The sequence below is a fragment of the Taudactylus pleione genome, unplaced genomic scaffold (genome assembly GCF_031769625.1).
Source record: "Taudactylus pleione unplaced genomic scaffold, aTauple2 ptg000842l, whole genome shotgun sequence".
Taxonomy (NCBI): domain Eukaryota; kingdom Metazoa; phylum Chordata; class Amphibia; order Anura; family Myobatrachidae; genus Taudactylus; species Taudactylus pleione.
The window spans coordinates 38,080-178,716 of record NW_028285244.1 but is presented as its reverse complement, the minus strand read 5'-3'; the positions used below and the strand labels follow the sequence as shown (position 1 = coordinate 178,716).

General features: G+C 43.5%; 1 protein-coding gene across 4 annotated transcripts; it reads right to left on the bottom strand.

Annotated features, from left to right (window-relative positions):
* Nucleotides 1-49,998: 49,998 nt before the first annotated feature.
* SPATA13 (spermatogenesis associated 13) lies at nucleotides 49,999-120,048 on the bottom strand. Of its 4 annotated transcripts, none has more exons than XM_088458601.1 (13): nucleotides 119,797-120,048; nucleotides 115,763-117,534; nucleotides 94,954-95,316; nucleotides 93,426-93,570; nucleotides 79,284-79,420; nucleotides 77,619-77,798; nucleotides 77,293-77,478; nucleotides 74,344-74,523; nucleotides 72,733-72,965; nucleotides 65,278-65,407; nucleotides 63,663-64,035; nucleotides 55,024-55,098; nucleotides 49,999-51,702 (listed from the first exon to the last, which is right to left on the bottom strand). In XM_088458601.1, exons 2-13 carry the CDS (start codon nucleotides 117,377-117,379, stop codon nucleotides 51,521-51,523), a joined length of 3,801 nt encoding a protein of 1,266 aa, XP_088314727.1. In that variant the 5' UTR covers nucleotides 117,380-117,534; nucleotides 119,797-120,048; the 3' UTR covers nucleotides 49,999-51,520. The 4 variants fall into 4 exon arrangements, with proteins under 4 accessions (XP_088314727.1, XP_088314728.1, XP_088314729.1 ...); XM_088458602.1 differs by lacking the exon at nucleotides 119,797-120,048 and adding an exon at nucleotides 119,517-119,603; XM_088458603.1 differs by lacking the exon at nucleotides 119,797-120,048 and adding an exon at nucleotides 119,180-119,255.
* Nucleotides 120,049-140,637: the final 20,589 nt, after the last annotated feature.

Here is a 140,637-nt window from a genome sequence, read left to right as displayed (position 1 = left end):
TCCATCCTGTGACTGACAGCCAGTGACTGTCCAGTGTCCACACAAAAAGCGCACACCGCTCCCTGCCGCCTGACCAACAGCACAGCAGCAGCTCCTCAGTGTACTGTGGGAGCCTTGAGCGGGGAGACGTCTCTCCCGTCCCAATTGGTTGCAGGGACTCGAGAGGCGGACTCAAACTGAGTCAAGCTGCGTCGTCTCACACAGAGGTGAGAGGCTGCTGCGCTGTCTAAACAGCTCCTTTCTAAACAGCGGGCCGCCGGGTGCCACGCCCGCGCTGCAGGGAACGCCCAATGCCGCCAGCAGATAGAATGAGGTGGGCGGCCAGTGTTCCGCTATGTGCGGTGGCGACGACCGCACCACCCTAGCTATGGCCCTGTGATTAATGAAACATTGTGTGATACCCAAGGTATCGTAGAAGAAAACTGGATAAACTCTTCTAGAGAGGATTCTTGAAGATCACCTGGGTAGTAATTTTGCAGTTTATTGGCTAAACTCATTCAGGGTTATTGCTGCTGATGCTTTAAGGATTGCAAACTGCCTATAACCAATTTTGTAGGACTTATTTCCTCTTTTGAGCTCCACAAGAAGACGATCATATTTATCTCTATCTTTTGAACATATTCTACTAATGAACTGTAAAGAGTCACTACTTCATCAATACAAATGTTTATTTTCTGTAAACTCTTACTTGTTGCATTAAGCCTCTCAAGTATGTTTCCCCATACCAGACCCGGCGGCAGAGGGGAGAAGGGGTAGAGCTGTACTGGGCCCCAAGGTTCCAGGGGGCCCCACAGATTAACTAGATCTAACTGATACCTTACCTGCGCTCCTGCAGTGATCAGTAGGATCAGGGAATGGGATTTGTCTGTGTAGCTGCTTTACTGCACCGTTTACTGCAAAGTTTTGCATGTGGTGCAGCAAACATGACGTCAAGACGTCACACTGCACCGTTCCGTTGAAACAGAGCAGAGGAGTCATGGCGACAAACCAGAGGAAGGTAAGTGCGTGAGCTTGAGGGCCACTGTGGGGGCTGAAGATAGACTGTGGGGGCTGGAGGGGCACCTTGGGGGCTGGAGAGTCCCTGTGGGGGCTGAAGGGACACTGCTACTGTATATGACAATGACATTGGTCATATTCCTACACCAACAGGCATCCTCTGGCCCATGTCATTGCTAATGTGAATACTGACTGAAGTCCCCATCTGCCCAGGGAGGAACAATTCCTTCAGACGTTCCCCATTGCAGAGAAACAACATACAGGTAAGGAAGACTCTCAAATGACTGTCCTGTACCTGCCAGGGATCCAAGGATGGGAGGCCCCTAAAAATGGGTGTACTGGGCCCCCGGATGTCTGTTGCCAGTTCTGCCCCATACAACAAGTAGAAGAGCAGTTTCAAATGTATTGAGTTGGTCTTCCACTGCTCTAGCTTTACCTCGTACAACGGCCTGTTGCAGAGTTCTTCAACTCTTTAAGTGCTTCACTAACATTTTTTTATAACCTCTTCTTAATGCTCTCACAGAATTAGCACAAGCAGACCATTTTGTATTAGACATTCATTTTAGGGAAAGCCATCCAGAAGCTCCACTAAGGTGTCTTGTAAGAATCTCCCATCGATGAGTAGATGATGACAAAAATGTATGAAAGCACTCTAGAAAGTTAATAATAGACACAGCTCTTGTATATGAATCTGTAGCACAGTCTCCCTCTAGATTGAGCGAATGAGCGGAACAAAGTACATATTCTGCCAACGGATTCTGCCAAGAGTTTTGTCTACCCGGCATTGATGTTTTGCTCTTTGTGTAAGTTTAATTGCACAGCTCCGATGATCACCTGAGATCTCATGCTCCTTGAATTGTAATTCAGCGTTCTTCCAATCATTAAATCCCGAAGTTCCAAGGGCATGGGATAAACTGCTGTAAAGTTTACAAGATACACAGAAATCAGTGCCTTTTGACGAGGAGTAAATAAGTCAATCGCGGTGAACAGTTTCACCATTCTTTTGTTTCCTCCAAAGTAGATCTGTAGTTATTAATCTTGTACCACCAGAATATATTCTTTTTGATGCCATAAAGTCTGATGTTGCAATTTTTTAATGGATTACGAGATAAATATTCTTGTATGGATTCTGTAATGTTACCCAGTCCCCAGTCAGTAGGGTCATGAGAATAACTTAGAATTATATCATCACCCATAAATTTTCTTGAGGTATCTAATTACTTTTAGCAGGTAAAAGAGGCCTCCTGAGTCCTCTCAGTCTCAATGTGTTTTATTTCTTTACAGAAAACAGGAGAAGGCTTTTGTTGCATGTATGCTACTTCTGTGCCTGCAATGCCGAGAGGTGTTCTCCAGTGACCCCTCCAAGCAGGATTTGGGTTTCGCTGCTCCCGACAAGCAGGTCGCGGCCCTTTGATCAGGTATCTGATACAAGTGGAAACTGGAGAAAAGTATACCACAATGGCACCGTGAGGTACTTAATGAAGTACAGTTTCTAAACCAATCAGTATAGTGATGGCACACAGGAGAGAGTTTCCAGAGGAATTACTAGAGTCCACAGAGAAGGAAGGAACTTCACTGACACTGGAAGTGGATGGTGATTGCACCAGGGGATGGTGTGGTGATTGTACACAGAGTTGTGTACAATTTACACAATGTTTGACTCCTGACGCACCGCTGCACAGGGAGGTGAGTTTGTATTAGCACACAGGCAAGAAGTTAGATGCTCTCTTGCACAAGGAGATGGTATTAGTAATCGCTGGAAGGAAAATCAACAAGGGAACCTGGAACGAAGTGACAACAAGCATACACTGGAAGTACAACATTGTTCAGGCAACTTCCTGGTGTCCTGGAGCTGGTTAAATACCCGGAGGTAGCAGTTGATAGGAGGACAGTGTCAGCTGACCAAGACCATGCTACTATTGGTTGGAGATACTGGCACATGAGAATGACTGTCATGGCGGCGCCCATGACAGAAACCACAATATAGAAGACACAGGGCCGCTCACGGAAGTCCATATGCACCTAAGGCAGAATCTTCAGCGTGTCACCCACCGCCGCACCTGACGTCTGACTGCATGAGCAGTCAGGGGAAGCTGGCACAGAGGTGAGCAACGGCCGATCCTAGGCTGAACCCTGACAGTACCCCCTCTTTTCAGGGTGGACTCGGAACACCCACAAGGCTTATCAGGAAACTTCCTTTGAAAAGCCCAAACAAGCTGAGGAGCATGAACATCAGAAGCTTTGATCCACGTTCATTCTTCCGGTCCATACCCCTTCCAGTCAATAAGGTACTGAAGGCAATTGAATTGATGTTGAGAGTCGAGGATTTTTTCAACCTCAAACTCGATGCCCTTTTGAGTCTGTACTTAAGGCGTTGTAGGAGAGGAACGTTGAAATCAATTAAGGATTAAAGGACGTAAGAGAGAAATATGAAAAGCATTTGAGATCTTCAGTTGAGGAGGAAGTTCCAGTCTATATACCACAGGATTAATTACCTTGAGAATGTGGTATGGCCCTATAAAACATGGAGCGAATTTCATGCTGGGTACTTTTAGGCGAATGTTCTTGGATGATAACCATACCCTATCTCCCACCCTCAGAAGAGGAACAGCAAGACGTCTTTTATCCGCAAATGTTATAGCTACTGTGAGGAAATGAGATGGGTGTTAAAAATGTATTTGCAGCATCTCATTCCCTGCAGTGATTAGTTAACTTTTTAGCCCTTTCGTTCCCTTATCCGTCTTCTAGTATATGTGTGTTAATTCATAGAACTTATACTTTTACATTAGCAGGTATATTATATACTGTAATAATGTGAGGAAATGTAATGGTTAATACTGTTTAGCCCTTGATGTTTACCCTTGTCCATATGTCTGTTTTATTCATAACCAGTAGAGCAATGTAACACCTCACAGAACAAAAGACCTTGTGGGTTAATTTCCACCTCCGCAGGGGACACTCAGGACGTACACCTCCTTCCATTTGTCTGCCTTTGTCCCTCACTGGAGGTTGGAAGACCGCACAGAGCCAACCCAACGGGTGTTCATAAGGGAAGTACTATCTGGGGGAGGTAGGAAAAAGTTACAGGATAAGGGACTCGCACCAATCAAGAAATGGTACAACTCCCCTGGGTGGTCGCAAGGACCATGGGAATTTGAACTTTTCAAAAGAGGTCACCAAAGGCAGCTCCGGGTGTTAGTCACTGACCTTGGCTAAGAGTTAACACTTCCAAGGTGCTTAGTGGAACGCAAGACCAGTCCTGTGTGGACGAATAGGCTATCACTGCTGTGTGAACTGTGGTAGTTTCGACTGTGTGGTATCCCAGAAACGCTTGGGTGGACGTATACATCTGGAAACTCCTGTGGGGAGATCTTTGTTCTCCGGTGTGGACTTGAACTCTATCACTACTGTGTGATCAGTGATAGTTTCGACTGTGTGGTATCCCGACAATGCTTGGGTGGATTTATACATCTGGAAACTCCTGTGGGGAGATCTTCGTTCTCCAGTGTGGACTTGAACTCTATCACTGCTGTGTGAACTGTGGTAGGTTCGACTGTGTGGTATCCTAGAGATTCTTGGGTGGACCTATACATCTGGAAACTCCTGTGGGGAGATCTTCGTTCTCTGGTGTGGACTTGAACTCTATCACTGTGTGCTGTGTGATCGGTGATAGTTTTGACTGTGTGGTATCCCGGAAACATCTGGGTGGACTAATCCACTATTATCTTTGTGTAGATTTGGTAATAGTTTCTCCTGTGGGGACTGGGTGTCGTTAGTTATTTTGTGGACTTGTCCTGGAACTTTATACTCTATGGGGACTGCCTCAATTCGGACTGCTACCTGCATATTGCCTGCTCACTGTGTTTACCTCTTGCCATTGCATATTACCTATTTCTGTGTGCCGTGAAAAATAAACCATCGAAGACGAGATAGAACCTACCGTACATGACACCGATGTGATTGTAAATCTTCAGAAAAATCAAAATGTTGTCTAGGTAAACCACGACAAACTTATTAAGAACATCTCTAAAAATGTAATTTACATATCCCTGAAAAACTGCAGGAGCTACATAATCCAAAGGGCATCACCACATATTCATAGTGGCCATCTCGGGTATTAAACGCGGTTTTTCACTTATCCCCTGCCCTTATACGAATCAGGTTGTAAGCTCCACAGAGATCTACTTTGGTGAAGACACGAGCCCCACGAACCTTGTCAAATAGTTCTGAGATCAGAGGCAGAGGGTACCGGTTTTTGACTGTGATTTCATTAAGGCCACAATAATCTATGAACGGCCTGAGGCCTCCATCTTTTTTTTCTACGAAGAAAAATCCAGCCCCGGCAGATGAAGAGGAAGGTCTGATAAATCCTTTAGCTAGGTTTTCTTTAATATATTCAGACATCGCTGTATTTTCAGGAATGGAAAGAGGGTAAACTTGGCCACGAGGTGGCATCTTCCCAGGGATAAGGTCTATGCTGAGGTCCCCAGACCGATGAGGTGGTAACTTGTCTGCAGCCTGTTCACAGAAAACATCAGCAAAGTCCTGGTAAGGTTCGGGCAGGCAGGAAGCAGGAGAACCTTTCGATTGATATGGAACAGGAGTTTTAGAAGAAATTTGATGAGTATGCACAGGAAGTACACGAGACAAACATCGGTGAAGGCGCTTTGTGGACATGTTCAAAGTTACAGAGGAAGGAAGGAAAGGTTTTACAGCAGCAAAGGCATCAGGTGGCATAGGGGAAGAAGCCTATAGATGCTATAATAATTGGCTAAATGGTATGCTGGTATTTGGGGCATGCTATGCGGAATCTAGGCATACAGAGTATTTGAACGTTTTAAAGTACACACATTTGATACATGGTATGTACGTTAAATCAAGGGGCAATATATGGTACTCTTACGATGAAGAGTTTCATAAGAAGCAGGACGGGCATACCATTATGTCTTTGGGATTTAAAGATGTAGAGGTATGGTTGGAAGTGACTCAGCAGAGGAAAGTAGGATCAAAGACAGTTGTTAGTAAAAAACAAGTTGGGGCAGCTACAGCGCAGCAAAACACTTTTCAAAAAGGGAAATGTTTTGCATTCAATGGGACCAATGCAATCGGGAGGCGAGCTGCCGTTTTCGACACCTTTGTGGCAATTGTGGAGGGGGACATTCTGCCAAGGAATGTGAGAGAGGAGCGGCAGCGGCAACTCCCTCCTTGGCAGAGCCCCGCAAATGAGTTAAGTAGAGCTCCAACCCCAGTGCAGTTATCGCATTTGGAGAAATGGTTGGGGTGGTACACAAATAAGCTACAGGTAGATGCCAAATTCCTCAAGGGGGGTTTTACTGTGGGTTTTAGAAGTCTTGTTTGCAGACCTGTGGTTGCCATTGCTTTGTGCAACCTTCGTTCCGACAGGCTAAGGGCCTGATTCAGACCCACTCGCGAGCGGCTGTCTGCTCGCAAGTGGGTCGATGTTCTGCACTGAGCATGCGCACGACGGAGGGAGCTCCGTCGTGCGCATGCGCCAGACGCGACGGGCGAAGGACTTTTATTCGCTCGTTGTGTCTGATCAAAGGGGGCGTGCTGTCGATGTTGATTGACAGCACGCCCCCTTTGGTGGGCGTGCCGGGGGCGTGCCTCCCTGACGGGGGCATTCCTAAGGGAACGCCTACCATCAGAAGCCGGCCCACTGACATCACTAGTGATGTCAGTGGGAGTGATTTTGGCTCTGATAGAGCCAAAATCACTCCGGGCCTTGCGGTTGAAAACCTCAACCGCAGGCTCCGGCTCGCAGTTTCGATGGTCGCGATGGTCAAGACCATCGCGGCCATCAAACTGCACGCTCGTATAGGCTGTGGGTGGTGACCCACAGCTATATGAGCGTACGGGAGGACGCTCCATAGTTATGGAGGACGGCCCTCATTCAGAGCGTGCGCTCTGCTCAGAGCGTACGGCTCTGAATGAGGGCCTAAGTTAGATGTTGAGCTTAAATTAGGTAGGATGGTGGGGCCATTTAACAGTTTAACAATCTTGTGTGAGATTGTGGCAAACTCACTGTGAAATAGAAGTTTTAAACACTCACCTCCTGAGCTGCGAGTTTGGGTGAAAACATACACAAATCATTTTTTTTTTAACTTGTTTAAGTAGGGTTAATTATTAAAAAAAAATTATGTGAGGTCCCCCCCCAAAAGACTAACCAGCCCCGGACTTGCCAGCCTGTCCTGGTACCTAAAATTACAGGGAACAAAATGAGTAAATTAGGTACCAGCACCAGGCTGCAGGGCCAGTCCTGGTTTTAATTTTAGGGGTAAAATATTTGGCATAGGGATACCCCTAAAATTAAAACCAGCACTGGACCCTTTCTAGCGGGGGGCTGATGCCACAGCTAGGGGTGCCCTTTCACCGGGCCCCCCAGCCGCAGCATCAGCCCTAACCGCTAGTCAGCCCAGGCCAGGGATCCCTGGGGAGTTGGGGACCTCTCCAATAAAGGGGACCCCCTCTCCAGGGTACCCCTGGCCTAGGCTGATAGCCCGGGGCTATCCCCGCCACTCCTGGGCGGTGGGTGGCGGGTTGATAGTGTAGGTGTAGTGTTAAAAATTGAATTAACAACATTGTCTTTACAGTAGAACTGCAGGTCCCAGCAAGCCTCCCCTGCATGCTGGTACTTGGAGAACCACAAGTGCCAGCATGCGGGGCATTAAGGGGCCACTGGTACCTGTAGTTCACCTGTAAAGAAATGTTTACCCGTTTTGGTGAAGCAAAGCGAGTTTAAAAACTAACAAACTCGACCAAACTCACTTCTTAATAAATGTACCCCCCAGGTTAAGTTTAGTTTAATTCAACATCTATCTTACCCAGCAGGTACTTCGGTAAATGATGCCATAGAGCCTTGATTTGGTCGGGCCACAGACAGCCCCTGTTTGCAACTGTTTAAAGATGCTTCAGGTTCGGTGGGTTTCAGCGCATACCTAGAAGTTTGGCACTCTGCCGATTTAATCGCAAACCTATTGCTATTGGAGCTTTTTCCAATAGTAGTCGCGGTTGAACTATGGGCGCAGCAGCTTCGCAATCGGAACATTGTGTTCTGGTGCAATAACTTAGGAGTGGTGCAAGCTATCAATAATCAGAGAGCTCTATAACCTTTGGCGTAGCGTCTTTTGCGACATCTAGTGCTTAAGTGTTTGGAGGCAAAAACCTAAGGCCCTTCTGAGCAAAATTCATAGGTCAAAAACAGACCAGTTAGGTAAGGGGAAATGGGTGACGGTTCCAGCTCAAGTTTTAATAGATGTGTGCCCAGTAGCCCTAGGGGAAAATTATTCAAGATAACATCCCAGAGATAGCAGGCATTGGTTGCCGCATGCAGATAGCTTACCGCTTACAAGATTTCAGTTTTCTGCAGTGTTTAAGCGATGCTTAGTATTCTTAGGGCTGGATGTGGCAGCCTATGGCACACATTCATTCCGTATAGGGGCGGCCACTTTCACAGCGGAAGCTGGTTGTTCTGAAACAGCCATCAAGGAGCTTGGTCGGTTGAAGTCAGCAGCATACAAGAAATACATACACAGTAAAGCGCAGCTTTAAGCAATAATGCGCTCCATGCGGGGTAAACCCAGGCTTAGTAATTTAACTCAGCACTATTGTGGGGGTATGAAAGGATTTGCTCTAAAAAATTTTCCCTTTTAACTAAGGTTTTTTTTGCCAAACAGGTTTTACCTTCATCTGGGTTGCCCGTCCTTTTGCACTGTCCCCTGTCCCTGTCCCCTGTCCCCGGGCCCCCCCCCCCCCCCCTGCTTGTGTGAGCCTGGTGATGATTTGGTTGGATTAGTTAATAATTATAAGTCAGATTATATCTGTTACAGATGTTCTCCGGACCTCTTCAGAAGTTTGGTTCGTGGGTCACTCGTTCATTTATTGGGCGGCCCACTCGCCATCGGCCATGGAGGCTACTACATTGTTCAGTGCTCGGCGGGTTAGGTGGATTAGGAATCAGAGGTCTAAAGTGGGAGGGTATGGGTCATCTAGTCGAAGAATCCATAGGAAAATGGGGACCCCCAGGGTGCCTAGTGATACATGGCGGGGGCAATGACTTAGGTAATTGGACAGGTATAAAACTGATCATTAGTATCAAGGCAGATGTGTATATATGGCATTCAATTTATAGTTCAATGCGGATTGTTGGTCAGATATAGTACAGCGTCAGGTCTGGAGGTGCCCTCACAAGGGACCGGCAATTGACTGCATACGACAGAAAGTTAATGCTTCTGTCGGAAAACACATTATTAGCTTAGGGGGTCTTGTGGCAAGGCATCCAGGTATCCATTATGATGATCCCTTAGCCTTTCATGGAGATGTGGTCATCTTAGTGAAGTTGGCATGAGAGTGTTCCTTCATGATATTTTTTCGGTCTTGCAGGTGGAGTTGTAGGGTCACTTGGTGGCAGGCTGCGATCTTTGATCGCTGCTTTGGCGGGAAAGCATTGCTTCTCAGCGGCCAATAGTGGACGCAAGTGGTAGCTGTGGGGACACCTTCCCTTTCGCAGGGCGAGCTGTCTCTGCCCAATGGGGGTACCTGGGCTTCTCCATTAAGGTTGGGCCCCAGCAGTACTAAGCTAATAGAGGGGGGAGATTAGGCCTCCACGGCTCAGATTGCATTGGGGGACGTACAGCCGCTCCCCATTTGATAGTGAGGAAAGTTTGGGCTAGAGCTGAGATTAGCAATGCTTTCTTTTGCCACTTTCTTTTTCTAATTAAAATTGATTAAATTAAATTAATAAAAGTTGTGACCTTATTTAAATAGCAATTTCTGTGTCTGGTCTCATTATTTTTAGTTAGTATAAGTATTAGTGAAACAGGTTAAAATTATATAGAGGTTATCAGGCTATAGACAACTTAATTCCAAAATCAACAATTTGGAAACTGTCATCTAAATTGTTTTTGCCTTAGAACAAACATAGTGGTAAATATTTAATTAACCAGAACTGTTCATCCAAAGTGCAGGTCACCTTAAAAATATTTAATAGAAGTTTACGGAGAATGAGCATGAACACAATAAATCATAGGAAAAGCAGAGTTAAATATTTGGATTTCTTATATTATAGGTCATTTTCAGTTTAGTAACACCTTAAGCCACACTTATAGTATACAGTCATTTAATATCTGACAAATGAGCGAAGTCTTCTTGTTGTTCAGTTAACCAATTAACTGGCTAATATTTGTTCCAAAAATGTCCCTAAAATTGTTGATTTTTAAAAAATAATATTAAATTATGTATATAATAGCTATTTAAACCCTATTCAATATTAAATTTTTAATAAGTATCCAGATTTTGTAAGAAAAATATACTGAATCCAAGTTATATTGCTATTACATAATTGATAATAATTAAAAAAATATATTGGGGACATATGTGGAATAAAAATGTTTTAAACAGTTGAAAAAACTTTACTGTAATATATTGTATAATCTATTTAATAATTACAGAAGGTCTGTCCTGCCTCCAAAGTGCATGCGCAGTGGAATCATGGGCGTGCACCCCAACGGCACCAACAATATTGCGGTCCCCTCTTATATACCGCTGAGACTTTAACATCTGAAACTCACTGATGATATCCATCTGAAAGAGATATACCTGAGTCAGGGCCCACATCATTAGGTGCTTGTTCCCTCTGTATGTGTGTTTGGCCACTTATTTCCGGTGTAAACTACTTTTAGAATTGTGGTATCTATTTGGAGTAGTGTTACTGCCCTATACAATTTACACACACACACATTAATGAAAAGGTAGCAAATAATAAGTAGCACTAAGGGCTTCTATAATTATTTGTTTAAATATTGCACACACAGTATATCATAGATAGAATTGCATTTATATTAAATAAACTATAAACATGAAGCACTATTATGTGTATGTATATATATATATATATATATATATACACACATATATATATATATATATATATATATATATTAAAATGTTATAATATTATAAAACATGTACACACAACATTTCAGTATCTTAAATAATATAAATTTAATAAAATACACAAGTAATAATAATAATAGTACAGATAGTTTCATAACAATATCTCCCATTAAGGTATAAATAAGTCCGCAATGCAGAGAGTTACAATCAAGAGGTTGAATGCACAACAATTTGAGAGTCATTTTAAAGCTGAATTCCAAGGGGCATTCAATAAAAGCAGGACTTCACATACATGTGTAAAATAAGTCGTTCAGTCGTCACTAAACTGCACAGTGGGCCTGATTCTGAATCAGGGCGGTTTTTTTTTGGTTCGTCCTCCTGGACGCTCGCATAGCTGTGGGTTACCACCCACAGCTTATGCGAGCGTCCGTGATGATGGTCACGATGGTCAAGACCATCGCCACCATCGGGCTTGCGACGAGACCCTGCTGTAGGGTCTCGGTGACCGCAAGTCCTGGAGTGATTTTGGCTCTATCAGAGCCAAAATCACTCCCACTGACATCACTAGTGATGTCAGTGGGGCCGGACCCAGACGGTAGGCGTTCCCATGGGAACGCCTCCGTCTGGGCAGCCACGCCCCGGCACGCCCACCAAAGGGGGCGTGCTGTCACTCACCATCGGCAGCACGCCCCCTTTAGTGCGAGACCCCGAGCCGGGTCTCGCGCATGCGCACGACAGAGATGCCTCCGTCGTGCGCATGCACATTTGGGTACCATCGACACGCTTGCGAGCGTCCAGCTGGTCTGAATGAGACCCAGTGCTCACACTGAACGATATATCGTTCAGTCCAGGCACCCTCCCCCATCCCCGAACATGGTCAACTTGACGATATCATCAGATTGACCAGCATGTTCGGGCGAGGAGCGATGCCGGCAACGACCAGTGTGAAGGCACATCACTGGTCGTTGCTGAAATTTTAGTGCCCGATCAGTGCACGATTAATGGACGACTGCATTATAACGATATCATTATCGTTCAGTCATCCATTAATATCGCATAGTGGATGCGCACCATTAGAAAGAGGATTGACAGGGCTGGCTCGAGGCATGTTTGACCAGTGCGGTCGAGCAAGGGTGCCACCCCATAGAGGGCGCAACCCTCTCTCCATCCCGATTTTCAGCAGGACATTCCCATTTTTTACGCACTGCCCCGCTGTTCCACCTGTGGGCCGACGTTTCCCGCCGGTGGTCGGTAGGTTCGACACCCTCACCACTGTAGCTGTGCGACAGTGCTGGCCCCAGAGAAGAGGAATTGATGCCGTGCCCATGCAGGGAGAGGGCTGGGGGCAGCCCAGCTACTGAAGGAGTGCTGGGCTTGCCCCCAGCCTGTCATTAAATGGGAGGCATGCCATGCAGGCACACCTCCAATTAGCGTCACTTAGGGGGCCTGGCATATGGTAATTAGACCATGCCTCTTTTTGGTTGCTCACAACTTTGCCGCGCGCAGGGTGGGGGGGGCGCCAGAGTCCCTCTCCGCACAGGGCGTGGCAACACCTGCAGCCGGCCCTGAGGACTAATCTCACCCATGTCTGGGCAGTGTCAGATCCAATTGTCTATCCTGACAGTGTCAGTGAACAGCAATTCCTTAGTACAGTTTAAAGGCTTTTATGTGTTTAGGTATAAACTTGTTTGCCATCGGTTATTGAGCTGAACCCCTGGATCTTGTGGGGCCGCTTAGTAGGCCTAGAATCCTGGCTCCTATTTCTGGAGCATGACAGCTGTCGCTGTATGACCGGCACTCATAGGGTAAATCCCTATATAAGCCCAGGTGTCCTCCACACTACAAAATAGTCAAAATATAGAAGTGTGATAGGAAATGTACATGCTTCTAAAAGTGTTCTGCCTATGTTAGCACACTGGGGTCAATCTCCCACCACCCAGGGCCGGTTCTCCCGTTACGCATGGTACGCAGCTGCGTAAAGGCGTCACATAGTGAAGGGCGCCTCAGCTGCGTACCATGCGGGCCATGGGCAGACTGTGTCTCTGTGACACAGCTGCACCGCGTGTGTAGCGCTGACCGTACGGAGTTCGGTCAGTGCTACACAGCACAAACACACAGCCGCCGGCTCTGGCAGCTGTGTGTTTGCTTTAGCAGCTGATGAGAGTCAGACAGACTCTCATCGGCTGCTGCTCCCACTGCCAGAGCCGGACATCTTCTGGCTCCTGCAGTGGAAAGCAGCGGACGGAGGAGTTGATATCGGCGACGGGACCAGGAGCAGGAGCGGGTTTCAGGTAAGTGGGTTTTTTTTTTTTTATTACGTCTACTGGGGGGGAGGTGGATTACTACTGGGGGCACCACAAGGGGGAGGACTACTACTGGGGGCACCACAAGGGCGGCTACTACAGGGAGCACTACAGGGGGGGCTACTACTGGGGGAACCACAAGGGGGGGGACTACTACTGGGGACACTACAAGGGGGGCTACTACAGGGAGCACTACAGGGGGGGCTACTACTGGGGGAACCACAAGGGGGGGAATACTACTGGGGGCACTACAAGGGGGGCTACTATAGGAAGCACTACAAGGGGGGCTACTACTGGGAGCACTACAGGGGGGCTACTACTGGGGGCACTACAAGGGGGGGCTACTACTGTGGGCACTACAAGGGGGGATTACTACTGTGGGCACTACAAGGGGATGCTACTACTGGGAGCACTACAGGGGGGCTACTACTGGGGGCACTACAAGGGGGGGCTACTACAGGGAGCACTACAGGTTTTTTTTTTTTTATTACGTCTACTGGGGGGGAGGTGGATTACTACTGGGGGCACCACAAGGGGGAGGACTACTACTGGGGGCACCACAAGGGCGGCTACTACAGGGAGCACTACAGGGGGGGCTACTACTGGGGGAACCACAAGGGGGGGGACTACTACTGGGGGCACCACAAGGGGGGGGACTACTACTGGGGGCACTACAAGGGGGGCTACTACTGGGAGCACTACAGGGGGGCTACTACTGGGGACACTACAAGGGGGGGGCTACTACTGTGGGCACTACAAGGGGGGATTACTACTGTGGGCACTACAAGGGGATGCTACTACTGGGAGCACTACAGGGGGGCTACTACTGGGGGCACTACAAGGGGGGGCTACTACAGGTAGCACTACAGGGGGGCTACTATTTGGGGGCACCACAAGGGGGGGACTACTACTGGGGGCACTACAAGGGGGGCTACTACAGGGGGGGCTACTACTGGGGCACCACAAGGGGGGGCTACTACTGGGGGCACTACAAGGGGGGGCTACTACAGGGGGGCTACTATTGGGGCACCACAAGGGGGGGACTACTACTGGGGGCACTACAAGGGGGGCTACTACTGGGAGCACTACAGGGGGGCTACTACTGGGGGCACTACAAGGGGGGGGCTACTACTGTGGGCACTACAAGGGGGGATTACTACTGTGGGCACTACAAGGGGATGCTACTACTGGGAGCACTACAGGGGGGCTACTACTGGGGGCACTACAAGGGGGGGCTACTACAGGGAGCACTACAGGTTTTTTTTTTTTTATTACGTCTACTGGGGGGGAGGTGGATTACTACTGGGGGCACCACAAGGGGGAGGACTACTACTGGGGGCACCACAAGGGCGGCTACTACAGGGAGCACTACAGGGGGGGCTACTACTGGGGGAACCACAAGGGGGGGACTACTACTGGGGGCACCACAAGGGGGGGACTACTACTGGGGGCACTACAAGGGGGGCTACTACTGGGAGCACTACAGGGGGGCTACTACTGGGGGCACTACAAGGGGGGGGCTACTACTGTGGGCACTACAAGGGGGGATTACTACTGTGGGCACTACAAGGGGATGCTACTACTGGGAGCACTACAGGGGGGCTACTACTGGGGGCACTACAAGGGGGGGCTACTACAGGGAGCACTACAGGGGGGCTACTATTTGGGGGCACCACAAGGGGGGGACTACTACTGGGGGCACTACAAGGGGGGCTACTACAGGGAGCACTACAGGGGGGGCTACTACTGGGGCACCACAAGGGGGGGCTACTACTGGGGGCACTACAAGGGGGGGCTACTACAGGGGGGCTACTATTGGGGCACCACAAGGGGGGGACTACTACTGGGGGCACTACAAGGGGGGCTACTACTGGGAGCACTACAGGGGGGCTACTACTGGGGGCACTACAAGGGGGGGGCTACTACTGTGGGCACTACAAGGGGGGATTACTACTGTGGGCACTACAAGGGGATGCTACTACAGGGAGCACTACAGGGGGGCTACTACTGGGGGCACCACAAAGGGGGGACTACTACTGGGGGCACTACAAGGGGGGGCTACTACAGGGAGCCCTACAGGGGGGGCTACTACTGGGGGCACCACAAGGGGGGGACTACTACTGGGGGCACTACAAGGAAGGCTACTACTGGGAGCACTTCAGGGGGGCTACTACTGGGGGCACTACAAGGGGGGGCTACTACAGGGAGCACTACAGGGGGGCTACTATTTGGGGGCACCACAAGGGGGGGACTACTACTGGGGGCACTACAAGGGGGGCTACTACTGGGAGCACTACAGGGGGGCTACTACTGGGGCACCACAAGGGGGGACTACTACTGGGGGCACTACAAGGGGGGCTACTACTGGGGGCACTACAAGGGGGGCTACTACTGTAGGCACTACAAGGGGGGATTACTACTGTAGGCACCACAAGGGGGGGACTACTACTGGGGGCACTACAAGGGGGGCTACTACTGTAGGCACTACAAGGGGGGATTACTACTGTAGGCACCACAAGGGGGGGACTACTACTGGGGGCACTACAAGGGGGGCTACTACTGGGAGCACTATAGGGGGGCTACTACTGGGGCATCACAAGGGGGGGAAAACTACTGGGGGCACTACAAAGGGGGGCTACTACTGGGGGCACTACAAGGGGGGCTACTACTGGGGGCACTACAAGGGGGATTACTACTGTGGGCACTACAAGGGGGGGCTACTACAGGGAGCACTACAGGGGGGCTACTACTGGGGGCACCACAAGGGGGGGGACTACTACAGGGAGCCCTACAGGGGGGGCTACTACTGGGGGCACCACAAGGGGAGGACTACTACTGGGGGCACTACAAGGGGGGCTACTACTGGGAGCACTTCAGGGGGGCTACTACTGGGGGCACTACAAGGGAGAGATTACTACTGGGGGCACTACAAGGGGGGACTACTACTGGGGGCACTGCAAGGGGGGCTACTACTGGGAGCACTATAGGGGGGCTACTACTGGGGCATCACAAGGGGGGATTACTACTGTGGGAACCACAAGGGGGGATTACTACTGAGGACACTGCAAGGGGGGCTACTACTGGGGGCATTACAAGAGGGGGGACTACTACTAGAGGCACTACAAGGGGGGGACCACTACTGGGAGCACAATATAAAGGGCACTGCATAGGGGATACCACTACTGGGGGCACTGCATAGGGTGGGGAGTACTACTGGGGGCACTATATAAGGGGCTTACTACTGGGGGCACAAGGGGCACTGCACAGGGGGGACCACTACCGGGGGCACTGTAAAAGGGGCACTGCATAGGGTGACTACTACTGGGGGCACTATATAAGGGGAATATTACTGGGGGCACTGCACAGGGGGGACCACTACAGGTGGCACTGTAAAAGGGGCACTGGATAGGGGGGTGCCAAAAAATATACTCGCTTACCAAAAAATTTGGGCTAGGGCCGGCCCTGCCACCACCCATAAAGTATGCCAAAGGTAACAGTGAGTGGTGTTATCAAATGGCGCTCCCTAATAGGTCCAAAATGTTGTATCTGATATATTGTGATAACAAGTAGAGATAACACGTTATGCAATATGCAGCAACACAGTAAATGAATTATAAAAATCATACATCCCTTATAGGGGTATTGGATTTTTTCTCCACTTGGGTGTCTTTTTCATCATGATTTTTCCAGCGGTTTCCAATAATTTGGAAACCGTCATCTAAATTGTTTTAGCCTTAGAACAGACATAGTGGTAAATAGTTAATGACCCAGAACTGTTCATCCAAAGTGCAGGTCACCTTACAAATATTTAATAGATGTTTACAGAAAATGAGCATGAACGCAATAAATCATAGGAAAAGCAGAGTTAAATATTTGGATTTCTTATATTACAGGTCATTTAAAAAAAAAAAGAAAATTTCAGTTTAGTAACACCTTAAGCCGCACTTATAGTATACAGTCATTTAATATCTGACAAATGAGAGAAGTCTTCTTGTTGTTAATGGAAGCATCAACCTTAACTGACTAATATTTGTTCCAAAAATGTCCCTAAAATTGATGATTTTTAAAAATAATATTAAATTAATTATATAATAGCTATTTAAATCCTACTCAATGTTCAATTTTTAATAAGTATTCAGATTTTGTAATAAAAGTATACTGAATCCAAGTTATATTTCTATTACATAATTGATAATTAAAAAAAATATTGGTGACATATGTAAAATAAAAATGTTTTAAACAGTTGAAAAAAACTTTAATGTAACATATAATCTATTTAATAATTACAGAAGGTCTGTCCTGTCTCCTCAGTGTATGCGCAGTGGAAGCATGGGCGTGCATCCCAATGGCACCAACAATATTGCACTATTGTGGTCCCCTCTTATATACCGCTGAGACTTTAACATCTGAAAAGGTAGCAAATAATAAGTAGCACTAAGGGTTTCTATAATTATTTGCTTAAATATTTCACACACAGTATATCATAGATGGAATTGCAGATTATATCATATAAACTATAAATATGAAACAGTACTATGTGTGTGTGTGTATATACTGTATATATATATATATATATATATATATATATATGTATGTATGTATCCTGATGATAGTGTCGAGTACACTGAAACGTTGAAGTTTCTACCGTGTGTTTGTTCATTTGTTTGGAGTCGAGTGCTACACCTAATGTCTACTATCATTATTGATTTGTGAGGGCACTGACCAGGGCTGCACCAGTTTCATTGTGGGAGTGCCGGACCTTTGGATTGAATATATATATATTTATATATTTATTTATTAAAATGTTATAATATTCTAAAACACAACATTTCAGTATCTTAAATAATATAAATTTAATAAAATACACAAATAATAATAATAATAATAATAATAATAATAGTACAGATAGTTTCATAACAATATCTCCCATTAAGGTATAAATAAGTCCGCAATGCAGAGAGTTACAATGTAGAGGTTGAATGCTATCAAATGGCGCTCCCTAATAGGTCCAAAATGTGGTGGCTGATATATTGTTGATAACAAATAGAGATAACACGTTATGCAACATGCAAAAACACAGTAAATGAATTATAAGAAAGAATCATACATCCCTTATAGGGGTATTGGATTTTTTCGCCATTTGGGTGTCTTTTTTTCAGTGTACCAGTCAATGGCATATCTATAATGGGTGCAGGGTGTATGGTGCACATGGGCCCCTTAGTCCAGGGGGGCCCACACCGTACACCCTTCACCAGGGCCACCGACAGCCGCGCAGGAACCAGGTGACAGGGGCGTGGTCTAATTGTGGGAAGCGTGACCACGCCCCCTTAAAAAAGAAAAATAATAATTTTTGCAGCGTTGGTGTGCGCTCGGGAGGGGGGAGCTATGTGCCCCTCAGCCTGGCGCACAGCCAATGGGGGGGCGATCAGCGTGATCGCTCCCCCATAGGTATAGGAGACTGCTCTGGCATTTGCTTTAGCTCCCAGTGCAGCCCAGCACATGGCAGCGTGTGCTGGGCTGCTGTGATGTAAGAGGGAGGGGCAGACCCGGGCCCCAGCAGACCCCTCAAGCAAGCCCAGGCCAGGGTAATTTGTACCCGCCCCCCCTCCACCTGAGCTTCATTTTCCTCCATGGATGCAGACCAGTGGTTGTATGTATAAAATTAGTAATTTATTTTTATCAACAAACACAGTGTAAAAGGTACAATACCATGACTGGGTGCTACAAATAACCAAATACAGGCAGTGTCGCCATCCGCTAGACAAAATTCTCAATCCGGATAAGAAGAATGAATAACGAGCTGGTGGAACGTACCTTTCTTCTGTGCAAATATGAATGGTAGGGGATGGAGGAATACTGCTTAAGCCAATATCCCTCGACACTCCTGTCTCTTTTTCAGGCCATGCCTATTCATTCTTCTTATCCGGATTGGGAATCAGATGTGACCATGTCAGGGTCAGCATAACCTTATGGTGAGTCAAGAGTTCACATTTTACAAATATACACATTTCGGTGCACATTACAGGCCATTACAGAGCAGGAAACACCTGCCAGGGCTGTAACTAGGGTAGTGCGACCAGTGCCATGGCACAGGGCACCGCAGGGCAGGGGGCGCTGTTTGGGCCTGTCATGTTTCCTGTTTATTATCATTCTCACTTGTAGCTTCCTCTCCTTTTATCCCCAGCATCTCCTGGCCTCCCCTATCTCTTCCCTGGCCCTTCCCCATGAGGCCATGGCCCTTTTTCAGGTGCACTATCTTATGTCCCTATTTAAAAAAATGTGACTGTGACACAGACTGCACCGCGTGTGTAGCGCTGACCGGATGGAGTTCGGTCAGCGCTACACAAGTGACAAACACACAGCCGCCGGCTCCGGCAGCTGTGTGTTTGTTTTGATCAGCAGCCAATGAGAGTCTGTCAGACTCTCATTAGCTGCTGCTGCGCCACTGCAGGAGCCGCTCCATCTTCCGGCTCCCGCAGTGGGCAATGGGAGAGGCGTCATGACGTCTCTCCCATAATGCAGAGCAGCCCAGCCCGGGAAGGACAGACGGAGGAGCGGATGGCGACGGCGGGAGCGGGGATTGAGGTAAGTGTTTTTTGTTTTTTTTAAATTATGTGTGTCTACTGGGGGGAAGGGGGGCTACTAATACTGGGGGCACTACAAGGGGGGGACTACTGCTACTGGGGGCAATACAAGTGGGGGACTACTACTACTGGGGGCAATACAAGGGGAGGACTACTACTGCTGGGGGCACTACAAGGGGGGGGACTACAATGGGGGACCACTACTGGGGGCACTGTAAGGTGGAGACCACTACTGGGGATTGTTACTGGGGGCACTTCAAGGGGGGGACTACAAGTGGGGGAACTACTACTGGGGGCACTACAAGGGGGGGGACTACTACTACAAGGGGGGGACTACTACTAGGGGCACTACAAGGGAGGACTACTACTACTAGGGGCACTACAAGGGGAGGGGACAACTACTAGGGGCACTGCAAGGGGGGAGGGGACTACTACTAGGGGCACTACATAGGGGGGAGGGGACTACTACTAGGGGCACTACATAGGGGGGAGGGGACTACCACTGGGGGCACTGCATCGAGGGACCACTGCTGGGGGCTCTATTAAAAGGGCAATTCTGGGGGTACTGCATAGGGGGAGACTACAACTGGTGCCACTATTTAATCAATATCAATGGGCATGTCCAAAGCCAATGAAATTGGTCCTGCTCCAGTGGCGTATCTATAATGGGTACAGTGTGTGCGGGGCACACGGACCCCCGAGTCCAGGGAGGCCATGCACCGCACACCCTGCACCCATATTAGTTTAAACTACCTGTCCATGGTCCCGCGTCAGCTGTCAACACTGCTCAGAACACCGGAAAATGTCCGCCAATTTTCCGGTGTTCTGCGCATGCGCAGTAGACTCCGGGCACACTCTAGTGCCTGGAGTCTACTAGTGCTCCAGTGGCTGGCCAGCCGCGTCAGTTGGCAGCCGGCCACCGGGAAGAAAGGAGGGGCCCCCACACGGGGAGTGCACACGGGCTCCCTCCTCTCTTAAGACGCTCCTGGTCCACTCTCAAAGACCCACATCTGGGACAGGAGCGATCCTTTGCCAGTCCTATCGGGTACCTACGGTGAGGGGAAAGATATGTCCTGTGGAATATGTTGAGGAAGAGTTCGACATATGACGCTGCAGGAATCATTTTACTTCAATTACTTCATGTTCGTAGCAAAGTGTGTGTGGTTAGGGATGGGAAATCATGTCATATTGTGGGGTATGCAAGAAAGAGTAATTAATAGATATGGCTTTATGAGAAGGGGTCTTTTAGAGCAGTAATCTGTCCAGAGCATTATCCCAGTCATCCGGTGACAATACTCTAGAAAGAGTCGCAACATGATGTTGAGCTTGGAGATAAGCTAGGGGTACAGGTCTAAGAAATGGGTATTTCATAGCAGCTTGCAAAAACAGCAGCAGTTTCCTAAGCCGAGAGATCGGTAAGTTGTCAAACACACAGGGAAGGCCTGTTTTAGCATTGTACTTAATATTAGATTATACGTTTACAAGTAAAAAAAATAGAGATTAAATAATAAAGTTTTGTTCAATTTGGTCACTATTGCTTCATATCAACATGCAAATTGATTGTATAGTCTGGTAATGCACTGGTCACTGGTGCAATAAAGCTACATCGGTTCCCAGGACGGACCCCAAACCCCTGTCTGCTGCTACAGTGATCAGCAGGGTTAGGCATGCATTTTACTCTTTAGATGCTAAAATGAGAGACTGAGGGCTCTATTTATTAACATTATTTTTACTAAAATAAAGTGAAAAAGGGTGTTTTCACACCCTTTTCACATTATTTTAGTTTCACCTGTAGTTATTACAGGGCAATTGGAGTAGAATTAGTAAAATTCTACTCCAACCCCCAGTATCACTTATTTTTAGTAAAGCAGATCGCATTTCCCATAATTGTAATGGGAAATATGATCCGACCACAGTTACTAAAAATAAATTGTAAAAAAATACCGGGGGAAGCCCTGTGATAATAACGCCACCTGGAGGTGGCGTTATCCAGGGTCTCCCCTGGTTACCGGGCTCCCACTCTGCTCTAACGGGGAGAGCAGAGGCGGGAGCCGGTACCTGTAATCAGCTATGTGGTCTAAGCAGACCGCAAGCTGATAACTGTAAAAAAAAGAAAAAAAAAATGAAACATTTTTTTTTTTTACTTACCTGACTCCAGGGACCGGTGATCGGGCCTCCGGTGATGGCTCCACTCCGGTCAGCTGGTCTCCCACAGTGCACTGGGGCCCGGTCATCAGGTGATCGGGCCCCAGTGCAGTATGGGAGATCACCTGATCGGGAAGCCCGGAGAAGATCACCGGAGGCAGGAGGATGCAGGTAAGTGTAATGAAGGGAGGGGGGGTCGTGGGGGGAGGGGGGGTCGCGGGGGTCCGCGATCGCGGGGGGCGGGGCTTAGCGTCGGTGGGGGGGTAGTAGCGGTGGTCGGTCGGCGCATGCGCGGGCTCTTAGTCGCGGTATTTTTTCTGAAAATACCGCGACTAGAGTGCAGATGGGATCCGCAGGGACAGAGCTTTATCGCAAGCTCTGTCCCTGCAAGGGATTTATAGTAAATCCCTGTGATATTGCCTGAATTCGCAATGCGAATTCACTCGGTAATATCACACTACAATCCGCATTCAATATGCGGATTGTAGTAAATAGAGCCCATAAACTGATGAATATATGAAGAGAACAGTGATTATGGGCACTATTTATTAACAATATTTTTACTAAAATAAAGTGAAAAAGGGTGTTTTCACACCCTTTTCACATTATTTTAGTTTCACCTGTAGTTATTACAGGGCAATTGGAGTAGAATTAGTAAAATTCTACTCCAACCCCTAGTATCACTTATTTTTAGTAAAGCAGATCACATTTCCCATAACTGTAATGGGAAATGTGATCCGACCAGAGTTACTAAAAATAAATTGTAAAAAAATACCGGGGGAAGCCCTGTGATAATAACGCCACCTGGAGGTGGCGTTATCCAGGGTCTCCCCCAGTTACCGGGCTCCCACTCTGCTCTAACGGGGAGAGCAGAGGCGGGAGCCGGTACCAGTAATCAGCTATGTGGTCTAAACAGACCGCAAGCTGATTGCTGTAAAAAATAGAAAAAAAAAATTGAAACATTTTTTTTTTACTTACCTGAATCCAGGGACCAGTGATCAGGCCTCCGGTGATGGCTCCTCTCCGGTCAGCTGGTCTCCCATAGTGCACTGCGGCCCGGTCATCAGGTGATCGGGTCCCAGTGCAGTATGGGAGATCACCTGATCGGGAAGCCCTGAAGAAGATCACCGGAGGCTAGGAGGATGCAGGTAAGTGTAATGAAGGGAGGGGGGGGTCGCGGGGGTGGAGGGGGGGTGGTCGGGGTCCGCGATTGCAGGGGGCGGGGCTTAGCATTGGTGGGGGGTAGCAGCGACGGTGGGTCGGCGCATGCGCGGACTCTTAGTCGCGGTATTTTTTCCGAAAATACCGCGACTAGAGTGCGGATGGGATTCGCAGGGACAGAGCTTTATCGCAAGCTCTGTCCCTGCAAGGGATTTATAGTAAATCCCTGTGATATTGCCTGAATTCGCAATGCGAATTCACTCGGTAATATCACACTACAATCCGCATTCAATATGAGGATTGTAGTAAATAGAGCCCCATACCATGCAATAATATCATGCCTGATGAAGAGAATTGTAATTCTGAATTTGAAATACATTATGTACAGGAATGCATTGCGTCCACTAGAGGGGGCTGTTCACTAAAATATAGAATACCTATGTAGATGGCATATTTGCTATGTAGTGAAGTGTATGTAAATGGCAAACTACAGTATATATATATATATATATATATATATATATATATATATATATATATGTATAGATATATTGGCAGAACCAATGTTGATAGGTGTCAGCGGTGTGTGATGGAGGTCAGTCCACACGATGAATAGCTTAACCAGGGATTGGTTTATTAACCAGGTAGAACAGCAAGATGTGAGACAACAAAGTATTAATGCAGCACAATGCAGAAACATGCAATGGGAGACAGATCCAGCCAGGAGCAGGTTAATGCAGGGGGCGTGCAGTGTTTGAAGTACACATCCGCAGGTACATGCAGTGGTGGTAGTGGCACTGGTATGACTGGGGCACAGTGTGACCAGATGACCTTGCAGCAGACAGGGGTTTGGGGATTCCCTCTTACCATCAGTAACTGCCTGTTACTGACTCCGCCCACTGCGCAGTCGACATGTAACTTGCTGCAACCACCAAGCTCTTACTCCCGGCACTTGAAAGTACTTACTTCCACCCAGATTCCTACACTGGCATCTGGAACCACTTCTCCCAGGCTCCTTTGTCGGCACCTGGGACCGCTTACTTCTGGGTATGCGTGGGCACGCTGCTACAAAACCTCCTAGATAGTGTCGGCTAACTCCCACTGGTCCCTGACCATGGACCAGTCTCTGCAGGGTAGCTGGCAGAGGGCTCAAGCTTGGAGACACTGGGCTCAATCCAGGACAGCCGGAGAATGGAACAGCATCTTATGCTCTTCTGTTGGTCACAGGATACAAGTAGATGCGTCATCTTAAAGGCAAGATGTTTATTGCTCAGAAGTCTCAAAAGGGCCTGATTCAGCATGGATCGCAACTGCAGATCCAGTGCCAGATTAAGGTCCACATGGGCCTGGAGCCGACCTTCTGATGGGCCTATTTGTGCTGCCGCAAAAGGTGTGACCAGCACAGTGGGGGTGTGACTACTGATGTGGGCAGCGGGGGTAACCAGTGCTATGAGGGCGTGATCTACACAGGGGGTGTGGCTAGCACATGGAACACATAGCTACTGCCTACTGTCAACCACAGTCCAAGGGTCCCATGATGTATAAAATTTGAGGTCCTACCTCACGATTACAGAGTCCCATCATAATGTAAAACATTTGAGAAAAATAACAAAACAATAGTGTAAGAAACGTTCCTGCAGAGCACAGTGCAGAGGCTTCATTTAATCAGTGCACAACATTTTATACAAACATTCCAGAGCTGTTACCCTAAAGATATTTGCAGTGTAGTTTAGGACTCAATAGGAGCAGTAAATCATACACACACACTGCATGCATCACAGTTGCAGGGCAGAGGTCAGTTAGGGGGGAAGAATGGATGGCCCTGGATGGGAGGTTTAATTTCTATTTATATCAGGCAAAACAGAAGCACCAAATCTGTGCACATACAGCCGTCCTGGCACCACCAAATCTCAATTTTCCCCTTTTAACTCATAACACACTGAAGACGCTAAAACGATCATCAACTGTTTTAGTAGTGACCCCAATGAATACAGTATTATGCCACATTGCAGTGCCCCCTGATACACATTATGTCAAATAGTAGTACCCCAGTACACATTCTGGACCTGACATAGAACCATGCGCAATGCAGATGATGCTCCAAAATTTCTAAACACCCCTACGGAGAATCCGGTACGCACGGAAAAGGTGCTTTTGTGATCAAGACTCACAGTATCGGAAATGGTGTGGAAAAGTGATGAGTGATCCTGTGTGGTGACTGGGAGGCAGGATAGAAATGCACACAATATGGTTTGTGTAATGGGTGTGTTATGGGAGTTTCATGGGAGTGTCAGTGTACGCAGACGCACAGCCGCAGGCATAGGAGAACCAGCACCTGCCATAGGATTGGTGCGCCTGATGGTGGTGTAAAAGGATGTACCACTCTGTATTACAGCGTGCAATGGGCGCTTGAAAGTGCATTCGGCAGCATGGATGTATAGACGGGAAACAGTTTGTAGGAAAGGGAAACAGTTAAGCTGCTGCAGACCTCTGCAGCAGCTGAAATGTGTAATTTCCCCATGGTGTACTAGTAAACTGGACCAGCAATATGCTAAAGCTTGCACAAAGGACCTAATCTACACTGAATTGGAAGCCCTTCATTATTTTCTGAGACTTTTACTTTGCATATGAATCTGTTGTAATCTTATTGGCTAAGGCCTGTATAAAGGATCTATTCTCCATTGATCTGTGAGGCATTTTTACAAGATCCAGTGTGACCACATATGAAGTGATTGTGATCCTATTTGATTACCCCTGATGAACTCCCAAAGGGTGACGAAACGCGTAGGGTTTTATTCCGAAGCTACATTTTAAAAAGTGTCCAGTCCAAAGAATCACAAATGTCAATAATCTACAAAGTGACATTAAGCTTGTCCTCATTTTATGTAAGAACAATTATTGTTATATTAAAAATATTTTACACAGAGTTTTATTTGCGTTTATTAATATTTGGCCATTTGGCCTCATTTTCTGGGTGAATTAGTTTTGGTGAGTGGGTATAATTACAGATGCCTGTGAAGTAATCAAGCTCATCCTTCTGGAGTTGATTGATGGTATCAAGAGAATTAAGCTACCCACACTGTGAAGTTATGGACTAAACATTGTGTACAAACAAAAATATAATATCTTCAATACTGATATAGCGCCATCTGAGATTATTGGTTGTACATTGTTTTGTGGGGTTCGGCTAACAGAGGATCCTCTTAGAGGTGTAGCATATATATATGTGTGTATACAGTATATATGCATATCTGGTGGTTATGTATCTCTACCTGAGGAAGGTCTCCTGTAAACCGAAACATCATACTATTTTGCCATGAAGTTCATGTAAATATTGAATAAATTGTTACCTGTTTTATCTACTAGAATCTGGTGAGTGCACTCGTTTTTTATATTTTATATTAATGCGTGGAGCCCTTGGTGGGTGAACACTGAGAAGCACCCCAGTGGTTGGATTACAATTTTAGTGTATGAGTACAGATCTTACTTCTGCCTCTCTCTCTCTGACTCTCTCTCTATATATATATATAAAATATAACGTGTATGTAAGTTTCATATATAGTATATTAGATATATAGACAGATATTTTTGCCCATATAGTGTATATATGTTATATATATATATATATATATATATATTATACATTTTGCCATAGTGCAGCGACGCTCCCACCATGCTGTAGCCACACACCCTCTGGGTAGGGGAGGGGGAGGCACCCGTGTAGTTGCTGTACCGGGGCCCAAGATTTCTCTTGGCAGCCATGCATACAGTATAACATGATAGTACTAAAAAGGTGCTCATATATGGATATGACAGCTGCCCCATACTGGTAATGGTAGTATATGCCATGCTGCTTTTAAACTATTGTGCAAACACTGCAGCAGCTATGGGAGACGGAACTGTCAGCGCACGGGTGGCAGTTGGAAGTGGCAGTTGGAAGCTGCATGAGCTGGGACCCTGAGCGTCTTTTACCAGAGGTTACCTGCAGGAGAGGCTGTGTCTGGCGTGTCGCTCCTGTGAAGCCCTGATCCAATGGAGGTGTGAGAGCAGGAGGTGAGGTGGAGCCAGTGAAAGTCACAGATTTTGGACAGAGATATCTGGCTGGGGTGATCCAACTGAGGAGGCGGTGCTGGGAGCTACACTGGGCCCTATCAACGCTGATGAGCAGGAGAGAAGGGGACGGCCTCCGGCTCTGAGACGCAGCTCAGGTACAGTGCCCAGACTCAGTAACTTTTACATTACATTGTAACTTCTCCCCCAGTTATAACCCATTAGCAAATGCCTAACATTACACTGATGTGCAATAGCAGTTTCTTCTAACACAGAGGTTCTCAAACTCTGTCCTCAGGACCCCACACAGTTCATGTTTTGCAGGTCACCTAGCTGGGGCACAGGTGTAGTCATTACACACTGACACATTTTAAGAGATACACAGGTGGAGCTAATATCTCACTTGTGATTCTGTGAGGAGACCTTGAAAACATGCACTGTTTGGGGTCCTGAGGACCGAGTTGGAGAACCTGTGTTCTAACATAATTCACGCTTACACTGGCTATATTTACAGTCATCAGTCAAAAATTATCCTGTGATCATCCTGTGTATATTACTAGAGAAAGCAAATAAATACTGTATACCACCGCGCTCATTATCTAGGTCAAACGTAAAGACATTCTGTTTAAACCAAGATTATTTATGTTGCAGTATAATATTACTTTAATGGTAAAGGTAAATTGGATCGTGCAAGTTATGTATTGTAATGTGTTGTGAAGAGAACGGTCAATTTAGCACTAAAGGTGTTTTGTAACCTAAGAGTAATTTGTTGACATTGAATTGTATAATTGTATTGATATGTACGTTGTACTACAGGTTGAGTCTCCCATATCCAAAATGTTTGGGACCAGGGGTATTAAGGATATCAGATTTTTCCTTATTTTGTAATATTTGCATATCATAATGAGATATCTTGGGAATGGGACATAAATCTAAACACAGAATACATTTATGTTTCATATACACCTTATACACACACACAGCCTGAAGGTAATTTTATACAATATATTTAATAATTTTGTGCCTTAAACAAAGTTTGTGTACAGTGACCCAATCAGAAAGCAAAGGTTTCATTATCTCACTCATGGTAAAAAATTTGGAATATTCTGTATTTCGGAATATTTAGATATGGGGAACTCAACCTGTATATGAACTAATCATTTACTTTCCCGAAAAATAAACCTAAGTAGAGGAACTTGCGTCTCTGAAAGGCTGGAGTAATTCAGGAAGGGGTACCACATATATGTGATAAATATTTTTGATACATATATGTTATATATATGTGTTCAGGATTGGTGCTAGGTTGTTCTCTGCACTTCCCCTCTCCCCCCCCCCAATGGCTCTCACTGCTGCGATGGAGAGGGGGCAGACCAGCGCCAGCAGAGGTACATACTGTAGTACAGGGGAACATGACTGGAGCTGCGGGATGGCTAAAGTGACACAGCATATGCAGGAGACATACTACTGTAATATATGAGGGAAGTGGAAGGACATGAGTAACATGAAATAATGTATGGGGAGAAGGAAATGTAAAATTGTGGAAGTAGATGGAACAATATAAAGGAAATAGAATATTTAAGGTAGAATGTATTTAAGGAAATTTTGATGATATGGGGGAGAGAGAATGATTTGAGATAGATTTATATAATAATGATATTAAAAGGACATGGAATGATAATAGGAAGACTATATAATGTCACTTATACTGTGTTTTAATGCTCTACCCATTCTAACCTAGGTAGTGTTCCCTAGATGGCTGCCTTGTAAGGTACTTTCATGGTTAGAATCTGGGGCACTGAGAGGTGTAGAAGCAGGTACTAATTACCCGGGCCCTGGCTTGATGGAGCGGCCCAGCAGGGACCTGTGCTCTGTGTGACTGCACCACTTACACACCCCTAGTTACAGGCCGGGGGAAGGGCACTGTGCTCTGCAACAAGGCTGCAGAAAAACATAACTGCAAGGAGGGTGAGTAGCCCCATGTCTGTACAGAGAACCTTTGCACCAATAGTACCCTTGCAGAGGAGAAGAGGTGAAGCACGGCTTACCATAGTAAAGATGTCAGTGTCAGGCCATGGGGTCCTAATTAGAGGTCAAGAGGAGAAGTTGCCAACAGCAACTAGTCAGCTGCAGCTATTGTTTATCAAGTACCTTCTATAATATGATAGCTGGAAGCTGTGGGCAACTTCTTCATCTGTCCTCTTTAGAAGGTTTGGTACATCTCCCCTGTATTATCTTTATCTCCGTCCACTTTCTCTCTCTGCATTGTATTATTTTCAGTTGATAAGAGTGATATGTGATTACCTGATAATATTTTTTGTTGGCTGTTTGAGAATATTTTGTTTGTCCCCATAGCAACTTACTGTTCATATAAAATATCTGCAATATTCATCTTATTAGGGACAAACTACTGTATCTACTTTTATTGGACCCCTTCCAGATTATATATCATCAAGGGATTATCACAAACTGGCTGGCCTGGTTACCACAGGAGACAATATGATGCTTATGATCTGTATCCATATGTTATTCCGATTATTTGATGGTGACCCGTGTGGTTTTGCTATAATGATATAACACACAGCTGCATCACATGAAGTAATGACCTATTATTGAAAAACTACTTTTGTGACAAATATATAATTTCACCTACTTCTCGTATAGAACTTCATGCTCTAAGATCGCAGTTTATTTGTATAACTGTGTCAGGTCAGCATACTATAACTGACTCTGTGTATAATATGAAGCTGTTTGGTCAGATTTTGACTCTGCATAATTGTGACTTTAATACTGTAATTTACAAGAAGTGTGTGCATCAGTGTTATATTAATATTCACAGATGCTCGCAAGGCATGTTTACCTGGATTTCGGAATTATACAAATTTTGTACATGTGTTATGCTACTTTCAACTTCTTGAATTGCTAAGAACACCTAACTGCAGTAATGTACAGGTTGCAGTATCCACAGAATAAATGCAGCTATGATGAAGAGCTGAGAACACCTAAAAGCAGCAATGAATGGTAGTCATGTCTACCTAATAAATGCTGCAATGGTGTAGTACTTAGAACACCCTAAAACACAGGTTCTCAAACTTGGTGCTCGGGACCCGAAAGGGTACATGTTTTGCAGGCTTCCTGACAGACTCACAAGTGAAATTAGCTCCACCTGTGGATCTTTTAAAATGTGTCAGTGAGTACTGAACACACCTGTGCACCTGCTGGGTGACCTGGAAAACATGACCTGTGTGGGGTCCTGAGGACCGAGTTTGAGAACCACTGCCCTAAAGTATTAAAATACAGGTATTAATGTCCATAAAACAATTGCAGCTATGGTGAAGTGTTGAGAACATCTAAAAGCAGTAATGAATAATAGTATTCTCTACTTAATGAATACAGCTATGGTGAAGTGCTCAGAATACCTAATTACATTAGTGTATTGCTTGTAATGTCTACAGAATAAATGTAGCTACGGTGAATTGCTGAGAACATCTAAAAGCAGCAATTAATCGTAGTAATGTCTACTTAATAAACGCAGCAATAGTGTAGTGCTAAGAACACCTGGTAGTAGTAAAATACAGGTAGTAATGTCCGTAGACAAATGCAGCTTTGGTGAAGTGCTGAGAACACCTAAATGCAACAATGAATGGTAGTAATGTAAACATAATAAATACAGCTATGGTGAAGTGCTAAAAATACCTAATTGCAGAAATGTACAGATTGTAATGTCCATAGAATAAATGCAGCTATAGTGAAGTCCTGAGAACATCAAAAAGCAGCCATGAAGAATGGTAGTAATGTCTACTTAATAAAAGCTGCAATGGTAAAGTGTTGAAAACACCTAATTGCAGAAATGTACAGGTTGCAATGTCCATAGAATAAATGCAGCTATGGTGATGTGCTAAGAACATCTAAAAGCAGCAATTAATGGTAGTAATGTCTACTTAATAAATGCTGCAATAGTGAAGTGCTGAGAACTTCTGGTGGTAGAAGTAAACTACAGGTAGTAATGTCCATAGAAAAAATGCAGTTATGGTGAAGTGCTGAAAACACCTAAATACAACCATGAATTGTAGCAAAGTCTACTTAATAAATACAGCTATGGTGAAGTGCTGAAAACACCTAACTGCAGTAATGTACAGTTTGCAATGCCCACAGAATAAATGCAGCTTTGGTGAAGTAAGACCCATTCTGTCCTGGTTCTGCCCGTCAACTCCAGGGCTGCCAAGAGAAATTCTGGGCCCAGATACAGCAACATCCTGTGGGACCACAGCATGTTGTGCATGGCTGCTTCCGTTTGTGGGTTGGTCTAGCATGTGAGATGCACCCACTCACAGGAGCATGGCATAGCACCCAGCAGCTGGGACTAAAGTATTCACTATTGTATTAGGATGGCAGGATCTGCATTTTAGAAGGATGTATTTAGATGCTAAAATGCAACACACAAAAATTAAAGTGCTACAGATTTATTTTGTACATCTCTCAAGTAAATAACACATAAACAAAATCTATTTTTTGTCATAGAGATAGATGAATGAAGGACTTAATTTTTACATAACATCAGGTCATCTTAAACACACATTCCGCAGCACATATCCTAACCCACTGCTCCATGCTCCTTCCTCACACTCTACCCCATCTGTTTCGCCCCTGTCTGTCTGCCCTTCCCCTTTAGAATGTAAGCTCTCACGAGCAGGGACCTCGTCTCTCACGTGCTTCTCCTATCCCTACTTATAGTATCATTTACTCCTAACTTCCCAATTGGCATGGTTGCTGAGGCCCTGCTGCTTGTGTTATGCAGCTAAGCTATATTTATAAACCTTTTCCTTGTCCTGCATTGTTTTTGTATTACTATTAACTGTTTTTCTTGTGTGCTCATTTATGTACTGTGTAAGGCGCTGCAGAACCTTTGTGGCGCCATATAAAGGATAATAATAATAATAAAGTGCTGAGAACACCTAAAAGCAGCAATGATTGGTAGTCATGTCTACATAATAAATACAGCTATGGTGTAGTGCTGAGAACACTCTGAAGTATTAAAATACAGGTATTAATGTGCATAAAACAATTGCAGCTAAGGTGAAGTGCTGAGAATATCTAAAAGCAGTAATGAATAATAGTATTTTCTACTTAATAAATACAGCTAAGGTGAAGTGCTCAGAACACCTAATTACATTAATGTTCTGGATGTAATGTCTACAGAATAAATGCAGCTATGGTGAAGTGCTGAGAACACCTAAAAGCAGCAATGAATGGTTGGTAGTATTGTCCACTTATTAAATGCTGCAATAGTGAAGTGCTGAAAACACCTGGTAGTAGTAAAATACAGGTAGTAATGTCCATAGACAAATGCAGCTTTGGTGAAGTGCTGAAAACACCTAAATGCAACAATGAGTGGTAGTAATGCAAACTTAATAAATACAGCTATGTTGAACTGCTGAAAACATCTAATTGCAGAAATGTACAGATTGTAATGTCCATAGAATAAATGCAGCTATAGTGAAGTGCTGGGAACTTCTAAAAGCATCAATGAAGAATGGTAGTAATGTCTACTTAATAAAAGCTGCAATGGTGAAATGCTGAGAACATCTAAACTGCAGGTAGTAATGTCTTTAGAACAACTGCAGCTACAGTGAAGTGCTCAGAGTACCTGAAAGCAGCAATGAATGGTAGTAATGTCTACTTAATATATACAGCCATGGTGAAGTGCTGAGAACATCTAACTGAAGTAATGAACAAGTTGTAATGTCCATAGAATAAATGCAGCTATGGTGAAGGGCTGAGAACACGTAATTGAATTAATGTACAGGTTGTAATGTCCACAGAATAAATGCAGCTACGGTGAAGGGCTGAGAACACGTAATTGAATTAATGTACAGGTTGTAATGTCCACAGAATAAATGCAGCTACGGTGAAGTGCTCAGATCACATAAAAGCAACAATGAATAGTAGTAATGTCTACCTAATAAATGCTGCAATGGTGAAGTGCTGAGAACACCTGGTAGTAGTAAAATACAAGTATTAATGTCCATAGAACAAATGCAGTTATGGTGAAATGCTGAGAACACCTAAAAGCAGCAATGAATGGTAGCATTGGCTACTTAATAAATACAACTAAAGTAAAATGCTTAGAAGACCTAGTTACATTGATGTACAGTTTGTAATGTTCACAGAAAAAATGCAGCTTTGACTACTGGCAGGAAAAAAATGTAATTTGGAGGCCTTTGCACAAACCGGCTTTGCTTTACTTAAGCTGCCCACACTCCAGTATGTATTCAGAAAGAGTTTTCAGCACAGCAGGGAACCTTGTCAGCGATTGGTGTAGGTGGCTACTGCCTCAAAATGTAGAAAAGATGATGGTCATCAAAATGAACATAAATTCCATGCGGAAGACCTCGTGGAATTACATCAAAGCCCAGAGACACCTGTAATGGTGAATTTCCAGCGGGGATGAATTAATATTTCGTGAAGATGATGTACTAAAAATCACATAATTTGGGACTGTTTTCATTCACCTTAATGACATTTATTTCCAGTCATTTTGCAGTCAATTTTGACCACCTCACATCTAACAATATTGTTTTCATACAGTTTAGGCCAAAAGGTTGCACCGAGCTAGCTGGCTGACTAAGCTAAGCAACTGCAGTGGGTGGCACAAACATGTGGCAGTTCAACTTCCAACATGGCACATCTAGGAAACAGAGTGGCACTGCAGTGGCAGACAGGATGGCAGTTTAATAAACTATTCAACCCCATATAACTAAAGAAGCCTCTGATCACTTCAGAGGCCAGCATTCCCATTAACACAGTGCGTGAGTGCGTGGGTGACCTCATGACGTCACTCGTGATGAGAGGAGCCTGCGCCTGCTGCATCTAGTTAGATCCAGTCAGCAGCAGCGTCTACGCGGGAGCGCTGATGGCGTGGACTGGAGTGGTGCCCAGCGGCCAGCGTGAAGAGAAGTACTGCACAGGGGAGTGGGGCCTGTTCTATACTGGGAGGGGGCACAGCATAAGGGGCACTGCTAGGGGCATTACTGGGGAAACAATATAAGGCGCACTACTAGGGGCATTACTGGGGGCACTGCATAATGGACACTATTGGGGGCACTACTAGGGGCTCTGCATAATGGGCACTACTAGGGGCACTGCATTAGAGGCACTACTGGGGCACTGCATAAGGGGCACTACTAGCGGCATTACTGGGGCACTGCATAAGGGGCTCTTCTAGGGGCATTACTGGGGGCACTGCATAAGAGGCACTGCATAAGGAGCTCTAACACAGGGGACATTGCATAGTGGGCTCTAATACAGGGGGGAATTGCATAAGGGGCAATGCATTGTTTTTTATTAATAATAAACCTTTCAAAATTGCATATAAGACTTTTTCTTGCGGCCCACACACTCTTAGACCTTGAATGTTCGGCCCGGTTGGCATTTTGAGTTTGACATGCCTGCACTACATAGTAGTGTCCCTTATACACAGTAGTTAATGCCCCTTACACATTATGCGCACACAGTAGTAATTAACCTTTCACATTATGACCACAGTAGTAATACTCCATACACATTATGCCACACAGTAGTAATACTCCATAGACATTATGCCACACAGTAGTAATACTCCATAGACATTATGCCACACAGTAGTAATACTCCATACACATTATGCCACACAGTAGTAATACTCCATACACATTATGCCACACAGTAGTAATACTCCATGCACATTAGGGCACACAGAAGAAATCCCCCCTTCCTTACACATTAGGGCACACAGTAGTAATACTCCATACACGTTATGGCACACAGTAGTAATACTCCATACACGTTATGGCACACAGTAGTAATACTCCATACACATTATGCCACACTGTAGTAATACTCCATAGACATTATGCCACACAGTAGTAATACTCCATATACGCAGGGCCGAATTAAGGCCCACATGGGCCTGGACCTGAAAATGTTCAAGGGCCTATACTGAGAAGGGGAAGAGCTGTGAACGGTGCTTTGTGGCTGTGGTCAGAGTCACCTTGGTGAATACACCCCCTAAACTATGACCACAATGTCTGCCTAACTACATAGAAATAGAAAAATTGCATAATTTAGTGTTTTTGGGGGGGACGGGGGACTAGAAAAACTATTTAAAATTTATGGCCAGTTTATGGCCAGTTAGGCAACTGGTAATCATTCTGTCATGTTGATGGGCCTATTTTTATTTGGAGGCCTGGAGCTGTAGCTCCATCCGCCCCATTGTTAATCTGGCCCTGCATATACGTTATGGCACACAGTAGTAATACTCCATAGACATTATGCCACACAGTAGTAATACACCATACACATTATGGCACACAGTAGTAATACTCCATGCACATTATGGCACACAGTAGTAATACTCCATACACATTAGGGCACACAGTAGTAATACTCCATACACATTATGCCACACAGTAGTACTACTCCATGCACATTATGCCACACAGTAGTACTACTCCATGCACATTATGCCACACAGTAGTAATACACCATACACATTATGCCACACAGTAGTAATACTCCATGCACATTAGAGCACACAGTAGAAATCCCCCCTTCCTTACACATTAGGGCACACAGTAGTAATACACCATACACGTTATGGCACACAGTAGTAATACTCCATACACGTTATGGCACACAGTAGTAATACACCATACACGTTATGGCACACAGTAGTAATACACCATACACGTTATGGCACACAGTAGTAATACTCCATGCACATTAGGGCACACAGTAGAAATCCCCCCTTCCTTACACATTATGGCACACAGTAGTAATACTCCATACACGTTATGGCACACAGTAGTAATACTCTATACACATTATGCTACACAGTAGTAATACACCATACACATTATGCCACACAGTAGTAATACTCCATAGACATTATGCCGCACAGTAGTAATACTCCATGCACATTATTGCACACAGTAGTAATACTCCATGCACATTATGCCACACAGTAGTAATACTCCATAGACGTTATGCCACACAGTAGTAATACTCCATACACGTTATGGCACACAGTAGTAATACTCCATACACGTTATGGCACATAGTAGTAATACTCCATACACGTTATGGCAGACAGTAGTAATACTCCATAAACGTTATGGCACACAGTAGTAGTACTCCATACACATTATGGCACACAGTAGTAATACTCCATGCACATTAGGGCACACAGTAGAAATCCCCCCTTCCTTACACATTAGGGCACACAGTAGTAATACTCCATACACATTATGGCACACAGTAGTAATACTCCATACACGTTATGGCACACAGTAGTAATACTCCATACACGTTATGGCACACAGTAGTAATACTCCATACACGTTATGGCACACAGTAGTAATACTCCATACACATTATGGCACACAGTAGTAATACTCCATACACATTATGCCACACAGTAGTAATTCTCCATACACATTATGCCACACAGTAGTAATACTCCATACACGTTATGGCACACAGTAGTAATACTCCATACACGTTATGGCACACAGTAGTAATACTCCATACACGTTATGCCACACAGTAGAAATCCCCCCCCCCTGGGTCTCTCTCCTAAACGTAACACTTACCCATATAACAGCTTCTCAGTGTGACACTGTGGGAGCCAGGGAAAGCCACAGTCTGTCTCCACCAGTGCCATCTCTTTTGCAACCCAAAGCAGATAGAAAGGCCCCTTGGCGCAGGGCACTGTGGAACTGGACTGGTAGAGACATCATGACATCTCTCGCAGTCCCTGAAGATACTTCAGGAGACATTACAGGGAGCAGAGCACATGGGGAAGGCAGCTGCAGCTTTGCCCCGCTGTAATGTGTATTAGTAGCGGGGCACCCGGCAGAGAAAGAGCCGAGGACACTGCTACTATTATACATTGCAGTGGGCGGTAGAAGACAGCTAGTGGTGGCGGCACATACTTGATCGGTGATGGTGGGTGGAGGCGGCCAGTTCCGCCCACAGGGCATGTGTGCACTGTGCGGGTGCACCACCCTAGTTACAGCCCTGCCTTTGGCAGCCATACCAGTTTTCCCTCCAGAGATACTGAAAAGTATGAGGGCTGATTGAAAGTTAAACTTGACAACGCTATGCTGGTGTCTGAACCTGCGGTTGGACTGCTGTAGTCTTCTTTGTTTGGTCATAGCGAGTGGAAGATCTTCATACGTTTCGTCATGGTGGATGAGGAAGACGTGTCTGTGAGATTATGTCAGAGATGTGAGATTGAATTTTGTGTTAAACTTGAAAATACGGAAATGAAACTCATGAAATGTTACGTCAAGCATACGGTGCAGAAACAATTAGCCGTGCTGCAGTAATTTCGGCTTCACTTGGCATCTCAGTTGAACGGGTTCAACATATTGTGACAAAGGAACTGAAAATGCATTGCGTGTGTGCCAGGTGGGTATCCAGAAATCTCACAGAATAGCAGATGCAACGACGAGTTAAATAGTGCAAGAACACAGTTCGAATGTCGTAGAGGATACCTGATTCCTTTGATTGTGACGTGTGACGAATCTTGGATTCGTCATTATGATTCGGAGTCCAAACAACAGTCCATTGTATGGAAACACGCAAATTCGCCTCTGCCCAAAAAATTCTGTGTGATTCCTTTGGCGTGTAAAGTCATGCTTCTACTGTTCTTTGATGTGCACGGTATAATCCGACAGCACTGGGTTCCCCGTGGACAGACAATTAATGGTGACTACTATGCAAGAGTCCTGAAACCCCATTTGCGTGAAGCCATGAGGAAGAAGAGACCACATTTGCTGAAAAAACAGTTATCTTTGGGCCTGATTCAGACCCGGTCGCTATGAGTGTACGCTCGCACGATGCGTATGCAAATATTTGAAAGTGACGCCTTAGGTTTAGGCACTAATGGGGGGAGGTTAGGGTTAGGCACTAGGGGGGAGGTTAGGGATAGGCACCCCTGAGGGAGGGTTAGGGGGGGAAAGGGTTAGGGATAGTAGACTTACCTGCGCTGTTGGGATTTTCATCCAGCGGGCTGCTGGCATCGAGATTTGAACCGCCGGGTTGACGTCTGGCGGTTATTCGTGCTGAAGGCCTGATTCAGACCTGGTCGCTATCTTCGTACGCTCGCTAGATGCAGATGCAAATTTTTCAAAGTGACGCCACGGGAAGTGATCGCTCGCCAAGGCATAAGCAAGCCCACCATGTCTTAGCGTGCGGCCACTTTGTGTATGCGTATGCCCAATCGCACAGGCAGAGTCGCCCACCAGCACCACATCATCTCCAGGAAGTGTATTAAAACATTGGTACATCGAGCACCATCGTATCCTAACGCAGTGCTTGAAGTAGCTTTACCCTACAACAAGCATTGTGAGGAAATCAGTGTAAAAAAAAGGCAAGTGACGTGCTATGACGCTGCCTGTTAATTATGCACGCCTCTAAAACAGCGTTGAAACACCCAGGCACGCCTGCGTTCGCATCTCCAACCCCCCGGTATTAGTGTCCTGCCCCTGTTACCACCCACAAACGGCCTCTCCTGTCACTCATTACCCTGGACTGCCTTTGCTGGGCTAGCGAGCGGTATGCGATCGCAGTGAGTAGTTTGCACACGCAGAACATCGGGCCGCTCGCGAGTGCACGCATATAGCGAACGGGTCTGAATCAGGCCCTGATTCCCAATGACTATCAGGTGTAAGCTTAAAAGGTGATTATATTATATATTTTTTAAAGAGAAAATCCCCAAGTAGGATTGCTGCATTAACAACTGTTAAATACGTGTTTTACATGTTTAAAAATTAAGTAGTGAGTGCTTTATTAAATTATTGTAAATTATTGTTCTACTCCCAATAAAATTCAGTCAATGTTCTCCTATGTCTGTATTTCCCTTCATGGCTCACAAAGCATTTTGCCATGACTGTAATGATTATTAAGACCTGTGTTGCAGAAAGCTCTTAAAATAAAACCTAACTCAAGAAATAAATCACAATCTCAATCAAACCAACATACACTGAACTGTAATAAACCACTTTAAAGTACCACTAAATCCTAAAATTGTTAAAATACATGGTTAAGCATTAAGCATACTTTAAACTGTAGCTCTGTTGTTAACAAGTATAAACACTTAGCACATGATGTAGAAAACAAACAATTCTTACTTAACTAAAATAAAGACACATACAATTATATGCTGTTCAAAAAATAATGGTCAGCTTTATTTAGGCAAAAGATGTAAAAAATCACTAGGGCCAACTATTCCAATTCAAGGGTAAAGCCGTGTATCCACTTGCCGATTAAACAGAGCGATTGCACGATTACGACATCGTAATCGTTCAATCGCTCATTAATTGTGCTTAAAGCAGGCAGTGTAATGTCGGAAACGACCAGCGATGCGCGCTCCCTCTGGTAGTTTCCGACATCAATCATCGCCTGAACATGACGGTCAGTCTGCCGATAACGACAGATTGGCCATGTTCAGGGTTAAGAGAGGGTGCCTGCACTGGACGACATATCGTTCAGTGTGGGTGCCTACAGCATGAGGAACGATTGAACGATTACGATGTCGTATTCGTTCAAACGGTCCTCAGTCGGCAAGTGGATACGCGGCTTAAGAGTGATATAAATACTTGCAAGATCCAACTCTCCCTTTCAAGCAAGTGAGGCGGTATCCGACCCCCATGCCAATGCACTATTTGGGCCCACTCCGTTGAGGGGTGCCGCTGACCCTAGTAGGGTGAAATCAGCCTAACCAGTGCACAGCTCATACTGCAGCAAGATGGATGCTTTATAGACTGCCGTTCTTTCCCTGCTCTGAAATAAAGCAGACAAAAAAAGGATAATAGAGGAGGGAGGGTGGGAGAACAGATTCAAAGAGGCAGTAAAACAATACAGCCCTACCCACACTCCTACTAACACCTCCCCTAACAAAAAACACTCACCAATCCCTGTCACTATACTTCTGCCCATCACTTAACTAACACTCCCCCAATTTTATTGACTCCATCCATCCCTGTCCAGGGGTTTATGTGCCCTCTGATCTATCCGAACCTTAGTTATCTAAGTGTGTGCTCCCTACTCCTCATCACACAGGTGACGCTCCTCACAGTGTCCTGGTGGGACCCTATACACATTATATGCCTGAGCGTGCAATCAATTAAGATAATGTGACTTCCCTGCCTTGTGCATGAATCCACCAATCCAGTGGTTCAGGGGTTCACAAACTCTGTCCTCAAGGCACCCTAGCAGTCCAGGTTTTAACACTATCCATGCTTGAGTCAAGATGGTTAAATCAAATTGACTGAGGTACTGATCAAGTCACCTGTGCTCAAGCATGGATATCTATAAAACATGGACTGTTAGGGTACCTTGAGACCTAATTTGGGAACCTCTGCTATACCTATTCTCCTGGGGCTTACAGATACCACTTCAAAAACTCTACGGCAGAGGTTCCCAAACACGATCCTCAGAGCACCCCAAGTTACTGTTTTAGAGATGTTCATGGTTGAGCACAGGTGGTAAAATTAAATTGACTGACAATCCACGTTTTAAGGCTATCCATGCTTTACCACAGGCGACTTTACCACAGGTTATCCATGCTTTACCACAGGCGACTTAATGAGTACCTCCATCAATTTGATTTAACCACCTGTGCTCAACCATGGATATCCTCAAAACCTGGACTGTTAGGATAGCTTGAGAACAGAGTTTGGGAACCTCTGCTCTACGGCAAAAGTTCCAACTTCAAATGTCTATGGAGGACAGCTGCATTGCTCAAACTGACCTCTGAAATTCACCCTCACTAATGTACTAAATTGTAATAAGACAAGAAGATTGTGTAAATCCCTCAGGAAAAAGGGTGTTATTTGTTCCAGAAATATTGTCCAGTTCAGAGGTTCCCAAACTCAGTCCTCAAGGCTCCCCAACAGTTCAGGTTTTAGAGATATCCATGGTTGAGCACAGGTAGTTAAATCAAATTGTCGGAGGTACTCATTAAGTCGCCTGTGGTACAGCATGGATAGCCTTAAAACCTGGATTGAAGATCGAGTTTGGGAACCTCTGGTCTAGTTAATTGAATTAAATTATTTTCCACTTTGTTACAGGACTAGTATGCAAATAAGTGGGAGAAGATTCAGATGGAAATTCAGTGGCTACTATAGTCCTAGGATATTGATGACTCAGGAGGAAGATCATTAAAACTTTGGAAATCCTTTCTGTATTTAAACACTGTTATCTAGACATTTGCCCACTCGTTTATATACTGCAGTGTGGTTTAAGTGGACTGGGTTGCTTTAAATGGAGTCCAACTATATACATATTATAGAATAATATAGTAACATCTAACAAAGGTAGTATCACATGAGGAAATGAATAGGAGGGAAACATTTAGGGAATTTGCATTCAAATTCATTATTTCTTAGATCTTTCTACACATGGAAGTATTTAATAAAATGTACTATTTTATACAGGTTCAGAGACTAGCATGCTTGATGACAGATAAGCGTGTCACTGTAATAGGGTGAGGGTTATTAAAAGTACGATTCAGCAGTGGGATTAAACATGACAATTGCTAAAAGGCCAAGGAGTCTAATTATTATTCGGGAATTAGTCCCAATAATTTCTTATTGCTGTGATAAGAAATTTTTAATTAAGTATCATGGGACTATACCAGTAATCACATGCGGGACAGGGTCTCCAACAGGAACCAGTCATTGCATGTGTAAAAAGGTGTCAAAGACTAATTTACATAATTCCATATTTACATATGCTTTATGCTGTATAATGAAGCAGTTCATGAGATTCAATAGGGCATTTGCACGTCCATTTTGTTTCTCTGTCCAAACTCACATTTAAATGGAAATTAGTTTGTGTCTTTAAGGCCGCTCCCAAGGAAAACTGTTTATCTAACAGAGTGTACAAGAGCTTGTCCATTTATGTATAATTGTGTTGAAGAAAATACTCGGACCAAATATAGAGATACTCCAAGCAATGAGTATCTCTTAAAAGAATGTACTTTCTATTCTGATTGCCAAGGAGGAGATAGCAAGATCAAGCTTTGTCTATCTGATAATGCCAGTGGGTGTACAGGGGAGGGGTATTACCTGAATATTGTAATGGGGTATAAATACTGTGGGACAATGTCCATGGGTGTTGATTGCTGCATTAACCCTGGGGAATACATTATTTCTCCCAGTTAAGGGCTTGATCTATTTATTTAATTAATAAAATAACAAAATGTTTAAGTATACTGGATTGGAGTCTATATTACTTATTATGGAACAACACCTGGTAAGAGGTAATTTAAACAAAGGGGATCGGTATGAGATTCCAACAGTCAGGATCCTGGGGGGGTCAGAATCCCGACAGGGTTAACATACCGACACTTGTTGGACAGCATGCTAACCCTCACCCTCTCCATACCCTAACCCTCCCTTATTAGTGCCTGAACCTAACTTCCACCCCCCCACACCCTAAACCTATCCCTCCCCCCAACCCTGCTATTTACCTTCGGCATCCTGATGGTCAGCATCCCCTAAAAAGTTCATTATTGCTAATTTGATTACTTTACTTCCAGGTTTACACCGGAAAAGGTCCACACTACTGCCCACAGCCTTACTGTGGAGGAATCCTTCAGATTATTCTCCCGAAAAACATTTGCAGCTAAAGATGGTGTTATCTATTGTGGCCAAACTCTGGAAACCTATTCTCATACTCGCCAACTCTCCCTAATTGTCAGGGAGACTCCCTGAAATAGTAGAAATCTCCCTGACTCCCTGAAGAGTCTAGCAATCTCCCTGATTGCATCTTACCATCATTATGAAGCAATTATTGTATGTATGTATATATATATATATATATATATATATATGCACACATACACATATATTCAAATGGGAACATTAGTATAATTTCCGTGCACTGGTTATAAGGTACAATGATCCCTATGGCTACATGCATTTTGTGAAGCGTATCGGTGTGTTTTCATAAGCAAATAGCTCTTACTAACTGCTCTGGGACTTGTTTACATTAGGATGTAAGTCAGTATTAGGACACGCCTCTCAGATGTACCAGTACAGTCCACTTTACTGCCGTGCTTATAGGTGCTGCTTTCACAATCTCCCTGAAGTGCTTTTTCAAAATTAGGCAAGTATGTACTATTCTTGGTATATTCCACAATAAAGCAGTCCCCATAGAAACCTATGAAGGCTACAGTTGCAACTGAAACTGGAGGGGACTGCAGAAGATATCACCTATAATATCTGTTGCACAACCCCTTTCAAAAACCTTGGGGATACTTCTCTTCTGCAGGTATTTCCGGAAAACATTCTGTTTTTGGGAGATTTCACAAATTATTATTTTGAGAAATAGTCCCCAGAACTCACTTGGTTATGTCTTTTATATTATTGCTGAAAAAAAATCACCACCCTTATGAACTTGCACGCTGTTACATTGCACCAAAAGACCTAATTACTTCCCATATAAGCCAATTGGAAAAATTGTCAATATTATTGATTTAGGCTATAAAATAACAGGTGTGCTTTGTATCACATTGCTCCTTATAACACATGGGCCCTGCACGACCCATATTAATATTATGTAGTTATGCATCACACATACTTAAATCATGTTGTGTAATGTGGAGACGAGAGCACCAACGTGCCTGGAGCGTGTTGTGTAATGTAGAGGTGAATTTAGTGTGAGTGCTAAGTAACAGCTCTCACATATTTATATGGAGAAACTCCTGAACTATGCAAGAGATAAGGTTACGAGTCTCCCACTTACACCTGCCTGCACCATTTAACTCTTGTATAGGGTCTTATAGTGGCCTGAGGGGAAGTTGCATACAGTTCCGTTTGTCAAACTTAGGGTAGGACCCTAGTTTGTTCTGTTACCAGTTTGGATGCCATTATAAAGTACATATTGTGCCAGCACTTTGAGTCAGAGCTGTGAGACTGCAGCAGTTAAGAAGCCCATTAGTGAATAAATTAAAGGACAACTAAACTAGGTTGCATTAAAGCATATGATCACGAATAAACATACTTTTCAATGCTTATGCTCTTAAATATAGGATAGTGTCCTGTAATCAAATGTCACAAAAATACAAAAGGTCAGTTCAATTTTTACTAACTTTTTTGTTAGAAATACCACATGATGTGCCCACATAGCGACGAAAAAACATGGTCAGGGTTAGGTGTTAGGCACTAGGGTGGAGGAAGGGAGGGGAGGTTAGGTTTATGGTGCGGGGAGGCAGGGGTAGGTTACTTACCGTCAGGTGTTGGTACCGTACCCTGTCGGGGTGCCCGGGTCAGGATCCTGACCGCCCAGGATTCGAGTGCCGGCATCCCATGCCCAGCTCCAGGAAATCTATTGGGAGGAGTGCACAGAATGTGGAGCTAATGCAGAGTCGTATTGAAGTCAGTTTTGCTGCCACATATTGCCGTTGTTAGCACTGCGGATGCTATATTGCCAACTGTAAAAGCATTTGCAGGCAAAATAGAATCTTACTAAAGTCAGTCACATCTGCACTTGCGGGTGAGGGGCATTACTGGTGGCAACAGGAAGTCTACACTTGCTAATTTGAGTGAGGGCGTGCTATGGGCATGTAGTAGGAATTGTGGCCTATGCAGAGAGATGTCTAATTAAATTTCAGACACCAAGGGGTAAATTTACTACAGTGAGTTTTTAGAAGTGAGTTTTAGAAGAGATGTTGCCCATAGCAACCAATCAGATTCTAGCTAGTATCTTCTAGAAGGTGCTAGTTAAATGTTAAGTAGAATCTGATTGGTTGCTATGGGCAACATCTCTTCTATAACTCACATCTAAAAACTCTCACTTTAGTAAATTTACCCCCAAGTTTTGTGCAAGTGGACAAAGTTGATAACGACAACTACTGACACAAACGGATAGGTAGGGGTGGGGCGAGGCGGTTGCATAGGTGCATGTAACTGGCTATACGTGATCCGCACTTAGGACTCGATTCAGACCCGCTCGCTAGATGCGTACGCTCGTTCTCAGAGTATGCAAATTTGGCAAAGTGACAGCAAGGCAGGCGATCGCACGGCAAGGCATAAGCACGGCCACTATCAGGGGTATTCAATATGGGTGCGATAACATTGTTTTTGCGTTAATATCGCAATTATGACATCATTATCGCAGGTTTTACTTTTACACCGTATTCAATTCCAAAGACTTATCGCAGTTTTGACAAGTCTTTGATAAAAAACGGTGATAACTTTCACCATTGAATAAGTGTCGAAAAAAAGTGCAGAATTGGGGTTTAGGGGTGCAGGCTTAAAAAAAATAGCCTGCACCCCTGGGAATGACATTTAAAAAAGAACTGTGTCAAAAAAAGTAAAAAAAAAAAAAATATAGGGACACCCCAAAAATTTGTAAAAATTGGGGTGCAAAAAAAAAAAATGGGAAAAAATTGTTAAACAATAGGGAAATAGGTTCAGGGCTATTCTGCAAGTATGCGGCAGGTGTTTTCTAGAATTATAGCGGCAGGTGCACAAATGCAGAATTTTTACAAAATTACTTTAGGGACACCAAAATATGCTAGTACCCATTTTCATGTACCCCAAATTTGATGGGACCACTTAAAAAAACGAAAAAAATAACCTAAGTGCTCTTCTGCATCACTTCTTCAATGTCGGGAAAAAAACACCTGCTGCGACTATTTAAATCCCCGACTTTCAATTAAAGGCTAAAACGGGGGTACCCATAGTGTTCCCCCATGTTTTTACAACTTTAAGGGGGTCTTACAATTATTTTAAGGAAAAATTCGTAACTTTACGCAAATCCAACTTCAGAGTTTCCCGTTTTCGTTAATTTTATATTGAATACGGGGATAAGCGGGAGCGCGCACCAGACTTTAACACAGGAAAAAACTCAGATATGAAACGTTAACTTCGACAGTGAAGTTAACGTTTCATATTGAATACCCCTCTATGTCTTGGCATGCGATCGTTTTGAGTATGCAGCCGCCCACCAGCCTGTCTATAAAGACGCCCACTTGCGCATGTCATCTCCAGGAAGTGTATGTAACCATCGGTACATCGTGTACCATCGGGAGCAGTCGCAGCGCTTGAGGTTGACTATACCCTACCGCAAGCATTTCAGTGTAAAAATCAGCCATGTGACATGTACTATGACGCTGCCTGTTAATTATGCACGCCTCCAAAACGGCGTTGAGACGCTCAGACATGCCTGCGTTCACACCTCCACTCTCCGGTTTCTAGTGGCCTGCCCCTGTTACCACCCACAAACGGCTTCTCTTGTCACTCACTCTGCTAGGTGGTCTATGCTCGGTGAGCAAAAGCTTCCCAATCTTTTGCAGTGGTTCGCGCACTGCATACACACAATGCAAACCATTGGCAGCTACGAGCGAACGCTTCTTAGTGTCCGGGTCTGAATCGGCTCCTTAGCTCCAGAGATGCTGTGTGAGTATAATTGCGGCCAAGTTGTGTGTAACTCTGCATTAGCCCCTATGTCTCTACAAGAGCACTGCACATCAGTCAGGCTTTAACATGCCATGCTGAGTGCTGTACACAAGGTTCTAAAAACGGAATGGAAAGGGTAATATTACACAGAAGGTGCTGCCAACTAAGTTTTATATTTAATATTTAGAGCTTAGATTTGAACGATTTTTACTCCTAGATAGTGTACTATATCACACAGGGGCTTATGATGGAAGAGCAAATGGGGGTGTCGGGGTATATATATATATATTATGGCTGCCAGGAAAGCAAAGTCCCAACTTTGCTTACATAGGAGATGGTTTTTCCAAAAACGACTGCATGCAGAATCCTTTTTAAATATGCAGCGGCTCCTATATTTGTACCGTACATAATATAAAATGTGCTTAACAATAAGTAGATTTATTAAACTCACTACTGTAGGGTCATTTGGATCAGTTAACCTGATCTTTGAACGAAATTTTCTTCCAGGAAGGACTTGTATTTGTTTGTTCACAATTGTTCCATAGACACAGATGCAAACATATTTGTTGTATCCAGTGTTAACAAATTAAAATCTGCCACAAGATAAACGCGACAACAATGAGTGTTCCTTTTTGATCACTTCAATATAATATTGGAAATTGTTTTTGTTCTCCCAAACGGATAGAGAGATTCAATAGTTACATGCAACTGTAACCTCTGAGGGGTCTATGTACTAAGGGGTTTATATACCAAGCAGTAAAAAGCATGGCGGAGTGGACCAGTGGAGAATATGCCCATAGCAACCAATTAGATTTGAAGCAGGTAGTAGCTGATTGGTTGCTATGGGCAACTTCTCCACTGTTCCACTCCTCCATGCTTTTCACTGCTTTATACATAAACCCCATAAGTCTTGGGGGGATAAAATCTCTTTGCTTCCTCTGCACAGGACGGGACCCTGGAGACCTGGTGACTCCAATCTCTGCTTTACTGCCTACACTGCCGAGGGGGTGACTTAACAATCACCCTCCCAAGCAGGGTCTGTTATTAGTAACAATCGTGGTAGCCAGGCAAAGCAGGAGCCGCTTTTACACCGCACTAAAGTGCCCCTTAGTACATAGACCCCAGAGTTTGAAAAATGACAGTTAGGAGCAGATTGGTTGGTACTTTATCTCTCCGTCCACTTTCTCTCTCTCCAAGGCTTAGTACATAGACCTTTGAGCCTTTAAATCAGGGGTGGGGAACCTTTTTTCTACCAAGGGCCATTTTGATATATACAACGTTGAAGGCCACACCCTCTCCGTGTGATGTCACACTGGGACGGGCCACAATCGCCAGTGATTACAGCAATGCCTGGAGCATCCTGAGGATGCTCCGGGGAGCTGTAAGGGCAGCGGTATGACCGTCTCAAGTGTCCTAAGGATGCTCCAGGTGGCACTGCTGCATAGATTCTGGCCGCAGGGTGCCATTATAGGCACCCTGCTATCCAGATGAGGCCATCAGAAAAAAGCTCTGAGGGCCAGACCCAAAGATTCCGGGGGCCTGAGGTTCCCCATACCCTCTTTAAAATTCTGTTCTATGGAGATTTACAACCGGCTCAAAAATTCACCCAGCCTCCATCTGCATAATCAATAGCTGACCCGAAGGTCACTCGGAAACATACACACACATATAACAGGGCCATGCAAAACGATTGCTGAAATAAACAAGCAGAGTTTTGTTTTTTAAAGTTTTTAAGAAATATTTCAACCAGAACCTCACCATAAGCCCAGTGAAACGTAACAGTAACACGAATTCCATCATGACAGTCACAGAACTACAGTTCATTACAAACTAGTTTAAAATCACGGTTCATGGTTTCATATTAACACTGAACTGAAAAATACATTCCAGCGTTAACACACGTGAGAGCGATTAAATCAACTGAAATCAGAAAGACGTTGGCAAATCATTCAAAACTCCATATGTTATTTGAAACGGGAAATATATCTTTTTCATTATGAAAAATAGACATAACAGGACATTAAAGAGCATGGTTAGATATACAAAATAAATAACAGTCTAGTTACAGGTGATACACTTGTTTTCAATGGAATATTTTGGATATATACTGATAACAAAGGCAGCCATTTAAAAAAAAAAAAAATATATATATATATATATATATATATATATAGTTTGTAAAGCAAGTGTGCACACTCCTATTATCCAAGAAATGGGTGCACGGTTCAGTCACTATAGAAAAATTTCCCTGTAGCCACAGAAAAAAACCAGCACTCCATGAATATGCATATTTATGGAGTGCTGGTTTTTTTCTGTGGCTACAGGGAAATTTTTCTATATATATTTTTCTATATATATTTTTCTATATATATATATATATATATATATATATATTGAAAAAAAAAAATCGAGGATCATTTGTTAATGTATTTGGCAATTCATATAAAAGGCCTGATCTTTCTTATACATGTCAATAGATGTCAAGGTGACAGCAGAGGGGGCTGGTGTTGACTTTTGCAATATACCGGTAGTAAGTAAAGAACAGTGTAATGCTGATAACGGAGTTAACGCCTTATTTATCAAGGAGTTTTATCATTCACAACGATAAAGTGATAAAACTCGTTGTGTATTATGGTGCTCTAGCCAATCAGCTCCCAACTGTCATTTGTTTGAAATATGACAGTTGGGAGCTGATTGGCAGGAGCACCATTATCATACACAACTAGTTTTATCACTTTATTGTAGTGAATGATAAAACTCCTTGATAAATAAGGCCCATAAACTGATGGCACCCATTTTAGTTATATTCCGTTACATACAACACTCAAAAGCTTGCTACACACTATATGATCCATTGTACGATATATCATTCTGACGCAGATCGTAACTACATATCGTAACTACATATCGTACAGTGTATACATTCGATTTGCACGGCAGATGGGATGAGGCAATAAATGACATGGTGCTGTTACATGCAGCATGTAACGACACATCGCACCGACGTACATCGGATTGTGCAGTGTGTATGGCGCGACCGATGTATCATTACATTGCACCGTAGCTGGATCGCACCATCGTAAGGTGAGTTTCCAGCTTGAGGAGTCGATGTATCAAACCTTTTTGACTCGTGTAGTTATGTACAGATTTCCTAACATTCAATGAGAACTGGTGAGAGAATTATCCCTTTTGAACCAAATGGTGAGATGTATCAAACATTTTAAAAAGGACAGATCGAGAGGTTACCCAGCAACCAATCAGCTTCTAGCTGTAATTTTATAGACTGTACTAGATAAATGATAGTTAGAAGCCGATTGGTTGGTTGCTGTGGGCAACCTCTCCGCCTGTCCTCTTTAGAAGGTTCGAAACATCTCCCTTTTAGTTCAATAGGATAATTCTCTCACCAGTTCTCATTGAATGTTAGGATATCTTTACATGAACACAGATGAGTTGAGTAAAATCGATTGATCCCATCCTGGGGCAGCGTTACTCGTACACAGATATCCGAGGCTGTCAGCGTTAGGCAGAAGATTCAAAATACTGCCAATGTACATCCCCATTGTAGTTACTTCAATGGGTATGATGGCTGTAGCCAAACAGCGCTATAAGCTTCTCTACTCTCCTCTCAATCAAACATGGGAGGTACTCTCGCTTTACTCAGAGAATTATGCAAAATCTATTGGTTGCATAAACTGGCGCATTAACTGTGCAAAAAAGGCTCTGTAACAGATAGTAACCAAAAGCTACAATTATCTTTTTTATACAACATTAACGAGAATAAAATTGATCAGACTGGTTGCTAGGGTTCAATCAACTCTTTTTGCACAGTTAACTGCATAATTGGCCCTACTGTACAGGTCATGCCCCAAGTTGCACTAAGCCATAGCCACTAATCAGACATCAGCTTTCATGGAGTAATGCTGCATTATCGCAGCTGATATTGGCCACTTGGCCTGGCAGCGTCAGCGATCAGCACAAACACTACAACAATAACAATTTGATCGAAACCAAATTAATTTACCAATGCGCTTGATAATGATCTGGTCTGAAGACTATTGCAGATCACCGCTATTGCCCTGCATGCGATATGACCATTCGGGCCACTGTGTGGTCAAACGCCAAACCAAGCAACAAGGTTGGCCTTTTTACAGTGCACAATGACAGATAAAAACCTATGGTTTAGTGCAAAATTGTATCTATATGTTTATAGGTAAACAATAATTTTTAAGAACCTTCTACAGAAGTCGCCGAAGCAGAGAAAACTAATTGTGGTAGGCGGGGATCAAGTTTTATAAAACGATTGTACTAAAAGATCATTACACTATATGAAATGTTTCCCATTTAAAAAAACAAACAAAAAAAAATGTGTGCCAGGCTATTTACTGTATATACAACTGTACTCGCTGGTTAGAGTGACTTAAAATATTAATCAATGACCTCAAATAATAAAATGGTGGCATGCTTCATTGTACTTCATTGTCATCACTTCCTGGATTTAAAAATGTTCGTCAGTCTGCAAAATAACCTAACCAGCCACAATTACTTCCTGTATTTGTAAAAGTGGCTGAAAAAATTGACTAGAAGAAGCTCACAAGAGGCATTAGGCAAACACCCCACAGTTATAGATAAACATAAAATTATTTACATCTTTAAAATAAAAAAAATAAAATAAAAGTCAAAAATCTGTCCATCCTCAAAGAATAAATAAAATATTCATCAAAAAATTACTCAAAGTAAATGTTTTACAATAAATCATCTTTCCAGCAGTTTCACATTGTGTTTCTATTTTTCCTTCATAGTTTCTTTTCTTCATGAAAATACAGCTCAGTTACTTAGAGATTTAATGGTATCCTATAAAGTTTGATCTTCAGTCTCCAAATACTGTTCATGTCCGGTAGAAAACACTTTTTTCCTTCATTTGTCATTTTTTAAAGGGTGCGAGTTTAGTAATTGTGTTCCAAAATGGAGAAGTTTTCCTCTTGGGTTCCGCCAGGGAAAAGACCTGTTGCTCTGGAATGCTGGTGGGCACTGTAACATGGCGCTGGTGGATCGGATGTAAGTTCTGATGAGGAGGAACTGTGGGAAATCCATTGTACGTGCCACCTGTGACAGAACCAAAAGACAAGAACTCTGAAATCACATACTAGAGATATTAAATTTTTTTTTTTTTTATAAAAAACAAAAAAATGGACCCAGTAGCTGTAAAATACAATATTTTTGCAAGGAAAAACCACTGCTTGGTTCTCAGGCACATCCAAATACAGATGTGTCCACATACATCTACATACCTCCCATCTTTTCATGCTGCCTGAAAATAGGGCCGTGGCCAACCAACAAGGGGCGTGGTCTCACTGGAAATGCCGTACCCACGAGCCACGCCCCATTTTTGTCATGCTGAGGGCTTGCCCAGTGCTCTGGGAGCTGCTGGGCAAGCCCCTAGCCTCTAACAGAGCCGGCAATGTCTATATGAATGGCGCGTGCTCAGCTATGAAGAGAGGATGCGGTTAAATAACCGCCGCCCAGAATTCCGGCCGTCGGAACCCCGACGGCAGAAGGCCGACCCAGGATTAAAGATAGGCTTCGAAATGCCCGACGCCCGGCACCCCGAATGAGGTAAGCCGGAGATACTTAGGTTGTAGCCGCGGGGGGGAGGGTTAGGTTTAGACAACCCCAGGGGGACTTAGGGTTAAGCACCACCAAGGGAGGGTTAGGAGGGAGACAGTGGTGGGTTAGCCTACTTACCAGATGCTGTGGGGATGTCCTCCCTTCAGGCTTCCGGTGTCGGTATGAGCACCGGTGGCAATGCAGCCGTCGGTATTTCATACAGATTCCATGCATAGCAGCAGCGTGAGTGTCCTCCCCAACTTCCCCCCGCCCTCTGAAATCAGGACAGTTGGGTGGTATGCATCTATCCTTCGTGCGCTACAAGTCGCATTCCATACAACGCTTGGGCGCCGTGCGACTCGGTAGCACAGAGCATCTTTTCGTGCAACTTTTCCCTTCAAATGTGTCTTTTTCACATTGCTATGCAAATGACAGACAAGCAGCTTCTGGCGATTAAAATGATATGCAGCATGCCTATATTCGGTGTGCCACTGCGGGTGAACCTGCATACGAAATGCTACGTTACAGTGTCAGCGGATGTGACACTGTAACGTAGCATTTTGCATGCAGATGCAGCCGCACACACAGATTATAGGCATGCTGCATAATTTAATCACCAGAAGCTGCCCGTGCATCCTTGTTCACATCGCGAATAGCAGGGTTGTTTAACGTGCAATGAGGCTAGATGTATATGTAATTAACAGCTTACATTGAGGGTGTAGAAGATAATCATGACAGGTATTGAACAATAACCCTAAGAAGCAAATTAAAGTAATGAGCTTTTAGAGGCCTGCTCAGAGGTAAAACCTTCTAAAATGAAAGTACTCACCAAGTACACACTGAGGCCTAAATACACCTATTTTATTATTTATTTACAGCCTCTATATTACAGCGAATATTTCATCACTCACATCATTCCCTGCCCCAGTGGATCTTGCAATCCATATTCCCTAGCAGCCCAGATGGACATACAAACACGCTAGAGTTCATTTCGCCAGAGGTCTTTCTAATCTGTTTTGTACGATGGAATCCAGGAAGACACATTGCCTGGTAATGGATAAAGAATATCAACGTCCCACACACTTAACAGCTCATGCGGAACTGCTGCTTGGTAACGACAAAATATAGTTCAATTGTCAATGAACTGGAGCTACCCCCCCCTTCCCCCAGACAATTGCAATCCTGTTTTTTTACCCAATTCTAAAAATCACTGCTGAATGTCACAATGCCAGGGTTAGATGCAGCCTCAGGCTTCAGCTATGTTGGGAATCGGGCTCTGGCAGCACAGGACATAATTAGGCACAGCATGAGAAGTCTAGGAGTATGCATTGATTTACAATGGGACGTTAATTTTAATCAGTATATTATCTCACATTGTCATGGTCTGAGGCATCCTCTGTGTGCTGTGTGCACGAGCGATCAATTGGCTTATATTAGTTGCCATTGTATCCCAGTACAAACTTTTTTTGTTTTTTTTCTGTGAAATTTATGGCTCTTGGTCAGATTCAAGTATAAAAGATGTAACAGCTGCATTTGGCCAGGGGGGCTGAATCGGGAGAAACCAGAACTAGATACCCAAATACATATTTTAGTAGACCGGCATTTTTTTAAGTTTGCAGAATACCATGCCTGGGCACATTCAAACTTTAAAATAGACGTGGAATACAAACCAGGGAGGGACCCATAATTGGGGCTAAGCACATTCATCCATAAAAGTGCACTGGAATATGCTGGTGCTATATTAGTAACGATTATGGAATAAATACATTAATTATTTAATAATCTGAAGGCAGCGACCAATTCATTATAAACAGGGGACATCATGGGGAATGTAACAGTTTATTTACACAGTGCTAGACTGCACGGCTCCCCTTACTGTAAGCTACATAAAATGTATAGAGTAAATATTGTGTTTGGGAATATTCTGCAGTGGATAGATGACGTATTCATATGTAATTGCCAGACACAGGCAGTATCCTCTTCACTGATCAGCTATAAATACCAACTGCCCCTGCAAACTCCCGACTCGCTATCGTAGTTTGCAGTGGTGTGACCGGCACCATAAACAATAATTGGTTTTATTATTCCATTCGCTTTTCAGGTGTCAACTACATCATGAGAAGAGCTTTTAGCCGGCCACCCACAAGCTAATGATATGGGCTAAGCATGGTCCAATTTGGTCACGTGTACGATACCCAACTAGATAAGATCCACTTGTTTGTCACGATTCATGGCCCAGATTGCTCCAGGTTTACTGCAGTCGAAAATGACAGCTGCAACATTGCAGTGTGCAGGGAGATCGAGAGCCAATAAATCCTTCCAAAGTCCTAATAGAAGTCTTGTGCAAAAAACTTTGTCAAACTATAGCATATGATAATTTTACACATCCATGACTACTGAAAACTGGTTCCACAATCAAAATGTCTACACGTTGTCAGGTGGAAGCTGTAATGACAACCTATTAATGCGATTTAAAGCATTTTAGGAGTGTAGGCTTTTAAAGCATCATATTTGAAGTTACATAGCAGAATGCTTTTAATTGCAATATTGACAAGACGGTTTTTCGGCTGTCCCCTTTCTGAGTGTGGAAAATGTCATTGTCGAATTCGGAACAGCAAACCCTGATAAGCGGTGGTGCCCACAATCGTTTAATCACTTTATTCCTGGACCAGTTATATTATTGCTATGCTATAAATTATATCCCAATACAGGGCCCTATAAAGTGGACATACAGGTGATCACAATAAAATATGCACATGTTCTTGTATTCGGTACAGAGAATGAACAGTCTGTGTGCAATAAGGCCAGAACCCGACTCACCTTTCATCTTTCCTTGCCTGGATCTCTTTGCATTATGCATGGCTTGTTCCTTCTGCTCTTCTGAAAGCTCCATTCCTAACAGGAGACAAGTCACATAACATTGGTCATAGCCAGTGAGATACAGGTGTGGGCCAAGCCGCAAGTCTAAAAGTTCCTCTACTCCAAGCCAAACGGTCTTCAACCAACATGTCTATATAATCCTAACATATTAATAGGAGTCCGTAATCAAGGCAAAATGAACACACTGTTCTACTACAATCCTGAGTTTACTTCTCGTGAAGACATATGGTGGTGATGCTCACTTTGTGGGGAGATGTAGGAAACAGATTGGAAGTTGCTCATGGCAAGCAACCAATCAGATTCTAGCTATCATTTACCTAGCACATTCTATAAAATGATAGCTAGAAGCTGATTAGATTCTATGAGCAAGGTTTAATACATCTCTCCCATTGGCTCCTAGCATCCTTCTCCAGGTAGTTTTGAGAAAGGTGTATAAGTAATGAGAGTGCTGGGACTTGTAGTTCCACAAATGAGAGCTGGTACCTGGAGACCCGGTACAGCTGGAGAGCCCATAGGCTTCCTAACTCTAGTGACACATGCTGCAAGAATGGCCGTGATCTAGTGCAACCAGCCAGATATCAAAATGTATGAGGTACCAAAATAAGTGCAATCATCAGCTCAGTGATTGTTTTGACTGGACACACTGCTGCAACCAGTGCAATGCCCACGCCTTAGTTTCACCTCACACAGAGACAAAAAGCAAGAAGTAGAAGATCATCATAATCACCAGTCATCAGGTGGAAAGACGGATCAGGCAACAGGCACTTCATACTCTCCAGCATTTTCTCCCAAGTATACAGTGTGGAGTCTGCCATCAGTATAAATAGATAGGGCAGTGGGAGGAGTTATAGTACACATTACACACGTGTCGTCTCCTGGGGAACATCAGTCTAGAAGAGCATTCCAGGAAAGGTACACCCCCCACAATGCATCATCATTACTTTACTGTGGCTTAAAACCAAACGTGACTCAGACTTATCCCACACGTGAAGATCCAGTAAGTCAGCATGATTGCCCAACAAGTTTCCCCAGATCATGTAAAAACTATTAAAAGGAACCGATCGGGCATCATGACAGAACAGAGAGAAGAAATTGCTAGAATTCCATAAATCCTCAGCAAAAGGTAACACTCCTCACAAGCTAACAACTGTTTATTGATTCCATGGCAACACAGCATATATACAGCTCTTGACTGAATACCATATATAGAGCTATTACTGCTTATAAGTATCTATGACAGTAGAGCATATATAGGGCTCTTAGGGGCATATTCACCTTAATAATGACATTAAAAACTGAGACATGTAATCTAAAGTATGCGGAGGCTGGAGAATCCATTCCTCAAGTTTCTAGGCTACCAAATAATGTGAAGCCATTTAGGAACCTACTTATCCTGTTACTGCAGCTGCATCAGGAGTCTGAATAATGTTAAAGAAAAGTATTTATAGGAAAACAAGGACATCTACTTCATGACCTATTTTTCTCCCAAAATCATGGTGGACAGTATAGCAAGAATTGTCCCCTACAGTGTGTTTGGTGCCACATATGGTAGTTCTGCCAAAATGATAGAAACTCCCCCCCCCCTGTTAATGCGGTTGGCCAATCACATAATCAGCGTTTGTATGTGATCTCTGGATGACCAACCACAAAGCTTATCTTCCAGGTCATTCTCCCCAACTGTCCTTGAACCGAAGTAGATAAATATTACACCCCTCGTCTTCGGACAAGGCATTTGTTTCTGTACAGAATAAGCTCATATGTGTCCTACTATATTAAATGTCTGAACTGACCATCCTTAAAAAAAAAGTTTTTAATTTATGCACATTAATCCCTTTACTGCACAGCTGCTAAAGTGAACTTCCTATCTAATTGTAAGTTGCCTTCCCTGACCGATGCACGTTCTGGTATAATGTTAATACTAAAAAACAACAAAATGTAAATATGAAATAAAACAAAATGGAAAGGCAAAAGGAATAGTGTATCTTGCACTGGTACAACTGTAATCATATTAAAAAGTGTTTTATAGTGCAGCTGCAATCTGTGTAAAAGTACCTTGGAAATCTTTACATTATAGAGGACAGGCGTAATAAGCAACTGTTGGTTGCTTCCTTGTTTGACAGCTGAATGTTTACCATGCTTATATTTTGCATATCCTGCGAGCTGGTGCTGGACAAAGATAATAGACCTTTATCTTAAGAGTGCTAAGGCATGGTCTATTATATCGGGTTGGGTATGGGACCCAGGCAGTCAGAATACTGACAGCGGCATCCCAACGCTAACCCTTACCCCTAACCCTCCCCGTGCCTGAACCTAACCTCACTCCTAGTGCCTAAACCTAACCTCCCCCCTCCCCGCACACTATCCCCCCCCTTAGTGCCTAACCCTAACTCCTGATACTTACCTTCGAGATGCCGGCGGTCGGGATTCTGGAGCCAGGATCCCGACTGCTGTCGGTATTCCAGTGCCGGTATGTCGACTGTCAACATCCCATCTGCTGACTGTTTCCCATTATATCGATCAACATATAAGTACCATGTTAAAAATTACATTTGGGAGCAGAGGAGGGGTTCATTTCTAACAAATAAATAAATTAAATAGATTTTTTACATTTTGTTTTATCATCATTAAAAAAAATGTGGGAAGCCCTTTTGGGCATTCCTTTTTGTTTTTTTGTTTATTCTTTTACATATTTTTTTCTTTTACCTGGGGTGGGCCGCTGATGGCCTCTCTGTAATTTTGGCTGTTCTACATTATGCTATTCGCAAATGTTGTTTATAGTCTATCATGGCTCTTAAGTTACTATCGATAAATGTTAATGGGCTTAATTCACCCAGAAAACGTACAGTGGTCTCGGACGCCTATAGGAGAGAGAGAGCTGATATAGTTTTTCTACAAGAAACTCATTTTACTGGTTCCCATTCTCAGCTTCAAGGTAAGCAATTCGCCCAGACCTTCTTTGCATCTGCAGATTGTAAAAAAATGGGGGTTGCTATTTTAATTCACCGTAATATCCCATTTATGCACACTAAAACAATAGCTGATGCAGACGGACGTTATGTAATAGTGATTGGCACCCTCCGTACAGAGGTTCTTACCATTGTCTCAGTATATGCCCCTAACCACGGTCAACCTTGATTTTTTAAGTTAGCTAGAGTTGGCCAGGGTCATATAATTTTGGGAGGGGACTTTAATACTGTCCTTGACCCTCTCTTGGATAAATCCGGTTTCCCTAAAAAGAATGAAGCGACACCATCTAATGCATCGCTCACTCTCACATCCTCCCTCAAACAGCTTAATTTGTGTGACTCTTGGCGTCTTTGCCACTCTTCTGCTAGAGATTATACCCATTTTTCAGCACCACACCAACACTACTCCCGCATTGACATGATTCACATTTCTTGATCAATTTCGACTCTAGTTAGTGATGCTGGTATTACTCCGTTTACATGGACCGATCATGCGGGGGTTTATATTTTGATAGATATACATCGGGTTCCACAGGGGACTCGTAAATGGCGTTTAGATGATTCTCTTTTGTTGAACCCCTCAACTCTTTTGGAAACTAAAAATGCTTTGTTGCATTATTTTGAGGAAAATGCATCCCCTGATCTCTCATCTGGTATAATATGGGAGGCCCATAAGGCTACCATTCGAGGCCATCTAATGGCAAAAGCCTCTGCAATTCGCAAAAAGGCAGCCCAAGAAATTCTGTCTTTAGAGTCCCAATTCTCCACTCTTTTGGCCCAACATAAATGTTCCCCAGAGCTTCCCTTCTCTCTCAGATAGACTGCTTAAAAGGACAGCTGAAACCCTTCTAGCCCGTCGGGCCGCAGCTATTTTACAGAAACTACACCAGCGGTTATATGATAAGGCTGATAAAATTGACACTCTTTTAGCTAATAAGTTAAGATGCAAACAAGCTTCGAGTACGATAGACAAATGACATTCCCACAAACTAGGAGCCCTCACGTATGACCCTGTAGTGATGGTAGAAAAGTTTAGAGATTTTTATAGTTCTCTCTACAACCTACCAGAACCTCCCCTTTTTTCCTCCAATGGTGTCGAGGGAGTACATTCATATCCAGGGGCTGGCTGGCAACTTTTAGCCTGGGGGGCAAATGCATGCAGGCGGCCCTGGCAGAGGAGTAGCGTGTAGCCAGGGTGCCCGAAAGAACGTGTGTGCTACGGCGCGGCCCCCCCCCCCTCAGGAGAGGACAACCTTATGCAGGCCTCGAGTAGTGTCCCCAGTAGTGATCCCCCCTATGCAGTGCCCCTTGTGCCCCCAGTAGTAAGCCCCTTATATAGTGCTCCCAGTAGTGGTAACCCTTATGCAATGCCCCTTAAATAGTGGCCCCAGTTGTAGACTTCCCCCTATGCAGTACCCCCACTACTGCCCTTTATATAGAGCCCCCAGCAGTGGTCCCTCGATGCAGAGCCCCCAGCAGTGGTCCCTCGATGCAGTGCCCCCAGTGGTAGTCCCCTCCCCCCTATGTAGTGCCCCTAGTAGTAGTCCCCTCCCCCGTATGCAATGTCCCTAGTAGTAGTCCCCTTGTAGTTCCCCTTGTAGTAGTCCCTCCCCCAGTAGTAGTACCCCCCTTGTAGTGCCCCCAGTAGCAGTCCCTCCCTTGTAGTGCCCACAGTAGTAGTAGTCCCCCCCTTGTAGTGCCCCCAGTAGTAGTAGTAGTCTCCCCCCTTGTAGTGCCCCCAGTAGTAGTAGTCCCCACCCTTGTAGTGCCCCCAGTAGTAGTTGTCCCCCCCTTGTAGTGCCCCCAGTAGTAGTAGTCCCCCCTTGTAGTGCCCCCAGGAGTAGTAGTCCCCCCCCTTGTAGTGCCCCCAGTAGTAGTAGTCCCCCCAGTAGCGGTCTCCTCCTTATAGTGCCAGAACCCCCGTAGTAGACACACATAATATATATATATTAAAAAAAAAAAAAACACTTACCTGACACCCGCTCCTGCTCCTGGTCCCGCCGCCGAGATCAGCTCCTCCGGCCGCCGCTTTGCATTATGGGAGTGACGCATCATGGGAGCGACGCGTCACTCCCATTACCCACTGCGGGAGCCGGAAGATGTCCGGCTCTGGCAATGGGAGCAGCAGCCGATGAGAGTCTGTCTGACTCTCATCAGCTGCTAAAGCAAACACACAGCTGCCGGCTCCGGCGGCTGTGTGTTTGTGCTGTGTAGCGCTGACCGAACTCCGTCCGGTCAGATCTACACACGCGGTGCAGTCTGTGTCACAGGGACACAGACTGCCCGCGGCCCGCATGACGCTGCGGCCCGGGGGGCACATGGCACCCTGCCCCCCGGCCCAGCCCGCCACTGTTCATATCTGTCCAATATTACGCTACCATGTGTGTCGGAATCCCAGCTCTCTGTGCTTAATGAGGTGATTTCTATAGAAGAGGCGACGGCTGCTATTAACTCCATGCGATCCTCCGCTGCACCGGGCCCAGATGGCTTCACAGCTCAGTACTACAAATCATTTGTGACGGAACTCGCTCCGCATCTTACCTGCCTTAATAATAATATTTTAGATGGCGCAACCTTTGCACCAGCTTCTTTACTTGCTGAAATCGTGGTAATTCCAAAACCTGACAGAGACCCTACACAGTGTTCTAATTATAGGCCAATATCATTGCTAATTATAGATCTTAAAATTTATGCAAAAATTTTGGCTAACCGTTTAGCCCCCCTTCTTACCCAATTAATTCACCCAGATCAGGTAGGCTTTATACCAGGCCGTCAGGCATCTGACAACACTAGAAGAGCCATCGACCTGATTGACTCTATCCTTACTCAGAAGTTACCATCTCTAATTATGGCATTAGATGCTGAAAAAGCATTCGATCGCATTTCCTGGGTCTTTGTTTTGGGAGTACTTCAGAGAATGGGGTTTTCTGGAAAATATCTAGACAGTATTTTAGCCCTATATCGATCACCCACTGCTACAGTCTCTGTCCATCGCTCCACTTCTTCCCTTATTGGAATTGCCAACGGTACCAGACAAGGATGCCTGCTTTCCCCTTTGATTTTTGCTCTCATCATGGAGCCTCTGGCAGCGAGGATCCGCAACAATCCAGACATTGTTGGTATAAAAGCTGGTTGCTCTGAGCATACAATTGCATTATATGCAGATGATGTCATGATATCTCTTGGGAACCCGGCTCAATCGTTGTAACCTCTCCTCACTGAAATTGACCTTTATTCCAGCTATTCAGGCTATAAAATTAATTAGAGTAAAACAGAAGTGCTTGACTTCTATATTCCCGGGTCAACAAAACGCTCTATGGAAACAACTATCTAGGTATTTTCCTGACACATTGTCACCACCAATTATTCCAAGCAAATTTTCCCAGTATCTTAGACCAGATAAAATCAGACTTGAATTCTTGGTCTAGTCTAGTCACTAAATTTCATGGATAGGCAGAGTGAACTCTGTTAAAATGAATGTGCTCCCTCGGATACTTTACCTTTTTCAGACTCTCCCTATTTTTATCCCTCCTTATGTTTTCAAATATTTACAGTTCCATACCTCACGATTTATTTGGGCAAACAAACATCCTCAGGTGCGATTGAAATTATTGCAACGTCCCACACATAGTGGAGGGTTAGGTATACCTGACTTCAAACAATATTGTTAAGCCACGCAACTTGCTCAATGTGTGCAGTGGTGTACTCCTGGCATTGGGAAGGTCTGGGTTGCTATTGAGGCTGCTGAATTGGGTTTTTCTATGGTCTCCTCTCTCCTCTGGCTCCCGAGGCCACGTAGACCAAAGAACGTCACTTCTCATCCGATTGTTTCCCGTTCGCTATTTGTTTGGGACTACGCTAATAGGAAATTTGGTCTGGCCCCCAGTCCTTCTCCTATTATCCCAATTTTTCACAATCCCGATTTCCCTCTGGGTAAAAACAAGACTTCTTTTTATCCATGGAGGGAGAGGAACCTCCTCTATTTCAATGACATCACAAAAGATTTAAGCTTTCCCCAATTTTCTCAGATTCAGGAGGATATGGCCCTCCCCTCCAATTTTTTTTTCCAATTCTTGCAACTTAGGCATTTCCACTCAAAAGGTTAAACACCTTCTAATTAATAGACCCATTTCCAACGTAGAGGTTCTATGTTTGGGACGCTCCTCAACTAGAGGTCTAATTTCCTCCCTATATGCAATGCTTGTTGGGGAGCTGTCTCCACAACGTGATTCTCATGAAAGGGCTTGGGAAGTGGACTTGGGCACCTCTTTAGATGATGAGGAATGGGTCAAGATCTGGGATAATGCTGCCTCTAGCACCATATGCATTAAAATTAAGGAGAATACGTACAAGCTATTATATGGATGGTATTATGTTTCCTCTCGATTGTGCAGAATGTATCCTGGTACGTCAGATAGGTGCTGGAGAGGTTGTACCGCTGAGGGCACCTTTTTTCACATCTAGTGGACTTGCCCTAAGATAGTAGGTCTTTGGAAGGAAGTTATTGGCCTTGTACATCGCTTGCTCAATATACCCATCCCTTATGACCCTAAGTATATTCTTCTTACGTTAGACCTTCCCACGCTGACTAGGCACCAAAACAAACTGATGCGCCATATTTTTAATGCAACAAAATGTCAGCTAGTTGCAGATTGGAAAAAGCTTGATTCTCCTTCTATGCAGTCCATTTTAGCCCGTATTAGATATATTTATCGTATGGAGTATATGACTAGTATCATTAACCATTCCTCTAATTCTTTTGATAAGATTTGGGGCCCATGGTTAGCTTCTCATTCTGCTCCCTCCCCTTTTGCCCTGTGACAAGTTATTTATATTAGCATATGTATGAGTTTCTATATATATTTATAAAATCTGTATATACATATATGCGTATGTTTATATTTGGTTTTTGGGTCCCACCCCAGGGATTTTTTTCTCTCTCTTTTAATTATTTTATTATTTTTTTATTTTCTTTTTATTCAATAATGTACGATTTATATATTTTTTTGTTTTGTGTTAAATTGAAAAATGGATCACAATTTCTCTCTATTTTATGAGACACGGATCTTTTTTCAAGTGATAATTTTGAGATTACTGATTACTATGGTCTCTTATTTTTTATGTGATTCTTCTAATAAAATACTATTTAAAAAAAAAAATTTGGGAAAATGGTTTTTAATGCTTTCAGCATAACCCTTCATCTAGAAAGTGCTCATTCCCTGTTTAACCAGTTTAGCTGACATTACCAGTGGGAGTAAACTTCAGGAAACTATGCACAAAATCCTTTCCCGGGTAATGCAAGGAAACCAGTCGGTCGTTACCAGGAACAATACGGTTGCTATTATATTGTATTGGTCTACAGGTTAAAATAATTAACCCTAACCACTCTTGCACTTGCAAAAAGGTACATTTCCCATGAAAGTGTTGAATAAAGATCATAGGGAGATGTAGTCCTACAGCATCCTGATTATTGAAGGATACCCATCCCTAAATCAGATGAAGGCCATATCAATGACCAATGAATGCCTAATTTGCTCATTTAGAATCTGTTAGTCACATCAGGATAAGGAACAGGAAGACAAGGTTTTGAAGCTAAACCACAGGTGCACTTACCCATATCTTTGTCATCTTGGACTCTCTTCCTTTCATCCAAGAATGCTTGGAGCCATCCCTGCTTGTCCTCCTGCTTCTTTGCACAAAACAAATGAACTTCATCTGTCTGTTTATTTACCATCTTAAAAGCGTTCTTAATGTTCAAATTGAAGTCCCTGTCTTTGCCATCTTCAACGTCGGTAAATTCCATCTCATCCATATCTATCCGCCCTTTGTAGTACAAGATGTCTCTGCGCAACAAGTCCTTTTTGCAGAAGACCAGTTGGTGGTCAAATAAAAAGAACGTCCTTTGCTGGCTCTTCCCTTGTTTGAAGATCTTTGTCAGTTCTCCTGAATGGATCAGCTCGGAACTCCTGGCTAAAATGTCTTGTCCCTAGATAGACACATGCATCTGCGTTATTAATGGAAAACTCATTGTGCGGCATTGATGAAAACTGAAAATCTAATGCATCACCCACAGCAAGTAGGAATTTGTTGTCCTTTTCTAAACTGTTCTAAAAAATTAAATCTAGAATCTGATTGTTTCAATGGACAACAGCACTTCTATGCAGTTACCTGTAGAACAGTTTTCACAAACATCCCACAGCATATTTTTCAGTAGATAATAGTAGGTCAATCTGGTCATATCTCTACAATAATAGAGAATATTTATTTCCTTTATGAATAGAAATTTATCTAAATATTTTTTTTGTGAACTAAACACAAAAACATGTATTTATGTATGTATGTATGTATGTATGTATGTATGTACGTACGTACGTATATATCTCATACGGATCATGTAGGGTGTACGCCACCTTGCACATGCACGACAGTCGTTGATCTGCACAACAAATGGAAGGATGTGGTGAACGACCAAGTGCTGTTACATGCAGCATGTAACGACACATCGCATCGTCGTACACCAGATCGTGTAGTATGTATCGCTGGGTCACACATCGTGTACCTAACCTAAGACTCTAAATGGTTGGTATCTTTCTCCACGATTTGATAAATCTCCTCCTTAGAAGTTAATATGGCTACCAAAGTAGCAGTATGACTCTTAGTAAAATTCAAAGGTAAATAACCTCACCTAAGCTAAGGGATGCAGAACAATATTATTATTATACTCACAGTGAGATCCAATAATTTACACGTATGATCTTTAGATAGGACTAAACCTATTCACTCAATAAGTCACTTTTGAATAGTTTAGATTGCATGGTTTGCTTAAATATTTTTTTTTTCCAAATAAATACTCCAAAAATAAACTGAATTATCATTATTGATGTGTTTTAAATAAATTAAGCGATTATGCGGGGCAGGGCTGTATTACAAATTTATAGAAAATGTGTACCTGTAGTTTTGAGAAAAATAATAATATTACCACTACTACTAATAATGTTATTTATATAGTACTCAAATAGGACTCAAAGTGCAAAAAAGGCTAGTTCCATAGCCGGAGACAAAATGTATGTTCTGAGAGGGAAGTGTCAGAAATTCACACACACACACACACACACACTTTGCATTATATAGTAATTGTACTGTATGAATTTTCAATGTTGCCACAGCTCAGAAATTGCAGCTCAACAACAGAATCCTTCCAACGTGTCTCACTGCAAACACAGCTCACCTCCCACCCGACAATGGAAACCTGCCAGCAGGCGATCTTGTCTATGCTCTCCAGCCTCCTTTTCCGCTCATTAATTAAGCAAGCAACGTTTTTCATGGCCTCGTAAGCTTCTTTTATTTTACTGTAATCCCTGTAACATAAACTGGCATTAACCACTGACAAATGTTTTCACAGAAGCAGTTGCAAACAACAAAGTTATACACAGTATAATCATCTGTAAAAATAAAAAGATTGAAAAAAAATAAAATAGGGAAGTTTTTTTTCTCTCAACACTGGAGTAATACAAGGTGTGCAAGTAATTGAACAGTCAGGGATGGGTTGGGTACGAGATGCCGCCACTGAGCACATGTTCAGTAACAAATAAACCAAGAGTTATCAAATGAAAAAAAAAAAAAAAATGGAAAAAAAAATAATTAAACAAAGCAGTTATCAAACATTTAGCTGCGTGCAACGAAAACACAATAGAACTGCATTTAAATACCCTTTGCGGGACATAAATTAAACCAATGTGAAACAAAAAAGGATTTTAATCACAACATTTCATCAGTAAACAATCAAGGCACAGTGATGTTGTAAACTGTACCAAATATTTAATGTCGAAAGCTGGATAATTGGCTGAGACAGAATCATTTTAAAATTATATTGGAACAACGCCATCTTGCGAATGGCCACAAGACACCATCTTAGAAAATGAGATGTGCACGACGCCATTTTGCGAATGGCCGCCCAGCGCCATTTTAGGGAAACTCACACTTAAGTACATACGGCGATGCTATTATTAGAATCATGCGATTGCATATTTCACCATACCCCATACACACATTAAATACACACAGTTGCGCTGTTCATATGACGCACATTAGCGAATGCATAAAATCCTGCATGCGAACGATGTTTATTAGCTTCATGCATACGCATCTGCCCCAAGTTAACTAGCGTCTTTTCCCAGACCCCTCATACTTACACACTGCACACTCACATAAAAGGTTCCATAGCTTCAAAGTGTAATATCCAAGGTTTATTCATTTCTTACTAATGTTGTGAAATAAAGACTATTTTGATATCTAAGGTTTAGTACATGATAAGCAAACAGTGCTTGGTGTTGTACTGATCTACTCTGTCTCAACAGCTGTCCGGTGTCATCGGTGAGAAGATCACAACATGCATTCTCAACTTATGGACTGTAGAGAGTTAAAACACTAAAATGTACTTTGTCATGTTAGCAGCTTAGATTTGCATGCGGTGGGAAATAAGGAGACAAAAGGCTGTCGGAGGCTGATCTGTGTCCATTTGAATGAACCTGTTAAATGTCCTGTAACAGATGCACTGTGACTGGGAACCAATGGAATCATGCCAAACTTGCCTATTGTGTTACTTGTCCCTGTAAGGGTATAAATGTGCGTACAGACTCCAATCTGGAGTCTTCTTGCTGATGCTGTTGATGGAGGTTTCTTGTTGATGCCGGTAACTGGTCCCAGTGCACGTGCGTATGTATAACTGTACCTTGGGTCAGTATGATTTCTTTGCGCTAAATTATCTTTAGATCACAGCATGTAACCTACTGGTTTTATGTTGAATAATAACCTTTGTGCGTTGGAAACACATTTCTCAAAATCTGAAGGCATTTATTTACGGTATGACTGCGTACGCAAACAGCGTCAATTCTAGAAGGTATAGGCAGGATTTAGAAGGTATAGGCAGCAGGAGCGTATAGAGGTTTAAATCCAGTATCCTTATTCATATGAAGAAACACGAAAATGTAAAAATTATATATATATATATATATATATATATACATACATACATACATATATATATATATACATACACACACACACATATACACATATATACACACACACACACACATATATATATTAGGGATGTGCAGGTTCGGATAGGTTCGAGTTTGCACGTGGAGTAATATATATACATACACACAAACAGATCTTTCAAAAAAGATACATACAATTACTTCTTAGAATAAATGGTAATAAACATCATAAAAAAGGAGTTGATCAGACTCCAAACAATTGTTTACAAATTAGAGCAAAAAGTGGATAACCAGCTAGAATTTCTCCAATGAGCCAAGAAAGGGCACAACAATTGTCCTAAATAGCAAGCTTGGATTTAATATGTTGAAAGTGACTAGTATTTGTTGCAACATATATAGCAAAAATTTTCACGTTTTGTAGCAAAAAACAGTTCACTTGGGGATTCCTTTATAATATATCCACATAGTGTAGTGCATTCAGTTGGATCAGCTGTTTGTTGTAAATACTGCATGCAAATAAATGTATGTTTCAACATAAAGGCCCGTCGGATCGCTTATTTTACCTCTGCGTCAGAGTGACTTAGTAAATTAATTCACATTACTCTCCTTTCTGCGGGAGTCAAGTGTGCACACGGCGATGGTCCTATTTCTAGCAGCGGCCACCGCCCGCAGCTCCAAGTGATGGCAGTCGGGCTATCCAGCTGCAGCACAGTGCAGTATGATATTGTGGCGGTTGCAGTCTCCGGTCTGTGCGGTTAATTAGCGGTGGAGGCCTTTAGCAATGCAGTCCAGATCTCTGTGTTTAGTACGTAGTGGGCAGCTGACCACGCAGGATCCCAGTGAAGAGAGCAGCAAAAACAATTGTTTGGAGTCTGATTAACTCCTTTTTTATCATGTTTATTACGATTTGTTCTAAGAAGTAATTGTATGTATTTTTTTTTCAAAGATCGGTTTATAGCATAAAAGGGAGATGGAAGACCTGCGCTTAGACTTACGGGCAGTAGTATGTGGTTAGTGCTTGCTGCGGACCGCTATGGGATTACCCAACCCAATCAATTCTAGAGTATATGGCTTGTCTGGGAGGTCGGCGCTACACGTAATACTATGTACTACACAATATTGTTTGAAAATCACTTGGTTTTTATTGTATAAAACTTGGGGTCACAGTGCCCCTGTAATCTAATGGGTGATGTGGGGTAGGTGGTAAAAGATAGATTGTGGATATCTTTATATTGATATGAATATTTGTGGATATGTGTATTAGTCCTGGTATAGTCAGATTGATAAACCAGTGTTATAACACAAATGTTGCTATAGTTCCTCTGATGTGTGACACCAGCAGTCCACTGTGGTATTTTGCTGGTGTAAACCAAGTCCTGCACGCGGGGTGTCTTAGTAGGTGTCTGGCGGGGCGGCGTCCCATATCCTCCAGGTCATTCACAGCGGAGCAGAGGACCGGAGACCGCGCCGAGGACGGAGAAGAGAACACCGTTCACCTGGAGGAGATCAGGAAAGGACGCTGAGGGTAAGTATATGCACCTGGGGGATACGGGACGCCGCCCCGCCAGACACATACTAAGACACCCCGCATGCAGGACTTGGTTTACACCAGCAAAATACCACAGTGGACTGCTGGTGTCACACATCAGAGGAACTATAGCAACATTTGTGTTGTAACACTGGTTTATCAATCTGACTATACCAGGACTAATACACATATCCACAAATCGTTGCATTGAATAATCAAAGATCGGTTTATGTATATGAGATATGCGATATATAGATTTTTTTCTAAGTTTTTATGTGTTTCTTCATATGAAATATTTGGTACGATTTACAACATCACTGTGCCTTGATTGTTTACTGATGAAATGTTGTGATTAAAATCCTTTTTTATTTCACACTGGTTTAATTTACGTCCCAGCAAGGGTATTTAAGCGCAGTTCTATTGGGTTTTGGTGTTTCTAGTGAGTTTGGCAAATACTTCCTTTTTACTGCTGCACTAGTACCCGATTCCCCTTCTCAGGTTAGCGCCGAACATTTCCTTTTTGTTTTTTTATTTAGCTGCGTGCCCCTAAATACTGACCATATGTTTGGTATGGGTACACATATTTAAGCACATAGTTTTATTTCAAATAAAATGTAAAATAGCTTAAAATGCTTGCAAGGAAAATTCAGACTACAGAAGCCAGCAGTTGGATCTGCTTATAATGAAGCATATGTAAATGCCATTTGAATGTCATTACTGTGACCGGATCACTCTGTTCCAGTTGGCATTTAAACCATGCATCAGAATTTCCAATAAATTCATATACTAGCTCCCCCTCCCTCCATTCCTCAACTTCTGTAACAAAATTCTTGAAGATTAGTGTCAGGAAAACTGAACCCTCTCTGTGCAGAGAAAGAATTTCTCCATTTTACAGCGGTCACAGTGCAGACTTTTCCCCTGTTCTCCTGCCGAACTCCAAGTATACCTCCAACACTAACCCCATTGTGTTCCTAAGAGGACCATCCAGGAACCCAGATGGAGGGAGGTCTGGGATCACACGATACACCAAAATGCATGGACTGATTAGAGGCAGAGGAACTAAAAATATCTTTTGGAGTCAAGGGAACGATAAGTATGAGACATCAAAACAACACTGGAAGCCAAATTAGATGAATGTCTGAATTCAAGAGTGAACACTGACAGTTTGTCCTTGAGGCTGAGAAATGACTCTGAGATTATTCCACAACAAAGTCTGTGTATTAGTTATGGATAGTGTCGCCTAAAATTCTATGTCATTACTTAGGCGCCTAAACAATTTAATGCTGGAGTCACACTCCTCCCCCCCCACTAATGACAGGTTAACACAGAAATGTGTGTGAAATAGATCATTCAACAGCCATACATTGTGCAGATGAGTACTCATACACCTAGGCGCAAGCCGTGGCAAGCGATGTAGCAAAGCAGATTATTCTTTAAATTTGTATCTTAATCGCACCGCAGATGCAGGAAAACACCTCTGTCTGTACCAGAGACGCCGGGCTGCGACTAACTGCACAGGAATTAGTTATAATAAATCTGTATCGATGAAGCACAGCTGAACTCTGGCGTAATAAAAAGCCGCGGATGCTACAGTACATCATAGCACTTCCTATACAGATTCAGACTCATTCGCACACAGATGTACAAGCGTCGGATATCAAATTAATCAGTGCAGTCTCGTTAAGTGGTATTGACCATCACATTGTGACTAAGATGCATTTTTGGGCAAAAAAAGACAGACAGTGCTCGGCGCAATCAGGGTCGCACAGGACCTTGTGCGCAGAGAAAGGCTGTTAGGCGTGATTGTGGCAATAGTGTATGAGGCCACATCTGTATTCTGTAATATAGTGTAAATCTATGATAGCAGAGATTCGTTTATGGCAGAATAGAAGGCATAACCACCTTCTTTTAACTTGTTTAAAAATACAAATTACAGTTATCTGGGAGGGCAATGAAAGGAAGGAGGCATGGCTGGACGCAATGGGTGGCTTTCTTTTAAACCTATCATGTACAACCACTGTAAAATAACAAACTGGCATTAACCAAAGATAGGATTACATCCCTTCTAAAGTAGGTGTTATTTCCTTTTGCCAGGGGTCATTTGTTGTGCCCATGGTTGGCAAATTCAAGATGGTGTTTTTGAACCATCTTTAATCTTATTTCCATTTATGGATATCAATGGCAACTCCATACTCTTCTTTCTTGGCCAAAGTAGTGTCAAAAATGCCAAACACACATTCCAAAGAAATGACACTACAGCTGGCCACACTGTATTAAAATGTATGAGATTTTTTTCAATTTGCTTTATACAATACAAGTATAGGATTAGGAATGCTCAAAAATTTGCGACCATCAAACATTTCTGCAGCACTATCCTTAATTATCCCAGATTACAATTTGTAGTTTGAAATTTGCAGCTCATTTCTGTATTAAAATTAATGTTTCTCAATTTGTTTTAATCACTATTTAATAAAAAAGAAATAAAAGATATTTAAAAAAAAAAAAAAAAAAAAAAGTAAACTGTTAGTTTGTTCGAATTTTGCCATTAGAAAAAGGTAAACTGTACCAATTTAGGCTTGCACAGTCAACCGCTCAATTTTTTCAAATTTACCTTAATTTCTTCCTATTATAATTATTATTACTACTATTGTTTACTTATATTTTAATCCTGCATCACTGTACAATGTACAAAGAATATTTGTCACTCACATTCATGTTTTCTTACTTTTGTGGTCTATTTAGCAAGAGTGACGATGTTGCCCAGAATATTATCGGGCAACATCGTCACAACATTTTATCAATTATGATAAAATATGGAAGCTATTCAGCAATATTTTCTGCAGGGACAGCGGTTGCAGTAACGCGCTGTCCCTGCGATACCACAGAAGGTATTGTTATAGGGATTCCAAAAACAATCCCTTCTGTTTGTTCCTCTGCGCATGCTCAGTCATGCGCTCGGGAACAGTCTCCGTCCCTGCTTGCGGTGACCGCCGACAGGGTAAGTACAGCTCCAGCCTGCCGAAATTGATTGACATATGTATACAGGCTTTATACTAGCCTGTATACATGCATATTTTTGTGCGATTATATTTAACATTTATATATAAATGTTAAATATAATCGCACATAAATATACATGTATACAGGCTAGTATAAAGCCTGTATACATATGTCAATCAATTTTGGCATGGGTACACTTACCTGTTGCCGATCGCCGGGAAGCAGGCACGGAGACTGGGCGGGCTTACAAGATGCTGCAGGGACTTAAGGGAAAATTTCCCTCTGTCCCTGCAGTTTGTTATATATTAAAGTATTCGCTTCATATAACGCCATTCTGAAATGGCATTGATGAATAGCAAAAAGCGTTAAAGCACTATAGAGATTAATGGCATGATCCCTACAGTGCGGAACTCTGCGAATTAGGAAAATATGGAGAAGATACTTACATCATCTTCTCCATATACACATTGCTGAATAGGGCAAAAGCTTAAATAATGTGGAAACTAGTATTTCCGGATTTTTTACGTTAATTATATCATGCTGAATAGACCTCTTTGTCACAAACAAATGGAAATGTTGATGAATTTTGGATTAATATGTTATAATCAGTCTGACTAATTATATGTGGATTCTTATGGGGGGATTTATCAAAGCTTGGAAAGAGATAAAGTGAAGTGAGAATGTACCAACCAATCAGCTTCTTCCTGTCATTTTTTTCAAACACAGCCAGTAAAATGACAGTTACGAGCTGACTGGTTGGTACTTTATCTATCTCCACTTTCTCCATCTTCAAGCTTCAAGCTTTGATAAAGCTCCCCCATACTAAGCAGACCAGAAATGAAAGAACCATATATCTGCTAGTTTTCAATCATGTCAGTCACAACCATGTTCACCATGCCTTCTCCTACAGACACTGCAAGAAGCACTGTTCTGCAGTTTAATAGGTGGAAATTACAAGAAATGTGTGGGAGGAGTTTATGATGGTTTAGACAGGAAACGCCTAGAACCAAGCATTCTAGATACCACATTCCCCTTTAGTTTACATGTTTGATATAAGCAATGCGGCAGTATAATGTCCTTTTGGCAGCAACCATTTAATAATAATAATGGATTTGTAGCAGAGGTCCCCCTTGTCTGATAATGAAGAGCTCACCTGTGCTCCTGAGTGGTGTATTTCAGCAGCTCCGCTAGCTGCAGGGGGTATTTGCAGATCTTCTGGACTGGAGTCAGCAGAAATCCATCGATAGCAATGTCGATCATCTGCTGGAGCAGCCGACAGGCCTCGAAGAAGTGACGATACTTGCTCAGCTTCATGAAGTTGGAGAGCTCCAGGCAGGCGCTGGGGTGGTTATTACAATACTCAGAGTAGATGGAGAACCCTTCTTGCTGCATGTACACAAAACCAGAAAAAGACAGGAGAAAAGAAAGAAAAAATAGGAGAATATATATATATATATATATATATATATATACATATACACACACATACACACACTATACACATATGTATAACACAATCTGTAAGCCTCCACCAGTTGATCCAATTAAACAAAGGGGTCACTAGGGCATTCAATGATTGGATACTAAAGGCTTCCACAGAGGCTGAAGTGCTAGGACCTTTTCTACCAAATTGGGTATGGAGCCCTACATGTCAAAGGCAGATGTAGGAGAGGGGGAAAAGGGATATAGCGCCATTCCCATATCTCGGCAACAAAGCGCATTGCTGTTAAGTAAACTGTTCGTCGGGCCGATGGGGTGTATGTACCTAAGGGAAGTCATGTGCTACCTCCTGCACTGTACAAAAGGTATCTGAAGGCTGGTCGGTCGACTTAGCGGGAAATGCAGGGAAGCTTTGTTATTCATTGGAAGTTGAAGTGCCAACCACAGGCATCCTAGCGTTGATGGCTGAGCAAACTGAAGCTCAACACTATTTTGAGCAATGTGTGGAGCTGACCCAAACTCCCCTAGGACTACAAATGGTTTGTGAGCCTCTGCTGCGCTCTTTGTACTATGACATGGAGGATACTCGGGTACAGAGCTTTTATTTTCTTCTGATATCAGTGGAGAACTTTGTGGAAGTAGGGGGTAGTCAGTCTTTGGTGGATCTGGTGCAGGACAGCGGTGGGTTGTATGGAATTTTCTTTTGGGGATTTAATGATGTGGGGGTTTCAGATGTGTGATGTGTTGTTGGTGATATATGGTGGGGGGTGGTATATCTGTACTGTATGTTAGGGTTATGGTGATGATGGGGGAAGGGTAATTTTGTGTAATTGGTCATGTGGGGGGATTGAAATAGATTTACAGTTTTACTAGGTCTGAATTTCTTTTTCAGTAAAACTATAATTCCTTTACGCTGTGATACATGTACACAAACGAGAATACAATTAATATACGTTCATCAGAAGTCCTGCGCATGAAGACAGAGGTGCACAGCAGACAGCAGGAACGGAGGACGACATGATGAAGCCATTTATACACCGACAGACGTATTTTTCATAAGAGGTCAACAGAACGGGTAAACCAGCTCCCTATATAAAGAGTCTAGATTCATTGCTGCTTCATGTGTGGACCAGGAATTCCCGTTTCGCTGGATCAAAATCCAATAGGAACATACAGAACCTTGAACAATCTGTATTTGGTAGGATAAACCTACTGTATGGGGCCGTTGTGATCCAGTTATTTGTTCTAACTACATAATAACACTATGAATACATGTGGTATTCCAACTGATTTGCTGTTTCACAGTTACAACCAAAACACTTACATTTTCAAGGAAACATCCCCCAATTTCACTCAGATGAGGCTCCTCTTTGTTGTATTGTTTCTCCAGATTTTTGAAGAATGTTTTCTGGAATTTATACACTTCTTCAATGTTTCCAAAAATGGTCCCGAGCTGGGCTTCAGTGAACATGCTTGTGTGCTTACGGCACTGCTTGATGTAGCCCTGAAATCAAAGTAGGACAATCAATTTCACTGGAACTTGACATAATCCGTGCCATCAGCAGAGTTTTATGGGACGGATGTGGACCAGATTGCGTGCCTGGTACATCTAATCTAGTACTGCACAGTGAAGGTATAGAGTGGATTCTTGTGAGGATATTCTACTCCTACCCAGATTTACTGGAACAGCTCTGCTAAAGGCCTGATCTATATACTGGACAACGCGGCTCTTGTCATTCCATAGCGGTAGCTCCTGAACTAACTCAATGAACTGGAGCTACTTCCAGCTAGTGACCAAAGCAACATGTCTCAGTATAGAAAACTCCCCACCTAAAGATTCCATAAGGACAGCAATCAGGTGTACCGCTGTCGGAAATAGGATACCGTGTAAAGTGATGACCCCGATTGCAGCGTAGGCACAGCAACTTATATGGAGGGCAATAGAGGATTTCATCTCAATAACTGCGTCTACAGAGCAACGTAGGAAACACAATAACCCGTCAGAATAACTACATTCTTCTGTAGAATGTGTATATAGCTTAAAACGTTCGTCGCATTAACTGTGTGTCACATACAGGCAAGTATTACACATTATTTAATTGTTTCTACAGCAGATAACAGACAGCCCGAAGGCAAATGGCTACAGAGTCTTCAAGTTCTCTCAGGTTGGTATCACACAGGCATTCACGGGAAGAAGCATCAAACCTTCGAGAGATAAGGTAGAGAAGGTGCCCAGCGTCTAGCTGTCATTTTATCTAGCACGGTCTATGAAATGACAGGCGCCGATTGGTTGCTACGGTTAAATTCACCAGTATCTCTCTGAAAGGTTTGATAAATTTTTCCTTCAGTGTTTAAGGTAACACAAGTTCTTCCTATGTGAAAAGTAAAATGTATTCACAGGTAACAGGTGGGTCTTTGCCTAAAAAAAAAAAAAAAAATCAAAAGTAAAACATCTTGTGACATCAGCCTAAGGGCGGTATGTACTAACACTGAAATGCGTCAAAACTCCAAAAACTGACATTTTCGAAGGCATTTCCCATATGTACAAAGCTCTGGAAAGCGAAATTTTCCAGAACTTGCATCCTACATGCAAAGCTATCTATATGGGCTTCTCACCGCAGACTGCCACGAGAGAGATCCAATAGAATCCCGCTCCGAGTGTCTCCCGCGGCTTGCGCATGTGCAGGAGAACTCGTGGGTCATACACACAAAACTCCTCTCTTTGCAAAGGACAGATGTCATTTGTAATTTTGATCGCAATTGTACATGCATATGGCCTCAACAATGCCGCTATGTGGCGGAATGCAGGGCCGGATTAATAATGGTGCGGATGGAGCTACAGCTCCAGGCCCACCTTGAAAATAGGCCCTCAGGATCCCCTGCAGTGAAGACAGTGTTGAAAGGAAAAAAAAAGAATTACCTGTCAAGAGTGTCTGCACTGCACTTGAAGGATCCGGAGCACCGACCATTCACCGTCCCCCCTCCCCACATCTGCCTTCCGAAGCTCCGTTCCATGGCCAGCCAAATAGTCTCTGCATGCAATCCGAAACCCCGTACCCATGCCAACGAAGCCCCGCCCCCATGTAGTGCTAAAACATCCCCGTGTGTTCCCTAGAAGCTCTGGTCCCCGGGTCATCCCCCAGTGCCCCTACCTGCCTCCCTCGGCAACTGAGTTCTGGGCAGGCGACAGGGGGGGAAAAAGGGGACACATGTACCGGGCCCCGGCCCCCCAGGAATCTCAGTTGCCCAGTTCATGTGTCCTCATTGAAGGGGCACAGTGACGGAGAGGGAGGCCGAGCTGCCGGCAGCCTCGAACAATATAATCTGCTTTGACCCGGCGCACGACGTCACGCCACTGGGTCAGAGGAGCCAGGTCCGAGCCGCCAGCATGCTGCAGGTAAGTGGTGCTCTCTCAGGCTTCACACACACCCTGCCTGCATGCTATGCACATACAGTTGATCGGCGCCGCATGACGTCACGCCGCTGGCCGCACCATCAGGCCCAATATAAGAAGTTAGCTCAGCTCCGTGAAGGCTACTCGAACAATCATGACTGAGCTTATCAAGGAAGTGGTGTACACGTCCAGGAGTCTCAGTGTATCAGTGCAATGCCTCCCTCTGTAAGTGCACTGTCACTGATTTTAATTCATTCTCTGTTACGCCCTGCCCACTCTTTGCTGTTCCGACCTCCCATCACACTTTCTAGATGCCCCCCTCCCACTCTCCATCCCTCCACCTTTTACTCAGTCCTGCCACCCTCCCCTTGGCACGTCTCTCAATGCAGTAAAAAATGGTGTACTTTAATCGACATTTACTCAGAGGAAAGGGAGTCTCTCCCTAAAATGTTGATTAAAGAACACCATTTTTCGCTGCTTTGTGAGACTCCTTTCTACTATTGCATATATGTATATATGTGTGTAAATAGGCCCTTCATCAATTTCAGCTCCAGGCCCATGTGGACCTTAATCTGGCACTGGCGGAATGTATTGCATTCAAAATGCGGTGCGTGGTACAACCTGCCCTAATGTTCCAATGGGCTATAGAATGGTTTAGCTCTGTAAACATCAGTGTAGCAAACAGCTCAAAGTACTGGACCAGCTCAAAGTTACTTACACATAAATAACCTCAGAAAATCTAAAAGTTAATGCAATAAGTTATCACAAATTACTGAAATACTCTATCTATATATATATATATATATATATATATATACATACACACACACACACATACTGTATATATACACACAAAACCACAAGATAAAGTGTATATACCTCGCATATGTCTTTCAAGTGTTTGATGTAGACCCGCTCCGTGTTCATTATCTCACGAATGACATTCGTTCTCATTTGATCCTTGTTTTCAGGGCTCTTATGACGAAATTTACCAATATCGGGATCGTGATCTTCATCATGGAAGCTGCCAGAGTTTTCTGAAGCATCCTCTTGATTCACTCGCAACTGGAAACGTGACAGCAAAACAATCAGTCATGCTCATGTTTGAGAGGGTGCGTGGTTTATTACTTCAGCATCAAAGTGCACTTTAGGTGTGCGGTTTAGACTATAAACAGCAGCTTATTCACAGACAAATGATGCATTACCCTGACAAAACTAGCTGGGAACCAGGCTTCTGTATCACGGATCCTCCCCCACCACCAGTCTTTGTTGGACGCCTCAAGAACTCTTATGACATCTCCGGCTTTGAAGGCCAACTCCTGATCATCCATAGTCACGTGGTCCCATAGGGCTTCTGCATAGACTGCGCTGCCATCACTTATTAACTGAAACAAACAAGATACATAAACATTTCATTGGCCGGTTAAGGTGTACAACACACACGATGTGTAAAGAAATGTACGAACAAGATAAAGTGAAAAATTAAAAAGGTTTTCCAACTTTAGCCTTTACTATGTGCATTTCATTATAAATATGTGCTTTTCAGCCAGGTATTTATAGTACTCAAACTGTGCTGTATAATACAGTATTGTTGTCCTACAAGAATGCACAGCATGCAGTGAATAGGCTTTTTCTAGAGTACAGCTTTGCATCATCCCAGGGCAACAGAAGTATACAATTGTGCTGGATTATATAAAGACGTGTCTGAAAAAGAATGCAACAAAGCTAGTAAGAGACATTTATTTACCAAACAGATAAAGAAAAGCTTTTACAAACCAGTACATTAGTGAACGGAACAGATGAAGACCTGTGCTTAAGAATAAACATTTTGCAAAAAAAATAAATAAATAAATAACCAAGACATCCATAAAGAAAGTTGAATCCAAAAGTTTTCTATGTATCAGTTACCACCAGGTAAATTATCTACAGTAAAATTATTATAACACCTCCCACAATATACTATCAGCTTTTAACTAGTTTAAATGATCATATGATCTGATAAAACTCAAACGATAGCACTATTCCATCTACATTTAAATACTCTTCAAGATAACAGTAATTTAGGGGCCTATCGAGGCATTTTTATATGTACAAATAGCCTAATGCAGAAGATTTCACAGAAATCTGCAAAGGCAGATGCAGATTGCAGTCCCAATTATTATCAATGGGGACTATGATCTGACCCCTATGTACCAAACTCCAAAAAGCGAAGCATTTCGGAGCTTGGCCCACTGATTTACACCATCATCAGTCGCCATAAACCACTTTATGCCTAACATAGAGGGATTCTTGCAGGACAGGAATCCTCCCCGCAGGCTCCGCCCAGCTCCTGAATATGACAATGTGCGCATGGGGGTGGAGCTTCGTGGGCAGCTATGGGGGGGGGTATGGAGGGAGAGTGATGCTACGTGTCCCAGCGCCAGGTAGGAAAAAAAAAACAAAAAACATTGCGGAGCTCTGTGCCCTTGATGGTGGCGAACCATTGGATCTCCGCCGCCGATGGCGATATCCATCAACCATCGGTGGTTAACCAACGATGGTTTGTAATCAGTCGATAGCCATCCCTACTCCCAAAGAGGGGAGGCAAAAAGTAGGCAAGTTTGTTGTGTAGTGTATGGAGGGAGCGCCGATTATCAGACGCTCCTGTCGGCTGCAATGTACTGTAGTTTATGGCCAGCTTGTGAAGGACATACTGGGCATTCACAATGCATCCCTCCTCCCTGTGTACACAGTACACAGTCCCCACCCACGTGTCACGGCACAGGATCCACAATCATAAAAAAAACTTGTAAATACAGTATAAATTCCAACAAAAACACCAGGACACATGCACAACCTTATAGCTCCTGTCACAAGATAACTGAATGTACCTCATTGATGGCCAACTGCTCGCCTCCTGGCTGCAGGTATCTTGGATTGGCTTGGTAGGGTTCATCATAGCTGTACTCCTCCTCGCTACCGTTGTCATCCCCTAAAGTGGCAGACTCCGCTCCGACATCTGTTGAAACTACAGAGCGTCCACATTGTAACTCACAGTAAATAGGGCATAGTCCTTAACAAACCGGCTGCAGTATCCACTGTTTGTGCACTGGTTTAAAGGCTTCTCAACACTTTATTTCCAACAGAAGATTAAATCAGTATCTTTGCTAAAACAATGGAAGTATCAACAACCACTTGCACTGACTGCAATCTTGTTATACATGACTTAATTTATCTTTAGCTTTGTTTAACAAACCAACAACTTATAAACGAATGAAGCAGACTTTTCGGCATATTGTCATTTGGTTCCAGCTTTTTCATTAGGGTCAGAGAAGATTTTTGTGATTATCCTTTTTCTTCTGCACATTTAGATGTCACCGGTTTGGAAGTGTTTGGGGAAAGGACAACCTGTAGCCAGGTGACTGGTGGTTTACAGCAGCCCAGTCATTTCAGCAGGTGTGTGCTGATCTTGTGGGAGTCAGTGACCGGCCCACATGTGTGACTGTGTAAGGCAGGACAGGGTTGCGTGTGGCATAGTGTAGGCATGCGAGACTGCTGCCAGACCTACATGGAATTATTGCTCTGTCACATGTACCTTTATCTGAATCAGAGTCCATAGATCTCATTTATTCAGTCGTGGCTATTAGGCACATGTTAAAGCAACACAACATTTACAAAAAAAAAAATACCTCCATTTAAGACCTCTGTAATCCCACCACTTGCTACGGAGGATCTTATCCCTACTCTTATCTGTCGGTGTCCTTATTGGGGACACACACACACACACACGCACGCGCACACGCACACACACACACACACGTATTTGCAGGGGCTAGTCCAATAGGACATCAATCCAAGCATAAGATTACAAAATAAGGAGCAACAGTAGTTTCAGATTTATACGTAATCACAGGCAGAATATTAATCCTAGCAATGGACTTTTTTTGTGCTTAAAAGAAACATCCACCTATTGTGCCCTACGGACCAGTCCATCTGTAGACATAAAACAGGGGACCTACTTGCACAACAGTACTCTAACTTTAAAATGCATTTCACAACGTAACGAGTCAGCAGCCCAGGGATAAAAGGAAAGACAATGAATTACTCAGTATTTGTAGCAAGATTATCCAGAAAATAAGAAGTCATGATGCACGGCAACACCAAACACCTACACAGAACGACTCCATAGGAAATCAAATGCTTTCATAACTACAGAAAGAACGAAAAGAAAAGCATTGCTGTGAACAGTGGCGGCTTCCCACGAGGCACGAGGTACATACCTAGGGGCACCACTTGCTGGGGCCTGAGCCAGAAGGGATGCGATTGTGATGCTGTGAGAGGCAGTGCAGCCAGGTGATGCTTGTAACGGATGTGGGAGCCTCAGGTGAAGGCTTTGGTCACTAGACATGCTGCAGCATGGATCCCTGTCTGGTGGTACCGCCAGCGCAGATTATAATTTACCTTTACTGACTTTAAATATTTCATATTTCAATTTTTTTAGGTGGTGAGGGGGGTTGTGGGGGCAATTACTGTTGTGTTTAGGGGCGGCTTGACCTCTAAATCCACCTCTGGCTGAGTCCGAACTGTTATTGAGGTCACTATAGGGGCCAATCAATCCATACAGCAGCTGTTGCAAAAGGACAAATCAATTAAGAAAACCATATACACCGAAACAGATATAGGGTTTGCATTATTATTTATTGAACAGTGCTTAAAATCCAGGGCGCCTGCCAATTGTTCAGCTCCATTGGATTTGGCTGATCTAGGCCTCCCATGTGTCTTCATTTCTCCCCCCTGGCTAGAGATCTATAATACACAGGACTTATTTTCTTATAAGTTATACTACGGGTTCAATTGCACAGAGAGAATCCTCTAACTACTTATTTGGCTATAGAAAGATAGTAAAAAGTACAGGCTGGACTGAATGTCCTGGGCCGATGTTAGGTCATATAGGTGTTGTGGGACCCTTCGTATCATCTTTTACTGCAGCTGTAATGATGCCATTATCTACACAGCCACATATCTTAAGCCCCGGAGCCTTCCATGAAAAGGGAATTTCTGGGTGGCAATTGGGCTGAAACTTGGAACAGCTGCACTTCTTGCTTGGGGGAGTGCCATGGGCATGTAGCTCGACTGCTGTGCTTATTTGAGGTGTACGGACAGACCTAGGACATTTATTTCAGATGGACCTATTGTGCCCAGAATGAGATGGGTACAAGTGCCAATACTAATGACAGATGTGGCTGGAAAGACAATGGGTTGTACGACGCATAGGCATGAAGCCACACGATCCGCGCATAGACGGCATAGCAGTGAATACACCATAATACTGGAAATGCAGTGTAACATAACATATGCACAGACTGGATCCAGATCCCCAGAGGAGGGGGTGGGTCCTCAGACAGGGCACCCACCAGGGATTTCCCCTGTACCCCTGTGGGACAGTTCGTCCCCGCTTACGGTTACTGGCGCCGGTTCAGGAGACGGCATTGTGCTACAAATGAGGTCATGTAACAGCCAAAAAGGTACCATTATTCTTCACTGGTCTTCCCTTTACACCTCTGTGCAGCATGAGCCATTGCCGAGCAGGCACTGTGGAGATGGCTGGACAGTTACTTGTAGAATGCACCCAGATTTTCCCATAAAGGCAGCTGAACATCCTGCAGCACACCATTACCACCACAACCAAAAATGGCTACACGTGAACATACCATGGAACTACAATTCCCAGCTTCTCTTGCCAACCAAATTCCATGGGTTGGGTACGGGATGCCGGTGTTCAGGATCACGGCGGTCAAAATCCCGATGCTGGCATGCGACAGGGTTAGTATACCGACACTTGTCAGTCATTATCTTAATCCTCTCCCTAACCCTCCCTCCCCAGTGCCTGACCCTAACCCCTCCCCCCTAGTGCCTAACATAACCCTCCCCCTAATCGCAGTACTTAGCGTCGAGATGCCGGCACCAGGATTCTGACAGGTGTCGGGATTCCAGCGCCGGCATTTTAAACGTCAACATCCCGACTGTCAGGATATTGACCGGATCCCAAATTCCACAGGCAGGCTGCTTAACCCTGGGGTTCACTGTAACCGTGCCATTGTATTACCGTCCCAAGAAAAACAAACAGCCGGGGTAACTCTAGTAACAGATAAAGCAAATAACTTCTCCCACTTACAATCCGTCAAAGGGTAATTTACTAACCACAAACCTGAACACCTGAGTGCAAATGCACCTGTGATGACACACACCGAACTTTGGCATAATTGCTCCTGGCTTTCAGAGGAAGTGCATGGATTGTTACATGGTCATTACATTAGTTACAGCTGATGGGAGGAGTAATGTGGATACAGGGCATGTCTCACCTAAGGGGGAGATATATTTAGCCTTGGATAGAGACAAAGTACCAACAAATCAGCTTCTGTCAGCCTGTAACATGACAGGAGCTGATTGGTTGGTCCTTTAGCTCTCTCAATGGCTAGATATATCTCATGACTACTTACAATGGGATGCCAGTTTCACTACAGCTGGAAAGCAAGTTCCTAATCTTCATAACATATAAAAGTATAGAATGTAATAAAGGGCACGATGTTGAATTTTCTCAGTGGGGGAGTCATAATGTGTTCAAGATCGGTGTGTAACAAATAAAGGATGGACATACGAAGTAATCATTAGGAGAGCGGAAGCACTGCATTTTTCAGTGCTTTGGAAGAAGATATGGAAAAAAAAGGCTCATTCATTGAACTGGTCTTATTATCCCACTCCACTAAGAAGTTGCAGATAACAAATCAAGCTACAAGGAGCAGACATTTTGCATGAGTCTAGACTTAACCTGGAGTAGGACAGAGAACCCATGACAGATAAAAAAGATGAAGGCAGCCATGTTGCATGCTTTGTCACCTACAAACTCAAGTCAACGTACTGTTCTTTGTATGACTCACCGTGCCATGAAAATATAGCCTATGCATTCACCAGGGCAGAGCTGGATTAAGACCTTTAGAGGCCCTAAACTCTTAAAAGATTTTGGTGTCCCCATATATATTTTGCTCAAGGCCAGATTAAGGCTTGTGGGGGCCCCAGGGCACCTAAGTTGTGGGGGCCCCATCAATAATATTACCATGGCCTCACGCTGCGACTGCTATGCCCCTTACCTTGTCTCTGGTCTCTCCACTGACACAAGGTCGTAGCATACTACTTCATGTCCGCAACACTGCTGGGAACCGACTGCAGACAGCGTAGCAGACATGATCTAGTACACTGCCAGGAGCAAACGCAAGATTTTGAGTGGGGCGTGAAAGAGAGAAGGAGGGAGGGATAGATTAAGTGGGAGACAAAGATAGAGAGGGGGGAGCAAGGGAGAGAGGGAGGTAGTGAGATATAGGTCCCCATTTATTAATGATTGCAATGCGATCGGGGCATGACATTACCGCTCATGATCGCATTGCAATATGCAGTCATAGCGTCCGGATGTATTATACGGCACATGCAGGGACATGGGTTCCAAAAGGAGCCCATCCCTGAGATGTGCCCGGAGAGCTACCGGGGCTGCTACGCATGTGCAGTCATGCTGACTGCAAACGTACAGCCGCCATTGCCGGTGAGGATTCCGGAGGAACCCTCGGCAGGTTAATTATGCGTAGTGTAGCTCATAGGCAGGGGCCAATAATGTTGGTAAATTTGGCAGCATCGATCCCCCATAGAGACCTATGGGGGATGCGGCTGCCTGCGGGAATGGAGGGATCGCAGCAGGTATCGGAGATACCTGCTGTGGTCCCTCCTTAATACATCCAGGGGAAACTTAATATTTGTGGTTAACCCCCGAAAACTGGTGTTTTCAGGGATTAAACCTCAAATATATAATGATAAATTGGCCCCGTACAGAGGAAGGGAGGACAGCAAAATAGAGGGAGAGAGAGAGAGAAACAAGAGAGGGAGGGGGAGAGAGAGAGAGAGAGAGAGAGAGAGGGAACAGAGAAAGGGAGATAGTGAGAAGCCATGAAGGAGAGAGAAAGACGGATGGGGGATGAGAGGCAGGGGGAGAAAGGATAGGAGGAAAGAGAGAAAGGGAGAGGGAGAGGGAGAGGGAGAGAGAGAGAGAGAGAGAGAGAGAGAGGGAGAATGCACTCATGGGGGCGGGCAATTCGCGGCATTATGCTCAGCCCCCTCTCCATACACCCGCGAATCACGGCAGTATGTCAGTGAGGGGGCGGGGCTTCCATCATCAGTCAGCAGCCACGGACCGGTCCATCAGTGACTGTGCTCATGTGCTTCCTGCAGCCCTGCAATGTCACAGCCACAGCTTCTGTTTGCTGCTGGGAGCTGGACAGAGTATGTATGCGGAGTATTACAGTATTGCAGAGTATGTATGCAATGTGGGGGCCCCTAATGTGTGGGGGCCCCTGAACGGCCGCTCCATGTGCCCTGCCTATAATCCGGCCCTGATTTTGCTCCTCAAAGAAAAGTAAGCTCCAAAATTCTCGCTAAGTCCTTTAAAAACCCTTCAAATTTGGAGAAAAAACCCCAATCTGGCAACACTGTTCTGAGCACCGCTGCACTCACTCTCAGTGAACGACTGAATGGGACAGCCAACACGACCAAGACAAGAACGGTCAGGTGAGCCTCGGTGGACTATGTGGCAGTTTACCAGTCATCAGATTCTAATTTTGTTGTATTCCCAAGATTAATGTATATCATTAACCTCTGTTCTTACTTTGGTATTATTTTTATTATTGTATATAGCCCCATTTTGTGGAAACTGGTTCAGCTACACCATTTGCAGTTTTGCACTATATTGTCCTCCTCAGGAAGTCCGGCAATGGAAAATTTCAGTGGTGCCCCCCTTTCCTTGATGCCCTAAGCATGTGCTTATTTAGATTAATGGTTAATCCAGCCCTGCACCAGGGAAGCCAATCCCGGGATCCTGGTTGTTCTTAAGGTCCCAAAAATAGCCGGGATTATAATCATCAAATCTCAGTTATTATGGGATTTAAAGCACATTGTGGATTTTGCCGTGGGCAGTGAGATAATACTTACCTTCTCTGATCCGGTAGCGTTATCCGGTCTTCTCAGACTCTCTCAGCTGCCCCTACAATAGATGGAGTCTTATGATGCAGATGTTCTCAGTCACTGATAGGCTGGGAGCGCACTGCGTGGAGACATCATCACTGTGCGGTGCACTCCCAGCCAATCAGTGACTGAGAGCAGCCGTATCACAGGACTCCAGCTCTACTACTGCAGCTGAGCCTGGGAGAGAACTGGGCAACGCGCCCGCTGACCAAAGAAGCCCCCACTGACTCCCGCTGTGCGACTAAGGTAAAGTGAAAAGGGGAGTGGTCAGAGGGAAGCCAGTAGAAGACGCACAATAGAAAAGGGAAGCAGGGGAAGGGAGAGGAAGGATATCTATGTACAATTTATTCCCGGGAATCCCAGGATTGAGATTTTTTTCAATCCTGAATTCTGGAAGTGCAAAAATTGTTTTACCTACCAAGGAGTTATGGGGGAGATTTATCAAACCTTCTAAAAAGGACATGGGGAGATGCTGTCCATAGCAACATATTGGCTTCTAGTTGTCATTTTATAGAATGTAATAGATAAATAATAGCTATAATCTGATTAGATGCCATGGGCAATGTCTCTATTTGTCCTCTGTAGGCAGCTTGATAAACTCCCTCCTATTTGACCCTTGCGTCGGGCATTTCACTAATTCCTAGGGCTCTATTCATTATGTTAATTATCGGGGTCCGATAATGAACATTCTAACTCTACACGTCCGTTGGAACAATTCACCATTGCTTCTGCGCGAGACAGCTGAGCAAAAATATCAGCTGACTCCTCGAACGCTTTCGGAGCAGTGGAACCAGTGCGCCTGCCTGACCAACCAGTCACACGTGCACACAAAAGCCCCGGAGTCGGACAGGGGCGGAGAGATCCGAAAGGATGGCCGATGGCAAATTCTCTCGCAGTGAAGCTCTGAAAATATTGTATTTTCGGAGCTTGATGAATTCTGTCCCCATACTAGTGTACGTGGACAGCGGGTCATTCCGGGAGAGAAAGGGAAGCAGGAGATATCTGTGATACTAGTGTATGGGGACAGCGGGCCATTCCGGGAGAGGAAGGCAAGCAGGAGATATCTGTGATACTAGTGTATGGGGACAGCGGGCCATTCCGCAAGAGGAAGGCAAGTAGGAGATATCTGTGATACTAGTGTATGGGGACAGCGGGCCATTCCGCAAGAGGAAGGTAAGTAAGAGATATCTGTAATATCACCTATGTTACCTTTATGAAGAATGGCCGCAAAACTTAACTTTCCCCTGCTTTTGTAGAAAGTGATGATGAATAGACTAGTGAATAGTGAATTAATAGGCTATATTCTCACAAGATGGCAGCTCCAACTATGTGCAGGTGACAGGATGCTCAGTCTCATATTACCCAGCAAATTGCAACGCACCTTTGTCATCCTAAAAACTCAAGTCAATGCTTTGAATGGCTGATACTGAACCATGCCACAGCAATGATGTCTGCTAGTAAGAGGTGTGGAGAGCGTGCAATGGTTAACACAGCCACCACACGTGCCAATGCCATGGTATAGCAGATGCTGTGAAAACCATTTGTTCCACTTCAGTTCTACCTGCAGGATAAGATCACTCCGGGAATGACTATTTGCTGAAACATGCCATACAGAACTAACCGACTGCACAGCAAATATAGAACATGGCACACAGGACCCATGTCTGCAGAATAGCTTATTAATTCACTGTACAGCAGATCTATGGGCAGCCAGTGCATCCTGTGTCTCCAACACATTGCTCAAACATTGTTTCCACAATATCATCAATTATTTAGTAAAATATGCATTTTTGCCTAACAGAAGGATTTAAAAAATGCCAATAACTTTCACTTGAATTAATGTTAATCATGTTTATTATATGGTTACGTAAAAATATCCTGGAGGGCAAATGAAACATTCTATAATTGTAAATACATGGATATGTTCTCCAATAATGCACAGTCAGATGTTCTTCTGTGCGCTTTTGTTGATACATACTATATGTGTTTAGAAGCCGCCGTTAAGGTTAGCCCAACGATGTCTTCTAAACACGTAATGTAAAAACAAAATCTGAATTTAGACTAGTTGCAATAGATCCCCCCTATCCCTCCCTCTCTAGGCTAACCGTTTCATGCAGTAATGCAGAGCACAGACCATAATCCAGGTTTCCGGCTACTGCCGGCTGTCTGCAGTGAACATCCATTCAATACTCAGACACAGCAGAATGCCCATACAAATCATTTACAGCTACTCAACTACTTCCAAAACAGCGGAGATAGACAGACACAGATGGTCACACCTACCCAGGTGAAGACTTTCCAGACTCCAAAATCGGGCCATCTCCTCTCTGGCTACCATGCTTTGAGAAAAAAAAAAAAAGGTGGAAAAATACCAAAAAAAAAAGGATTGCAAATGCAGAGAAATAGCAGCTGTAATAAAATAAAGGATGGTCTGGTAACATCCGAAGCTGCTGCTAAGCTAGAAAGAGCTTATTCACGGCTTCCATCCTCCGCGCCTGCATTTCAGGCCAGACACTAGGAGGGAAATGACAGCTCAACATTATGTGCTGCTGCAAATTTGGCTGCTTAACTGACGACACCATGGGGTAGCCTTAGGGAGGAAGTGCTGAAAAACTGTAAAGCGTCAGTACAAATAACACACGATACCAACCAGCTGTGCTACCAACACAAACAAGCCCAACATCAGGAGCCGGACAGGAACTGAGCAATAACCTGCAGGGGAGTCCACTTCACACTGACAGACCGTACCCAACAGCCTCTACCCAAGCGGGATTTCCCTGGGCTACAGATGCTGGTTGGCGTTAAACTGCTATTCTATTTTGGGGCTTGGTTGGGTCTTATAATTTGTGGCCTTATCCTTGGCTGTCTCCTTTAATTAAAATGCTTTTTAAATGTGGTTTATATGACATACACTAAAACGATCTTACTTGTGCCATTGATGTTTGGTTTATTTAACTTACTGTTAGTCTCACATTCACAGATTAATTGGTGTTAGCCAATACCCCTTCTACAATGGAGCCAGGGTTGGATTTCCAGATCGAGTAACCAGGTAATCTGACACAGGTAGCGAGTAGGGTTGAACGGGGGAACGACCAGTGTAACACCCTGCAGAGTGACCAAGGTCTGGTTTACAGCATAGGAAGACGAGGATCCCCAGTACTTGGAGTTGTCAACTCCAAGCACCGGCAGGAGAAAACCACTGCACATGGCGCCGTCCCATGAATAACCTGGGTTGGAGCCACGGTCTGAAAGGGGTATTTTGGTGTAAGAGGGGTGTTAGGGGACCAAGCTCTGAAAAGCAAAGCTTTCCGTAGCTTGATAAATTGCTCCAGACTGAAGTACCCGTTGAATGCGGTTTCATGCGTAACTTAGCTGAACGCAGGAGATGGTGATGATATCTCTGGCGTTCAGCCTCTGGAACATTGCAGAGATGCTATAAAACGATGGAGGAAACTGCTGATAAGATGGATAGTGCATGATTAGCATTTTTTAGCCATAAACTGTAGTCACTACACTATTGATCATTCCCATAGTTTACCCAGATGGTCAATCATCCCTCCTTCTACCCAATGCATCTACTCTGTGGCGTATCTTTGTTTCGTCTACAAAGAGGTACACTTTATCTTCAATAGCCTTCATAATGTAACAGTAAAATGCAGATATCAGGCAGCATTAAACTATATACAGGGCCAGATTAAATTTTGTGGGGGGCCCAGGGCAATTAGTTTTATTGGTAGGGTCCCCACAAATTATCATTAGGATATGCTGGTGATGGTTTAAAAAAATATATGTGTAAATTCTCCCAGCACCACAAATGTGTTAAACACACTGTAGTATCCCCCTCATATACCATACAGAAAATTCAGTTCACATACGCCACAATGCCGCCAACGCTGGTGATGTAGCTATGTGTGGGTGGCCCTGGGCAACCGCCCCATCTGCCATGTTGTTAATCCGGCATTAACTGTATACCTTCGGAGTGCTCAGCAGAGATTATGCCCAGTGAGACTTCACGATCGCATTCCGGAAACAAAAGACGACGTAAATACTCATCTTAGAACATTTTAAATCCCACGCGGCAGTAGAAGAGCCAATTGCACTGCGCATTTGCAAGAAGTTACACTTTTCATCACCATAAAGGAAGGTGGCCTTATGAAAAATTGGCATTGCTTGGATAAGGGATCAGTGGATGAAAAAATAGCCTCATTTCAGAAATATTTACAAGTATGTAACAGAGTAAGTACGAGTAAGTAGTATTGAAAAACTGGTCGGTAATGAAAACTGAGGAAATTTTTTGGGACAAAGCTTTGAAGCCTGGATAGGTCGCTGGAAATGAAGAGCCATGAATAGCTTCCAAATGCAACAAGTAAGTAGCACACCATAAAAAGTATTTAATGAAAATATGTTGCTGAACTATAGTATGTTAGTAGTGGATGTAACAAGGATATAAATACATTGCTGAACACAAAAGCAGCACCTAACGTCAGTATGTCAGTTATACAGCACTTACCCAGCTGTCAAATATTTCCTAAATATAATCACTTGTACGTCACATGCTGAAACATAATTTGTTTCAGCATGTTCAGTTAAAGTGCACTAACCAAACTAACAACATTAGGGCAGCCATTTTGTGGGCGGGATGTACTAAGCATCCCACCCGCGATGCGGTACATATCGCGGTTCATTACCGTGGTATGTACCTAGAATATCGCAAAGGACAGTTCTCCCGATAAGAGCTGACCTTTGCGATGCTCCCAGATAGAGGGACTTCCTGGTTTAATACCCAGAAGTCCCTCTGGTGTCCTCCTGCATGGGTGGGAGATGGGAGGGATCCAATTGGATCCCTCTCGGAGGAGGCGTCCCATAAAGTAGCCAAACTGCATTATTTGGGGGTTTTACCACATTTTCCCCTTTAGTACATTCCTCCCTACAAGTGTAGCCTGGGAAACCGTAACTGAACCACATGACGCCTCACCGGCTTTAACTGGATTGAAAAACTTCATAACCACAATTTTTGCGTTTGTTGGCAAAATGCCATCCTCACCCCGCGCACAAGAGAGATAGTTGCTCACGCTTGCATTAGCAAGAGCCCCCCCCCCCCCCCCACTTCCCCCAGATTCTTGGGATAACAGGCAATTCTACCAAAGGGATACTTACCTGCCCACAAATGGGCAAGAAAAGTCTGTGGTGACACAAATTCATGCCAAGCAATTAGAAGTTTGCGAAGTAAGGATCCAGTAAGCTGAGGTGTAATAAAGATACAACCCAAAAAGAACGCTGGATTTTGAGTCATGAGGCACTGTTGTATCAGCCAGCAGATACTTAATTTAGAACGATTAGATCTAGGTCAGGCCTGGCCAACCTGTGGCTCTCCAGCTGTTGTGAAACTACAAGTCCCAGCATGCCTTGCAACAGTTTTAGCATTCCCTAATAGCAAAACTGTAGCAGGGCATGCTGGGACTTGTAGTTTCACAACAGCTGGAGAGCCACAGGTTGGCCAGGCCTGCTCTAGGTTATAATTAACCAGTAACCTGAGGAGATAGTAATTATATAACCGGACAGGAAAAAGTACTTTGAGGCTTTAGTTGCAACATAAAGTAGCTGTAAAAAAATAGATTTTAATATGTGACAGAGAAAAAGTCACAGGACTGACGTGACAAAAGATTTTAACAACAAATCAAATACAGAGAAGGACAATTACTCTGCTTACTATACACAAGGAAGTGCAGCCCCTTACTCCATTTCAGATCTGCAAATATTACCAGTTCCATAAGTCAATGTTTACCTAGAACAATCTAATCTGAGCAATAAACTGCAGAATTCTTATGTATTAATGAATCATAGTTCTGTCCATTCCCAAAATAAATAAATAATTAAAATAAATGACTTGTGATAATGCTGTTTACTTTACATAGATGTGATATACAGGCTATATGTAAAAAAAGGAATCGCATGTATCGGTCATTCATTTCTAGCGACTTCCTAGGCTGCATTATGTATATAGATTAAGCCCACAAAATAACTGTCTGACACTTTCATATTTTGTGAATTAAGCTGGATATTTGCAGTAAGATTTTCAGCTAGACTGAGCAGAAAGACTGAAATAATACAGCTGATATTCAGGGGTTTTTGCCCTCTCTCTTTCTTGTTTTAGGAGAAGGGCAAAAGGCAGGGCCGGTGCTACCACTAGGCAGCTGTCTAAGGGCGCCGGCAACAGCTGGCAGTGCGGATATCTCTTTGGGAGACATCCTTATTATGACGGCGGATCCTACAAGCTGCGGCCCCCACACTTAGCTGCTGTCTGGCTGAGAGTGCAGACATGTCACAGTCTGAAATGCCTGATGCAGCACAGTCAGCAGCAGCAGTGCCCGACGCCTGCCCCCTTCCCTCTCTGCGTGGGGGCTGCTTCCTCCCCTGGGACCAGCCACCAATGTACTGCTGTCTCTCTATCCCTTCACCTGCCCCTCCCGAGGCTCCACCCAGTCCTGCTCCTGTTCCTATAATCTGATTCCAACCCAACCAGCTCCGTGGGGTGAACCCGGGAATATGAAGAGACCACAACCTCCTGCAATCAAAGGTAAGTATCTGTGGAGGGATGGGTGTTTTTTCGTGTTATATGGGAGTTGGGGTATATGTGCATGCGCAGGTTTCTGGGAAAATGGCGTGGCGGGCATTTTCCCAGTGATTTTTAATCTGCCCATGCGTAAATTGGTAAATTGAAGGGAAAATGTCGCCATGCCATTTTACTCGGTGAGGTAAATATGAAGAAGATGGGTGCAGGGCTTGCAGTGTGTGTATAATATATATATATATATATATATATATACACATATATATATATATACACATACATACACACATATACATACATACACACACTCACACACGCATATATACACACACACACACACACACACACAGTCACTTGTGAGGGCATTTGTGGGTAGTTGGGCTGAAAATCTTGCCTGGGATGCCATGACACCTTGGCAAAAGGATGCACCTTGTGACAAAATGGGACAGAGAAAAACAGGAATAATCCAATTCAGATTACTTGAAAAGTAATGTAACCGACTGGATAAGCATAAAACAAAATTTTATCTTCATGTGTGAATACATATTGGGGCTTTCTTGAGAAAAGAGTTTAATCAATTTAATTTTGCAAAACATTACAAAGGCATTACAATAATACACACCATTGGCAATTATTTATGCATTAAATGTTAGGTATATACCGAACCCATAGTTTAGTATTCTGTCTAATACAAAAGAGTGTTGCAAAAGATTCTACGGAATTCTGTTTGCCTATGAAAATTAAGCAGAAGTATAAAAGATGGAATCAAGATTAATGGATCATCAGAGATACAGTATCTCCTGTGTTGGACAAGCACACGCTGAAGACAGCAGTCCTCATGACTTCCAAAATTTGGGCCAATTTATCAGGCTCTGAAAAGATTAGGCTTTCAGAGCTTGGCACCAATTGCAAATGCAGCTGTAACCTACAGATCACCAGAGGGGGATTTTAGGACACCTTCCCGACAGCCTAGAATAGGCAGGAACGGTATGATGACTGTGCATCAGCAGTAAGTAAGCCGGGTTGGAAGCCAGGGTAAAGTGATAGAACAAGCTATCCCATTACAGTTCACTCTTCACAGGGAGGGGCTCTTATCGGATCTGCTGTGGCGGCAAGACAAGAATAAATACAAAAGTCCTACTTACATTCTGCACAGTTTTATCCCAATCCGGCAAGAATCACAAAGGCAACAAAGGTCCAGATCTAAACTCTTCCAACGAACACTCACTTTCCTAATTTAAACAGGCATAATGCCCCTTATTCCGGAAACCCCCCAATTGGGGCACTGAAGGAGAGTAGAACTTTGCATTTTATCCAGTCTTACTGAGCTCTATCCAAAACCAAAAATGCTAGCTTTTGGTGGATTAGTCTTTTGAGATAAAAAGATTGAACAACTTACTGTTAGAAATCCTTATGGTCTTCTTGCGTCCAACTCTATCCAGGCCGATGGGTGTACTCTGTGAGAAGGCGAATGGTCGCAGGCGCGCAGAGACTGCTTTGTAGGGCGGCACCTTGTGCGAGGGAACTGGCGGCCGTGGAATCGGCTACAAACAGGACAGAGAACATAATATATCCATTAAAATAGACAATAACCGTTAGAGAAATCCACAACTCCTCTCTGAGTCTGCACTAAAATGTATACTTACAGGGGAACTCTTGACAAGTACAAGGCCTAAAACTATGAAATGTAGAGCACAGAACCAAAATGAAGGCCTACTCCATACGATATGTCAAATTACGGTTTATGCGGTAAACAGATTTAAAAAGAGAGATAACTAGTACTATGAGCAAATATACATCTACCAATAGACATAAATAATAAACTATTTCTAACTTATCAAAGTTATCTCTGTCATTTAAGTATAACTATCAAAGCTGCCTTTCAATGTATAAAAGCTATACAGGAATGTATAGTTTGGTAAAGGAGTGGACATTAAACTTTTACTAAGAGTTGTATAAAAACAAAAAGCGGCTATAAAAAGCTAAACTAAAAAAAAAAAAAAAAACAAACTGAAAAACTAATTTGTAGTAGGCAGAACGTGACAAAATGGCATTCAATGCATCCAAAAATACTATACTAAAAACTTTAGAATTGACAAAAAGATTCAAAGAGTTTCCTAGCAACTTTTTTAAAAATAAAAATATTTTTGATGCGAGTAGCATTTGTGAAAATCCAGAAATGCAATTCTAATCTGAAAATAAAATACACACAAAAAAATTATAAAGTTAATGAAGTGCCACAATATTTTACTTTTTTAGTTTTTTACACAATAAAGAAATAGAATATTTCACATTCTGCAGCCTGCAAATTGCCAATATCATAAACATAGGTAGAGACATGCTAGAAACCCAATGTCATGGCTGTTGACCACCATCCATCACAAAAACTTACTGACACAAAGTTTTACAACCTGAGACCATCATTAAATATTTAAATACACAACACTGTTAAAATACACAGATTAATATAAAATGCCAAAAGATACAAGAGCTGGCATAGAGCGCCTACTGTGCTTATGTAACTTATTATAAAATAAAATAAACCTAATATAAAATGCCATCTACGCATAGAATGTAATCAAGAATATTTAAATATTCTCTTGGGGTAATGGCAACTCAATTTATTGAAGGGATTAGTACAATTTACTTGTAACATTATTATTTCATGCAGATTCTCAGCAGCCCAAAATTCATGCACCGCATTAGATCTTCTATTGATCAAATTTGATGTATTAAAAGATCATTTCTAGAAGGAAAAAAAAACAAAGTCAGGAAAGGCAAGAAACTGGAGTTAGTTTAAGAGCATGCAGGTTTTATTGTGAGAGAGGATGGAAAACATCAGAAGATCTAGGTTAGATAGGGCCATTCGAGAGGAGAGAAGAATCTCATGGCCATCGATTTGGTAGAGGTCATGCTCCAAGTCTTACTTGTTGAACCAGATCTCCACCTTCGTAGCCACTTGTCCCGTAAAAGTTGACCCCACCTATCACAGAAATGGGTCTTCTCTTACAATTCACTTGAAAGTCCATGCTAGGTTGGCAACCCTTTGCCTCCTCACTAAACGATCGTGATGGCATATTACAGAGCCCACCACCAGTGCTTTGGCAATCCATGGGCACAGAGTCCTCTGGGATGGAGAAACTGCGGATGGCCATCTGACCATAATCTGAAACAGGCCTTGGTCGGCACCGGCTTTTTCCACATGCCCATTTCCGGGACGCCACTTTTTGAGATTCAGCCTTTTCCTCATCGTAAACTGGAGATTTTGTCCGGGAATCCTCAGTTGTAACCTTTTTTAAAAGTTGAACAAGGCAAGTGAGGTGACCTGGTGAATGTCAATTCCGTTAAACACAAGACAGAAATACTATAATTAAAAAAAAAAAAATAAATAAAAAAAGAAGAAGAAGAGGGGTCCACTGACAAATAACTTGGAAAATAGTGTCCCAGTGTATACACCAGTGAAAACTACCAATATGCATAACTGGGTAAAGCTGTGAAGGAAGACCAAAGCCTTCCAAACAGACAATCTTAGCACACACAATTTATACAATCTGTCATAAAATGTGTAGCTTTTCATAGAGGGAACTGTACGAATATGCCAGGTGCTCCTCCCCCAATGGAAATGAGACTTATTTTACTTTGAAGACATTTATGAAGGCCGAAATATATAGAACTGTGCTGTGATCCAGAACGACTGCACACAACAAGAGCATTTTTCTAGTACAGAGATATAAAAAAAATAAATTTGCAACAAAAGCTTTATTTAAACTCAATTACATAGTAGTACAGTACTGATACAATTAACTATTACAGCACAAATATAAAGGAGAACTCCAGTCAATAACAGATGTTCACCTAATGGAGGTCTTAAATTACTAGTGATAAAAAAACAACAAAACCTAATACACACTCAAACCAAGACTCAATAACTAGTTGCCACTTTTTGCAGGCTAGACAAAACAAGGGGTGAAGATGGGCACCTTGTCATACCTTTTTATCTGCAACTGGCAACGGGGCTCCACATACACACTGAAATAACAGACACCCAAAAGTCGGCATCCCGTCCTCTGACCATTTAGTGCTACGTAATGCCACAAGACAACACAACAAACCAGATTTCTCAGCTCCTAGGTATTTGCTCATTGTGTTTGCAGGTGGACTTTGTACCTTTCACAGAGCAGCTGTCCAGTTGTTAACTCGTTACATACCGGTCAGCTTGATCACCTTGGTGAATAGATCATGCTATGCAACTTGGAAACATCTAGTTGTAAATGTGTTATTTATAACGTCTTACTAAAACATACATGTAGAGGGCTATGGGGTCTATTAATTGTGTTTATAATCGGGGTATTAATTATCGGGATAATTAACATACTAACTCGCTGCGAGCGCCGAAGCTATTAATCATTGCTCCGGCGTGGAGACAGCTGATCCGAAAATCAGCTGTCTCCCCGAAGTGGCTTCACTGCTCCTTTCAGAGCACTGCCGCGTCGACTAGGCAGTGCTAGCCCGCCTGCGTGAACTAGAGTCGATACAGGTGCATAAAGCCCTGGCATCCAGCCGAAGGAGTCGGACAGGGGCGGGATCCCTCTTTGCAACCTGGGACTCCTTCCCATAGGGAAGAAGCAGGGTGAGCACGGGAGCAAACGCCATCTGAAGATGGCGAATTCTCCCACAGTCAAGCTCTGAAAGAATTGAATTTTTTGGAGCTTGATGAATTTCTGTCCCCATACTAGTGTTTGGGGACAGCGGGCCACATCGGAAGTGAAAGGTAAGCAAGAGATATCTGTGATATCTCCTGCTTTACCATTTTGTTGAATTGCTCGGACACTTGCTTTCTAACATTTTCACCTACTTTTGTAGAAATCAAGTGATTATGAATAGACTCCTATGTATCATGCTTTTTTTTTCTTATAAATCATGTAAAAAGTGTAGTTTCTGCATAATATTATGAATTGTAGCTATGTACTAAAATCACAATGCAGGAGATTTCACAGAAATATCTGGCAGAGAGCACTGCAGATCACAGTCCCCATTATTAGCAATGGGTACTACAAGCTCAGCCCTATGTACCAAAATCCCCAAAAATTAAGGTTTTCGGAGTTTGGCCAGAGTCTGGTCAGTTGGTGTAACCTGCTTTAAGGATTTGATCTCTCTCCGGCAGTAGCTGACGCCATGCACATGCACAGTGTCAGCTTCCACAGGAGAAGACTTTTACAATTGCTGGGGACATAACTTGCAGGGACAGCAGTTACGGCAACCGCTGTCCTGCGAGTTCCCCTTGGTACATAGCGGGGACATCTTCATTAAAAGTCAAAATATCTTCCGCAGTATGGATCTTTAATAATCGCGACAATTCCATGATTATGAATACATAGGGGTCTATTTACTAAGCAGTGTTAGGAGGCAGAGTGAAAAGTGATAAGAAAGTGATAAGGTGCCAGCCAATCAGCTCCCAACTATCATTTTTCAAACACAGCCTGTGAGATGACAGTTGGGAGCTGATTGGTTGGCACCATATCACTTTCTTATCACTTTTCACTCTGCCTCCTAACACTGCTTAGTAAATAGACCCCATAGACCCCATAATAGTCTACGCCATGTAGTATAAAAATACATACAAAATATTTACATACAGGCTGTTTTAGCGGGACGCCGCTAGGCTGTTGTAGCGGAGCACCGAGCCCTGCGATATATCTGAAGGGCAGAAAGCACCCTGTCCTCCAGCGCGGCGCTCCACTGAGACAGCCTGGGGGTTCTGTCTCCACCCGCAGGTCACAGTGTCCCGCGGTTGGACAACACGGCGAGTGCAGGAGTCACCGCCGGTGAATGTGTGCCTGACCGCAGCGCTTGGGGGCTGCCCGGCATGTCTGGAAGTGTCGGACACACCCCCAGGAGTGACAAAAAGGGGACGCGTACTAAAGACACACAGCCTTTTCTTTGGCCACGCCCCCTATTCAGGAGCGCACGCCTTCGGCACGTGCAGAAGTGTCCTAGCAATAGGTCCGGCGCCCTGCCTGCTGCCAGACCTAGAGTGAACACTATATATTCATTCACTCTAGGTCCAGCTCCGGACATAGAGCAAGTGCAAATGTGCCCTTGCGCGCGACCGAAAAAGGGGGAGTGACCAACAAATATGGTCGTGTCTCTAAGACGCGCCCCCTTTTGTCACTCTTGGGGGTGTGCCCAGCACTTACGGACATGGCAGGCTGTCCCTAAGCGCAGCTGTCAATGTGAATGGATACTGGGAACATTACAACCCGCAGGTGAGGATGGCACCTGCAGGCTGTTACAGCGGGGCGCCGCGCCGGAGGGCAGGGTGCTTTTTGCTCCTTAGAAATAAGGCAGGGCGCGGCGCCCTGCTGAAACAGCCTAGTGGGAACGCTATTTATTTTACACATATATACACACATATTTTCCAAGTACTTGCCATTACCTAGATGCTCTCCCGAGTAGGTGAGCTCATGGTTGCTGCTATTTCCTATGTTGCTAAAGGACCTCTGTGACGTATTCCACCATGTGACCGCTGCAGGAGGCTGGACCGCTCCTGCTTTACCATCCACTAGGGCATAGAGGGGGAATAAATATTTGTGGTGAGCGTAGCAAGCCACCGTGCCCGAAGCATGGCGAGCGCAGCGAGCCCACGAGGGGACACTTTTGGTCCCCCGTTAGCATCCCCGCCCCTCCCCCTTTCAGGCCGGGTCACGTGGGTGTGACATCACAGGTCCATCAGCCTTATATAGTGTAGACCTAACCGTGAGCTCATTGCAGAGTCTGAGATGGCCGCTTAACCATACGGTTACAGCACCCCAATTACTCCTCATGCGAGAATCCGCCCATACATGCCACAGATCCATGCGTCTGCACACGAAGGCCGTACCCACCCATGGTTTTACATCCGCAGCCATCATCATTAGTATCTGAATTTATATCCAAATGATCGTCTGACACAGGCATCCCATTTCCGCCCACACGCTACGATCAAGCATGGAAGCCGGCTTGCACGCCCATGACACTCCCACGAGACAGAACAGTTTTGTGCGTCCAAATGGGCGCCGCCCAGAAACGCCCATGTAGCAGTAAGGTGGCCTGCACATTCACGCTCTGTCCCTGTAAGTAAGCCTTGTCCAGCGCTTGCGCAGTCAGTAATTTCTTTCTATGTCAAATGCGCAGTTTGCAAATGTCCGCAAAATCTGTCAAACTCAGGATGAGGCCCTAACTGTATATTGTTGATATGGAGCAGCTTACAGATAGCACCGACTGACTTCAGGTTTTACCACCATGTGGTAAAGGCGCTTAACATGTTGACCAAATGACCTATCACGCGATGGACATAAACTAGCATGTGTCCAGTTCTAAAGACCCAGCGAATGCTGAAGCTGAGAAAAGGGACTATTCATTTCAGCGCGGCGCTGATAAGCCTCCGGGGAAGGTGTTCTCCCAGCTATTCAATTCACTGCACTTTAGTTGGAGAATGCCGCTTAGCGAGACTAAACACCCAGCTTTAGATGCGCTAACCGACATTCCCATACTAAAGTGGTTTTAGCCGGACATAACAGTGCAGTGAACTGAATCGCCCCCATAGAGCTGCCTTGTAAATAATGGCACCAAGAAGCCCATTTTCTTGAACATTATTTCAATGCTTCTTAAAAAAAAAAAAAAAAAAGTAGTTCTCAGCAATTCTATTAATATAAACTTATACAAAGGAAGTAACTATTACAAAACACTCATGTCCCAGTATATTTAGCATTCATTGTCTGCACACACTGGAGCCGCCATTTTCCATGTACCCATTCACAATGTATCTCCATAGCGCCTTATTTGCAAATACATTAATATGCATTTTGTTTGGAAAACATTGGACCTTATTTAAAGAACAATAGAGCTGCAATACTTTGTCCTATATGTATTGTTATAAAACTTAGGGGCTCATTTATCAATGAGTTTTATCATACACAACTGGTTTTAAAACTTGTTGTGTATGGTAAATGGTGCTCAAGCCAATCAGCACCCAAATGTCATTTTTCAAACAGATGACAGGAGCTGATTGGCTGGAGCACCATTATCATATGCAACAAGTTTCAAAACTTGTTGTGTATTATAAAACTAGTTGATAAATGGGCCCCTTATTCCGCAATAGTCACAATACAATCAAATTTTTCACAGTTTGTGGACGACACCCTCATCACCCACTTATATGGGTGGAATTGGTATGTAATGCCGGCTACCAGAATGCCTACTGGCAAAATACCGAAAGCGGCATACCGATGGTTGGTCAGGGGTCAGATCAGTATACTTACCCCTCCCCTCTTCTCCCCCTAATAATCCCTTCTTGTAGCCTAACCCTAACCCTCCCCGTTAGTGCCTAAACCGAACCCTCTCCCCACAGTGCCTAACCCCAACCCAGCCCCAGAGGTGCCTAACCCTCCCCCCTAGGGGTGCCTAACCAACCCCCCAAATAAAACCTAACGCTAACCTTGCTATTCTACCTAAACCTAACCCTCCCGTGCTTGGGGCTAAGGGCGCCCTGGACTTACCTTGTTCGGGCAGCCGTCCATCTGAATTCCGGCATCGGTATTTCGACGCCCGTCTTAAGTCCCGTGTCGGGCTTCCCCTGTCGGGATTTAGACCGGCGGCATTGCGGCCGCCAGTCTCATAACTACATCCCATATTGGTAATATGGGCGCTCCTCCTTAATAATACAGAGAGAATTACGGATTAAATCTGTGCAAAAAGTGCTTCCATTCATACCTTTACTGGCACGTCCCGAAACACAAACCTAATATAAACTCAATAATGTAGGTATAGTGACACTCAAGTGCGCTATAACAAGTGTACTGAACAAAAAGAATGCATTCACTCTCCTTATAACATGAGCCCCTCTCGTGATGGGTTTTTCTCATTCACAGAAGCACGCCAATGGATATTCAGAACATATAATAAATAATAGATAAATACGGAAAACAGTGCAATAAAACAGATACATTTATTGCTTTCACACGTATTAAAATTACCCTAGGATATGAGCAATATCACAATAATCAATAAAATATGAATATGAAGTTCAGGTGGAGGTTTACCAGAACTCCAGATATAAATCAACATTGAAGGTTTCCAGACACCTTAAAACGTAGGACCACTTTTACCTGGATCAGCTGGATACCTCAATAGGAAGCAATTGTGTATGACACTCTGGTCAACGCGTTTCGAGACTAGGGGGGCTATTTACTAAGACGCCACATACTGTGGAGTTCATGCCACTCCTGCTTCGCCTGCTACCACTGCGTAGCAGGAGCTGGCAACCATGGGTATTACTAATAATAGACCCGCCGAGGAGGGTGAATGTTATGTCACCCCCTCGGCGGTGTAAGCAGCATAGTATAGAGACCCAGGACTCACCATCACCAGGTCTCCGGAGTCCCGTGCAGCAGGAAGCAGAGGGGAGGGGTTTTTGTTTTGTTTTTTTGCAACAAACTTTATTACCAAACGTTCAAATTGACACAGCTCAAGTCCAGCTTCTCCAGTGAGGAGAAGCAGATACCGGCAGCTACAGGAGGCGGCATAATCGCTGGAGAAGACGCCCGACGGTAAGTGCCCTCTCCCCTTAGTAATACCTGGGACACTTAGCGCTGCCATAGACACCTATAGCAGTGCTAAGTGCCCCAGGTGCATTGTGATGTTATAGCCTGCACTTAGCACTGGCAGGCAGAGAAAATCCCTTTAGTACAGTGGTTCTCAAACTCGGTCCTCAGGACCCCACACAGTTCATGTTTTGCAGGTCACCCAGCAGGTGCACAGGTGTAATCATTACTCGCTGACACATTTTAAAAGTTACACAGGTGGAGCTAATTATTTCACTTGCAATTCTGTGAGGAGACCTGGAAAACATGCACTGTTTGGGGTCCCGAGGACCGAGTTTGAGAACCTGTGCTTTAGTACACACTGAAAAGCGGTATGTACAGGGATTGTCTCTGCCTTTAGCATTTCTAACCCCTTATCTTCCCTTAGTAAATAGGCTCCTAGGTCTCTTCCTCAGGACAGTGTTTCAGTAATATAAACTGTTACAACAGGGTTTGTTTCCTTAGATACAGTGTAGCCTGAAACAGACCCCTGGTATAACATTTCTCAATATAAATGTGTACACAGAGTACGCAAGAGATTATATTTATAACCAAAACATTACATTATTTACATATGGTCGGGTAACTGGATGATATATAGAGCAGCATGTAGACAGTCTATGAGCTATCCTAGAGTATCCTACTTTATCCAAGGTCATGGTCAGACCAGACCAGACTAATCACTCAGCACTAATGTTATTGGACAACTATTTGATTTTTCCTGTAGATTTACCCAGCAAATACAAAGACCATTTAAACTGCAATGAGAAATAATGTAGTGTCACAGTTTCAACCTATAGATTTTACAAGGAACTGTTCTGTTAGTGGGTGATTATTTTCCTCTGTGGAACAAGGAATTGGATGAATTCCTTTCTAGAAAGCATTTGTCCATTTCTTCCATAATCTACACCTCAATCGGAATCTATGAAATATGTGGCCCAGTGTGTATTTAAGGAGGGGGTTGGGAAGGTGTAAGGGGGAGCTGATCCGGACCTAAAATATCTATTAATATGGTGCATGCAAAACTGGATGTAGGGACTATGAGGTATCAAAACAGAGACAAATCCATCTATTTTACACACAAACTAATGAGGACAATGGCTAGAAACAATCAATATTAGGAATATTGTATGCAGTTTAGTTGAGCAGAAGTGTGTAAAAATAAAATTTGTATGTTACAAAAAAACATAAAAAAATTGCATAAAAAGGGTATGCAAAAAAAAATTAAAATATATAATACACCATAACTTCAAGTGAAAGAAAACAAAGACAAGAAAAAACCACCACAGGCAGTATGCAGCCATGCTGTATTATAATTTTCTATGGTCTACATATAATAAACAGTCCATGAACAAACACATCTGTCCAGTAATATGAAGCTTTAATTAAAAGTATCTGAGAAAGCTGAAGCAGCCCTACATAGTGTGTACAATATTTTGCAGCATTTAAATTACTAAAACATTAGAACAGGCCATACTTGGGAAGGGGGTCCAAGTGAGTGGCGAAGGGGGAGTCTTTGACTTGCCCACCCTTCCCAGGGGAGCAATTTCTCCAATCCCCCAAACTCTCTCCCCCCATCTCCCCCTCTGGCAATTACGAATACATCCTGGCTTCCCAGCAGACCCAGGGCATCCTGTAACTCCTCTGTGCTGGCTGTAGGCACTACATGCTCCAGCTGGATCAGTCAGTGCAGGGGTAGAGATAATGGTGAGTGAGACAGAGACTGGCATCAATATAATAATAAATTAGCTGCACTCAGGGCATGATTCACCAGCGTACGCAATTGCAACCTCATACGCAGATCGGGCAATTGTTCAGTACTGCGCATGCACCGCACTGCGCCCGCAGATAAAAAATCCCTCGCAGAGTGAGTTTGGGGGTGGTGATGGGAGAAACACAGGCGTGCCTGTCCGCTTGAACTCTGTTTCATGTGCGTGCATAAATTAGCCACTGCGATTGCCTATGCAGCTTGTGTACTCACTGCCTGCGACGAGACTTGCAATTTCTGAGACAGGTCAGACCTGCTGTAATTGTGTGTGACTGGCCCATGTGTTTCCTTAGTATCTGTAGTTTCTGCATAATTTTAGGATTACTAATGGCACAATGCAGAAGCTTTCACAGAAATCTCTGGACGAGGGCTAATTAGCACTGCAGATCATAGTCCCCATTATCATCAAAAATCAACATATCGGTGGCGAAACAGAACCTTAATAATCGCGGCAGTTTTGCGATTATTAGTACAAAGTGCCACTTTGCGGCCAGTAACATCACTAATTTGCCTTCTCACCCCTTATGGTGGGTACACACTACACGATATGCTCCCTGAGCGATATTGTGTAGTGTTGTCCTCAGCAGGCTGTGCTCAATGTCGTTCATGACATTGAGCACAGCCGCTGAACGATATCATTAACGATATCGTTCAGTGCCGGGCTCTCTCCCCCATTCCCTGACATGCAGCAACCTGACGAGATCGTCAGGTTGGCCTGCATGTCAGCCCGATGAACGATAATGACGAACGACCCGTGGGAACGCGCGTCGTCGTTATCGTTCATCTTTTTGGGCTTAAAAATGGACGATAAAGTGGACGACTGAACGATAATGATATCGTTCAGTCGTCCACTTTATCGCCCAGTGTGTACGCACCATTAGAGGTGCGCAGGAAAGCAAGCAATATACCGTACCGTATTCTCCCATGATATGCGCAGCTGGACATCGCAATGTCTGAAACCATGTGATGGAATAAATGTATGAAGGTCATTAGTCACTCTTATAGAAGGCAACAGTGTTTCCCAACTCCAGTCCTCGTGGTCCCCTAACAGTGCATGTTTTACAGATCTCCTCGGTATCACATGTACAAAGTTCAGCACCGCCTGTGGATCTTTGAAAATGTGTCAGCCAGTAATGACTACACCTGTGCACCTGCTAGGAGATCTGTAAGACCTGAGGTCTGAAGTTGGGAAACGCTGAAAGGTAACCTGTATTTCAGGGTTAGTGGGCCTTTAACATAAGTGATAAAAAGGGAAGCAGAAATACATTGATGTGTAAATCAAAATATCCTCACATCCTGGAATTTCTGCATTTCAACCACTCAACCGCTGGTCGATGCAAATGTTATTTCCCAAAACTGTTGCTTCATTGAGCAGTGCAGTCATCACATTACCGCTTTGTAGTGGATATCCGTATAACTCATTCTTATCCAAGCATGGGGTGAGGTGTGTAGACACATAGGACACCCTACATGGTTCATAGCAGCAAGTATTTAAAATAAGTATGAGGTCAGCTAGAAGCAAACAAAAAAATAAAACGCAAACAGAGCCCCGGACTCTAACCACCTGAGGCATACAGTGATCTGTACACTGGTTAATATGAAAAGTTTCCCACATAGAAACCCTGTTAAGTGACTTTCTGAAGTTATTGCATCTTTGTTGAAAGAAAAAAAAAAAAGGAAGAAGATAGGTAAACATAATCCAACTAGTGAAAGTTAATATAAAACAAAACAAAAAAACACACACAAAAATTGGGTATGTAACAATAGTAGAAAAAAAAGATATCAAATTAAATAAATTGCTCAGTTCTTTTTAAAGCAACATGAGTAGACCTACATTATTTTTCCCCCATAATGAACTCTGACAGAGAAGCTATTATTGCCCCAATGTTTACTAATAATATGAGTAACGTGTAAAAGAGTGTAGATAATGCGTGAGGAGGGCCAGGAGCCACTAGTCTAGTTTGTATGACAATGTGTTATATTATATACTGTATATTCCAACAGTCCTCTCCACATCTGTACTTATCTCACAGTAAAATGATGGTTGATAACAGGCTCCCTCTAGTGGTCACTGCAAAAGCTCAACATGTTCTGTAATTGTAAATACAATGAATCGAACCATGGAACTAATGTGGTGTTTAGCGATACAGGAATATACTTTTTCAATTATTTGAAATTGTATTTTGATCACCAAATATTTAGCCTACCCATGCAGTTATTTTGTGGGCTGGACCCATATTAATAACAAATCAACCTATCAGCCAAAAAATTCCACATTAATAAAAGAAAAACAAAAAGGACACAAAAAAATGAAAGTATTATACACACTGTTTTAATCTGAATGTGGACCACATTCAGATGACTTAATTAGTGCATCAGTCAATCTTTAAAACCTGAACTGTAATATCGGAGTTTGGGAACCTCTGCTTTAAGGCACAGATTCTGGGTTAAGTGCCAGGAGCAATGCAGTTACCGCGCTCAGTAAACCCTGAGGGTGCAAACGTAGATGTCAGTTCACACTCTCCCTGGGTGCGAGCAGAAATCCGAATTAAGTTACTGCAGGCAGTAATTGAATAGATCTGGGAACTTAACCCAAGAGCTAAAAACCCATGTCACGTCCAGCAGCTAATTTAATATGCCCCCAAGTCTCTTCCATGCACTCAACTGTATTACTATGGAAACAACCATTTGAGGTCAAGTTTCACCTACACACCAAGGGGTCCATTTACTAAACCTTTGATGGAGATAAAATGCACAGAGTTAAAGTCCCAACCAATCAGCTCCTAACTGCCATGTCACAGGCTGTGTTTGAAAAATGACAGTTAGGAGATGATTAGATGGTACTTTAGCTCCATCCAAGGCTTAGTAAATAGACCCCAAAATCCCTGGTTACAAAACTTGTAGATTCACTAAATGTCAGCCAAGGTTAATGCTGACAATTATGGGGAGCAAAGTCTAACAGGCCTTCAGTGTTCACCAGGGACCCGTACAATGAGGTTTGGGCCGCGCTGTGGAAGGTCTGATGACCTGTCCCTTGGAAATGGCCAGCTAGGGAAGACAGGAATTGCACAATTGAACAAAATGGACAGTACAAGTCAAGCTAGAAGTCGCAGAGCGAATAACCAAATCAATAGGCAGACAACACCAGTGACAATACAGAGGAGCTGCACAGTGGGATTTGAATAGAGACTTTATTTAAAAATCCCCATACCTGATGTCAGTTGTCACATGTCCACAAGCCTAGAAGAGAACACGGAAGTGCGCCACGCAACGCTAGGCAGCGGACAAGATGAATTGAGCGGCGCATTGTTCGGTAAGTGGACGTAATGGTAGCATTAGGGGCCTTTTTTATGACTCAAAGGTCAATATTATTATTACCATCCTTTATTTATATGGCACCACAAGGGTTCCGCAGCGCGTTACAAAGTACATAAACAAATGAGCACACAAGAAATAGTTATTAACAGTACAAACAATACAGGACAAATATGTGATTTATAAATATTGCAGCATAACGCTAAAAAAAAGCAGCAGGGTTTCAGCAACCAAGTGTTAGGTGCTGTTGTAAGTTAAAGTATAAGGGAAGGACAGGGCCGCAACTAGGGGGGGGCTAGAGGTGCACGTGCACCGGGAGGGGATTGCGGGGGGGTGAAAAAGCAGACTCTGCCATCTGAAAATGGCCGCCGCCGAAGAGGAGACTAATGCTAGAGGTCCTTACTGGACCTCTAGTGTCTGTCTCTTTCTTGGCGGTGGCCATTTTTGGATGGCCGTTTTCAGCAGATTCCATGCGGACTAGCCGTCCGCATGGACTCTGCTGAAAACGGCCATCAAAAAATGGCCGCCGCCAAGGAAGAGACAGATGCTAGAGGTCCTACTGGACCTCTAGTGTCTGTTAGCAGAGCGCAATCCACACAGCGTTCCCGGAAGTGCCGGGAACGCTGGCGCAGCAGGGAGAGGATGCTGAGAGCTGCATCTTCTCCCTTCAAACCCCCCTGGCAACGAGCATAAACCCCCCTGGCTGAGCATAAACCCCCATGGCAACGAGCATGGAACCCCATGGCAACGAGCATGGAACCCCCATGGCAACGAGCATGGAACCCCATGGCAACGAGCATGGAACCCCCATGGCAACGAGCATGGAACCCCCATGGCAACGAGCATGGAACCCCATGGCAACGAGCATGGAACCCCATGGCAACGAGCATGGAACCCCATGGCAACGAGCATGGAACCCCATGGCAACGAGCATGGAACCCCATGGCAACGAGCATGGAACCCCATGGCAACGAGCATGGAACCCCATGGCAACGAGCATGGAACCCCATGGCAACAAGCATGGAACCCCATGGCAACAAGCATGGAACCCCATGGCAACAAGCATGGAACCCCATGGCAACAAGCATGGAGCCCCATGGCAACAAGCATGGAGCCCCATGGCAACAAGCATGGAACCCCATGGCAACAAGCATGGAACCCCATGGCAACAAGCATGGAACCCCATGGCAACAAGCATGGAACCCCATGGCAACAAGCATGGAACCCCATGGCAATGAGCATAAATCCCCTGACAACAAGCATGAAACCCCCTGGCAATGAGCATGTAACCACTGGCAACGAGCATGAAACCCCATGGCAATGAGCAGGTAATTTTAAAGTAATTAGAAGCATTACTGTGGGGCATAAAATGGTGTCGGGCAAATATCTAAGTGGCACTTTGGTAATAGGCATTACAGTGTGTGGCATAATGTGTAATGGGCATTATGGTGTAAGGAATAATGTAAGTCACTATACCAGGGACGTCTGAGTAATGCACTGCCTTATGGAGGAGCAAGGACAAAATCCAGGTACGGGAAGGGAAGGGGGCGCAAAATTGCTGCCTTGCACCGGGTGACAGATATCCTAGTTTCGGCCCTGGGAAGGAGAAGCATATGAGGTAAAAGGGCCCTGCTCGTGAGAGCTTACATTCCAAAGGGGAGGGGCAGACAGACAGGATGGCACAGATGGGCTGGATTGTAAGGAAGGAACATGGAGTAGTGAGTTAGGATGAGCGCTGGAAAGCTTTGAGGAAGAAAGGGGTCTTGAGAGTCCATTTGAGGATTAGGAGCCAAGAAGCAAAGTTATCAGGGAATTTTGAGCCAAGTCCATGGGGGACAAAGAAAGGCAGCTACTCAATGAAGTTGGAAGAGGCGTCTGATATGAGCATTGAATGGAAATAATGAAATGGAGAGTTTAGAAGGTAAGAGTAGGTGGGAGTGACCAAACGATAGAGGCACCCCAACACTGTGGCAACCTCCAGTCCAGGGAGCTTGAAAGAATGCGAGGACCCCAAAGAAGATAGCTGCAGGAGAGGTGGTGTCAGATGGGTAAATCCAGGATTTGGTGATGGCTAGGAGGTTCAAGGAGTTGGAGATGAAACGTTATGGATGGGGACCAGTTGATTATAGACAAAACTGGCTTTCCAGAGGAGACAGGAGAGGGGGACAGGGTTGGGAGGAGAGAGGAGGAGACTGTTAGGGTTGTTGTAGTGTGGGGTTGAGATTGAATTAATGCAGGGGGATAAGGAGAGTTGGGTATGTGGTGGGCTTCTGAATGAGGAAGGTTGACAGCAGGTGGTGGGCAAGGTGGAGGAGGTTTAGTGTGGCATGGGTTAAGAAGAGGTGTAACTTGAAGGAAAAGGGAGGGTGCAGTGCTCAGGAGTGATGGGAGATGCGGTGGAGAGTACTAGATGGGATGAAAGGAGACAGAGGAGAGGAAGGAGGGAGAGGAGAAGGTGGAGGAGACTATGGAGGGAGCAAAGATGGGAACTGGTGTTAGAGGAAAGTATTATGTAGCTTCTGAGTGATGGGGGGGGGATCAAAAGAAAAGAAAGACATAGGGCCTGATTCAGAGCCGGACGCAATTAGCGCTCGCTCGTTCAGAAAAAAGGGGTGGCTATTCAAATGAACCGTTCGCTCTTTGCGGTCTGTTGACGCCTCCATGTCTGAACGAGCGAACAAAACTTGCGGACGTTTATTTGAAAAATACACCCCCTGGCCGCTCGCATCATACGTCATGTCCTCTATTTATTAGATTAATCGAATACATCGATCAGCGTATGAACTGCTCTCTATTCTTGTGGCTGTTTTTTCCTACCACTATATTGCGAGCAGTTGACTATAAAACAACCAGGTGACGTGGTCAATGACGCTGCTGTTTTAATTATGCACACCCATAAAACGCCCGTTTTGACCTTTAAGCACGCCTGCGTTCTTAATTCCACACCCCGTTTTCAAGCACCTTCCCCTGTTACCACCCACATACGCCTCATCCTGTCACTCAAAGTAGCAGGCATTCGCTATATAGCGAACAAACGATTTTCGGCCGCACTGACTGGTTCGCGCATGCGTATTATAAACCGTATGCATGCGCAGATGTGCAAACATCGCTCAGAACGAGCGTACTGCCGCTTACGAGCGGCCCTGAATCAGGCCCATAGTGTAGATGAGGGTATTGGGAGAGAAACAGCAGTAGTAGTGATGAGAGTGATACTCAACAAGTAAATTAATCTGTAGGAACATTAGAGATGTGCGACTCGGTTATCCAGAAATCCGAATCCACCAGAATTTTGTGAATCTTGACAGATCAGAGTCACTGTTCTGATTTTCCCACAGTTCAGTATTTGGATTTTAAATCCGAATTTCATGTTTTGGATTGCAAAAATTACATGATTTTAGCGGATTTTAAAAACTCAATTTAAATAAGAAGAAAAAAAAAAGGATCCAAAACTAAAAACACGATGATGAATCCAGATCCAAAACAAGAACCAAAACACAAGGGCCAGCGCACGCCTCTGCATTACATATTTCAAGTCAATTCTCACATGTAAGCAGTCTTTTTCTTTTTTCTTTTTTTGTGGGAGGTAGGAAAAGAAAAAAAAAATAGATGATGGAATAGTAGGGAAAAAGCATTAGGATGATTAAGAAAATTTTGTCAGTTTGTAAATGATGATATTTCCACTGGAATATTCGGAGTCGGCAAGTTGTGCCATAGGCCACTGTTAAAGGGCATGAACTTTACAAGTTTAAAGCAGACACCATGCCCTCTAGATTGGATCGTATTCTCAGAGCTATTATAATCTATACTCACCAGATGAGTGGGAAATCTCCTACGTTGGTCCGTCATTACCCAGGTAACTGGGGTCTAGCAGCCGTTCCCCTCCTAGAATTATTCTAGTGTGCACAGTACGAGCCTGCATGCAGCTGGCATGAAGCGACTTTGATGTAAAACTGTGCAACATCCACCCACTGTGCAAATGCGTGAAGGGAACATTCTCAGCTTAGGTTTTGCAATTAGTCAATGTGCAGAAAGACTTCCTTCCTATACACCCAGCTCAGACAGAAGTGTGTAACAGCATAATTCAGATCACCGGGCCACTGAGACATTGCATCATACAGACAACTTCCACATTGATTGGAATCCGTTCCTATTGTGTATGCAAATATGCAGTTCAAATATGGCAAAGCTATTGGTGATACAGATATTTATAGACAATTAATAACTACAATTGTATTAAGCTGCTCCTCTTGTGCGATCCTTGCCAGCCAACGGATCTAGAGTAAGAATACAAACCAGAAAAGAAGGCGCTGATAGTGTAGTATGTAAAAAACTGTTTGATGTCAAGGTAAGTAATGTGCTGGGGGGTGTCTCCGGGCGATGCGGTAAGCAAGGTATGCAGTGCAGGAGGGCATTGGGCTGGAGAGCTGCCTTCCCCACACTGCTAGCAGCCAGTTATCTGCACTATCACTCCTGTCATACAGTATAACAAGCAGCTACCCTGAGGCCCGTATTCAATTAGGGAGCGAAAAGTCCGTGCTGGGGCGGTACACCCTTTTGCCCTTCTGCTCTACTTGAGGTTTCTGTCCTCCCTGAGCTCGCCGTACTGGACTTTTCGCTCCACATCGGAGCTTTACTGGGGATAAAGTATCGGGCGCGTGCCCGCTTTATCCCTGTATTCAATTTAAAATCAGCGAAAACGGGAGCCAGCGAATTGGGATTCCCGAAAAAAAAAAAAACGGGAATTTTCGGTAAATGCTCCTGGGACCCCCTAAAGATGTCCAGACATGGGGGATCACTATGGGTACCCCCGTTTTTGCCTGCAAAGGAAAGTCGGGTTTTTAAATAGCTGCGGCATGTGTTTTTTTCCCCGACATTGAAGAAGTGATGCAGAAGAGCATTTTTTAGTTTTTTTAAGTGGTCCCATCAAATTTTGGGTACTTGAAAATGGGTACTAGCATATTTTAAGTCCCTAAACTAATTTTTAAAAAATTATGCAAAAATGCACCTGCCGCTAATAGCCTATTCTAGAAAACACCTGCCGCATACTTACAGAATACCCCTGAACCTATTGGGCTATTTTTAAACACTGTTCCCCAATTATTATTTTTTTGCCCCAAAATGTAAATAATTTTTTTTGGGGTGTCCCTATTATTTTTACAGTTCGTTTTTAGGGGCTATTACTAAACCCCAATCCTGCACTTTTTTTCGCCATGTAAAACATGGTGAAAAGTTATCCCCATTTTTTTTCAAAGACTTTTCGAACCTGCGAAAAGTCTTTGAAATTGAATACTGGGATAATTGAAACATGCGAAGATGACGTCACCGGCGATAATTTATCACAGATTCCGACTTTTTGCATCCAAATTGAATACCCCCCCCGAGTCTGCCACCCCTGTTGCTCTATACCATTACTGCCTTAGTGAATGTTAGTTTTCTTATATATAAACTTTATATCAAATCATTTAAAATTAGGGAGATTATATAATTTGTATTTAATTTTTTGTAATATAGCTCTTTTTTCACAATACCCACCAAATGGGAAGTGTTAAGAATCTATTTTTCAGGGTAAAAAATGTAAAGGGGTATGACTGTAGTCATGTGTTTGAGTATAAAAACAGCATAAATTACATTCTAGGTATGATAATTTGTATATATGCAATTTATAATACCCACAATGCAACTTGTTTGTACGTGATGCAAATATATGCACTCTTTTTCTGTGTAGATCACATAAGGAAATACATAAACAGTGATTTGCATATAACAAGTATTATAAAGTAAAAATATATTATAAATAAAAATTTAAAAAAGTTAGTCTCCCTATTTCTACTGGGATGTGCTTTATGGGCTGCCTGATAACTGAGGTTTTCTATCCCTATCTCTACTGGTGTGTGATGTAAATTACCCTCAGGGTAATCAAACTATTTTTAAAATCCTGCTTTGGGTGCGCTTCCCTGTCAATATTTTAAACTTGCCACATTGAAATTTTTTTTGTTTGTAGGAGTGCTCTGAACACCTTGCACCGGTGAAGACCCCCAGCGAGGGGTGGGACCTGAAACTTTTGCACCACGGGGGCGGGAGGACTATCTTTCTCTCAAAATGCTCGACATCTGCCTCCCCTCTCTTACAAGCCCTCCACTGGCTCCCCTTCCCCTTCAGAACACAATTCAAGGTTCTTACACTCTCCTACAAAGCCCTCACCCAATCTTCTCCCATTTACATCACTGATCTCATCTCCCTTCACTCTCCTGTCCGCCCTCTTCGTTCTTCAAATGCACACCGCCTCTCATGCCAACTGATTACTTCCCACCACTCTTGCCTCCAAGATTTTGCCCGTGCTGCTCCCCACCTCTGGAACTCTCTCCCTCTCCCCATCAGACTCTCCACCTCTCTACAATCCTTCGAACGGGCTCTCAAGACCCACGACTTCATCAAAGCCTTCCAGCTCTCATCCTAACTTGCTGCTACATGCTCCCTCCTCTGTATCATGTATGTCTGCCCCTCCCCTTGAGAATGTAAGCTCTTGCGAGCAGAGCCTCTACCCTCTTGTGCTTCTCCTTACTTTATTTTCATCTACTTCTTACTCACCACTAGGACACCTAACACTTGGTTGCTTATGCTCTGTTGCTTATTTGGGTGTTATAGCCACCAATGTATCAATGTATATTATCCATGTCCTTGTCCTGCATTGTATATCACTTTTTTGTTATGTACTTTGTAAGGCGCTGCGGAACACTTATAGCGCTATATAAACAATAATAATAATATTATTATTAATAATAATAATAAAAATAATAACTATCCACTTAATTAGACATTTGATAGAAAATTGGCACGATAGGTTTCACACTGTGTGTAATGATATCAGGCAGGTAAGGGTTTCACTTTCGTCTGCTTGCTCCAACTTAAAGGATGGGTGAAATAAGTAAAATCAGAACCCATTGTTTCTAATGTATACTTTAGCCACTAATGTTTTTATTAGCATTTGGGTGCACTGTTTTTGTGCTCAATTTTTACCAAAAACAGCTCATACTATTGACATTTTCACTGTAATTAACAGCATGGTGGAGGGGGGGGGGGTGGGGGGGGGGGGGAGTTCAACTGTTCCCCAACACACTGAACTCATGTTTATTAACAAAAAATAACTCAAATAGGAAATATCCAGAATCAGCAATTAGGAGGGCTCACTTTATCATTAAACTTAGCTGTATTACCAAATGTATCCACTAGATGGTGCCAGTGCTGTATGTTGACAATTTTACATTGAAACAAAAATATTCAATTTTATCTAAAAATGGCGCAAGTAATCCAAACAAATGACCAGCTGTTTTCTAAAATCTGTATAAAAAAAAAAAAAATCCAGAATACTGGTGTATAAGTTAGTACATCAAACACACCCAACAGGAAACAATTTGGATGAACAGTTTGCCTACACAGTACTACTTTGAAACAAGCCTATTACAAGAGATTAGATAAGGATCTAAAGAAACTTGCACACTCCTTTGTATACCAAGAAAAGTAGATCATTCATTCCTGGCTGGAGAGGAAGTCAATACACTTAGCTGGCTGTTTTGTTTTATCCTCCATCAGCTGCACTACTACACTGACAACAAACTACCTTCTGCATAGTCTTAGTTGCTAAACTACAGACATAACAAGATTCAGCCTCCAGAATCATAACGAAGGCCTGTGCTGCACATGAACCATGGACTGTACCAGACCAAAACCAGACCCAGGCTTCTAGAAACTGAAATAAATACAGACAGATTGGAGACACACATATAATAATAAATATATTATGTATATTTGTGAAATAAAAGCAGTTTGTGGGCCACCTTCCCTATAAGGCTGTGCTGTTCCTACAGGAGATGAAGATTTAAGTGACGCTCTCAATTATCATCTGTAACTAGTTATATTGATTAAAAACCTAGATACAGACATTCGCAACATTAGTTTGTTTTTGCTGTGGACAGACTACGAAGGGTGTGATTCAGAGATGGGCGCAATGCTGATGCTTATACAGCTGAGCGATTACCGGTAACCCCGCACATGCATCCAAGTCGCAGCGCTGCGCATGCTTCACGTTTCATGACCGATGAAGATTTATCTACAAAGTGATTGACAGGCAGGGTCCGTTTGTGGGTGCCAACGGGCGGTGGAGACTCAAACGCAGGCATGTCGCGACCATTTTCAGGGCGAATCTAAGCCTGTGACAGCGATCTCATATGCAGGGCTCCTACGTCTCAGTTACCACGGTCATTCTGCCAGACCCTAGGCCGATTATCGGATGATCTGTCACCGATGCTGCATCCTTCTGCACACGGTGACCGATGCTTCGCCTTTGCATGTAGTCCCTTGGATTTCTAAAGCCGCTGGTGGGCTTTTCAATACAAATCCAGGCGGCTACAACACTTGCATATTTTTGCTCAGCCGCCGCATACCAATTTGAAGCTGCGTTGGCATTAGCGTTCATCTCTGCATCAGGCCCCAAGCTCCTGGTACAGGAAAATCACTTAGAACCAAAACAGACCTTCACCTCGTCTCTTTGTCCATTTTGTTACAAAATAAGGGAGTACCCACGTTTTATCCTTTACCACTATTTAGCTGGGCCTGGCATCCCACACTCACAGTGTTTGAGATAAAACAGACTTCTGTCAGCACAGGAGTGACTGAGTAGTAGGGAAACGGTTTGCTTCCTAGTAATGTTTTAGGGATGTACATTTTAATTAAAACATACATCATAATCAAAAACATGGGGTAAAAAGCACAGATGTGTACAGGCAACAGTTACAGAGCCATTAGATTGTGAGACTTCAGTTCAAAGAGATTAATAAAAGCAAACATCTGATTGGCTAACACACATTTGCGCTGGTTGCCCCAGGTTTCAGCAATGACGGTTTATTTGTTGCAGTTCTAAGGCCTAGAGCCACCAATTAGACTAGCTGTGCTTAAGCAAGGACATCCATAAACCTGCACACAGGACCCAATTTGAGACATAAATGGACTTTAAAAAATGAAATGAATTGTCCTTACCTCCTCGTGTTTTTCTTCATTAACCACGTTGAGACTCAACTGAGAGTGGCTGCTGATTCCACTATCCTCATTGCCATCATCATAATAGGTATGCCTAATAAGATCCTTAAATAACTGTGGACTCCTGTCTGACTTTATGACCCCTAATTCAGCCCTTTCGTCACTTTCCATAGAGCTCAACGATAAAGTGCTGTGATGGTTAGAGGCATTGTATTTGTTTAGTTCGGCGCTAGGGCTCTGTGGCTTGGGAGCAGTGGGCCTTACTGGCGTTCCAAGCACTCCTAAATCAGATGCTGAATGAGGAATATGTCTAGGCTCCTCTGAGTCCGAATAAAAGACCTCACTGGCTAACCGACTCAAGCTACTGCTAGTAGGAGATGGACTGCATGCTCCCACAGAGAGGCCTTCAGAAGAGGACATTTTTAAGTCGGTGGATAGCACATTCCTTTCAAGACTGTCCGCATGACTCCTGCTGGAATTTAGTCTCAAATTAATCTCAGGGGAAGGGGAATGTGGACTGGATATATATCTCCTTCTTTCAGTGTCGGCACTCCTAGACGCTCTCCTGGAATAATCGTCATGCAAGCGACTGTTCGGTCGACTTCTGTAAGGTTCTTCATTAGTGGGAGAGCTGCACTTGCTACTGTCCTTTTTCCAATGGCTATCTGTAACGTTGCTCATAATTTTTAACACTCTGTCAAAGTCCTTTGCCCGGATTGGACTCCTCCACCTCTTTGATCTTCTCTCTGGAGTCCCAGCAATGTTAACAGTATCCGCAGAAGAGTTTACAGTACTTTTTTGAAGGATCTCCTTTTCGCTGCCGGACCTTACGTCTGTTAGATTAGAGGTAGATTTCCTTTTGAAGGAGCTTTTTTTGAGGAAGTTCAGGTTGTCCGTGCTCTTACTCCTTCTGTATATGATTTTGTTACTCTCTGTGTCCTTCACTATGATTTCGCAGACATTTTGCTCCTGTCCAAATGGCGACAACCGAAGAGGACTTTGGGCAAGACGCCCTTTGTCGTTATCCAATAAGTTAATTCTGCCAGCACCGTAGGCACGTCTAATGCTGCGGGATCGATGAGTACTTCTCAAGAAGGAGTTATCAGTTTCATCAATATCAGATCCATCAGACTGCAGTCCATCGGTTACTTTACAATGATCATGCATTGGCCTTGGACTTAACAACCTACATGAAGTCTGACCACTTACTTCTCCTTCAGAAGACAAGCACTTCTGGCTGCCACCTCCGCTCTCTAGCTCACTTAAAATATTAGCATTTTCTTTTGCCTGAATTCCCTGCAAAACGGATGACTTCAGCTTTTTGAAGGAACCCATCTTTCTCAAGGAGGACAACGCATTCCAAGTTGAGGAGTTTCCCATGGCAATTGTAGAATGGGGCCTTTCATGATTAGGACTTGACAGTTGTTTTGGGCTGGTGAAGAAGCTTGGCGACTTTGAGCGGCTCTCATCATCCCAGGAGTCTTCTTTGTTACTGCATGTTCCATTGTGACAGCTGCCATCAGATAGAGTTCTTGAGACACTTTTGTCTAGAACTTGAGTGTTAACTATTGGACTGTTCCCACAGCCCTTGGGGGGTGACGTCATACTCTCAACCATGTGAGCATTGGGGGAAAGTCAACCTATGGTGCACGGCCACAAAGTAGTTTCAGGACTTTAAAGAGCCAAAGTGTCATCTGATGTAACTCCTTTGTGTCTTGTTTCTCAGGTCTATTGTCCTCACAGAGCTGCCCGACTGCAGTCCTCGGCTTGCCCTTAAAAACAAAACAAAAAGCCATTATTTAGGACAAAAAAAAACAAAATAATATTGTTCATCTTTTACGCCTCACTCATCCCTATCTAAGAAGGGCTGTGTGGGGGTAGCCTAGTCATGCAAGACCTGGGAAAGTTACATTGGAAAAAATATTTTTGATCACTGGAGTTTTTTTCCCTCTTAAATGACAAGTGAAACAACAATAGGAAGGGGGTGGCAATAATAATAATAATAATAATAAATAATAATAATAATATATATTATTATACATATACACACTGACACTATTTTGGAAGGAAGAGACCAGCCAGAACATGATGTAATTAAAAGAGACTATATGCAAACTTCTATTATAAACTAATAGCCTCAAATGACAGAAATTATTAGATACAATACAAAGAAGACAACAAAGCAACCTCAAATATGCTAACAGGATATTTACAATCCTTAGCAGCCATACCAGAATGGAAGCAGTCAGTACTGGAGGAAATGCATTCAGGATTTACATCAGGAGAGAGGATAATTTTAGGTAGGGTGGATTCACCCAGACGTACATCGCAGCCGGAAAAATTGCGCAAGTGCTCGGAATACAAGAATTCCTGAATTCTAAAAATGACATGAACAAGCTCTCTGTTTGCAAGCCAGCAAACCTGCTAAAGTGGCCTTATAATATACCCTGGGCAAACTCACAGAGCTCCGCATACATACGGATATTTGCTTTGCTAACCCAAAATGCAAAAAGCTTGCCAGAACAAACTTGTCTGAAGTGTGATGGCACAGGAGGGGGCAGGAGGGAAAGGCACACTACCCGATTTATTTACAAACCAGTTATTCATTAGACTATTGCCGGGTAATACACCTAAATCCAGAAATAGCTGCAACTGCCTTCAATGATCTACACAGCCAAGTAGATAATTATTTCTGCATGCAGTAAGACCTCTCATATGTCACATTACAGTTTTCATAAAACTATATAAACTAAATCTAATCAGCCAAAATGTAATATATAAATGGAAAATACACCAGCTGGGGAGATAGAGAGGTTTGTAAAATTCTGGTTCACTAAAATGATATTATATCACTAATCTACATGTTAACAAGGCAGAAACCAAATCAGAAAATAATTGCACAGGCATGCATCCTCTGTGGTTCCCAAGCTAATCATTGTGAACCTAGACAAGATAGACAGGAAATGTAGCCCCCTTAGCAACCAGAAAGCTGGGAAGATGCTCCAAGTGCCAGCAGGGGGGCTGTTGATAGTCACACACTTGACTTGTCTAGATAACAAGCTTTCCTAGGCTAGACTGGGTGTCTCAAGTCTGATCTATCTCCATATTATATCTGTCGGCAACGAACTTGTAGTTTATTAGCCTTTGTCAATAGTACAAAATATAAGCATGAGGTGCCATTATTAATATAATGTAATATACAATGTAACTGCAATGATTAACGAATTATAAGAATACGGATACAGTGTAATAGTGCTATAAGAAAGTAGTTCTAAGAATGGGAAACAATGTAACAGTGCAAATATTAAAGAGTTGCAAGGATGAAGATACATTGAAACCGTGCAATTACTGAGAGATGCCCTCTAATAAGCAGTCATCCTGTGGCTGGCCAGCCTTTGTGGGACGACTCCCGCATACCTATTTTTTTCCACAACTACTGGAGAACCAGAGGCTACGAATCCTGTAATACAGGAATTAGACGTAAATTAGCCATCCAGGCTGCACCTATCTATGCGCCGTGCGCCCTGAGCGCAGCTTCCGTGTAACATGTAGTGCGCCGTGCGCCCTGAACGCAGCCTCCGTGTAACAGATGTACTGCATCTATCTATGCGCCGTGCGACATGAGCGCAGCCTCCGTGTAACAGATACTGCGCCTATCTATGCGCCGTGCGCCCTGAGCGCACCCTCCGTGTAACATATACTGCGCCGTGCTCTCTGAGCGCAACTTCCAGGTAACAGGTGCCTCGTTACTCACATCCAGCAGCTTCTCCCCCGCTGGGAAGTCACAGCAAACACTGCATTTCCTCCGCCTGCCCGGGGTCCCTTCCTTTCACACCTTCACGTTGATTACTGCAGATTTTATACATGCAGAAACCACAGTAACCGAGGCACCTCCACCTCCAGCGTATTATATTACCCCAATCTTTTTGCAAATGCTCCAGCCCGAATTACTGCACCCTCTGCCATCAGTGTCACCCATGCCCTAAGACTTCATGCAGACAATAAGCAATACTGAGCGCCGGGGGGGTGACTACCTGTTACAGGAATACATCCAAATGCCCAGGGGCAGCCTGTCTGGTGGGCTCCTGGCTGCAGTCCTCCTCCCTCCGGTACATCCCTGTGTAGCTGCAAACTGCATGGGTCAGAGGAGTGAGAGGTCCATGGCTGGTGGATGAGTCCAGGAGGGATGGGCGATGTGCAGGTTGCAGCTGGGAACCAGTCTAACGGCAGAGCTGGGCAGCCTCCAGCAGTAGGGAGTGCATAGGGAGGAGGGGCAGGTGTCTGTGTGCTTGGAGATAGGGGGCGGAGAGTCTGTGAGGAGGAGGAGGGGTCTTATTTCCAACTCTACCCACACAAGACGAGTTCCCCCCATGCAGCAGCTGCAGCAGACTGGGTAGTGGGTGTCATGCTGGGTGCAAGCACTGAGCACTTATTACACAAAAGCCCAGTCACCGTGTCCTGCTCTGGATAGAATGAGAGATGGGATTAGAGTTCTGCTGCCTCTAGTCTATCTCATGTGTTAGTATTGTAATACTGTGATGTGATTCACTGGTTTACTATGCTGCCAGGCATGTCTGTCATTCCAGCACTAATATAGCTGTGGTGTCATACAGGCTGCATAATAATACATTATTCAAGATTAAATGGGAGACAGTTAAATACCCCACAGCAATAACACAGCTTGGCTACATCACTGCTAGTGAGTGACATTATTTCCTATGTGGTTAATTGCACTTGTTTTAACAGCTAGAAGACTCATGAGGTAACAGGTCTACTGCTCTTCCCTATATCTCTGACACAATTATATACAAACACAAATTACATTAAGCACTTCTCAATGGGCCTGTACTGATTGTTGTGACTTGTTTTATACTCATCCAAGTTATTATAAATGTATTTTAAATTATATGTTTTTGCTCTACCGACCATTAAATATATTCGTTTTTTTTTTTCTAAACTATTATTCCTGTAAATATATTTATACACAACATTATATGAATCCTGTTAAAGCTGCACTACCACCAAGGAAAAATATTTTGCTAACATCCCCCCCAATACCTAGCCGGACCCCAATGTTGCTACACACACATTTTTAACGCGGTTCTGTAATTTAATAAAAGCTGACCATCTATAAATGTCATTGTTGGAGGGTAGGCGTCTGTGGGAGGACCAATCACAAGCTGCAATCTCTTGGTTTTCATCAGCTGTCGTGACATGATTTTTAATCAGAAAATCATTACTTATTCTATGTTCTGAATGCCTGCTACCATATATCTGAAAATATCTGTCCCTCTGAAGATTGACGGAATGATATAAACATTTTGTACCAGACCCTGACTCACAGGCAAAGGGGCTTTAATTGCCGGAAGTCGAGGAAGCCAGTCTTACTACTTTTATGCAAATGCCAATAGGACTAATGCGCGGATCCGTACGGCTACAAGCGTGAAGATACACCACCCACTGTTTTTCTGTCCAAAGCTGCAACCATCATAATCGGTATTGGTTCTTGCACCTGACCCGGGTTGGGTACGGGATGCCAACGCTCGGGATTAGGATCAGAATCCCGATGCTGGCATCCCGACAGGGTTAGGATGCCGACACCTGTCGGCCAGTATCCAAACCTGTCCCTAACCCTCCCTCCTCACTGCCTAAACCTAAACTCCCCACCTAGTGCCTAACCCTACCCCTAGTGCCTAACCCCTAACTCTCCCTCTAACCCCAGTACTTACCATTGGGATGCCGGCGGTCGTGTCGCCTGTTCCGGGATTCTGACAGGTGTCGGGATCCCGGCGCCAGCACTCTAAGCGCTGGAATCCTGACTGTTGGGATTATAACTACATCCCCCCTGACCCATGCTGGATGCAAGCAATCCGTCAGGAACAAGCTTCCCTTTGCTGTCCGCGCAGGGGCGTATCTATAATGGGTGCAGGGTGTGCGGGGCACACGGGTCCCTGGGTCCAGGGGGCCCCCGCACTGCACACCCTGTACCCATAGTATTACCTCTCCGGAGTCACACGTCGGAGAGGGGATCCGGCGCTGTAAAAACGACTGGAAAATGGCCGCTGCTGCCATTTTCCCGTCATATGCGCAGTACAGTGAAAATGTCCACCGTGGCCATTTTCCCGGTGACCTGCGCATACTCTATAGACTCTGGGCGCTACTGTGCCCAGAGTCTATAACTCCGGCGCTGGGCGCGCACAGCTCAGTGCGCAGCCGGCCGCGAAACAGAGAGGAGGGGGCCCGTGTCGGAGACTGCACACGGGGCCCCTCCTCTCTAGAAACGCCCATGTGTCCGCGGGACTAAAAATAGCATGGAAGTATAGCTACATGCCCACGGCACTCCCACCAAACAGATCTCTTGCGTGCGACCGCAGTGTCGTGCGACCGCAGTGTTGCAGCCCAGATACGTTTATTTCGCTTAAAGATAGATTCGGCTGACTCTGCCAACACACGCAAAAGTGTAAATTTGCTTCTGTGCAGTTTGCTAAAGCTCGCTATTTGCGGCCATATAATGAGCTGCCTCTGGCTCAGAATCAGGCCCTGTGCATAATAAGCTAATGCCTAGGGGTGACTTGAATGCCTAGGGGCATTAAAGGCTCTGCCGCTGCCGCGATCGGAGCTCCGCTCCGACCTGGCAGCGCACCTGTCAGCCGGTCAGGTGACTTTGACCGGTCAGAATGAGCTTCTGCACAGAAGCTCATTCCGACACGGTCCCCATTATTTAAATGGTTGGAGTCGGAGCGGACCCGCTTCGGCCGCTCCGGCTCCACCAACATAACAGCCACCCGCCGTGGCCCGGCTCCTTGTTATGACATGGCGCGCATAACGTCATGCGCGCCGTGTCATAACAAGGGGCCGGGCTGCTGGAAGGAGAGGATCGAGAGGAGCCGCGGAGAAGAAGCAGCCAAGGTAAGTGGTGACTCTGGGGTGGGGAGGCTGAGACACGCACTGGGGCTGGGGGGGGGCTGAGACACGCACTGGGGCTGGAGGGGGGCTGAGACACGCACTGGGGCTGGGGGGGAAGGTTGAGACACGCACTGGGCTGGGGGGGGAGGCTGAGACACGCACTGGGGCTGGGAAGGCTGAGACACGCACTGGGGCTGGGGGGGGAGGCTGAGACATGCACTGGAGCTGGGGGGGGAAGGCTGAGACACGCACTGGGGCTGGGGGGGGGAGGCTGAGACACGCACTGGGGCTGGGAAGGCTGAGACACGCACTGGGGCTGGGGTGGGGGAGGCTGAGACATGCACTGGGGCTGGGAAGGCTGAGACACGCACTGGGGCTGGGGGGGAAGGCTGAGACACTTGGGCTGGAGGGAGGAGGGTGAGACATGCACTGGGGCTGGGGGGGGAGGCTGAGACATGCACTAGGGCTGGGGGGAGAAGGTTGAGACACACTGGGGCTGGAGGGGGAAGGCAAGGCTGAGACACTCTGGGGCTTGGGGGGAGAAAGAAGCTGACGCGCTGGGGGTGGGGGGAAAGAGGCTGACATACTGGCGCTGGGAAACATGCTGGAGGGGAGAATGATGCTGACACAGTGGGGGAATGGTGCCGAGACACACACTGGGTCTAAGGGAATGGGGCTGAGACACACACTAGGTCTGGGGGAATGGGGCTGAGACACACACTAGGTCTGGGGGAATGGGGCTGAGACACACACTAGGTCTGGGGGAATGGGGCTGGTGGAACTGCAAGGTGGGGTGCCGGCCTTTTATTACATGTATATATATATATATATATATATATATATATATTAATACATGCTGGGGGACATCAGCCAAAATTTTGCCTAGGGCACCGAATTGGCTAGGGCCGGCTCTGCCTGTGCTGGTAGTAACACTCTGAGGTCATTGCAGGATAGAATACAAGCATATCCTCACCAAGACTTTCACTGATAAAGGGAGATGGAAAGGAGGCTGGAGAACAGATGATGACCACCACCAGGAGGGCAATGAGAGCTTATATTAAAAATAAACAGACGACCACCAAAGATTTCTAGTAAGAAAAAATAGCAACTGTTCTAGGAGATTTTGGGGACATAGCAGCTCATACTTATCCAACCAGCAATGTATTACTACTACTACTATTATTACTACTACTACTATTATTACTACTACTACTATTACTACTACTACTACTACTACTACTACTATTATTACTACTATTACTATTACTACTACTACTATTATTACTACTACTATTACTATTATTACTACTACTACTACTACTATTATTACTACTACTATTACTATTATTACTACTACTACTATTACTACTACTACTACTACTATTATTATTACTACTACTACTATTATTACTACTACTACTACTATTATTATTACTACTACTATTACTATTATTACTACTACTACTACTATTATTACTACTACTATTACTACTACTACTACTATTACTACTACTACTACTACTACTACTATTATTACTACTATTACTATTACTACTACTACTATTATTACTACTACTATTACTATTATTACTACTACTACTATTATTACTACTACTATTACTATTATTACTACTACTACTATTATTACTACTACTACTACTACTATTATTACTACTACTACTACTACTACTATTATTACTACTATTACTATTACTACTACTATTATTACTACTACTATTACTATTACTACTACTACTACTACTATTATTACTACTACTATTACTATTACTACTACTACTACTACTATTACTACTACTACTACTATTACTACTACTACTATTATTACTACTACTATTACTATTATTACTACTACTATTATTACTACTACTATTACTACTACTACTATTACTATTATTACTACTACTACTATTATTACTACTACTACTACTATTATTACTACTACTACTACTACTACTATTACTACTATTACTATTACTACTACTACTATTATTACTACTACTATTACTACTATTACTATTATTACTACTACTACTATTATTACTACTACTACTACTACTATTATTATTACTACTATTACTATTATTACTACTACTATTATTACTACTACTACTACTATTATTATTACTACTACTACTACTACTATTATTACTACTATTACTATTACTACTACTACTATTATTACTACTACTATTACTACTATTACTATTATTACTACTACTATTACTACTACTACTACTACTACTATTATTACTACTACTACTATTATTACTACTACTACTATTATTATTACTACTACTACTACTACTATTATTAGTACTATTACTATTACTACTACTACTATTATTACTACTACTATTACTACTACTACTATTATTACTACTACTATTACTACTATTACTATTATTACTACTACTACTATTATTACTACTACTACTACTACTACTATTATTATTACTACTACTACTATTATTACTACTACTACTACTATTATTATTACTACTACTACTACTACTATTACTACTATTACTATTACTACTACTACTATTATTACTACTACTATTACTACTATTACTATTATTACTACTACTACTATTACTACTACTACTATTATTACTACTACTATTACTACTATTACTATTATTACTACTACTACTATTATTACTACTACTACTACTATTATTACTACTACTATTATTATTACTACTATTACTACTATTATTACTACTATTACTATTACTACTACTACTACTATTATTACTACTACTATTACTACTATTACTATTATTACTACTACTACTATTACTACTACTACTATTATTACTACTACTATTACTACTATTACTATTATTACTACTACTATTATTATTACTACTACTACTATTATTATTACTACTACTACTACTACTACTATTACTACTACTACTATTATTACTACTACTATTACTACTATTATTACTACTACTATTACTACTATTACTATTATTACTACTACTACTATTATTACTACTACTACTATTATTACTACTACTATTACTACTATTACTATTATTACTACTACTACTATTATTATTACTACTACTACTACTACTATTATTATTACTACTACTACTACTATTACTACTACTACTATTATTACTACTACTATTACTATTATTACTACTACTACTATTATTACTACTACTACTACTACTATTATTATTACTACTACTACTACTATTATTATTACTACTATTACTACTATTATTACTACTATTACTATTACTACTACTACTATTATTACTACTACTATTACTACTATTACTATTATTACTACTACTACTATTACTACTACTATTACTACTATTACTATTATTACTACTACTACTATTATTACTACTACTACTACTACTATTATTATTACTACTACTACTACTACTATTATTACTACTACTACTACTACTACTCCATGACATCACATTCACTGGGAAGGCGATGGGGGCCGGCACAAGGCACAGAAGTGACCTGCTAATGCCCTGTCTATCTCTGCAGGATAAACAGTGTTTTACTTACACCTTAAGGTGGGTACACACTGTGCCGACGGCTCCGCCAACAGGCAGATCCGCCAACACAGCGGCCGATCAGGTATGCTATACAGACTTACCGATCGTCCGCTAGACATATTGTCCTGACGTCACAGCTGGGCGGGCATTTTAATTTGCCTCCCTGGCAGTGACGTCAGTCCCTGCAGCAAGTGGTCGGCTGATCGCCTGAACAACACCAGCACAGCGGATGCGATATATCTGTTAACGACGTCATACCCAGCTTTGCTGAACATATGTAGCTACAATATCAATACAATTGGAGGTGTTTTAACCCTTGAATACAAATAATTTCAATAGATATCTAATTTAATTTGTCTTCAAATAAAATAAGCTAATTATCTCTTTGAACTAGATAAGAATTTTACACATGTATATGTTTTATTGTTTATTGATCTTGTAAATGGGCTGTGTTCATCTGTTAATCTATAGCAGTATATTGTCACTATTCACTGTCCTGCAAAACAATAGGTGGACAGTCATGTTACATATACCTTTGTCTTTTCCTAAGTGAGTCTGAAATCACTGATTGAACACAGTAGGAGCTATCAGCAGATTTTCACGTTGCAGTGGTCCGATAGTCTGATAAAACTTTACAGTTTTGTGACATTTACTAATCAGTGAGTAATTAGGAATTATTATTTATTTCATGTTGCAGATGCAGAAAAACAGTCACTTCACTCCCAAAAGATATAAAGATACAGAAAAAAGTAAAAAATAAATAGATTAAAAAAAAAGACATATATATATATATAAATTAAGATACAAACTGCTGAGGGGAAACCTGCCATCATCAGGACTTGTGTTATCACTTTAGGGAGCACCAGAATCGCAGAATGGGTAATATAATGTTGTTTAATATGTGTTTTTATTTTCTTAAAGGAACCGCCACACTGAGCTCTGGCCTCGGACAAGGAGGAGCATTAGTCAGAACCTTCTTACCTGTGAGGCTCTGACTGCTGCTACTTTATATCAGTCACGGGCTGGGGAGAGGAGTCTAAGCAGGAAGAGGTGCCTGAGAGGGTTTACACCCTACACCGCAGATGGGACGATGCAATGAACGACCCACTGACACGTGCGATCGGGCATACACACTATGTGATCCACACGATATATATCATCGCGATCTGCGTCGGAACAATATATCTTGCAATGGATCGCATAGTGTGTACCCAGCTTATGTCCTAAAGTAGTGGTAGGCTGGACCTTTAAAGCAATATTTTGCTAAGCTAGAGATTGTGAGCTTGCGAGCAGGGCCCTCCTGCTGCTCTCTCTGTCTGTCTGTAATTACCCAATCTTGTTCTATTACTGTTTTGTTACCAATTGTGAAGCAAAACTGAATATGCTGTAACTCTGTAAATAAATGTTAATAAATAAATGTGTATATATCCACAATGATGACGGGCGAAGCTCATTGCTAGATGCATCAGCACAAATAGAAACTCAATAAGACATCATGTAACATTACTGTTTTCTTAATTACTTCCGCACATTCAGATGCCCCTTCCAAAGAAGCTGCAGAGTGAAAAGGGCCCCATACACGGTGCGATATGCAATTTTCGATGTGACGGCTGATCTGACAGCTGACATATCAGGCGGTACCCACATACAGAGTGATCCGTTGCCCGACATGGGATCGTACATGGCATCACCAGATCTCTTGTAAGCTCTGGAGGAGTGATGTACAATCCCAAGGGAGCGCTCGCACTGGCCGATATCATAGCCACACACGGAACTATATAGCAGCGATATTGTTCCAATCCGTCGGATCGGCTGCTATATGGCACTGTGTATGGGGGCCTCATAATAGGGATGAGCTTATTTCCCCTTGGTGCTAGGGTCCTGGAAGTGACGTGCAGTGAGGGCAGAAGGGCAGTTTCATGCCCATAAAGTCCATCTAGAGAAGAAACTTGTCCCCACGCTACACTCGCCACAAGATTATATTCCACCTCTATGTCCATGTGGATGGTAGGGAATGACGTTGGACAGTAGCTGATGACGTCAGGGTCCTCTCCGTGAAGGGCATTTAGACACTACCTTCATAATAGGCGCACCTCTGACCAAGAAGCACATTCTCCAATCTGACCGACTGCTCAAACTAAAGGAAAACAATTTAAACTATGGCGCATTGTATGACATGCTACATTTGTCGTCAGTTGTTCGGCAGAACTGCAGCAAAACCATCTGGTGTGGTGTCAAAAGTCAAACATTGAAGTTAAGTTATTATGATTCTTAAACTTTGCAGAAATCCACAGAGCCCTAATGTACAGTAAATTAGGATCTAGTTAGTTTTGTATCCTCATTGGAGAATAACAAATTTTCAACTTGAGCGCTGTTGTACGTCAAGGCTCACCAGTTGTTTCGTAAAGCATGTCTCAGGCTTCTCATGACAGAACACGCACCTGCAGAAAGGTCTGTCTCTGCCTCTTTGGGCCTCATCAGTGCAGGTCAGGTCATTCTGGTTAGCAGTATGAAGAACTGTGGAAGCAGCCACACTCAAACAATCAGGAGGATGCGGTCACAATGCCGACAGTCGGATGCCAGTGCTTAGAATACCACCGCCGGAATCTTCAGGCAATGCTCCCTGTCTCCTTTAATTGTGACTGATATTTCAATATATAAACAAGCAATATTATTTGATGCTGATGGTGCATTTATTATTATTTTTTTCATATATTTTTATGCATTGACACATACTGATAAATGGTACATGAGTTTTAGTGCCATAAATGTCATTCTTGATGTACAATAGGCACAGATTATAATTTAGTTGTCTTTTTTTGTTTTTTTTAAACATTAATTATTATTAGATATTTTCAAACTATATGGGGATACAGAATAAAGAAACGGGAAGAACATAGGGGGATACAGGCATGTGATACACATTAAAATCACACAGATACAAAAAAAGGAATCAATATCAGTATGTAATAAATAAAGTCAGTTGGAAATAAGAAATAACAGTAACTGACTCTAAAAGATATTCAGAATAGAAAAAATACAGTGGAGAGTATCATTGCATAACTAGTTGGAGGCAAGGACCCTCTGTGTATAATTTAGTTTTTTCAAAGCTAATAAAATAATTAAATTTATATGAAATAATTCCATAAAATAGCATATACGGAATTTATGGTAGAATATGGTCAAACCATTTTCCTAAGGTAATTGCCCTCCGTGACCTGGCCTAAATTCCACCCATTATTGGGACTTTACCAGAGCAGACAAGGCTCCCACTCAGACAATACGCTGCGTTTCGTTGCTTCTCAGAAGCCAATCACCAAACATAGACCTTATCTATATCTGTTCCCCTTCACTTTGTATAAATGAGGTTAGTCTGAATGCAATTTACACTGTGAAAACCATTGTTTGCTCCTGGCAGTTGCCGTGAATGACACCAGTAAAAGTTTATGGGCAGTGTGGTGAGCATGTTACACCCTTCTGGTAAGGACAATAGATTAACCTCTGTCAAACAATGATGACTGTAACTTAACCTACTGCACTGCTGACATTCTAAACTGTGGGATATCTAGCACAGAGCTCAGACAAACACACAATACAGGGGTAAAGTTACAGGATACTGTTTTATTTAAGAGTTGATCATCTCCTTAATTATTTTTCTTTGCTGTGAATAAATATGAACCGCTTGAGGCGACCATATGGTAGACCTTAGTACAGGTAAATTCTGAGCAGAACATTTAACACTATAGGGCTGATTTATTGACGGGGCAATGGGACTTTTTCTCCCTTCACTCAATGTGTTATAAAACTGTTATCGCTGGTGGTGACATCACCTTTGTACAGAGAATCCTTGTTAACATTTATGCAGCAGTACTTGCACCTCGGCAATACCTTTTCTGGTATTGCCCTCACAGGATTTTTTTTTATTTTTTTTTAAAATAATATTATAAGTATTTTCTTACTTTTTTTTGTTAGTGGCATAAATAGTCCAAATTTGGGCCTACATTTATAATGCACATATGTGCAGGTGGGGCAAAGCAGGAATTTAACCCCGACCACTTCTACTCAGTATTGTCGGGGCAGCTAAGTATCACTAAGTTGCTCTGAGATAAGTTTTTTGTTTTTAAATTGCAGTGATATAGGAGTTTGTATTGCCTCGATAGGCAGCAATATAAAATTGACCTCTGAATAATCTGTTTTAATAATTTTTAAATAAATATTTTAAAAAATAAAAACAAAATTTCAATATTTGTTTTCTGCTTTTAACAATTTTTATATTTGTTTCCATCTACTAAGAGGAACTGAAAGCCCAGTCTGGGCTTTCAGGTCCACAACACGTATGTGCAGAATTTAACCCAGTATTGCCAAGGCGGGTGAGTATCACTAAAGTGTCCAAGCATAATTTTATTGATAAACTGCAACAATAGGTGATTTTTTATTGTCGTGATAAGCGACGATAAGAAATCAGCCTCATCGTATAATTAGTAGGCTCTCTGCTACTTCTGTCATTCTGTCATTTTGGTCTTCCCACAAATCTAGGCAAGTGGGTATACTGTATGCTATAATTGCATACTTTTGGTTTGTTGTCAGTTTTATTAATTATTATTATTATTATTATTATTATGATTATTATTATTATTATTACAGTAGTAGAAGCAGTAGTAATACGAGATAAAATCGGAAATTCCCCAAAGATACGATAAGTATTAAACAATTAAATTCCTGCTTTTGCATTTTTTTTCCTTTCCATGCCCCTTGAGTCCTTATTGTGATAAATGCTGCTTTATCTTTCTCGATTCACAACTAACTAGGAACCCTCCTGCTTAGACAGCATCCATTGCATACTGCGCAGTGTGCAGGTTCTGTACTACTGTGTCCTGCTCAGTGCTGCGGGAGCCATTTGTATTCCTGTGTATGCAGCCTGTTTCCATAGTAACTATAATGTATAACATTCTCTGCTGTTCCCTTGATGTGTCAATGTGCTGCGTGGGAGGCGCCTGTCACCTCCTTCACAGGGAATCATGTTTGGGTTCAATGTCCCAGCTGAGAGTTACACACAACTCCCTTCACATACAGTACTGAAATGGTTTTACCACATTAACCTGAGATGAGAGAAACAGCAGTGAGGTCTGGAGTTAGGGAACAGATGTTAATCAGATAACAAGGGCATTGTATCACGTATGATTGTGCATATTGTTTTTTGTGTTACTAGAATACTCCAGCAACTGTTTAAATAAGGTTCAATAACATGTAGATCTAGAGAGCTAGAACACGCCGGGAAGAAATCCTAGATTTAGTTTTCACGAATGGTGAAGTTGTATGAAATGTGTTTATGGAAGAGACTGTGAAATCTAGTGAGGGCGGTCAGCTTGGGTTAGCAGGCAGCAGTAAAATGTCACTAATACAAAGATCTGATTTTAGTCAAATGAAAAATCATTTAGGGGTATTATTATAGCCAGTTATTTATATAGCGCACACATATTCCGCAGCGCTGTACATAGAATATTCGGTCACTCACATCAGTCCCTGCCCCAGTGGAGCTTACAATCTATATTCCCTACCACATGCTCACATACACACTAGGGTTAATTTTGTTAAGAGCCAATTAACCTACCAGTATATTTTTGGAGTGTGGGAGGAAACCAGGAGCACCCGGAGGAAACCCACACAAGCACAGAGAGAATATACAAACTCCACACAGTTAGGGCCGTAGTAGGTATCGAAAAAACGACCTCAGTGCTGTGAGGCAGTAATGCTAACCATTACACCATCCGTGCTGAGTATGTGTGACAAGCTAGGAATTGATAAGTGCCAATAGCAGAACTCCCTTTGTGGCATGGGGTGTGTGGCAGCGACAAGGCATGCAGGTAAGAGGAGGGGTTGTGGGAAGATATGTCAGTATCGATGGCCCATATTTTGCTATTGAGTCTGGTTCTGATAGGCCTGTTCATGTCTTTATGCTAATACACTAACAGCACCCCCTGTATTGCTGCTAAGCACAGAGCAGAGTGCATCTGCATGCATAGGAAATCGTAAGTGCAAGGCTGCAAGTGGAGGGGGGAGGGGTAACACTAGTCGGCACAGGCGCATGCACATAGAGGCTCACTGTATTTTACAGAGCGAGATGCATGACGCATCGCATTTTGAATGCGATACATCACGCCACTTATTGCAAGCATAACAGCGTTTATTAATGCCATATGCTTGAAGAAAATCACACAGGACAGCTCTCCCGGTAAAAGCTGTCCTTTGCCATAGAAGGACTTCCGGGTTTATGATCCAGAAATCCTTCTGCGCATGCGTCGAGTGACGCACACGCCGCGGGGGTGCTGGATCTCTCTCAGAGGGAATTGCAAATAGAAGCCCATAGGCTTCTATTGGGCAATGCCATCTAAAGATGGCATTGCCCACTGTATCCAAGCCCTAGAATGTATCACATTCCGGAGCTTGGTGCATATGCGGTAAGCGGCCAAACCTCCAAATAGGTCATTTTCGTAGGTTCAACCACAAAAACTGCATTGATGCATCTCGCCCACAGTGAGAAGTGTACAGTGAGGATTCGCAGGGACAGAGATATCTCGCAAGCTCTGTCCCTGCCTGAGAATCTTCATACATTCCTGTGTAATTTCCTACTTCACACTACAACCACATCTGAAATGCGGATTGTAATAAATACGGGTTAGAACTAAACAAATTACAAAAAGATCCAAGGCAGCCTGGATTTGGGGCTGGGAAGTCATATCATACAAATCTAGTGGCTGTGTAACTAATGTGATAGTTTAGGTTGGATCAGTAGATAGAGCTTATTTGAATATTGCCAATACATTTGCAATCTCACATTACATTAATTACATTAATTAAATCAAGAAATCTAAATCCTTGGATTTGACTCATAGATAGTGCAATAGATGACGTTGTTTGGTTAAAGGACAGGAGACAGAGGGCCTGAAACAGAGCCGGACGCTCTTTAAGAGCGCTCGCTCTGAATCAGGGCGTTTTTTTTTCTTTGTTGCGGCCTCCTGGCCGCTCGCTAAGCTGTGGGTGACCACCCACAGCTTTTGCGGGCGGCCAGGTGATGGTCGCTATGGTCGCGACCACCGGGACAATCGGGGCTTGCGCCGAGACCCTTGTGGTAGGGTCTCGTCCGTCAAAAGCCCCAGAGAGTTTCCTGCTCTAACAGAGCAGGAAGCTCTCCACTGACATCACTGGTGATGTCAGTGGTGCCTCCCACAAACGGCAGGCCAGTGGCAAACGAAGGATTTTGAAAGGGGGGTTTCCAATACCTGGGTACAAAACCAATGGCAAAAAATGTCACCAGATACAGGCAGCACTCCTTGGATACCCAATAATTCAAGCTTGTTAATCCATTACTGTGCAACGTTTCAGATGAATTTATTACATATTTCGTCAATGACGAAATATGTAATAATTGCATCTGAAATGCTGCACAGTAATGGATTAACAAGCTTGGATTATTGGGTACCCGAGGAGTGTTGCCTGTATCCGATTATATGTTCAAGACTAAGCGGTCTGCTTAGTTTTTAGGATCTGCACCCCGGCTGTTGAACTTTTTTATTTGGAGTCTACTTGTCTATATTTATTTATGCAGAGCTTTTCAGCTCCTCCAACAAATAAAAAGGCGGCACTGCAAACATACACAGTGACATATACACGCACACAGACACACACTGACACACACACTAATAAAGCCTACACACACACACACTGACAAAGCCGACACACACACTACAAAGCCTACACACACACATACACACTGACAAAGCTGACACACACACTGACATATACACGTACACAGACACACACTGACACAGACACACACTGACAAAGCCGACACACACACTGACACCCACCCACACACTGACAAAGCCGACACACACACACACACATTGACACAGAAACACACACTGCACTGGCAAAGCCCATACACACTGACAAAGCCTATATACACACACACTGCAGACACACAAACTGCAGTGACAAAGCCTATACACACAGGCACACACACTCACTGACAAAGCCTAGACACACACTGACAAAGCCTATATACACACACACTGCAGACACACAAACTGCAGTGACAAAGCCTATACACACAGGCACACACACTCACTGACAAAGCCTAGACACACACTGACAAAGACACACACACACTTTACTTAAAAGACTATACACACAGACTAACACACACACTGACAAAGCCTAGAAACACACACACTGACACACTGGCATGGCTAATTAAAGATCACCTCTCCGCCCCCACCGGCTCCCCCCACATATAATACATTACACGCACCTGTGGTGCGGGTCTGGGAGAGAACATCGGTCACTGACTCACTCACCCTCAGCAGGCTCCGATATCTCAGCCCTTCCACAATGGTAACAGCTAGATCCCCTCCCGGCACCATGGGAACTGCCTGGGAGGAGCTGCGCGCTACCGCTACAGCTCCCCCTACAGCCAGCTCAGCCAGCAACAATCAGGTTCTTTAGAAAAAAAATAAAAAATGTAAGCTGCGCTGCGATGGAGTGGCGTGCAGGGGGGGTTTCTAGGTGCTCGGAAACCCCCCCCTGCGTGCGCGTATGCAGGCGTTCCTTCGGGAATGCCTCAGTTTGTGTAGGCACCCCCCCGCCCCGCCTACAAAACGGGGTGAGCTGTCGATCAACATCGACAGCCGACCCTTTTGTAGTGAGTCCCATAGCGAAAGAATTTCTCTCTCGCTCCGGGGCTTACGCATGTGCAGTACCCCACCATTGACCTGCTTGCGAGCGCTGTGTGCTCGCGAGTGGGTCTGAATCAGGCCCAGTGTGTAGTGGTCAGTGGTGATTACTAATTGAGAACTCAGAGATTAGATATGAGTCCTGGATCCTATTTTATTGTATTAATATGTGACAGTAATTGTGCTCTATAAGGGATGCTGTGCCTTTCTGAAGATGATACACACATCTGTTATAGCATTGCTTTCCCAGAAGGGGTAGAACACATTTGTAATGATTTAGAGAAAAAAGAGGAATATGGAATATTGTGCTATGATTATTATACCAGTGTTTCAGGTTTGTGTCTGATGGCTGAATGGAAATGGTTTACAAGGTGAATAAATCGGGAAAAGTCAATGCAAGCTATATATACAGAATTAGATAACTGAAAATATAAAATAGCTAGGTTCAGAACTTATGATGAGCAGGATTCTAGGCCTCCCAACATTTACAAAGGAAAAATCAGGACAAACTCAGGCCCACTTCCGACCTGTCACAGCCCCAAATAAGCCGACTTTCCACCAATCACGCCCAGTTGTGGTAAAGCACCTCCCACTTTGATGCAAGCTCCACCTCTTTTTAAAAACCATGAAAAGCAAGTAGAATACTTGATTGCATTGGTAAATGTTTCAGTAGCAGAAAGAGAGAGGTTATATCACCACCTTATAGGTGACAAAACCTCGCCTTGAGCACTGTGCAGACATTTTAGAACCCTCGGAAAGAGAAAGCAGTGGCTCCCCCTCGTACTGCCCTGAGTGCACAATATACCACAGTGCTTATAGTATACAGTATGCCACGCAGTGCCCCCAATTCACAATATGCCGCACAGTGGCCTTGGTTCAAATTTTGATACTCAGTGCCCTGAGCTCACATTATGCCACACATTGTCCACATTGACAAAGTGTGTGTGTGTCCCAGTGCACAATATGCCACAGTGCCCACAGTGACATTATGCCACAATGCCCCAGTACACAAAGTGCCTCAGTGCACAATATGCCATAGAGCCCCTATTTGCCACTGTGTCCCTAGTGCACTTTATGCCACAGTGCTTCCTTTTACTTCTTTCCTACTTTCTTCTTTGCTTCTACAGTACAGTCAGGTGCATAAATATTGGGACATTGACAGAATTTTCATATTTTGGCCTCTATTCACCACCACAATGGCTTTGAAATGAAACAAACAAGATGTGCTTTAACTGCAGACTTTCAGATTTAATTTGAGGGTAATTACATCCAAATCAGGTGAACGGTGTAGGAATTACAACGGTTTCTATATGTGCCTCCCACTTTTTAAGGGGCCAAAAGTAATGGGACAAACTAAACAATCCTAAATCTAACTTTCACTTTTTAATACTTTGTTGTAAATCCTTTGCAGGCAATTACAACCTGAAGTCTGGAACGCATAGACATCACCAGACACTGGGTTTCATCCCTGATGATGCTCTGCCAGGCCTCTACTGCAATGTCTTCAGTTCCTGCTTGTTCTTGGGGCATTTTCCCTTCAGTTTTGTCTTCATCAAGTGAAATGCATGCTCAATCGGATTCAGGTCAGGGGATTGACTTGGCCATTGCATAACATTCCACTTTTTAGCCTTAAAAAACTCTTTGGTTGCTTTAGCAGTATGCTTTGGGTCATTGTCCATCTGCACTGTGAAGTGCCGTCCAATGAGTTCTGAAGCATTTGACTGAATATGAGCATATAATATTGCCCGAAACACTTCAGAATTCATTCTGCTGCTTTTGTCAGCAGTCACATCACCAATAAATACAAGGGAACCAGTTCCATTGGCAGCCATACATGCCCACGCCATGACACTACCACCACCATGCTTCACTGATGAGGTGGTATGTTTTGGATCATGCGCAGTTCCTTTCCTTCTCCAAACTCTTCTCTTCCCATCACTCTGGTACAAGTTGATCTTTGTCTCATCTGTCCATAGGATGTTGTTCCAGAACTGTAATTGCTTTTTTAGATGTTGTTTGGCAAACTCTAATCTGGTCTTCCTGTTTTTGAGGCTCACCAATGGTTTACATCTTAAGGTGAACCCTCTATATTCACTCTTATGAAGTCTTCTCTTGATTGTTGACTTTGACACATACACCTACCTCCTGGAGAGTGTTCTTGATTTGGCCAACTGTTGTGAAGGGGTTTTTCTTCACCAGGGAAATAATTCTTCTGTCATCCACCACAGTTGTTTTCCGTGGTCTTCCAGGTCTTTTGGTGTTGCTGAGCTCTCCGGTGCGTTCTTTCTTTTTAAGAATGTTCCAAACAGTTGATTTGGCCACACCTAATGTTTTTGCTATCTCTCTGATGGGTTTGTTTTGATTTTTCAGCCTGATGATGGCTTGCTTCACTGATAGTGACAGCTCTTTGGATCTCATATTGAGAGTCGACAGCAACTGATTCCAAATGCAAATGTCACAGCTAGTATCAACTCCAGACCTTTTACCTGCTTATTTGATAATGAAATAATGAGGGAATAGCCCACACCTGTCCTTGAAATAGCTTTTGAGTTGATAGTCCCATTACTTTTGGCCCCTTAAAAAGTGGGGGGCACATATAGAAACCGTTGTAATTCCTACACCATTCACCTGATTTGGATGTAATTACCCTCAATTAAAACTGAAAGTCTGCAGTTAAATAACATCTTGTTTCATTTCAAAGCCATTGTGGTGGTGAATAGAGGACAAAATCTGAAAATTCTGTCAATGTCCCAATATTTATGCACCTGACTGTATCTTCTTTCTTCTTCTCCTCCTTTGTGGGCCTCAGGCTGGCTCCTCGTTTTCACTTGCAGTTTTGCAAGGAGTAGGATGATGTCATGATGCCTCAGTGATGAAAGGAAAGATCAGCAGACAAGCATACGGAGGAAGTCTGTATTGTACACCAGCCACCAGGAAGGAGATGTGCATTGTGCATTAGCCAGTGAGTGGGCTCTGTAGCCACCAGGAAGGGGATCTGTATTAAACACTAGCCAAAGAATGTGTTTTGTAACAACCGGAAAGGAGTTTGTATAGAACATCCATGGCCAAAAGTTTTGCGAATGGCACAAGTATTGGTTGTCACAAAGTCTGCTGCTTCAGTTTTTATAATGGTAATTTGCATATACTCCAGAATGTCATGGAGAGTGACCAGATGAATTGCAATTAATTGTAAAGTCCCTCTTTGCCATGACAATGAACTTAGGGCCCGATTTAGACCCGCTCGCTAAGAAGTGTTCGCACGCAGACTGACGATGTTTGCATTGTGCACATGCATACGCATCGCAGTGCACGTGCGCGAATGGGAAGTGTACGCTTGCTGCACATAGACTGCCCAGCTCAGTGACAGGAGAGGCCTTTTGTGGGTGGTGACAGGGGTTGGTCTATGAAAATGGAGGAGTGGGAGTGTGAAGGCAGGCGTGCCTGAGCATCTCAACGCCATTTCAGAGGCATGCATAATTAAGATGCAGCATCATAGTATACATCAACTGGCTGAATTTTGCACTGAAGTGCTCGCAGTGCTTGCGGTAGGGTATGGTCAACCACAAGCGCCGCGTTCGCTTCCGATGGTACCGATGATTGCATACACATCCTGGAGATGACGTGCGTAAGGGGGCATCTTAAGACAGGCTCGTGGGCGTCTGCATACACTGAGCGATCGCACGCCAAGACATAGTGGGCGTGCTTATGCCTTGCCGTGCGATCGCCTGCCTTGCTGTCACTTAGCTGAATTTGCAAACACATCTGGCGAGCGGGTCTGAATCGAGCCCTTAATCCCAAATACAACATTTTCACTGCATTTCAGCCCTGCCACAAAAGGACCAGCTGAAATCATGTCAGTGAGTCTCTCGTTAATACAGGTGAGAGAGAGTGTTGATGAGGACAAGGCTGGAGATTACTCTGTCATGCTGATTGAGTTAGAATAACAGACTGGAAGCTTAAAAGGAGGGTGGAGCTTGAAATCATTGTTCTTCCTCTGTTAACCATGGTTACCTGCAAGGAAACATGTGCAGTCGTTATTGCTTTGCACAAAGATGGCTTCACAGGCAAGGATATTGCTACTAGTAAGATTGCTCCTAAATCAACCGTTTATCGGATTATCAAGAACTTCAAGGAGAGAGGTTCAATAGTTGTGAAGAAGACTTCAGGGCACCCAAGAATGTCCAGCAAGCGCCAGGACCGTCTCCTAAAGTTGATTCAGCTGCAGGATCGGGGCACCTCCAGTGCAGAGCTTGCTCATGAATGGCAGCAGGCAGGTGTGAGTGCAACTTCACACACAGTGAGGCGAAGACTTTTGGAGGATGGCCTGGTATCAAGGGAAACAAAGAAGCCACTTCTCTCCAGGAAAAACATCGGGGACAAACTGATATTCTGCAAAAGGTACAGGGATTGGACTGCTGAGGACTGGGGTAAAGTTATTTTCTCTGATGAATCCCCTTTCAGATTGTTTGGGGCATCTGGAAAAACGCTTGTCCGGAGAAGGAAATGTGAGCGCTACCATCAGTCCTGTGTCATGTCAATAGTTAAGCATCCTGAGACCATTCATGTGTGGGGTTACTTCTCAGCCAAGGGAGTGGGCTCACTCACAATTTTGCCTAAGAACACAGCCATGACTAAAAAATGGTACCAAAACATCCTCCAAGAGCAACTTCTCCCAAACATCAAAGAACAGTTTGGTGATGAACAATGCCTTTTCCAGCATGATGGAGCACCTTGCCATAAGGCAAAAGTGATAACTAAGTGGCTCTGGGAACAAAACATCAAAATTTTGGGTCCATGGCCAGGAAACTCCCCAGACCTTAATCCCATTGAGGACTTGTGGTCAATCCTCAAGGTGCGGGTGGACAAACAAAAACCCACAAATTCTGACAAACTCCAAGCATTGATTAGGCAAGAATGGGCGGCCATCAGTCAGTATGTGCCCAGAAGTTGATTGACAGCATGCCAGGGCGAATTGCAGAGGTCTTGAAAAAGAAGGGTCAACAGTGCAAATATAGACTCTTTGCATAAACGTAATGTAATTGTCAATATAAGCCTTTGACACTTAAGAAATGCTTGTAATTTTACTTCAGTATACCATAGTAACATCTGACAAAAAGGTCTAAAAACACTGAAGCAGCAAACTTTGTGAAAACCAATACTTGTGTCATTCTCAACACTTTTTCCCATGGCTGTACACTTGCCAAACATTGAAGCTGCCAAGAAGGGTGTCTGTATTGTACGCTTGTTGCCAGAAGGGGGTCAAAGCATTCTGGTATTTATTTATTATTGTTGATAAGTAAAACAAAGACATAAAACTAACATAATCTAAACTATGATGAAGGGCGTGAGAGTCTGTCCTTTGTCATTTGTTTGTATTTATATATTGAGAAACATTAAAACTAGATTGTCCACATATTGTAGCTAACCACATCAACGGTAGTCCAAATAACAAATAACAATGTAAAACTTTATCTCTTTAGTTGTATTTCCTGTCTGTAATAATAGTATTAAATAAGTGTCTGTTTACTTATGATTCACATTCCCGGTTGGCTTAGATCCAAGTGCAGGCTATAGAAGTGAGCATAGCCGAAACTAAGAAGTAGGGATTACAGAACGCAATACAGACCACTCGGGGTTAAGCATTTAAGTTAATGATCTTCCTTTATTAAGCAAAGCA

Bases quoted from the DNA above. Each gene is read 5' to 3' on its own strand.
- SPATA13 (XM_088458601.1), bottom strand. From the start codon at position 117,379: ATGGTTGAGAGTATGACGTCACCCCCCAAGGGCTGTGGGAACAGTCCA. The intron at 74,524-77,292 runs GTATATACACTT...CTTTGATTTCAG, and splicing joins ACTTGAAAGACATATGCGAG to GGCTACATCAAGCAGTGCCG. The intron at 64,036-65,277 runs GTGAGCTGTGTT...GTGTCTATCTAG, and splicing joins TTTCCATTGTCGGGTGGGAG to GGACAAGACATTTTAGCCAG.